The sequence below is a fragment of the Cervus elaphus genome, chromosome X (assembly GCF_910594005.1).
Source record: "Cervus elaphus chromosome X, mCerEla1.1, whole genome shotgun sequence".
NCBI classification, from domain to species: Eukaryota; Metazoa; Chordata; class Mammalia; order Artiodactyla; family Cervidae; genus Cervus; species Cervus elaphus.
The window spans coordinates 157,506,871-157,625,456 of NC_057848.1; the positions used below are offsets into that span (position 1 = coordinate 157,506,871).

The window sequence follows — 118,586 nt, forward strand, 5'->3', positions numbered from 1 at the left end:
GTCTTGCCCGGGCTTGCAGTGTCTCACTGTTGGCCACCAGCTGCTGGAGCTTCCTGCAGAGCCCCCGGCTCCGGCCCCGCACGCGGCAAACGGTCAAAGTGCGCGACTGCGGCAACCGCAGGGCACGCGGACGGAGGGGAGGGGGCGGGGCCGCGGTGGCGGTTGCGGGGCATGCGCGGCTTCGCGCGCGGCTTCTCAAACATGGCGGCGGCGGTGTGAAGATCGATGCTGGCTCGCGGGACCTGTGTGACAGAATTTCGCTCTTTTCGCCGACGAGACTCGAGGTGTGAGGCGACTCCAGGCTCCGTGAAGACCAGAGAGGCGGAGTTTTGGCGTTCCGGGCTCTGGCTGTTTTCCGCAGAAGGTAGGGAGTCTCCGGCGGCGCGTCCCCCGCGAGGAACGCCCCCTCACCGCTCCGCGGGGTCCGGCCCCAGATTGGTCCCGCACTCCGGTCAGCCACTCTCTGCGGCTTCACCCCCGAGGTCCGAGCTCCTCTACCCCTCGGCGGCCTCACCCCCAAGGCCAGGGCTTCCCTGCCCCACGTAGCGCTTTCCGCGACGCCCCTCAATCGCTCTCGCGCCGCCCCTCACACTCAACTTGGGGCCCGGTCGCCCGGCACCGGCCCATCCCGCCCGCGGCGTTCGGAGGCCTCACTCCTCTAATGGTCCCTTGACCCGAAGCGCGGACAGCACCTTCTACAGCATCCTCCGCCCGTGGGTGGAGCCGGGCTGGGGTCCCGGGACAACGCAGGTGGGCGGCGGGGCTGAGGAGCAGGGATGACTTTGGTGGTCTTGGTCTATGCTGAAACTGGTCCCGGAGTTTTCCGGAGACTTGTGAGAGAACTTTTGGAGTTTCTGAAGGAAATGTCAGCTGGGAAGGATGCGCTTGTGGCCGAGCGCGGGCTCGGGCCCCGGTGCCAGGTGTGTACGTTAGACTCGCGGCCCCGGGCTCGGGGCGGATGGGTGGGGGGCAGCGCCGGTGGCTCGCTCTCGGGGGAGATAGGGGGCGGGAGGGCGCGGCAGGCCCTGGCGGTGGGGTGCGGGTGGGAGTGGGGGGCCGGAGAGTGGGTCTGCAGCTTTCAGGAGCGGCGAGGTGGCCGCCGCGGTATCGCGGCAAGACTGGGTCTCAAGACCACTGTTGTTTTTCGATATAGCGTTCTCGCTTTTTCCACCTGGATGGTGGTTGTGCTACATTCTAGTGTGAATCGCCAGGGGGAGAGCGAGTAGAGTTGAATAGATTTTGCGTCTTGAAGTTGTACGTAACTTTGAGGGCTGAGCTGTAAATTCGCGCCGCCTTCCCCTCGTCCCTCACCCCAAATGTTAGGGCAGCACAGGTAGTGACAAGTTTACGTTTAAGACTATTGATTTTTTTTTTAAAGGTTGTAATACATTGGTCATTCATTATAAAGTGTGATTACAATTTGGAACTAGCCTCTACTTGGAAGAATTAGATTAGCATTTACAACTTACCTGTAGGTTGACTTTAGGACAGACGTCTCTAAGAGTGAATGGGGCGGTTAGGAGGGGAAACTGAGGCAGAGAAAGTGAATACTTCCTTATAATCATATGATGTATATAGTCATTGGAGATGGTTTTCTTTCCGAAAACAACTGCAGATGCTGCTGCATTTTTAATACTCCCAGAGATGTTCATATGTCTGTTTTGGGGAAAGAGTATTATAAAATGTGTAACATTTATGGAGTACAGCTTCCTATGACAATCAGTTGTATTTTAACTATAACTCATAGACGCACATTTATTTTTTTTCAATAACACTGCTTGGAAATGTTCAATAAGGACAGTTTTGCCTTTCTTGTCGTTCTTTTTCTTAATTACTCATTAAATGTGTTCCCAAGGATGAATGTTTTCTTTAACTATGTTTGTGGTTTTGTATATTCAATGGCAGGAATGTGAAAATAGCTTTTGGAATTGAGTCCATTTGGGATTTTGAGGATAGAGTTCATCAGTACTTACATGATGCCTTGCATTTGTTTGTGTCTTTATCCATATTCTTCAAACAGTCGGATGGATTTTTTTCAAAAACTTAGCCGAACAGTGCTTTCAGTGGCTCTGTCGTTTTTGAGTAAATTTCATGTATATCACACAACCTTATGATCTTCCAAGGATGTATACCTGTTTTCCCCCAGAGAACCTGATTTGTTTTCAAATTGATACTTTGAAAAAAGATTAATGTTGGCAAACTATATTGTTAATGTGTGAATATGCTTTAAAGTTAATGATGTCATATGTACAAAAAAACTGGAGTCAGTCTTAAAGAGGTGGTTTTTCTCTTGAGGCAGCAGTTGGTCAGTCCTTTTGATTTATGGTTAAATCAACACATCTTTATTAAGTACCTGTGCTGCCTGTAGTATGGCGTTCAGTTCAACCTACTGCTTTGTGTGCTGGTTTCTAGGGTGTTTAAGGCTTCCCATTAGCAGTTTATTACTGAAAATTTCCAGGTTATAGTTAAGAAAATCATTATGAATGTATAACAAGTAGTCTTTTTCTTTCAGTGGCAATTTCAGGGAGTCAGTGTTTTGGTCATAATTCTCTAAACAAAACTTGAGTCTTGAATTATTTCTGACATATGTGATAATAACTTTGTGCCTCTTTTGTTATGATTATACACAGCTATATATATTTTTTAAAATAATTTTATGTATTTATTTTTGACTGTGCTGAGTCTTCACTGCTGCGCTGGCTTTTCTCTACTTGTGGCCAGCAGGGGCTATTCTCTAGTTGCGGTGTATGGGCTTTTCATTGTGGTGGCTTCTCTTGTTGCAGAGCATGGGCTCTAGGCATGCAGGCTTCAGTAGTTGTGGCACATGGGCTCAGTAGTTGTGGCTCCTGGGCTCTAGGGCACAGGTTCAGTACTTATAGCCGTGGGCTTAATTGCTCCACCGCCTGTAGAATCTTCTCGTACCAGGGATTGAACCTCTGTCTCCTGCATTGGCATGCAGATTGTTTACCACTGAGCCACCAAGGAAGCCCAAAGCTATATATTTTTATGAGAGATTATTTTTTGGGTCAAACAGATGTCATACTGGTTAGGCTTGTGGGAGAAAATGAATTACTGGTATAAATTGAAATCAGTGCGTGTTCTAGAGAGTGGGTATTTTTTATTGCTAAGTAACTTCTGTGACTGAGTAGCTTAGGCTGTCACTAGATGTTAAGTGACAATTTAGAGCCCTTTCTTTTTTTCATAACATTTCAGAAGTCTCTCTGAGCTAAAAAATAACAAGGGTTATGATGGTCAGCTCTAAGCCAGATGTGACTCTCATTTTCTTTAGGGTTTGTTCCTTTTTAGCTGCCTGCCTGTTCCTCCCAGATGCTTCCTATCACCCCTCTTCCTGCCCCTGTTCCCTTTGCTGTTGGTGTCTGTTTCCGCATCAGTGAAATGGTCAGGGTAATCTGCACTGCCTCACTGAGAAATAATTGATGATAGTAAAGTGCCTTGTGAAGGCTGAGTAAATGCCAATTTTTTTGAATGAGAATGATGTAGCCCCTCGTTCCATTTAAGGAAGGCCCAAATCCCAATTTTAGCTTGAGCTCTTATAGTGTGGGGAGAGAGGGAGGGAGGAGGAAAATTGCACTTGAAAATTTACCCCCCCACCCCGTTTTGGTTAATAGAAATTACTGTTGGAACTTTAGAAACTGGAACACTGAAGGGTGCAAAGGATCCTTTGCTATTTGAGTCATTAGTCACCTCAGTGTTTTTTTTTTTTTTGCTAGGTTACTTTGTCTGTTCCTTTTATGTTTATGCCAGGTCAGTTCTCATTCCAGTTGTGAATGGAAATCTGAGGTCATGTTCTCTTCTAGCTCATCTCCCTGGGAGTTAAATTTTCTCTTCCTAGTAATATTCCTGGTTTTTAGGATATGTAAGATATGAATTAAGTGAACTCTGCTAGCCATCAGCTAGCAGAGCCATGAGGGTATGGTATGAATATTGGTCTGGCATTACCAGGTTTTTTGTAGTTTGGAGTGAGAAAATCAAATACCCCTAGGAATTTAAGGAACATTATTAGTGTCTGAAAATTACTACATCCATCATATCTTAGAATTTGAAGTGATTGTTGATTTTAGGATGCAAAAGCCTGGATGTTTTGAAAATGGCAAATGTGGGTCAGTTTGAAAGAAAAAGTTTACCCTTCCTTAGCTTGGGCTCTTAATATTTATAATCCTTTTGTCTTGGGGAAATAAATGAGAGAAACCACTGTTGTTTATTTTAGATTAAAATAGCTTGGCATAATTTAGTGGCAAGTACGTTTTCTGGGCTCTAACTAGTTTGGGCTTTGGTTACTCTTAAGAGTATAAATGCCTTTACTGTAGTGGTAACATTTTTTAAGATACCAGAGGTGGTGGTTCTTAAAGCAGGCTAACTTCAGAAAATTAAAAAAAAATTTAAGATTTGAAATATGCATGTGCTGTTTGGTTTTCATGAGGAAGGCATTTTTGCTTATTTTGTCTTTATGTTGTCTAATGTAAGTAATCCTTGGTTACCTTAGAAATAATAATACTAGTTATTTTTATGCTAAGTGACTTCTACTAAACATATATCCCTAAATTTTTCTCTTGCTTTCATTTTTTAGGCATGTGATGGAAAGGTTTTAAAGAAATGAGAATATCTTATTGTGTTAACAGTGAAAGATTTGAGGCTCCTATAAGCAGTTTATATGATTTTAGTTTATGTGATTTTAGTTTAATTTCATATTCATCTGACATAGACTAGTGAATTTCTTATTTAACCAAGGAGTTAAAAAAAGAATACGCTTTGTATGAGTAAAGAGCTGGGAAACATTTGAAGGTAGAGAGCATTTGACCCGTGTTTATGGCTGTGACTCTGCCTCTTCCTAAGTTTATAGGAGCAAATTGTTTTAAGAGCGGAAAGAGAGTGCCCACCTTTTATGGTAACGTGCCATTGTAAACTTCAGAAGGGACAGATACATTGCAATTCTAGGGTATATCTTGAGAACACTTTATTTTCTCAGGGGAAAGTTGATGGAATTTTCTTTTTTCTTTTTCTCTTTGCTTTTTGTGTTTAGAATACTTACTTGATTTTTCTCGACCTCTATTCTTCATAAGGGTTAATTGGTGCTGAACTCCAGACAAACAGCTCCATTTGCTTGGGTACCTTGTAGCCTTGACATAGTCTCTTTTTTTTTTTTTTTTGACATAGTCTTATCAGCAGATGTATTGACAAACTTCTTTTAGTTTTAAATTAAGCAGTGAGTAAATCACATATTTCTTCGGTTCTCTTGCCTCCCTGAATACAGTTGTAAACTTGTGCCCTTTGCTGTGAAACAGCCTTTTTTTTCCCTTTTGAAAGATGTGAAGTATTATTTGAAATATTTTCCAATATACTTTAAAGATATTTGAGGGGTAATGATCATTATTCTTTTTGTTTTTTATTAATTTGGTAGAGTTTCATAAATCTGTTCAAATGAACTACATTGTCTTTGATGATTATTAAAAGAATTAAAATATAGTACTCAGTAATTTAAATACATTTATATATTGCTTGGTTTTAGATTATAGACTCGAGATTTTTTTGTGTTGAGATTTTGAGAGATTGTAGAAATATTTAAATGGGTAGTTTACTGACACCTGCTTCGTGTTTGAAGTATGGTCAGGGATGTTTAGTTTTCTGGTCACTTCCGATTATGGTTTATTGCTTGCTTTTCTGTAATCTGTTGTCTAGCAGGGATTGTTGCTGTCATCATTTCCATTATTTCTTGTAGGGCCAGTGTTAGAAACCATAAATCTAGATGTGATAATAGGAACAGGCTGTAACCTGACCCAATTCTTTTGTCAAAATGTCCGCACTGAGAGCTGCCTGTAGTAAATTGACATGCCCGACTATTAACTTCAGTCATCTGCAAATGTCTGTGGGCAGCAGGTCTTTGGGCAATTAGCCTGTGGCTGTGCTTTAAAACCTTAGGAATTTACGACTATAAACTGGGATTTTGGCAGCCCTTTCATTTATGTTTTCTGACATGACATACTTTTTGACTAAATGCATAGATTTCATATATATATATATGTATAGTTCTAAAATTCTAGGGGATTAATTATTTAACTTGGAGACTTAATTCTGTAAAATTAAAAATAAATAAATTAAAAATTCTTAAAAATAGTTGTTTTCTGCTTGGGTTTGCTTTGACACAGAAAAATAGCTAATTTCTAATTCATTGGGGTCAGACTTTACTAAAACATAATTAAAACTGCTCCTCCAGGAAACTTGTTTTGATACATCTTCACTGCTAAAAACATTCATTCTGATTATTCACAATTCAGAGATGGGATTTTATTTTTAAAGGTAATTGCAGCCTTAGAATTAAGGTTTTTTTCTGATTAATTTGATAAATATATCAGAAAACGGGAAATTTGATTACTGAGTAAATCGAGTAGGTGCTTGTGAAATCTTAAAGTGATGAATCATGTCCAGTTCAACAAGTTATGCTGTGCAATGGATATCCTACAGTTGTCCCTCTTTATCCATGGAGTGTTGGTATCAGGACCCCCTCAGATATCAAAACCTACAGGTGCTCAAGTACCTTATAAAATGGATTAGCACAGTCAGTCCTCTGTATCCATGGAGTCTACATCTGTGGATACCGAGGACCAACTGTATATACTTTTTGAAACTGTATCAAGGTAATCATCTTACCAGGAGCAAATTTTTAGTTAAAAGAGCCAGCTTCTCTTTGTCAATGGAAAATATATAGCTATAATATATTTCGGTTAAGTCAATAAGTGCTTTTGCATTTAGGTGTAAATGTGCAGTACTTCTTGAAATCAAAATAATAAACTTTTCATGTCAAAATGAAAAACTTAAAGGTGTTCTTTTATGCAGTTAATTTAGACTCCCTGTTACCTTGCATATTGACTGAGCAATAAAGAACTTTTGCATTTGTGTTTCAAGTTTGAAAACAGTATTTTTATAACAAGGTAGACTAAAAAGGAAAAAGCGTTCTACCTGTGCTATTTCATTAATAGTCTGTGGTGACTTATGTGTGTATATAACTTTGACCAGCTATTTCAACCTTTTCTTTAAAACCACCAGCAACCATATGTTCAAGGCTTTTAGCCTTGAAACTTCTTATACTTTTGATTATGCTCAAGGGGATATAATGAAATATTTTTGCCACTAAATTATTTTGTGTGTAGGTTCTGTGTCTTTTCTCTCTTTTTTGTGAATATTGGTTTAAAGCACATGTTTTAGTTCAGCTGTTATGTAGTTGAAATTTATAAACTGAATTCTGGTACAGCATAGTACACATAGTTCTTCTCTTTGGAAAAATACTTATAATAACAACATTTGTATTGGGGCCTGTCTTTTTGAGACTTCAAACATTTTAGAAATGAAATTCAGAGTAAAAAAAAATGAAGGTCTATCAGATGTTGGAAAGGAGGAAGTTATGGGAGTCGGGAACTGTCTGAGATCCCACAGAATTTTATCCTTGGCCCATTGATTTAGACTAAGCTTCAGAGTAGACATTGCAGGAGAGAATGGAGAACAATGACAGCCAAAAGAAAATCTCACCAAAAAATTTTTTAAAAACTACAGTATTCTAGGACTATATGGTTTAGATATAAGTATACTGTAGCACAACAGATTTACTAATTTAGCAAACATTTTGGGGGCCCTACTTTGTGATAGACCTGGTGGGTAGATATTCCAGCATACAAAAGTGAACCAGAGTAGGGTTCTAGTAGGGTACCACACATTTAGCAGGAGCTCAGTAAGTGACAGCTCTTAGTATTTATTATTACCACTGCCAGCACCACCATCAGTAGACCCCAGGGACCATAATCTTCATTTTCTTCTGTCTTCAAGGGTCCATTCTGTGCAGGGTGTCTGTCTCCTTACTTCTCCCTTGTAAAGCACGAACAGTGTTTGGAGCTCTGTCTTTTGGTTTGGTGTCTGACACACCTAGATTTGAATCGTTTTTCTTTCACCACTTTATTTCTGAGCTTCAAGAATCAACAGAACTTGGTAACTGATAAGATATTGGACAGAGTAGGGTACTCAAAGATGACTTCTAATTCAGAAAGATTGGTAGTTTGTAATGTCTAGAATAGGCAGCAGAGGGAGAGAAGCTCATTTTGGAGGGCAGAAGAGTTTGGTTTTGTTTGTTTGTTGCTTTTTTTTGGCCATGCCATGCGGCTTGCCAGATATTAGTTGCCCAACCAGGGCTGGAACCTGGGCCCTCTGCAGTGGAAGCTGAGAGTCCTAACCACTGGACCTCCATGTATCCCCTGAATTTGATTTTTAGAAGTATGTCGTATTTGACGTTGTGAGGCATTCAGAGTGATGTTCACTTGGCTAGAGTAGACATTTTGGAGAGAGGTTGGGACCAGAGGTTTTGATATAGGAGTTATCCACATAGAAATTTGCATGAACCATGAAATAGAATGAGATTCTAGATTCTAAAAGTTTCTAGAATGTAGAGAAAGAGACTGAGTGACTAGAGAAGATCAAGAGCTAGGACAGCAGGAGGAAGTAGACACAGTGGGATAATAGATGTAGGACAACCAGGGAATAAATAACACGTGGGACTCAAAGAGGAGAGGTGTCTGGGATGAATGCTTAAATTTGGACGTTGTCTCCTCCTTTGGGGCTTCTGTTTGGCACATATGGCAGCAAACTTTTCTGTTAGTGAGGGAACACATTTATTTTTTTCGGCTTTACATCTGTATTTTGTTTATGTTCTCTCAGGTTGAGATTCTATAATTCCATCCATTTTATAACATCTGACTAATAGCCTAAATTAAAAGGGCCCTGGGAAATTTCCTGCTAGTCAGACTTGTTTAGTTCCTGTCCTCGTCAAAATGTTATCCTTTATTGACTGTTCAGATAGTGGTCTCTCATTAGAGACTCAAGGTGTATTACCTCTTTTTCAAAACAAAACACGAGGGAAAGGTAAAAAGAAAAAAACACCCAAACAAATAATGGAAGAGCCCTGTAATCTTAGAATTATGGACCCCTTAACTTGCTAAATAGTTCTTTAAAATGGTCTTTTTAAAAAAAAATTGTAGAATTTTCTCCAGAATCAGATAAGAGCAGTAGGAGTTTTAGGTTGAATAATTCCACTTTAATCATTGTTTTGCATTGTTTAATCATACTAAGAAAATGATTTAAAACAGTGTAAGACTTTCAAAGCATTTTTGATTTATTATCAGCTCTTAATTCTGCTATAAGATATAATTTGCAAAACAAATGGTTTTGAAAAAGACCCCTGCGCCCCGCCCCGCCCCGCCCCCCCCCCCCCCCATTGTCTATCCTTGTTCAAAGCCTGCTAGACACAACTGCTAGATTTAATGTAATTGTGGTCTTTGGTAAAGGAAATGCCAGTGTCAGATACTATAACCTAGTACTTTTTTTGCCTTATATTTGAATTTTTTTTCAAATGGTGCGACATTGCTCCTTATATGCATTTAGTGAACCAATGTCTCTTAGTTCTGGTAAAGGTAAAACAAAGCTTCTAATTTTTTTCTCACCAAAATTTTCTCTCCCATGTAACATAGAGAACTACTTTGGGGGTCTTATTTGAGTTTTTTTCTTAAAGTGCTGAGGCGGTTCAAAGTATATTGAGAGCAAAGTTAAGCTTTTTTGCAGTTTCTTCTGCAGACTGCCACTGTGGAAATGAGGTATGTCTTTATTTTTGAAAGAAGATCAGGGTCCTAATATTTTCCAGAAAGATAACAGCTGTGCTATATTGCATATCTGGTATGTAAGTCGTATGTTCTAACTCCACAGTATCTTTGAGGTGTTCTGAGGATTCAACTGTGAATTGATGCTATCCAGCGTTTACCAAAAAGAACGTGGTGTAGTCCTCTAACTTCTATAATGTCTGTCCTATTGTACCTGAAAGACATAAGTGAATTACATTATAATGCTGGGGCATTTTAAGAGGGACAATACAACTTCTGTTTTTTCTCAAGTTACTTAGTCAAAGATACTTTCTATTAAATTAACCAATATTCCTTTACATCAAAATCTATACAGATTTCTGCTAATATTCAGTGCTAGGCAAGTGCCTATCTTTCCCATTCAATTTGTGTATATGTTTATCTTGAAGTGAGACTTTTGTAGACCAGAGAGAAATTAATCATTCTGGTTGAATACTAAATTTTTTCCAACTAGTACATTTTATTTGCTCTTTTAAATTAAAAGCCCCACTTGGTTATAAGTGTATTTTTATATTGGAACTGCTAGTTCGTTTAAAAAAGAGAATGGTATATTATATAACAATTATATAGAAAGTGGTGGAAAGTTTTCATGGGATCAAACATTATAAAAAATGTTTGATAAGTATAGTGATAAACTTAAAAATGATTCCCAAATCCTAGTAAATGGATTTTCATCTACCTTGCTGTTAATCACTTTTTATATTGCAGAATAAGTAATAACTTTTGTTCTGCTATGAATGCTACTCTTGAGAATAATGGAGTTTTTCCTTAAGGCATGAACTGTTAAAAGGCATTTATTTTTGTCTATTTTTCATTTTAGCTAAAAATATTGACTTTCTAACATGGGCAGAACTTTATTTGAAGTATATTGATATATGAGATTTGTCAAATGTACATTTAAAGGTGGTTCAAGTGTACATTGGATATGGATTTATATGAGATTTTTGTTTTTTGTTTTTTTTTTTTGAGATTTTTTTAAAATGGAAAGGATATACACCAGATGGTTAACAGCGGATATTGTCTTTTTAAAATCTTATTTATTTTTCTTGAAGTGTGGTTGATTTACAGTGTTGTGAGCAGGTAGTGTTTGATGGTGGGATTATATGTGATTTCCTACCCCCCCTCCCCTTTTTACCTATCTGTGTTCTAATTTTTAAGAGAGTTGATAAATTGTGTGGAAAAAAAGGAAAAAAAAAAAAATCCCCAAACCGTTCTAGTTTCTAGTAGTTCATAAAGGCCATTTTAGTTCACAAAAACCTAAAGCTGTTTTTAGTACTCACCAACCCTAAAGAAAATAAAACATTCATGAATAATTATACCTCCGAGTCATCCAACATGGAGTGACATCAAGATTTTTTGACTCCAAGCTAGAATGTATAGGCTTTCTGATAATGCTAGCTGGGAGATGGTGGCTGCTTTCTTTGGTAATTATATGTCTGGGCATTACATATATGTATATTTATTAGTTTAATTTAAAAGTGTCTTAAACTTAACATTTTAGTTTAAACTTTGAAAGTGAATAAGTAATTTTCACTAATCAAAGTAGGAATATAGGTTCATTTTACAGCATAATTGCTATTGTGTTAAAGCTAAAACTCATTCATTTGGGGGAGTTTTAATTAGGACAGATGGGATGGGATAGAAAACAGTCTGAGTTTCTAGTTTTTCAGGATACTATGCTAGATGCTCTACCTGCACTATCTCATTTAATTTCATGACCACAGTACAAAGTGTAGATGGTAATAGTCTTAATTTACACATGGGAAAGCCAAGACTCAGGGAGATGAAGTAATTTGTAATGGCTTTGAGCACTAGAAATAATATTTCTGTGTAATTAATTGTTATGGCTACCAGTAACCATCACAGTAACCACATAATTTATTAAAACTTGTGTGATAAGCCAGGCATTTAGGGATTATTAAAAAAAAAACAACAACTGTCAGGGTACATTCCCCTGCAAATGAAAATAACTTGCTCTGGTTATTTAATGTATACTATGGTAAAGAATTCAAATCATACGTAAAAATATAAGGAAGAAAATAAAGTTCACCTAAAATCTCACCACCCTGTGAAGCACAAAAGGAGGATCACCAAAATATTTTTGCATTACTTTATGCAAACTTATGCAAAATTTTATACAAATAGAATTATATCACACAAAATAGATTTATAATGCTGCCTTCCACACATCCCATCATCTTATCTTTCCCTTCCCAAGTAAGCCTTAGTTACAGCCTAGTAAATGTCCTGTGTTTCTCTCCGTGCTTCAATAACGTCAGTCTGTTATTCGTGTAATCCTGTAGAGACCTGTGTATACACTTAGAGTGCGATCTTAGTTACTATCAGAACGTTTGAGTACTTCTTTTTAGGTGCAAGTCTTTGTGCTAGTTGTGGGAGAACTACAAGGAAGAGTAAGTGATTCTCAATCACTTTGTAGTGTGTGAGGCGAGGTGAGTAGGTAAACATACAAGACTTGCTTTGATATCTGCTAAACGTTGGTTGGAAACACAGCCTGGGAGCCCTCCAGGGGAGGGCAGAGGCCTTGCCTTGTTGATTCTGATGGGCATAAACCCTTGCTTGACCCATGGGATTATGGGTACCTGTCTGTAAATAAAAGTATGTGTTTAAAACAAAAAAAATTATTCTGTTTACAGGTCTAAATGGATTGGCTTTTGTAGTTTTGAGAGTCCAGTAGAGAAACAATTGGTATATTTGTTTCTTTGCAGTGGAATTATCCATTTTCCAGTCAGAGTTTAATTCTTTTTCTTTTAAAGTTTGGGAATTTTTGTAACAAGGAGGACACTGTAATATTTCGCTGTATAGTTTAGTGTGTATGGTGCAAGGCCCTTTGAAGTTTAAGATAGTTTAAGTAGTTAGTGATACTTTCTAACACAGAAATCCTTATTTGCTCAAGTAAGTTTAAGCATTCACTTTGTACATTTGATGCATAAATTGAATGGGAACTTATACATTTGCATACGCCAAATATTGAACTTGGGGAGAGTAAGAAATAAAATAAGTCCCCAATGAGATGATTGACTTTCAAAATGTTTGAAAAGAAATAATGTTTTATTAAAGGTTGGTGAATATTCACTCAGGTGTTCAGTTTGCCTAGCACTGTTGTTGATGCTATGATATATATAATAAAACAGGGCAGGATCATAGTCTCTTAAGGGGAAAACTATTTCATTTAACATTGAAATGAACATGAAAGCTAAGTGGCTTGAGGGAAAGCAGTAAAGGCTGTTTATAGTGAAGAAGAGTGTTTAGGGCAAATGATTTTGATTTTATTGTGATGATTTTGATTTTATCATGACCCTGAAAGAATCCTTAAATTACTGCGATGGACACAAGCTCACTTTTGATGTCTTCTTAACAAGTCAGTGAACTTTAACACCATAATGACTGAAAAGGAAGGTTTATTGAGTCACTGACTCATTTCCTAAAGAGTTTGGGTTCTTTTTGTATGTTGAAGTCTTTATTTGACATGACTTTGGACTTCACAGGAAGATAGATCTGCTCATTGGTGCTGAATGACTATGATAATTGAAAAGGAAATGTTTCTAAACTCTAATAAAAGGATTGGTTTTATTTAATATGGCTAATCTCAAACTAAAGGGGTCTGGAATTCTTCCTGTTTTTATCTAGGGATAAGTGGAATATTTTATTCTTTGGTGTGTGGCTCTACTTCTAAAGTAAGTGCTTTGGATTCCAAAACATTAAAGTTAAGAATATTTACTTTGTGTTTAGCTCTAAGAAGGTTCTATTTTAATAGAAATACTTGTTTTCTATTACCATCAGCAGTGAATGAGTTTCACTTCTTCATCTTTACCAATATTTGGTAGTGTCAATCTTTTTAATTTTAACCATTTATGTGGTGATATATCATTGTGACTTTAACTTGTGCTCCCCTGAATACTGATGATTTTAAACATTTTTTTCACATGCTAGTTGGCCATTTGTGTATCTTTAGCAAAGTGATTGTCCAAATCTTTTGCCAATTATGCTTTTATTGGGCTCTGTTTGCCTTTTTAAAATTGAGTTGTCAGTTTTTTGTGTATTCTGGATACAGATCTTTTATCAGATCTGTGTTTTGCAAACATTTTTTTCCGTTTTGTAGTTTATCCTTTTGTTTTCTTAATAGTGTCATTTGAAGAGCAGTTGTTAGTTTTGATGAAGTCCAATTTATCAATTATTTGTTTTATACATTGTGCTTTTTTGTGTCACATCTAAGAAGTCATTGTCTAATTCAAAATTACAGTATTTCTGTGTTTTCCTCTAGAAATTCTATAGTTTCAGGCTTTATGTTTAGATTTATGAGCTATCTCAAGGTAATTTTTGTTTATTGTGAGTGAAGTGTTGTTTTCTTTTTTGTTGTTTTTAATTGAAGTATAGTTGATTTACAGTGTTGTGCCAGTCTCGACTGTACAGCAAAGTGACTCACTTATAAATATACAGACATTCTTTTTTGTGTGCTTTTCCATTATGGTTTATCATAGGTTATTGAATATAGTTCCTTGTGCTATATAGTAGGACCTTATTGTTTATCCATCCTATATATAGTAGTTTACATCTGCTAATCCTACTTTTCCAGTTCTTCCTTCTTCTACCCCCCTCTCCCTTGGCAACCACAAGTCTGTTCTCTATGTCTGTGAGTCTGTTTCTGTTTTGTAGATAGATTCATTTGTGCCATGTTTTATCTTAATTATTTATTTTTAATGTTTTTAATTCCTTTTTAAATTTATTTTTTTTGCAATCTTTATGTTTCATTGTAGGATATTTGGTTTACAATATTGTGTTTGTTTCTGCTATATATCAATATGAATCAGCCACAGGTATACATATGTCCCCTTCCTCGAACCCATCTCCCACCCCATCCCACCTCTCTTAGTTGTCACAGAGCACTGAGTTTGAGCTCCCTGTGTCATACAGCAATTTCCCACTGGTTATCTGTTTTACATATGATAATGTACATGTTTCAGTGCTGCTTTCTCCATTTGTCCTACTCTCTTCTTCCCCCACTGTGTCTACAAATCTGTTCTCCATGTCTGCGTATCCATTACTGCCCTGCAGATAAGTTGATCAGTACCATCTTTCTAGATTCCATATATATGCATTAACATATGATATTTGTTTTTCTCTTCCTGACTTACTTCACTCTGCATGATAGACTCTAGGTTCATCTACCTCATTAGAACTGACTCAAATGCATTCCTTTTAATGGCTGAGTAATATTCCATTGTATATATGTACAACTTCTTTATCCATTCATCTATTGATGAACATCTAGGTTGCTTTCATGTTCTAGCTGTTGTAAATAGTATTGCAGTGAGCATTGGGATACATGTGTCTTTTTCACTTATGGTAACTCAAGGAATATGCCCAGTAGTAGAATTATTGGATCATATGGTGGTTTTTTTCCTAGTTTTTTAAGGCATCTCCATACTGTTCTCCATAGGGGCTGTATCAGTTTACATTTCCTCCAACAGTGCAAGAGCATTCCCTTTTCTCCACACCCTCTCCAGAATTTATTGTTTGTAGATTTTTTGATGATGGCCATTCCAACCAGTGTGAGGTGATACCTCATTTAAGTTTTGATTTGCATTTCTCTAATAATGAGCCATGTTGAGCATATTTTCATGTATTTTTTACTCATCTGCATGTCTTCTTTGGAGAAATGTCTGTTTAGGTCTTCTGACCCCTTTTTGATTGGGTTGTTTGTTTTTCTGGTTTTGAGCTGATGATTCTTTTTTTTTAAATTTATTTTTTAATTGGAAGAATTTGTGTTGATTTCGTGTGTATTTATGCCATACAACAGCACAAATAAGCCCTAATTATACACGTATCATTTTCCTCTTGAGCCTCCCTCCCCTTCCCCCTTTGCCATATTTTAAATTCCACATACAAGTGATAACATATGGTATTTGTCCTTCTCTTTCTTACTTCACTTATTATGATCATCTCTACTTGCATCCATGTCACTGCAAATTGGCATTATTTTGTTCTTATAATTTGGTAATTTTATTTTTAGTTATCTGAGAAATCTCCATATTGTTCTCCATAGTGGCTGCACCAACTTAACATTCCCACCAACAGTGTAGGGGAGGATTCCTTTTCTCCATACCCTCTCCAGCATTTGTTATTTGTAGACTTTTTAATGATCATCATTCTGACCAGTGTGGTTTTGATTTGCATTGTACTTTTGATTTGCATTTCTCTGATAATTAATATTGTTGAGCATCTTTTCATGTGCCTACGGGCTATCTGTATGTCTTCTTTGGAGAAATGTCTATTAAGATCTGCCTGTATTTTGATTTTTTTTTCTGTTGTTGTTCAGTTGTATGAGCTGTTCGTGTATCAGTTCAGTTCAGTTGCTCAGTCGTGTCCAACTCTCTGCGACCCCATAGACTGGGACCCTGCAGCATGCCAGGCTTCCCTGTCCATCACCAGCTCCCACAGTTTACTCAAACTCATGTCCATTGAGTCAGTGGTGCCACCCAACCATCTCATCCTCTCTCGTCCCCTTCTCCTGCTGCCTTCAGTCTTTCCCAGCATCAGGGTCTTTTCAAATGAGTCAGTTCTTCGCATCAGGTGGCTGAAGTATTGTAGTTTCAGCTTCAGCATCAGCCCTTCCAATGAATATTCAGGATGATTTCCTTTAGGATGGACTGGTTGGATTTCCTTGCAGTTCAAGGGACTCTCAAGAGTCTTCTCCAACACCACAGTTCAAAAGCATCAATTCTTCCGCGCTCAGCTTTCTTTATAGTCCAACTCTCACATCCATACATGACTACTGGAAAAACCATAGCTTTGACTAGATGGACCTTTGTTGGCAAAGTAATATCTCTGCTTTTTAATATGGTGTCTAGGTTGGTCATAACTTTCCTTCCAAGGAGCAAGCGTCATTTAATTTCATGGCTGTAGTCACCATCTGCAGTGATTTTGGAGCCCAAAAACTAAAGTCTGCCACTCTTTCCCAGTCTATCTGCCATGGAGTGATGGGACTGGATGCCATGTTCTTAGTTTTCTGAATGTTGAGCTTTAAGCCAACTTTTTCACTCTCTTCTTTCACGTTCATCAAGAGGCTCTTTAGTTCTTCTTCACTTTCTGCCATAAGGGTGGTGTCATCTGCATATCTGAGGTTATTGCTAGTTCTCTCGGCAATCTTGATTCCAGCTGGTGCTTTGTCTAGCCCAGCGTGTCTCATGATGTACTCTGCATATAAGTTAACTAAGCAGGGTGACAATATACAGCCTTGACATACTCCTTTTCCTATTTGGAACCAGTCTGTTGTTCCATGTCCAGTTCTTACTGTTGCTTCTTGACCTGCATACAGATTTCTCAAGAGGCAGGTCAGGTGGTCTGGTATTCCCATCTGTTTCAGAATTTTCCACAGTTTATTGTGATCCACACAGTCAAAGGCTTTGGCCTAGTCAATAAAGCAGAAATAGATGTTTTTCTGGAACTCTCTTGCTTTTTTGATGATCCAGCGGTTGTTGGCAGTTTGATCTCTGGTTCCTCTGACATGGTACATGGATTTATTTATATAGGTCTTCAGGAAAAGTATATATAAAAGTGTGTATGTGTGTATCACTGAGTCACTTTGCTGTACTGCAGAAATTAACAAATACTGTAAATCAACTACAATTAAAGGGGGGAAAGAAGATAAAAAATATTTGTTTTTAATTATTTCTAAACATACTTTTACCTTCTAGGATTTACAAAATCACGCAACTAATGGGAACAGTTGATAGCAGTCGGGATTAAGAACTCACTTGTGGAGATTTTCGAGAAGAACATAGGAACCTGGGTTTATCTTCTGTGTGTGATTCATCCCTCAGTTTTTTGAACTGAATCCTTTTTGTAGTAATGGGATTTACTTTAATGTAATTCACAAGGTTTTGCTTTCTGACTAGAGTTGGTTAACTTCCTTTAGTCCCTACCTGGATTGTGGCTCATCTCCCTTTACTTTCTGCTTCTGTTCAGCACACTTTATATTTTTCACTTTTTCTTTTTCGCTGTTAGGCTGTAGTCCTTAATTGACAGTATTCTCCACAGTGGTATCAAATATCCAATCCATTTAATTATTTCAGTCTGACTTTCAGAGGAGCGATCTGGGAGGGAAAGGTAATACTTTGCAAGTTGTCTGTGTATGCTTGGCTCCTGAGAGACTGTAGAGGGAGATGGGAGCCCAGAAGGAACCCGAGCAGCTCCAGCATTTCATAATCAAGTAGACCAGGCAGGATCTTCTTTAGTGTTAACTCATTTTGTGCCCTCAATCTGAAATTCCTCTCTGTCCTCTCTGCTCATTTTAATGTTCACCTTTAAAGAACCAGTTTACACACCACTTCCTCTGAGAAGCCTTCTTTTATTGATATATTCCCAGTTAATAGTACCTCCTGCCTTCCTGAAGAGCCTGTGTATTGTCTTGCTTTTTCCGATAACTGTTTGTTAATATGTCTTTCCTACTAGATTTATAGCTCTTTCATAGTAGATCATGTATCTTCTATCCAAACAGCATCAAGCATATAACAGGAATTCTGTAAATATGGTTATATAAATAACCAGATCACACATGCAAACAGATGGTGTTAATGTAGAAAGGAACAAGAAAGGCTTCAAGAAGGAGCTTGCATTTATGTTGGGCATTAAAGGATGGATAGGATTTCCAGAAGCAGAAGAGGAGGAAAGGGTGTCCCATGTAGATAGAATAACATGATGAGTTTTGGGCTAGGCCACAGGATAGCTATAGGTGGTAGATATCAGGTGGCTTTGAAATTATGAGGGGCTTTAAATATGTCCCAACGAAGATTTGTTCAATTCAATAGTCAATGAGATTACTAAAGTAGGAGGGTAATTTGGGCAGAAAACAGTTCAGACAATGTATGACATTGTGTATTAGGTAGTTTGGGGTGGGGGTAGACCCTTGTGGTAAGACCAGTTAGGGTGCTATGGTATTAGACCAGGCAGGAGCTAATGAGGGTGTAAACCAGTTAATGGCTTCCCTCTTCCCTGGTGGCTCAGCAGTAAAGAATCCACCTGCAATGCAGGAGACTCTGGTTCATCCCCTGGAGAAAGAAATGGCAACCCATTCCAGTATCCTTGCCTGGGAAATCCCATGCCTGGTGGGCTACAGTTCGTGGAGTCACTAAAGAGTCAGACAGGATTTAGTGACTAAATAACAACAAAACTGGTTAATAACAGGGTAAAGGGAAATGAGAGAGCACATATTGGCCACTGATTGAATATGTGAGTGAAATAAGAGAACTTCAGTAGTCATAGCTGGGGTCTTAAGGCCAAGCACCTGGAAAATAGTGGTGCTAGTAAGAGAAACAAAAATGTTAGAAGAAGCAAGTTTTGGGAAGGTGATGCTTGAGTATAAATCTGTTGAGTCAGAGGTGCAGGTGATGTTCTGCGTGGCTTAGAGAACATATTCCCCATAGGCTTCCTTTAAATAACAAATTACCTTCTGTTACTTATATCATCATGTTCTGACTACAGGCACACGGAGTAGTGAGAGGTAGCTATCCCTTTGTCATGTTCAATGTTTCATGTACTTTTTCTTTTATAACACTCAATGTGTTTTGTTCATGTGCTTCTTTTTGACTAGAGTCAAGGACAGTATATTATTTATCTTTTTTTGTAAAGTGCCTGGCATATCAAGGACATGCAGAAAAAGTTTGAATTAATGAAAGATTTAGTGGCTCAAAATACAGAGACGTTTTAACAAGTAATTATCTTGTTAGAAGACTGGCACTTCTTACAGGTTTCATCAACACAGTTAATAATTCTTCCACCTCTTGGTAACATGGGCGTAAGTCAGCTTTTGGGATAGTTGCTAGTTTGAATCTCAACTCTGCTAGCTTACCATCTGCTCTTTTTTTATTCATTTAACCATAAAATTTAACCTTTTAAAGTGTACAATTCAGTGGTTTTTAGTGTATTCATAAGGTTCTACAACCATCACCACTGTATAATTCCATAACATTTTCCTCACCTTAAAAAAGAAACCCCTTACCCATATTTACACCCATACCCATTAACAGTCACTCCTGAGTCCCTCTTCCCCCAGCCCCTGGCAACTACTAATCTACTGAATTTATTTTTATTCAAAGGAAAGAGATTAAAATGATCTAACTCTATAGCTGATTTCTTTTTTTAACCTTTATTTTTTTCTTCCATTTTTACTGATATGATTGGCATGATTTGACTTACATACACCATGAAATGATTATCACAATAAGTTTAGTGAACATCCATCATCTCCTAAAGGTACAAAATTAAAGAAATAGAAAACAAATTTTTCCTTATGATAACTCTTAGGATTTATTCTCTTTCATATGTAATATACAGCAGTGTCAATTATATTTATCACATGGTACATTGCATCCCTAGCATTTATTTATCTTATAACTAGCATTTATTTATCTTATTTGTGCATTTTGACTGCCTTCAGCCAATTTCTCCTTCTCTCCCCCCAGCCCCTCTACTTCTAGTAATGACAAATCTGATTTTTTTTTCTGAGTTTGTTTCTTTGTTTTTAAAGTGTAATTGACCTACAACACTATGTTAGTTTCTGTGACACAGCATAGTGATTCCAGATATCTGTACATTTCAAAATGATCACCAGGATAAGTCTATTTATGATCATGATCTGTTATCATACAAAGATGAAAGTGAAAGTGAAGTCGCTTAGTCATGTCCAACTCTTTGTGACCCCATGGACTGTATAGTCTGCTAGGCTCCTCCATCCATGGGATTCTCCAGGCAAGAATACTGAAGTGGGTTGCCATTTCCTTCTCCAGGTGATCTTCCCAACACAGGGATTGAACCTGGGTCTCCCACACTGCAGGTAGACTCTTTACTGTCTGAGCCACCAGGGGCCTGCTTACTCCATACAAAGATACTGCATAATTATTGACTGTATTCCCCACACTGTACATTTCATATCTGTGACTCATTTATTTTGCAACTGGAAATTTGTCCCTCTTAATTTCCCTCAGCTTTCTTTCTCCCAATCCCTTCCCTTCTGGCAACAACCTGTTTTCTGTATTTATGACTGCTTTGTTACATTTTTTTAGATTCCATATATAAGTGAAATCATACAATATTTGTCTTTCTCTATCCGCCATACTTCATTTAGCATAATACCCTCCCAGTCCATGCATGCTGTTGCAAATGGCAAGATTTTATTCTTTTTTGTGGCTGAGTAATGCTCCACTGTGTATATATACCCCACATTGTCTTTATCCATTTATCTGCTGATGGATGCTTGGGTTGCTTCCATATCTTGGCTATTGTAAATAATGTTACAATGTTTACAATACAAGTGAGCATGGGGCTGCATATATATTTTTGAATTAGTGTTTTTGTTTTCTTTAGAGAAATACCCAGGAGTGCAGTTGCTGGATCTTGTGGTAGTTCTATTTTTAATTTTCTGAGGAATCTCCGTACTGTTTTCCATAGTATCTGTACCAATTTGTATTCCCACCAACAGTGCATAAGGATTCCCTTTTCTCCACATCCTTACCAAGACTTGTTATTTGTTGTCTTTTTGATAATAGCCGTTCTGTGAGATGATATCTCATTAAAGTTTTGATTTGCATTTCCCTGATAACTAGTGATGTTGAACATCTTTTTATGTGCTTATTGGCCATTTGTGTACCTTCTTTGGAAAAATAACCTTTTCAGATCCTCTGCCCATTTTTTAATTGGTTTGTTTTTTGATGTTAAGTTGTATGAGTCCCTTGTATATTTTGGATATCCACCCCTTATTGGGTATATTATTTGCAAATTTTTTTTTTTTTTTACCATTCAGTAGGTCACCTTTTCAGTTTGTTTAGTGTCTTTCACTGTGCAGAAGCTTTTTAATTTGATGTAGTCCCATTATAGCTGATTTCTAATAATACCACCCTGCAGAAATGTATTATGTTAAAAGGAGGCAGTAATTGATTTTTCTCCTTGTAGGAAAGCACACCAGAGAGAGATACCATGGGGCAGACAGTGAAAGAAGGTAAGATATACTTGTCTAAAGATGATACTTTTAGTCAATCATTTGAAATTTTAGTATCTTTTGGTAGACTGAATGTTTAAAAAAAGCTTTTTTGAAAAATGAAATTAAAAAAAGAGAAAAATGAAATTAATGGAAGATGTTAGTTTAGGTGCTAAGAATTGAAGTTTTAGAACTGAATAGCTATTAAAGGTAATCTTGTTTTTCCTTCTTAGTTTTGTAAATAAGAAAGCTGACACTCAGGGAGGTTAAGTGAACAGGTCATATAACAATCTATGACAGCCAAGATCAAAGTCCAGATTTTCTTACTTAAATATGGATGTTAAAAAAATGCTTCATCCTGTCCTGCTCTAGTGAGAAGTCAGCTCACTGTCCCATGAGTGTGTCACAGTCATTTTCACTCTCTGTTTTGAGTTGTACTTTCTTTCCCATAATATATTCTTCATATTTTTGTTGTCCTGAATCCTGTTCCTCCTTCAAGACCCAGTTTAAGTTCTCTTTCTCTCATGACTTTTACTCTGGCTGCATGCTGAATGTTGTGCTCTGCTATTTCTGTTTTTGTCAAGTGTATTAGTTTAGTATAGTCTCTGTACCTAGATTCTTAGCTTTCCTTGAACAGGAACCAGGCCTTTATAATTTCACTTTCTTCTCTGTTAGAAAATACTACTGTAGAATTATTTAGTAAATATAAATGTGTACTTACTTTATATTTAAATAGTCTAGTAGCCCATACATCCCTCTTGAGTGTTCGCATATCTTGAAGAGTCAGTCATAACCAGAAAGTAGATCTGATACCTTTAATGGTACACCTGGCATCCTTCCTATATTCTTCTTTAAGAAGCATGTCACTTGACAGTTCAAGCCTCAGTGAGGGTGAAATAGCACTAGGTGGAAACATACCATGTTATTAAATCCATTGGTTCACAACAATACTAAAAAAACAAAACAATACTTGTTGGTCATCTGTGGAGAATGGTGGGGACACAATTCATTATTTTGAAAACTAGAAAATAAAGGAGAAATAATAAAGCATTGACTGTGACTTCCTTTTGTGGTCTCTACCTCAGAGCAACTGAATGGTTGAAGAGGGGAGTTTTCTATCATAGAAGTTTTCTGGCTAATAAAGACAGGATGATAAAATTAGAATACCTCCATTATGCAACCTGGAGAAGGAAATGGCAACCCACTCCAGTACTCCTGCCTAGAAAATTCCATGTAGCCTGGTGGACTACAGTCCATGGGGTTGCAAAGAGTCGGACACGACTGAGTGACTTCACATTATGCGACCACTGATGAGCTAATGGATCTAGGCAGTAGTCATATGTGGCTGCTCATATCACAAAAGAGAACTAGGTATATTAGGAACCTCCTGTGAGAAGTACACACCACCACCTATGAAGTCATTTTCTCTCTTCCTTGCAAAAAAGCTAAACCTGAATCTGGTTAAGCTCTTCTGGCTTGAAATAGCTGTATCAATTTAGAGAAACTATAAGGACCAGAAGAACCCAGTATCATGAGGAAGTAGCAGACTACAGACTGGAAAAGTCTGAACTGATATCACCAGCAAAATGATTGCTAGAGGAAGGGAAAATAAACAGAGGAGGAGGAGCCTACAGATCAAAAGAAATTTAAGAAATGTACCTACCACTGTCTGTATGGACTTTATTTGGGTCCTGACTGAAACAGATATATTTAAAATATTTAAGACAACAGGGAAGTTAAGAAGAGTGACTGCTTATTTGATAATATTGAAGATTGTGGTTAGTTTTTCAGCATAATTGTCATAATGAGTCATTTAAGAAATACATACTATAATAAATGTGGATGAAATATATCTTAGATTTGGTGAAGTTCCAAGGTCCAGTGCTGTTTGAGCTCCTCAGCCTAGCACAGAGAAAAACTTTTCCTAGTCTGTTGAAGGACAGGGAACCATGGTGTACTGCAGTCCATGGAGTCACAAAGAGTCAGACACAACTACGTGACTGAACAACAACAAAGTCCGTTGAATTACATTGGATTCTAGCTTCTCTGTTGTTTTAAATTCTCAAAAGTATGCACTTTATTGCTGGGACACATTAATCTGAATATTGTAAGGATTAGCTCAGCTCATTTTGGTTTGTTCATTTATTTAACAAATGTTCAAGAATGTTCTGTGTGCCGAGTCCTTTTCTGGGCACTGAGGATAAAAAGTAGTGAATAAGAGACAAAATGAAAAAAATTCTGACCTTTTGGAGCTTACATTTGAGTGAAATGAGACATGCAATAAACAAATAAATTATAAAGTACATTATATATTAGAAAGTGAAGTCCTATGCAGAAAGTGAGGATATAATTATAAAATTGAAACTGGTTCCTATTAGAAAATACAGTTTAGGTTTTTGTAAGTACTCTTTCAAACTGTTGCTCTGTTCTTCTGGTATTGCTCACTATTTTCTTTCTTTTTTTTAAAGAGTCAATGGATGTAAAGAAGGAGAATCAAGAGAAAGCTCCTCAATCAGGCACATCTTCTGTGCAAAATGGTAGGTTTTAAATTAGTTCAGTAGAACATATATTTCTTCTTCGCTCAGTGTTAGTATGAACTCTTTTCTTATTGCTTTTGGTATAATCTATGTATAGTAAGCTCTTGTAAATATAAAATCTAAGCAATAGGAAAGACCAAAAAGATAGTATTTAATTTTGAAAATTTTACTTTGGTTTCACATAGAGAAGGATTAAGTTAAAAGATAACTATGTATTTCAGTGCAGTTTTGCCAAAGTAAAGATATCTAGTTATTAATTACCATGTATTACCAATTTAAAATAATTTTATTTTCAATAAAAACCTTTCTAACACTACAGTCAGTGTGAATGTCTTTTTTGATGGTCAAAAGACAGTCATGTGGATTAAAGCTTAGGCATTTGGGGGATCTGACAGACCTCTTCTAGAATCTTGGCCTCATTTTTTACTAGCCTTGTGACCTTGGGCAAATTACTCAAATGTTCTTAGTCTCTCTTTTTGCCTGTGTAGCACAGGGATAATAACTACTTACTCATGGAACTATTAGAATTAAAGAAAAGGAATGTAAAGCACCTAATATACTGCCTAAGCTTGTAGTAAATGTTCAGTAAATGTTAACTTTATTGTCTGAGTTATTAATTCATGTTTTAAGCTTTTATTGTTAATAGCATGTGTATAGCACTATATCAGAGACTCAGGAGATAGACTCTGACCCATTGCACCTGCTCTTATGGAAAATAAGGAAATAAGTCATACGCAGACAAAAGGCTGAATTAAAAAAAAATACAATAGCAAACTTAGTGTGTTTACCAGCGATTTCCAGGCAAGCCTCTTGCCCCTTGTGTTTCTGTTGTACCTCCCCTGCAGAGCCCCACTCTTGGAGTAAGTAGTTCATCCATGACTTTCTGTTCCTATGAAAAGATTGCCTGTAGCGGTGTCATTCTTTATTACTGTAGCTGGGTCCTCAGTGTTTCCTTACTTCTCTTTTTCATTGGCCTTACTTGTTCCTCAGCTCTTCCTTCCAGTCCCCAAAACTCTCCAAGGAAATGGAGGCTGTTAGGTTAGAGTGCTCTTCCTCATCCTTACAAATTCCTTTCCATTTTTTAATATAATAGTTTTATTGAGATGTAATTCACGTACCATACAATCTCCCCATTTAAAGTATACAATTCAGTGGTTCTCAGTAGTGTATTCCCAGAGTTGTGTAACCATCACCATGATCAGTTTTAGAATATTTTTATCACCCTAAAAAGCAACCCTAGTACCTAGCTAGTAGTCACTTTCCATTTCCTCACAGTGCCTCTCCCTAGGCAACCATTTACCTTCTTTCTATCTCTATAGATTTGCCTATTCTGGAAATTTCATGAAAATCAATTTGAAGACTATATCCTTAAAAGTTGAAACTAGTAACTTTTCAAAATTTTCAAACTTTTCTGTTTGAGAAACTCTGATTAAAAATGAGATTACTTAGTCAAATTGACAGACATTTGCAGAAATTTCTCAGCGTCCTGACCCTAACATCTTATTTTAGAAATCAGTAAGTGACTACTAGAAGGTAAGCTCCAGGAGAGCCAGGGTATTTGTCTGTTTTATTAATTGCTGCATCTGCAGTACCTAGTATAGTGCCTGGCAGATATTGGTGACCTTCTGTGGGAGTCCAGTAATGAATAAGACAAACACAATTCCTACGGTCTTTGAGCTTGTGTGCGTGTGTGTTCAGTTGCTTTGAGCTTTGGTAGACATTAAACAAATGTCCAGTTATAGTTGTGGTAAATACTATAAAGTAGTGGGTGCTGATCATTCAGCTGAGAAGCTTCAAGCTCTAGATACTTTCCTCATTTTCTTTACATAGCCTCTGAACCCAAGCCTAGCACTGGTGGAAGACATTATGATTCTGATTTACTCTGGAGAAGAATAGGGGGCCTCATAGATTATGTTCATTTTGCTAAAAGGGGTTTGGACTAGTGTATGGACTAGAATAGATTACAAGTCAAACAAGAAGGACCACAGACATGTGCAAGCAACAAACAGATCACAACATTATGTACATCTGTCTCAAGAAAAGGCCTATCAGTTCCCAGGGCTCTTTTCTGAAAGAGTAAATCCCCACTCCCCCAGCCCTAGCTGCTCATCTGTCAATGAGGATAAAAATGCAGAGATAGGGACTTCAGGCTTGTCTGCTACTTTCTGAACTATTTTGGTCAGGAATTCTCACTGTGGTATTGTAGATGTATCAAATCTAAATTAGTAAAGCCTTTTGCTATGTGTGTTTCCACTATATTTTTGGTAGACTGTCATCATATGGGCATCCAAGCTGAATAGTGTTGTGGACTAAGAATTTTTGCCTCATGAACAAAGAAAAAAATTAAGGCTCCAAAGGTTACATTAACTAGCAGTGCGATAGAAAGCACTTATATTATATAGCACTGGTATAAAGGATTTGCTAGCTCAAATTATAGCCCATTATTGCCGGGAGAAATATCAATAACCTCAGATATGCAGATGACACCATCCTTATGGCAGAAAGTGAAGAAGAACTAAAGAGCCTCTTGAAAGTGAAAGAGGAAGAGTGAAAATGTTGGCTTGAAGCTCAACATTCAGAAAACTAAGATCATGGCATCCGGTCCCATCACTTCATGGCAAATAGATGAGGAAACAGTGGCTGACTTTATTTTTCCTGGGCTCCAAAATCACTGCAGATGGTGACTGCAGCCTTGAAATTAAAAGACGCTTACTCCTTGGAAGGAAAGTTATGACCAACCTAGACAACATATTAAAAAGCAGAGACATTACTTTGCCAACAAAGGTCCGTCTAGTCAAGGCTATCGTTTTTCCAGTGGTCATGTATGGATGTGAGAGTTGGACTATAAAGAAAGCTGAGTGCCGAAGAATTGATGCTTTTGAACTGTGGTGTTGGAGAAGACTCTTGAGAATCCCTTGAACTGCAAGGAGATCCAACCAGTCCATCCTAAAGGAGATCAGTCCTGGGTGTTCATTGGAAGGATTGATGTTGAAGCTGAAACTCCAATACTTGAGCCACCTGATGCGAAGAGCTGACTCATTGGAAAAGACCCTGATGCTGGGAAAGATTGAGGGCAGGAGGAGAAAGAGACGACAGAGGATGAGATGGTTGGATGGCTTCATTGACTTGGACATGGGTTTGGGTGGACTCCAGGAGTTGGTGATGGACAGGGAGGCCTGGCATGCTGCGGTTCATGGGGTCTCAAAGAGTCGGACACGACTGAGCGACTGAACTGAACTGACTGACTGAAGACACAAATGGTGATAGAATATTTTAAACATTGTCTTAGATTAATTAAGTATTTTCCAGTGTCACTGAAAAATTTTACAAATGTAACTGGTTTGTGGAAAAGTCTTCAGTTCTTTGAGGTCTAATTGTGAAATAGCTTTGATTTCTCAGTTATTATTTCCAATTTATACTCCTTTCACCCTGGTATGGTGGCTCTTTAATTATATCCTAGTCAGATTTTTTTCCTCCCATTCATGTTCTGTTTTCTTCTTCTTTTTTTTAATGCTCTCCAAGATCATATGGTGGTAGAGCTTCAGTTAGAACCTTGGGTCTCTTGATTGTCAGGTTAGTGCTTATGAGGTCACTGAAGTAACCTGGTCAGTTAAATTTTGGAGCCATGGATCTCAATTTTCACTTTTAATATAACTATCCAGTATTCTTAAGTTTAGGCACAACTATGATGTTTCAGTTCAGTTCAGTTTCTCAGTCACGTCTGACTCTTTGTGATGCCATGGATTACAGCACGCCAGGCTTCCCTGTCCATCACCAACTCCTGGAGCTTGCTCAAACTCATGTCCATTGAGTCAGTGATGCCATCCAACCATCTCATCCTCTTTTGTCCCCTTCTCCTCCTGCCTTCAATCTTTCCCAGCATCAGGGTCTTTTCAAATGAGTCAGTTCTTTGCATCAGGTGGCCAAAAAGCTTCAGCTTCAGCGTCAGTCCTTCCAATGAGTATTTAGGACTGATTTCCTCTGGGATGGACTGGTTGGATCTCCTTGCTGTCCAAGGGACACTCAAGAGTCTTCTCCAATACCACAGTTCAAAGGCATCAGTTCTTTGGTGCTCAGCTTTCTTTAAAGTCCAACTTTCACATCCATACATGGCTGCTCAAAAAACGGTAGCTTTGACTAGATGGACCTTTGTTGGCAAAGTAATGTCTCTGCTTTTTAATATGCTGTTTAGATTGGTCATAGCTTTTCTTCCAAGGAGCAAGCGATTTTTAATTTCATGGTTGCAGTCACCATCTGCAATGATTTTGGAGCCCCCCAAAATAAAGTCTGTTACTTTTTCCATTATTTCCTCATCTATTTGCCATGAAGTGATGGGACTGGATGCCATGATCTTAGTTTTTGAATGCTGAGTTTTAAGCCAACTTTTTCACTCTCCTCTTTCACTTTCATCAAGAGGCTCTTTAGTTTTTCGCTTTCTGCCATAAGGGTGGTATTATCTTCGTATCTGAGGTTATTGCTATTTCCCCCGGCAATCTTGATTCCAGCTTGAGCTTCATCCAGCTCGCATTTCACATGATGTACTCTGCATATAAGTTAAGTAAACAGGGTGACAATATACAGCCTTGACATACTCCTTTCCCTATTTGGAACCAGTCTGTTCCATGTCTTGTTCTAACTGTTGCTTCTTGACCTGCATACAGATTTCTCAAGAGGCAGGTAAGTTGGTCACGTGTTCCCATCTCTTGAAGAATTTTCCACAGTTTGTTGTGATCCACACAGTCAAAGGCTTTGGCATAGTCAATAAAGCAGAAGTGGATGTTTTTCTGGAATTCTCTTGCTTTTTCGATGATCCAACGGATGACATTTAGTTTTATGTCATCTTTACTTTATTTCACTAAGTAGTACGTATTTATCAAGTTATTTATATGCATACTTCTTCGGTTAGTTCTCCAAAATACCTTATACCATACGTATTACTTTCCTCATTTTATAGATAAAGGAACTGAAGCCGTGAAAATGAAGGGACTTGCTTAGGGTCACTGGCTAGTAAAAGGCAGAGTTAGACTGAAAAATAGCATTTTCGTGTCAAGAGCCTGTGTTCTTGACATTTTGCTGCATGCTCTTCAGTGCTGTGGTAGTGCTTGCTTTACATGATATGGAAGCAGAATTAAACCCAGTATTTTTTTTAAAGTGGAAAAGTCTCTAAAAGGGTATATACAGTGTTATGAAATGACATGCTTATTACCATATGTACATACACATATTAAATGCATAATTTCATGTAAGTGATATTCTGAATGGTGCTCACATTTCACATCAGCTCACATTTCTTCCTAACTGTGTGGTTGGTAACTTTACCTTGGCATCTTGCAATCAGCCATGGTGGTGGTATTTACAGCACAGAAATCTGCAAACACTACCAGTTCCAGTCAGGCGTTTTGTTTGTATTTTCTGGAAAGCTGGCTGTTAAACATTTATCAGCAGTGTGTGAGAGTGTGTGTGTGTGTGTGTAAGTGGAACTGTTACAGCCTTTGAAGAATGTATAAGGGGCTAGTAACACAGATTCCCCTAGGGAGGGAACTGTGAAACCCTAATATTTTTATAGTAAAGAGATTAAACAGGGAGTATAGAAAAAAAAACCATGTTTGATGAGAATTAAAGTTTGTATGAGTTAATAGTACCTTTAATACTGCTGTCAAGTCTTTCAGGGCATTGTGACTGACACAGTGAATTGAAGTGTCCGGGAAAAGTGTACTGCCTTCTGACCTTTTCTTCTAGCATTATATGTCATCAAGACTGAGAGAAAGAACAGAAAGAGTTTGCAGAAAATATAGATTGTTAAAACAATCTGTGTATAGTCATTGCCCTGATGACTGGTTTCTGCTTTGTTCTGCCACCATATTCTTGACACCCTGGATGGAGATGTAATAATCAATTGAGAAACAACGCTGGTTCTTAGAGTTTTTCTTTCTGTAATTAATGCTTTATTTCTGCTATGCCACACACCTTTAGATCCCTGTGAAAAACAAAGAAACAACTTCAGAGTAATGGGATGAAATGATAGACATATTTTGAGTAAATTTGTATTAGAGACATATGAGTAGAATTTGCTATTACTCTTTAAAAAGTCCTTTAGTTGTTTCTAGAGTTCACGTTTTTAGAATCACTGTGATGCAATCCTTATTACATCAAGAAGATCTGGATTATCATTTATATCAGAACCATTATTATCAGGAAATGATCTTATTTTTTATTTCCATGCTGGTAGTCAAATGAAGAAGTTTGAATCTGTCCTTTAAGAAGTATTTCTTTAAAGAGATATGGAACTAAAATCCATTTTATTTCTGAAAGTTAGTATACATATTATATATGTTTAAAAAAACCCTGAGAATTCTCTGGCAATCCAGTGGTTAAGACTTGATACTTTCACTGACACAGGCCTGGGTTTGCTCTCTGATTGGGGAACTAAGATCCCACAAGCTATGCTGGTAGAGCCCAAAAATAAACCAAAAAACCCACCTATTTTTGTATGTTTTTTTCCAGATGATTTTCAATGGGAAAAATACTTGGAAGAGACTGGATCTTTAAGTGCTCCTTCAGAGTATTTCAGACAGGTATGCCAAAATTCTGTAGATACCATGTTATATTTATTTTTGTAAACCATTAACTTGTTGAAGGGAATCTTATTGTTAGGTTCTATTAGCGTGAAGCAATCGTGGGATTGTGGCAGTGCTGCTTAAGAACCAGATGGTCTCTTTGCATTCATTGATTAAGAATTTACTTCATGTCAGGTATACTAAGCTCTTATGACTGCCCATCTGGAGGGAAAGACAGCCATGTAAATAATTAATGATAAAAAGTGTGATAACTATACTGGAAAGGGCTCACAGAAGAGGTCCTATCTGAGGTAGTTGTAATGAGGGGAAGGATATTACAGGCAGAGAGAACATCCAAAGGAAAGAGACATGGGCGTAAAAGAACCTGAGTATTAAGGGATGGTATGGGTGGCTGGAGCACTAACTAGGTAGAGGTGATAGTATGGGAGTGAGGTTAAAGTGTGGTGGCTTTTAAACTATACTGACTGTTTGGACTTTACATTAGGCAGTGGTGAGGTGCCTTTTGGCTTACTTTAAGAGGAAAGGCCTAATCAAATTCTTATATTAGAAAGGCACTCAGGATGCATTTTAGAGGTTGTATTTGGTTTGCCTGGAAGTGGGCAGGTGAGTGACAAGCAGTGGGCAACCATGTCAGGCTGTGTGTCAAGCCAAGGAGAGAGTTTGGAGATCTTTTTCTTAACCCTTACAACTCTCACTTTGTTCACCAACTGTTGCAACTGTTACTTAAAATGTTCCTCATGTATTCTGGTAACATAATTGACCGTTGATTTTCCTACAGTTAAAGAGTTTTAACAGACTTTTATTTGTATGTGTTTATGTATATAGTCTAAGATTCCGCCAGCTAATGACTTCAAAGTTGGCATGAAGTTGGAAGCCCATGACCCTCGCAATAAGACTTCAGTATGTATTGCTACAGTTGTTGGAGTTACAGGTGCCAGGCTGCGTTTAAGATTGGATGGTAGTGATAACCAAAATGACTTTTGGCGGCTTGTTGATTCTCCAGACATACAGCCTGTTGGGACATGTGAAAAGGAAGGGGACTTACTTCAGCCTCCACTGGGTAAGGATAAACAGTTTTAAAACAACATATTCTTGCTAATGTAATATTCAGTAGAAATAATTTCAACTGACTTTTAAAAAATCTCTTCTCCTGGGCATTCTGGCAAACAGACAGTCAGGTGGTTACTGTGGAGAAGGTTTGAGAAAGTAACTCAGTACCATATGTTATAGAGTTTCATTTAAGTACATATTTGGCATATGTGTGGCTAAAGGTTCCCCACTCCAGAGCAAGACTCCTTCTGCCTTAAAACTTGAAATGTCAAAAGAAGCTCTACTAGATTACACATGCAGATTCAGAAACCCTTCTGGGGGAGAAGTCTGTAGCATTTGATATGAGTCACTTCCTCCCTCAGTATTGTCTAATGAGCCATTCATCCTTTTTGTTGTGGGGATTAGCACGGTAGAAGGAGATGATTTTACACTGGGACTCCAGTGTCAGGCTTGGGAATTTTGTTACACCTGTGTGAGAAGAAATCATAGTGAGAGGGGTAGGAATCAGTATCTTTAGGTCTGTGTAAAGGAAGAGATTGATGGAACTCTTCAGCAAAGGTTTTTAATATAAAACTCTTGATTTTGACCAAGTTTTTAAAAGACAAAGTACATGACCCTAATTTTGCGCAAAATTTTTCTGTTTAATACTTTGGTGTACCATGGTATTCTGTAGAATGTAAGTATTTAGTTTATTACTTACACATTCTGAGTGAATGGTGGGTATTGGTTTTTGTTTCTTTTTTACAATGCTAAAAATGAAAATGCTCTGTTATAATGCACAGTGAGAGAATGAACTTTTTTTTTTGTCTCCAACTAGTGAAAGATGCTGTGAGAATAAAAAATTTAAGACAGTAATAACTATTCTTTTTAGCAACATCGTTTTATATTCTTTGTTCTAATGGTTAATTAATACTAACTTGGTTTAAAATATTTTTAAAAACTAATCAAGTATGTGTTATTCCCTAGAAGATGGTTTAGGATATGTGTGTTTTCTGCTTTTCACCTTTTCTTCATAACATTCACATTTTTTGTTGCTTATTTTTATAATATTTCTTAAATCATACAGACTTCTGTAAAAGATATACATTTGAGGCTTAGTGCTTCCCTGTTTGGGTTTTATTTCTCTGTTGACAGTATGCTAGTATGTGTTTGTATTTTGTTTAAAGGAAACATAGCTGTTGTGATTGTCAGCATTTCAGACACATAACCAAATTTATAATCATTCTTTTTTCAAATTACTTTTAGAGTTTATTAATTAAAAATATGAAATACATAGCAATACATGCTGATTAGTATGTATTTTGACACCACATAATAAAAAAATACAGTTTTTGCCAACTTGCTCATGAGATGCTTTTGAATAGTTTAGTTTCCATTTTAATATAACACAACTTATATAGTTTTACTTTTTAAAAGGCTTATTTATTTAAATGTTAAAGGTTCTTATTTAAAATTATTTTTTAAAGTTTTAACAAACATGGAGAAAAGTGTACAGCTTATAAATGAACACACTTGTATAAAAACCAACACCCAAATAAAGAAAGAGAACATTGTCAGCACCCTAGAAGCCCCATTCCTGCTGATCCCCAGTCATATCCTCCTCCTTTCCAAAGGTAACTACTGTCCAGACTTCCTAATATCATGAATTTAGTTTTAGCTGTGTTTGAATTTTTTACATGCACTTTGATCTGTGCTTGACTTTAGGTGATTCAGAATTAAGGAAAATGCTAATTAAAGAAAAGTCATGGTACCTCATGTAATAGGATAAGATGCAGGTTAAGAGAAAGGCATAAGGACCAGAGAATGATTGTCATGCACTTTTCTAACCATAGTGTGGAGAATCCATGCTCTGGATAACTATTTAATATTAGGTATCACTAGTAATACTGATTTATTTTAAGGGAGTGTGTAACAACCCTTTACAATTCCCCAGCAGCAATTATTTTCCTAGTCAGATTAAGGATGTTTTGATACATGATTATTATAAAATGACTTTCTGTCTGAACTTTCTTGTATATTTTATCTTATTGATGGACCCATTGGCAATGTGATTCATGTGCCTCTCTATCTTAATTCATGTATTCATCAGGGATACATGCCAAGTTCTTACCAACCAATTCTGGCATCAAGGCAGGCAAGTATTGCATGTAACAGATTGCCCCCAGAAAATAGTAAAGCTAGCAGACTCCTGCTCCCTGCTGCACATGCCACATGCTGTGATAGTCACCATTAATTGATGAGATCTCTAGAGAATACACATGTTGAGTCTATTTTGATAGCATTTGATACAAATCCTAATATAAGATCATTTAGTGTGTGTAGGGATTGCTAAAGTGAGAGCTGTCTTTTTTCCCAACTTAATGTATGAAAAATTTCAAACATACAGAAAAGGTGAAAGAATTTTCCGGTGAACACCCACATACCCACTACCTACATTCTACCCATTATCATTTTGCTATACTTGCTTTATTGCATACTTGCTTTTCTGTCAGTTCATCAGTGAATTATATTTTTAAATGCAGTTCAGGATAAGTTATTGACATCAGTACATTTCCCCTAAATACTTTAGCGTGCATATCGTTAACTAGAGTTCATTGTTTATTTACAGTTTGTTTTTCTTTTGAGGTAAAATTTACATACAGTGAAATGTACCATCATAAGTGTACATTTACTGAGTTTGACAGAAAACTGTCTTTCTGAAAGGAAGTAAGGCAGAGGCTCTGAGGAAAAAGAGGGGCTGGTAGTTTTTTACAACCTTTTTACTCTGCATGTGTGGTGGTTGGTGGGGAATGGAAGCTCTCCTGGGTTTTGAATTAGATCTCTCCTAGTATTCTGACCTATTCCCAGTGTATATGTGTATGTTTGTGAACCCTAGCTAGTGGCTTTTTTAAAATGAGAATTTCTACCCCCACTGTAGCATTCTTGTCTAACAGTACAGTGGATACAGTAGCACTGATTGGAGGGTGCACCTGCTCCTGTAGCCCATTTCCTGCGTTCCTCGATAAGAAAGTCATTCTTTGGAGAAGAATGGTAAATGGAACGTTTTTTATGCCAGCTTGCTATAATATCACAGAGAGGCTTTTAAAAAATACCTGCTTTATTTTATAAAATAGGGTACCAGATGAACACATCATCTTGGCCAATGTTCCTCTTGCGAACATTGAATGGATCTGAAATGGCACCTGCAGCATTCTTTAAGAAGGTAAGGAAGATGTTATAAAAAACTTCCATCAACTGGGCTGTGTTTTTTTTTTTTATTGATTTAGTGGGGATTCTTAAATGCTTTGTGTTCTCTAACATATGTATCGAAAATACTTTGCAAACTGCTTGATTGGCAAATGTGTTAGTCTGCTCAGGCTGCTGTAGCAAAGTACTACAGACTCAGTGGCTTAAAACAACTGAAATTTATTTTTTCACATTTCTGGAGGCTAGAAATCCAAGATCAAAGTGTCATCAAGGCTGGTTTCTGGTGAGGTATCTCTTCTCAGCTTATAGTCTAAACTGTGTCCTCACATGGCCTCTGCTCTGTGCATGTGGTAGAAGGAGAGCAATCTCTGGTTTTCCTTTCTTTTCTTGTAAAGAAGTCCTGGGCTTGGAGCCCCACCCTTATATGATCTCACTTAACCTTTATTACCTCCTTAAAGGCCCTGCTTCTAAATACACTCACATTGGGAATTAGGGCTTCAGTTTATGAATTTTGAAAAGATGTAACTCATTTCATAACAGTGGCTTAAACAGAAGTTTATTTTCTCACTTTGACTCACTCATGCTTCTTGGTTTATAGACAGCCATCTTCTCCTCTTTGAGTCTTTACATGAGTTACATATCTGTGTCCTAATTTCCTCCTCTTAGGACACTGGTCATATTAGAACCCACCATAATGACGTTATTTTAACTTAATTATCTCTTTAAAGACCCTATCTCCAAATACAGTCACATTCTGAAGTATTGGATGAGGAATTAAACATATGTATCTTGGTGGGATAGGGGGTGAGACACAGTTCAATCCGTAACAGTGAGTCATAAAAAAGGCTCAGTTTTCATCACTCAGTAGTCAAAGTGAATTAGTACCTCTTTCTTGACCTCAGATACAAATGGGTACTTTACTGGAAGCAGATATTTGTTATTATTTTTTATTTACATTCAGAAGTGAAACTTCTCAGTTTGCAATGTTAGTCATCTCTTTGATATTGGAGAAAATGATGGGACAAGAAAACTTGAAAGTTATTTGGACAGATTTGGTTGCAGAAGTAAAAGAATGTTAAAAACAGTCATCAGAAAGAATTTTTTTATAAGGAAATACTTGTTATATAACAAAGAGGGAAAATTCCAAAAATAGTTTATGCTCTTGAGAAAATGTTGAAAGAGAGTACACTGTGTTAAGAAACAGTGAGTGAAAGCTAAGTTTTAGTTAAATTATGGGTCAAAATATTTCTCACTCTGTCCTCATTGTTTTTTCAGTCACTTAAATTTTATTACAGCCATTTGTATCAGGAATGGTAAACATTGATTATAGTTTTAAAACCTTTTCAAGAAGATTAAATATACAAAGATGTGAAATGTCAATTGATATGATTTCTGCATTGCAGAGAAAAATTCCTTGAGTACAGCTTTGAGCAGCATGAAATGCTATAAGTGGGCTTGCCTTACCAGCAAGGGGCACAAGTGAATGCAGTCCTTTTGGGCACTGTGTAAAGCGTATTTGACGATAGCTAGTAACAAAAGAGATGTTACAAAACAAAGTAGTCTTTATTAAATACTTATTATCTTAGACTGTGGCTTTAGAAAAGCCATTGGATCTATTTTAATTATCGAATTGTTTTATTGGCTAGTCATATGCCACATGTCACATACATTGTGCTTTTCATTTTTAAAATTATAAAAGTAATTTATCTTTGTGTGTGTGGAGGAATCAAGCTATATCCTTAACTAAAGTGAAAAATGAGTGTCCATTTATCCCATTCATTCCTCCATTCTACTCTTCTCTCCAAAAAGTTCTTCATGACCTTTATCTGTGCATTTACAAACATATATGAACTTTTATTTTTTAAATGTAAGTTGGAATATATTCTATGATTTAGTTTTTCCCCTGAAGTGTGTATGCTTTGGAAATTTCCATTTTGTTTCATACATATTTTAGGTTGTATTGCTCTTTTCTGTGGTATGGATTACCATAACTGATTTAACTTCTCCTTAAGGATTAATGTTTAGGTTGTCTCCATATTCTTGTTTAAATCATCTACAGTGGACATTCTTGTATAGAACTTTTTATATAAGTATGAATGGCTACACTTTTATTAATAGAAGTAGAATTCCAATGTCTTTCAAGTGGTGTTGAAATATATTGTTAAATTGCACCTAAAATGGGTGTTCCAAACTATTCTCCAGTGTTAGTGTTTAGATATATTCACATTCCCATACCTTTACTAGCATTGAATATTATCCATCTTTTAAAATTTGGTCAATCTTTTTTGGAGGTGGGAATGGTAATGGTATCCCATTGTAATTTGTATGGGAGTAATTACCAGTGAAATGGAACTTTCAAAATGTGTTTAATGGCCTTTTATTTTTCTGTGAATTGGCTGATTATAGCCTTTGCCTGTTTTTCTATTGAATTTCTTTTCTTACTCTTACTTACTTGTGGGGTGCCCTTTTCAGCCAAGCTTGAAACTTGACCAGGAGCCACGTTAAATCCTTACTCCTTCTTGACCCTGCACTCTGGATAGCCAATTAATTAGGAAGGCCCGTCTACTTAGCTTGCTAATTATTTCTTTGTTGTATCTCTTCCTCCTACTTATTACCACTCCTGCAGGCTTTTCTCTTGTCTGGACTATTCAGCTAGCCTTATAACTGCCTCTAACACTTTTACACACAATGCTAGAAATATCTGATACAAAAGCCATACTGCATTATTCCATGTTTAAAATTCCTTTGAAGTTCCCATTTGCATTTCAGGATGAAATATGTTTGTTAATATGGCCTTTAAGGTACCCTGTGATGTGGTTTACAGTTGCCACTTCTTGCTCTGGATCTTAAGTTCTAAATTGCTTGTAATATCCTGTCCATACCATGTTCCCCTTTTTAAAAGACTGGTTATCTATGGTTTGCTCCTATTTTTCTTGTAACATTTGTCTCAGGCATTAAATCCTCCAAGATACCTTCCCTAATTTCACCTATTCTTATACTTCTGTAGCACTTTGTGCATATGTCAGTCTTTGTAGATATTGGATTATATTATTATTTTCACTCTCTCTTGCTTCCTAGACTATAGTTCCTTTTGAGAAGTTAATATGGCTTTGTATTCTCATTGCCTATCCTAGGTCCTGGTACATACTTATTTGTTCAATGAATGAAGAAAGAATGAGAAGTACAGGGAGGTGAATACTTATGAGAGGGAGAAGATGGATTTAGTTTTTCACTTGTTGAGAAGTGCCTCTGGCAAGTTTGAGGAGGAATCACTACCACCAGACATTGACATAAAGTATTTAGAATTTAGAAATAAGATTTGGCTTGGGTACATGGATTTGGGATTTTTTAGCTTAAATGGTAGTGATAGAAGCCTTGAGTGTGAATGAGCCAGTTCAAAGGCAAAACAGAGAAGGAGAGAAGAGTGTCAAGTTTAGAACCTTGAGAAATACCCACTCACCTTTATAGTATATAAGTACCACTATCAGGAACTTAGTAGAGGTCAGTTAAAAGGAAAGCTGATTCTTGACTATTTTATAGAGGAAGTTCATCAGTTACATTAGCAAGAACTGAAGACCAACTGAAAAGTGTCCTCAGAGTTAAGTTTGTAGTCATGAAGGCAGAATATTGTTAGAGTTCATTCCTAATGGCCTCAGTTTACTCTGAAATGGGAAACCGACAAAGGCTAGAGGGGAGGATTCATACATAGACTGAAAGTCTACTATATTCTACCACCACCAAGGCAGAGAGCTTACTCTGTGGTTGGGGAGAAAGTCAATTAACAAATAAAATAATAAACATTTAATGACGAAACATTGGTCTTAAGGCAAATGATAAAGGTTTGGAATAGCTGCCATATGGGATGGGAGAGGGATTGACCTAGGGACATGTGACAGTATTTTGGAGGGTTCACCTGAGGACGAAGTCTAAACATGTGTAGCACTGCATGTAATACGCATGTGGGAATTTTCTCCAGCAGTGCTCAGCAGCTAAGTTTAAAAAGGTAAAGTGGAGGGTGATACTGAACTAAGGTTTGGAGATAATATAACCAGGACAAGGGGATAAGTTGGTTTGGGGTGCTGAGAAGAAAGTGGTGATGTGATGCTGTGTAACCACCTGACCTGCCTCTTGAGAAACCCGTATGCAGGTCAGGAAGCAACAGTTAGAACTGGACATGGAACAACAGACTGGTTCCAAATAGGAAAAGGAGTACGTCAAGGCTGTATATTGTCACCCTGCTTATTTAACTTATATGCAGAGTACATCATGAGACACGCTGGGCTAGAAGAAGCACAAGCTGGAATCAAGATTGCTGGGAGAAATATCAATAACCTCAGATATGCAGATGACACCACCCTTATGGCAAAAGTGAAGAACTAAAGAGCATCTTGATGAACATGAAAAAGGAGAGTGAAAAAGTTGGCTTAAAGCTCAACATTCAGAAAACTAAGATCATGGCATCTGGTCCCATCACTTCATGGGAAATAGACGGGGAAACAGTGGAAACAGTGGCTGACTTTTATTTTCCTGGGCTCCAAAATCACTGCAGATGGTGATTGCAGCCATGAAATTAAAAGACGCTTACTCCTTGGAAGGAAAGTTATGACCAACCTAGACAGCCTATTAAAAGGCAGAGACATTACTTTGCCAACAAAGGTCCGTCTGGTCAAGGCTATGGTTTTTCCAGTGGTCATGTATGGATGTGAGAGTAGGACTATAAAGAAAGCTGAGCACAGACGAATTGATGCTTTTGAACTGTGGTGTTGAAGAAGACTCTTGAGAGTCCCTTGAACTGCAAGGAGATCCAACCAGTCCATCCTAAAGGAAATCAGTCCTGGGTGTTCATTGGAAGGACTGATGCAGAAGCTGAAACTCCAGTACTTTGGCCCCCTGATGTGAAGAGTTGACTCATTGGAAAAGACCCTGATGCTGGGAAAGATTGAGGGCAGGAGGAGAAAGAGACAACAGAGGATGAGATGGTTGGATGGCATCATCGACTCGATGGACATGGGTTTGGGTGGACTCTAGGAGTTGGTGATGGACAGGGAGGCCTGGTGTACTGTGCTTCATGGGGTCGCAAAGAGTCGGACACAACTGAGCGACTGAACTGAACTGAACTGAACCTGGATGTGAAAGGGTGTGATAGAAGTTGAGTGTTTGGTCCTTTTCTTTATACAGTAGTTCTCAACAGGGGATGTTTTTGGTTATCACAACTGTGTGTGTGGGGGGGTGCTACTTATATCTAGTGATTAGAGACCAGGGATACTACTAAACATCCTACAATGCACAGAACAGCCCCACAACAGAATGTTCTGATCCCAAATGACAATAGTGTTGTGTTTGAGAAACTGATCTTTATTAATTCCTTGGTGATTAATCTAATTCCTGACTTTAAGTATAGTTTATATGCAGATGCCTTTCAGATTTATATTTCTGGTCCAGACCTTTTGCTCCCAACTCAGACTTCTATATCCAGCCCACCTACTCAGTATCCCTCCTTGGGGATGTGTCTAATAGACATCAAACTGCTCAACCTGCAGCCTTTCCCATATCAAGGAATAGCAACTGTCTTTCCATTTGCTTAAGCCAAATCCTTGGTGTTTATTTCTGTCACACACTGCATCCAGTCCATATGGAAACTCCATTTCCTTTATCTTTAAAATATATTTGAAATCCAACTACTTCTTGCCATCTCAGTTGCTGTCAGACTGGTATAAGCTGCCTTTATCTCGCACTTGGATTACTGAGTCACCTCTTTATTGATCTCTTTACAGTCTGTTGTCAACATAGCAACCAGAGTATTCCTTTAAAAACATAAGCGAGATTATATCACTCCTCTCCTCAAAGTCATCCAGGGGCTCCCTGATTCACTCAGGGTAAAAGCCAGAGTTCTTACAGTGGCCTCCACAATTCTACATGATATGACCCCTCATCTCTCTGACCATGTTTCCTACTGTCCTCCTACTTGCATACTACATTTTAGCCACACTCTTCTTGTTCATTGAACATTTCAGACACGTCTTCTGTTTTAGGGCCTTGGTTCCTAGCTGTTTTCTCTGCCTAAAGCACTCTTCCTCTAGATAACTGGCTAATAATCTCCTTTGGGCGTCTGTTCACATGTCACCTTCCAGATGAGGCTTGTCCTGATTCCCCTGTTTATTTATTTTTAAAGAATTTTATTTATTTATTTATGGCTGTGCATGCTGCGTGTTTGCTGCTGCACGGACTTTACTCTAGTTTTGGTGAGCAGGGGCTACTGTCTAGTTGCAGTGTTCAGGCTTCTCATTGTGGTGGTTTCTCTTGTTGCATAGCACAGGCTCTGGGGCACACTGGCTTCTGTAGTTGTGGCACCCGGGCTATAGAGTGCGGGCTCAATAGTTGTGGTGCATGGACTCAGTTGTTCCACAGCATGCGGGATTATCCTGGATCAGGGATCAAACCGGTGTCTCTTGCATTGGCAGGTGGATTCTTTGCCACTGAGCAACCAGGGAAGCCCTGATTGCCCTATTTATAATCTCACAACCCCTCCCCTACATTGCTCTCTGGATCTCCCTTGCTCTGCTCTGCTCTGTCTTTCTGCAAAGCATTTATCATTTATAACATAGAATATATTTTACTTATTATGTTCTTTATCTTTCTCTTTACTAGCATGTGAGCAGTGCACAGGTGGGGTTTTTTGTTTATTTTGCCAGCTAATATTGGGTTGGCCAAAAAGTTCGTTGGTGTGAATGAACTTTTTGGCCAACCCAATATACATCAAGAACCTTCAGTAGTGTCTGGCACTTAGTAGGCACTCAGTAAATATTTGTAAATGAATAAATGAAGGTTAAAGGACTAGAATTCTTGATGAAATCGAAGTAATTGATTAAAAGTAAGGAAGTAGAAATTTAAGGATAGGAGTTTGTGATCAGAGGTAGACTCCAGGAATATAGCTGTAAACGTAGCTATAAAAGACTCCTTCCTTTATGGAGCTTACCTTCTAGCTGAGTAAATTTATAGTAAATCATAATAAATGCATTATATTATGCTTGATAGTTGTATATGCTAAGGACAACAAAGGGGTGATGTTTTAGATATTTTGGCAAGGAAGGTCTTGCTGAGAAGGTGCCATTTGAGTGAAGATGTGAAGAAAGGGAGAGAATGAACCTTGAGACTACAAGGGTAAAAATATTTCAGGCAGAAGGGTAATGTAGATAATGCTAAGACTGGCTTCAATCAGTGGGATATCGGAGAAAATAGCCTGTAAGAAGAACCATATTGTAGGTAGGCAAGAAGGGAGGTTAAAAGGCCATTCTTTGCTAGCCACCTTTTAGAACAGAATCATTTTCTTACAGTAAAAGAAAAGAGAATGATCCCTTTTTATTTAAACTTTTGCTTTCGCAAATTGTATCTTTGTGTTTAGGAAGTCATTCAAGAATGGATAATGACAAACTATATTCTTTTAAAACATATCTTAAAGCAACTTTTGTATCATTACCTTTTGTTGACAGCAGAGGGAACCATTTTGCAAATTATCTAAATCTGGAAGGAGGTTGGTTGTTTTGTGATAAAACCCTTTCATTTACTGTGTTATGAAAAAAGAGTTAATTTGTTATGAAACAAATTAAAATTTGTTTTCTTCTAGAGCTCTATTAATACTTGTGTAAGAAAATTTATAGGGTATTCATGAAATTTAGAAGAAATAGGGGTTTCCCTGGTGGCTCAGATGGTAAAGAATCTGCCTGCAATGCACGAGACCTGGGTTTGATCCTTGGGTCGGGAAGATCCCCTGGAGAAGGGAATGGCTACCCACTCCAGTATTCTTGCCTGGAGAATTCCATGGATGGAAGAGCCTGGTGGGCTATAGTCCATAGGGTTGCAAAGAGTCAGACATGACTGAGGGAACAGAGAAAGCATGGGATGATGAGATGGGTTTAAAGGGGACATTTTAAAAAGGAACCCATATACCAGATAGGTTTTAAAAATTATATCTTGTTGAAAGAGGTAGTTCAGAGCTTGTTTACTGTTCTCCAGGTGATTCTTTGGTTCATTCATTTAAAAAAATGCTTGCCATTGGGTACTGTGCTGGAAATAACATTGTGAAAAAGATCTCAGAGGAGTGAACACATTTTAATAGTTTCACAGTTGAAGGCAAGAGTGCCTCTTTGGTGGGCCTCGGAATAGCAGGCATTGTTCAGGGAAGCTTTAAAGAGACCAGGGGAACTGGGTTTTGAGGTGTGGAAGAGTTGGAATTGGTTTGGCAGATGTTGGGGTGTAGAGTGTTCCAGAAAGTTGGCTAGTTAGACTTAAAATCTAGCTCTGATACTTATGGTGTAGTCAGGCCATTGTACATCAGTTGTATCATCTGTAAGATGGGTATAATAACTGCACTGGCTTCATAGGACTGTTGTGAGAATTAAATGAATATATAGAGAATATTTAAACTGTGCATATACTCAACAATTGAAGGTGGTTGTTTTTGTTCAGTCACTAAGTTGTGTCTGACTCTTTGCGCCCCTACAAACTGTAGCACACCAGGCTTCCCTGTCCTTCACTATCTCCCGGAGTTTGCTCAAACTCATGTCCATTGAGTCGGTGATGCCATCCAACCATCTCATCCTCTGTTGCTCCTGTCTCCTCCTGCCCTCCATCTTTCCCATCATGAGGGTCTTTTCCAGTGAGTTGGCTCTTCGCATCAGGTGGCCAAAGTATTGGAGCTTCAGCATCAGTCCTTCCAGTGAATATTCAGGGTTGATTTCCTTTAGGATTGACTGATTTGATCTTCTTGCTGTCCAAGAGACTCCCAAGAGTCTTCTCCAACACCACAGTTCGAAAGCATCAATTCTTCGGCACTCAGCCTTCTTTATGGTCCAACTTTTACAACTGTACATGACTATTGAAAAAGCTGTAGCTTTGACTATATGGATCTTTGTCAGCAAAGTGATGTCTCTGCTTTGCCATCCCAAAAGAAAAGAAATGCAAGAAGGCAAAGTGGTTGTCTGAGGAGGCCTTACAAATAGCTGAGAAAAAAAGAGAAGGGAAAGGCAAAGGAGAAAGGGGAAGATTCACCCAACTGAATGCAGAGTTCCAGAGAAGAGCAGGGAGAGATAAGAAAGCCTTCTTAAGTGAACAATTCAAAGAAATAGAGGAAATTGAAGGTTAACCTTTTTATAATGTGTTCCCTAATACTATTTATTTTCTGATTTCTGGAAGTCTTAATGAAGAGAAAGTTAACTTTTAATGTTGTTATTCTAGAGATCTAGGGGGTACAGTTGGCAGGTTGTAGTCTCTGAATCCGAGTGTTGGGGGAAAGGATGCGTCTAGGGTAGTAGTTCTCAGCCTTGGATACACAGTAGAATCATCTGGGCAGTTAAAATGTGCCCTAAGCCCTATATCAGACCAGTTTAATCAATATCTCTGGCACTGTGGCCCCAGGAGATTCTAATGTTTAGTCTTGCTGAGAACCACAGGTCTAGGGCCATTTCCAGGTTTCTGACTTGGGTAACTGGATTGCTGATGGTGCCATATACTGGGATAAAAAGCAGAGTGGAAAAAAAGAAGATGTTGCTTTTAATGTAGCCCTTGGTCTAAGAATCCTGTTAGCATTTGTATGCTTTAGCTTTTTGTAGTTAAGGAATGCTTTTAAATATTTGTTTCTGGATTGCATATCATAAATGACCCCAGACTGTGACTTTCATGTTCTTGTATCTACATTTTATATTTTGAGTTTCTTTTTAGATATTATCTGCTGCTGTTCCTTCTCTTTGGACTTATCTTTCAAATTACTCTATAATTTACATATTTTTAGATTTGTTTGACTCCCTCTTTTAAAATTTCTTGTTATTGCTTCCTCCCCTTCATCCTGTCTGGCCTCCCAACCACTGTTACCACCACTATTAGAATGTAATGTCTACAAGAACAGGGATCTTGATATTTTTGTTTGCCTATGAGTGGTAAATTCCTGGTACATAGTATGTAATACATATTTCTTGAATGAATGAATGACCATCAGGCTGGTTTTGTTTTCTTCTAGGTTCTTGACTATGCTCCAGAGTAAGTGAAATATTGTAGAGCAGAGTTTCAAAGGGATCTGTGAGAACTGTCTCTTCCCGTATTTAATTGATAAACATGAAGCTTAATTTTTGGTTGCTGAAGATTGTAAGAATATAGTTGAGCAAATGCTTCTTAATACATCTTAACAATGAAAACTTTTTTTTCTAATATTTTGGTAGGAACCACCAAAGCCACCTCTAAATAATTTTAAAGTGGGAATGAAACTTGAAGCTGTAGACAGAAAGAACCCTTATCTGATCTGCCCTGCAACTATTGGAAATGTTAAAGGAGATGAAGTTTATATCACATTTGATGGCTGGAGCGGAGCTTTCGATTATTGGTGCAAGTATGATTGTCGAGATATTTTCCCAGTTGGGTGGTGTAACCTGACAGGAGATATATTACAACCACTAGGAAGTAATGGTAAGATAATAACTAACTAATACATGTTCTTTTATTTTATTGAAGTTAGATCTAACTGCTGTTGACATTGAGGGTAGAACTTCATACCTAACTGAGGAACAGCAGGCAGAACAGTGAGGGCACTGTTCAGGTTAGAGAACTCAAGGTATAAGGTTATAATTAGAATTCTTGAGGGTCAGCACAACATCATGGTCTGAATTGATAGACCACACTGGCCAATATGGGCAAAGCTGCAGGCCACATTTACACCATTGAAGCTTTGCTGCTGTAAGCATTTTGGGGTGCTTAGCTACATTTATAGTTGCTATCCTATTTAAAATTACACATGGCATCCCATTGTTAATATCTTGAAGATTTTTTTTAAAGGTTGGGCATAGCAATTGTTATACATGTTTTACATGATTTTGGTTGATTTTTCAAGTTAAATTGGTGCTTTGATAGTGTTAAGATTTTACTTTTATAAAGATTTTACTTATGCATGTTAAAACTTTTTGACTATGAAAGCTATCACAAATTAGTATATTATTTACTATGTTATTTCAGTCAAGTGTTTATCAGTTGTAATGCTGTGCTTCCTAAGTTGAATACTGTGTTATCTAGCGTAGATATTTTCTTTCAGAAAAAAGACATCAAAATATTGAAGCTCCTTGGTTGACTCTTCCAAGGACATAGACATACCTAACCTGGTCTTCTGTGATGAAATAACTGCTGAGATTTAACTGGAGTCTAAGCACAGAACCCAGTCATTTGATCCAAGTTAAATGTGAACTTATTAGTGGAATCAAATATAAATCTACTTAAAATTTACTCCACTATGTTAATTTATACCAGAAAGAAAAGAAAGATGAGTGTAGGAAATGAATAGGTAACGTGTGTGGAGGAAGGCAGTACTTAAATATGAGCATATAGCCATAATGTTCTTGTAACTGCTAGTAGAATCTTATGTAATTTGGAACTTTAAGACATCCCATTATTCTGCAGTACTACATACCATGATGTTCTTTTTATTAGGTACCTCTTTTTGCCAGTTCCCTGCTGTCATAATTTTAGGTAACAGATGTTAATGGTTGATTTTTGTAAAATTTAATATGATACAGATTTATGTACATATGATACTAAAATAAGGCATAGTCTCTGCCCTCAAGAAGTTTACCTTCTACTGGGAGAGGGATGAATGGAGGGATAGACTTTTTAAAAAGATACAATACAAAATTAACAGTGTAAAAATAGAGATACATGCTAGAGGTGAAGGTGGCTGAAAGACATCTGGCTTGTTTAGGCTGGCGGTAATGGTGGTTGGGTAAGGGAACGCTTCACAAGAAGATGCATGATGTGAGTATTAAGAGAGGAGAAGGAGTTTGCCAGGCAGAATGGAGATAAAGGTAGGAGATAAAGACATCACAAAGGTGTGAAATTGCAGTGTGTTCTGCAAACTGATGAGTTCAAGTTGGGACATGGTAACTTCGGAAGGTGTAGTCAAGAATGCTATTGTCGTTCAGTATCTGGTCTCCCCCCTTTTTCTCCCCTTAGTAACAGTTTGGCTGACTAACATAAAGACTAGATTTCTAGCCTTTTTAGCAGTTAGTTATGGTCTTGACACTTAAATCCTTATCAATGGGATAAAAGCACAGGTAGTGTGTTACAGAGAGGTAAATGTACCCTTCTCCCTTCTTGCTTCTGTTCCGCTGTTAGAAATGTGGTTGTTTTGGATGGAGCTCTATCTTGAACTATAAAATGGGGACCATATTCTAGGCATTTTGAAGTGGAAAGCAGAAAGGAGCCAGACTCTCTGAGAACTTTGTGGAGCAGAATTTTTATACTAACCTATTCCAGACTATTTGAGAGAAATAAACTTCTGTGTTATGTAAACCACTATTTTACGCTTTTCTGTTACTGTTAGCTGAATTTAATCCTAACTGATTGATTCAGGGTAATTTAGGATATCCTGGTGGACATGTCCATTGGATTGATGCACATGCAGATCTGATGCCTACAAATTAGGTCTTGGTTGACACAGCGGCTTTGAGAATCATCAGGTTCATTCAAATAAATACCCTTTGTGTCAGGTGGGATTTTAGTTATTGGCAGGGGTGGGGGTTGTGGAGGTAAGGCAGCTTACACATCCTGTTGATAACAGTAACTGGTGGGGTTTGATGCATGAGACAAGTGCTCAGGGCTGGTGCACTGGGAAGACCCCGAGGGATGGGATGGGGAGGGAGGTGGGAGGGGGGATCAGGATGGGGAACACATGTAAATCCATGGCTGATTCATGTCAATGTATGGCAAAAACCACTACAATATTGTAAAGTAATTAGCCTCCAACTAATAAAAATAAATGAAAAAAAATTAAAAAAAACAACAAACAATAACTGGTAGAAGTTTTGGGTGTTATTTTTGGTGCATGTGTAACAGAAGGTAGACGAGGACCGACAGAACCTTGTGGGTCAATATTTAAATCAGTAATTCTTACACTTAAATCAACTGGGAGACCTTGTTAAAAGGCTGATACCCTGATACTCATGACTAGGTGTTCTGAATTAGTAGGTCCGGAGTGGGGCACAGGTGTTTCCATTGCACGTGGTTTGAAGCCCAAACTTTTTTTTTTATTGAAGCACAAGAGATGGGTAGATGGTAGAATTCAATTTAGGACACTGAGAAACAATATATATAAATGTAAGAGATTCGTTAGATTGATTCCCCCAACAACAGAAGAGAAAAATATTTTAAGTAAATAAGTATTCAACACTATCAAATGTGGCGTAATTCTCTCTCTTTATAATGTTCAACTTTTATCTGTCCTAAAGAGATGCGTTTCTTACAGATAGTTGATTTTAATTTTTTTTTTTGCCAGTCAGCTAGTCTGTTTTTTTAAACTGGAGCTTTTAATCTATTTATATTTATTGTAATCACAAATATATTGCGTTTTCAATATGCCATCTTATTTTGTGCTTTTTATTTGTCTTGCCTTTTCCATGTTCTAGTTTCTTTTCTTATCCTTGGATTATTTTTTCTTATTCCATTTGTTCCCCTCTTGTTTGGAAGTTATACACTATATTTTCTGTTTTTATAATACTCTAGGAATTTTAACATATTTTCTTAAAGGAAGTCTGAAATTAATATCTTTATTCTGCATTAAGCCAATAAAGGAAACTTAGAATATTCTACCCATTTATGCCCTTCAAATTCATGTTATTACTGTTGTATGTTTTAATTAGGTATTTTTGTAATCCTATAAACTGTGTGTGTGTGTGTGTATCTGTGTGTGTGTGTATATATATATGCTTCCCTGATAGCTCAGTTGGTAATGAATCCACCTGTGATGCAGGAGACCCCGGTTCGATTCCTGGGTTGGGAAGATCTGCTGGAGAAGGGATAGGCTACCCACTCCAGTATTCTTGGGCTTCCCTTGTGGCTCAGCTGGTAAAGAGTCCCCCTGCAGTGCAGGAGACCTGGGTTTGATCCCTGATTGGAAAGATCCCCTAGAGAAGGGAAAGGCTACCCACTCCAGTATTCTGGCCTGGAGAATTTCATGGACTGTATAGTCCATGGGGTCGCAAGGAGTTGGACATAACTGAGCGACTTTTCACTTCATATATATATATACACATACACATACTACATCTTCTTAAACCAGTTGTCTGTTGATGGCCATTTGGATTGTTTCCATGTCTTGGCTATTATAAATAATGCTTCTGTGAACACTGGGTTGCATGTATTTTTTCAAATTAGTGTTTTCATCTTTTCTGGATGTATACCCAAGAGTGAGATTTCTGGATCATATGGTAGCTCTATTTTTAGTTTTTAAAGGAACCTCCTTACTGTTTTCCATGGTGACTGCACCAATCTGCATTCCCACCAATAGTGTAAGAGGATTCCCCTTTCTCCACACCCTCTCCAGCATTTATTATTGTAGATTTTTTTTTTTGTGTGTGTGTTTTCCTGGTAGAATTTTATTTTTTTTTACAGTTTTAAATTTACTTAAAAATTTTTTTTTATTGAAGGATAATTGCTTTACAGAATTTTGTTGTTTTCTGTCAAACCTCAACATGAATCAGCTATAGGTATACATATATCCCCTCCCTTTTAAACCTCCCTCCCATCTCCCTCCCCATCCCACCCCTCTAGGTTGATACAGAGCCCCTGTTTGAGTTTCCTGAGCCATACAGCAAATTCCCTGGTTTTTAAAATAGCTATCTATTTTACATATGGTAATGTAAGTTTCCATGTTACTCTTTCCATACATCTCACCCTCTCCTCCCCTCTCCCCATGTCCATAAGTCTGTTCTCTATGTCTGTTTCTCCATTGCTGCTCTGTAAATAAATTCTTCAGTACCATTTTTCTAGGTTCCATATATATGCATTAGAATACGGTATTTATCTTTCTCTTTCTGACTTACTGCACTCTGTATAATAGGTTCTAGGTTCATCCATTTCATTAGAATGGACTCAAATGCATTCCTTTTTATGACTGAGTAATACTCCATTGTGTATTTGTTCCACAATTTCTTTATCCATTCATCTTGTCAGTTGACATCCAGATTGCTTCCATGTTCTAGCTATTGTAAATAGTGCTGCAGTGAACAATGGGATACACATGTCTTTTTAAATTTTGGTTTCCTCAGGGTATATGCCTAGGAGTGGGATTGCTGGGTCATATGGTAGTTTTATTCCTAGTTTCTTAAGGAATCTCCATACCATCTTCCATAGTGGCTGTATCAATTTACATTCCCAACAACAGTGGAAGAGGGTTCCCTTTTCTCCACACCCTCTCCAGCATTTATTTTTTGTAGACTTTTTGATGATGGCCATTCTGACTGGTGTGAGGTGATATCTCATAGTAGTTTTGATTTGCATTTCTCTAATAATGAGCCATGTTGAGCATCTTTTCATGTGTTTGTTAGCCATCTATATGTCTTCTTTGGAGAAATATGTTTAGGTCTTTTTCCCAGTTTTTGATTGGGCTGTTTGCTTTTCTGGTATTGAGTTGTATGAGTTGCTTGTATATTTTGGAAATGAATCCTTCATCAGTTGTTTCATTTGCTATTATTTTCTCCCATTCTGAGAGTTGTCTTTTCACCTTGCTTATAGTTTCCTTTGCTGTGCAAAAGCTTTTAAGTTTAATCAGGTCCACTTGTTTGCTTTTTTTTTTTATTTCCATTCCTGTAGGAGGTGGGTCATAGAGGATCTTGCTTTGATTTATGTCATCTTGAGTGTTCTGCCTATGTTTTCCTCTAAGAGTTTTATAGTTTCTGGTCTTCCATTTAGATCTTTAATCCATTTTCAGTTTATCTTTGTGTATGGTGTTAGGAAGTGTTCTAATTTCATCCTTTTACATATAGCTGTCCAGTTTTCCCAGCACCATTAATTAAAGAGGCTATGTTTGCCCCATTGTATATTCTTGCCTCCTTTGTCAAAAATAAGGTAGCCATAGGTGCGTGGGTTTATTTCTGGGCTTTCTGTCTTTAGCCATTGGTCTATATTTCTGTTTTTGTGCCAATACCATGCTGTCTTGATGACTGTAGCTTTGTAGTATAATCTGAAGTCAGGAAGGTTAATTCCTCCAGCTCCATTCTTCTTTCTCTAGACTGCTTTGGCTCTTCAGGGTCTTTTGGGTTTCTGTATGAATTGTGAAACTTTTTGTTCTAGTTCTGTGAAAATGCCATTGGTAATTTGATAGGGATCGCATTGAATCTGTAGATTGCATTTGGTAGTATGGTTATTTTCACAATATTGATTCTTCCTACCCAAGAACGTAGAATATCCCTCCTTCTGTTCAGTCATCTTTCTTTCATTAGTGTTTTATAATTTTCAGTGTACAGTTCTTTTGTCTCCTTAGGTAAGTTTATTCCTAGATATTTAATTCTTTCTGTTGCAATGGTGAATGGGATTGATCCCTTAATTTCTCTTTCTGATTTTTCATTGTTACTGTATATAGAAATACAAGTGATTTCTGTGTATTGATTTTGTATCCTGCAGCTTTGCTTAAATTCACTGATTAGCTCTAGCAATTTTCTGATACTATCTTTAGGGTTTTCTATGTACAGTATCATGTCATCTGCAAACAGTGAGAGCTTTACTTCTTCTTTTCTGATCTGGATTCCTTTTATTTCTTTTTCTTCTCAGATTGCTGTGGCTAGGACTTCCAGAACTATGTTGAGTAATAGTGGTGAAAGTGGACATCCTTGTCTTGTTCCTGATCTTAGGGGGAATGCTTTCAGTTTTTCACCATTAAAAATAATGTTTGCTGTAGGCTTATCATATATGGCCTTTACTATGTTGAGGTAGGTTCCTTCTATGCCCATTTTTTGAAGAGTTTTAATTATAAATTGGTACTGAATTTTGTCAAAGGCTTTTCCTGCATCTATTCAGATTATCATGTGATTTTTATATTTGTTAATATGATTATGCCAAAGCCTTTGACTGTGAGGATCACAATAAACTGTGGAAAATTATGAAAGAGATGGGAATACCAGACCACTTGACCTGCCTCTTGAGAAACCTATGTGCAGGTCAGCAAGCAACAGTTAGAACTGGACGTGGAACAACAGACTGGTTTCCAAATAGGAAAAGGAGTACGTCATGGCTGTATATTGTCACCCTGCTTATTTAACTTATATGCAGAGTACATCATGAGACACGCTGGGCTAGAAGAAGCACAAGCTGGAACCAAGATTGCTGGGAGAAACATCAATAACCTCAGATATGCAGATGAGACCACCCTTATGGCAGAAAGTGAAGAGCAACTAAAAAGCCTCTTGATGAAAGTGAAAGAGGAGAGTGAAAAAGTTTGCTTAAAGCTCAACATTCAGAAAACTAAGATCATGGCATCTGGTCCCATCACTTCATAGTGAATAGATGGGGAAACAGTGGCTGACTTTTATTTTTCTGGGCTCCAAAATCACTGCAGATGGTGATTGCAGCCTTGAAATTAAAAGATGCTTACTCCTTAGAAGGAAAGTTATGACCAACCTAGACAGCCTATTAAAAAGCAGAAAGATTACTTTGCCAACAAAGGTCCGTCTAGTCAAGGCTATGGTTTTTCCAGTGGTCAGGTATGGATGTTGGACTGTGAAGAAAGCTGAGCACCAAAGAGTTGATGCTTTTGAACTGTGGAGAAGACTCTTGAGAGTCCCTTGGACTCCAAGGAGATCCAACCAGTCTATTCTAAAGGAGATCAGTCCTGGGTGTTCATTGGAAGGACTGATGTTGAAGCTGAAACTCCAATACTTTGGCCACCTGATGTGAAGAGTTGACTCATTGGAAAAGACCCTGATGCTGGGAGGGATTGGGGGCAGGAGGAGAAGGGGACGACAGAGGATGAGATGGTTAGATGGCATTACTGACTCAATGGACATGAGTTTGAGTAACCTCTGGGAGTTGGTGATGGACAGGGAGGCCTGGCGTGCTGCGATTCATGGGGTCACAAAGAGTTGGACATGACTGAGCGACTGAACTGAACTGAACTGAATATGGCGTATCACACTGATTGATTTGCGTATATTGAAGAATCCTTGCATCCCTGGAATAAACTCAACTTGATCGTGGTGTATGAGCTTTTTGATGCATTGCTGAATTCTGTTAGCTAAAATTGTGTTGAGGTTTTTTTGCATCTTTTCATCAGTGATATTAGCCTGTAGTTTTCTTTTTTTGTGCTGTCTTTGTCTGGTTTTGGTGTCATAGTGATGGTGGCCTTGTAGAATGAGTTTGGATGTGTTCCTTCCTCTGCAATTTTTGAAAGATTGAACTTTTCTAAGAATCTGTCCATTTCTTCCACATTATCCATTTTATTGCCATATAGTTCATAATAGTCTCTTATAATCCTTTGTATTTCTGCATTGTCTGTTGTAACCTCTCCTTTTTCATTTCTAATTTTGTTGATTTGATTCTTCTTTTTTTCTTGATAAGTTTGGCTAGAGGTTTGTCAATTTTGTTTATCTTCTTAAAGAACCAACTTTTAGTTTTATTATCTTTAGTATTGTTTCTTCCATTTCTATTTCATTTATTTCTGCCCCGATCTTTATGATTTCTTTCCTTCTACTAATTTTGGAGTTTTTTTGTTCTCCTTTTTTCAGTTGTTTTAGGTGTAACGTTAGGTTGTCTGTTCAGTGTTTTTCTTGTTTCTTGAGGTAGGATTGTATTGCAAAAACTTCCCTCTTAGAACTGCTTTTCTTGCATCCCACAGGTTTTGAGTTGTCGTGTTTTCATTGTCATTTGTTTCTAGAAATCTTTTGATTTCTTCAGTAATCTGTTGGTTATTTATGAACATATTCAATCTCCATATGTTTGTGTTTCTTACAGTTTTTTTTCTTGTAATTGATACCTAGTCTCATAGCATTGTGGTTGGAGAAGATGCTTGATTATTATTTGTAGACTTTTTGATGATAGCCATTCTGACCAGTGTGAGATGATACCTCATTGTGGCTTTTATTTTCATTTTTCTGATAATTAGTGATTTTCAGTATCTTTTCACGTGCCTGTTGGCCAACTGTGTGTCTTTGGAGAAATGTCTGTATGAGTTTTCTCATGATTGGTTTGTTTGGTGTTTTTGATGTTCAGCTGTATGAATTCTTTGTGTGTTTTGGATCTTAACCCCTTGTTGGTGGCATCATTTGCAAATATTTTCTCTCATTCTATAGGTTTTCTTTTAATTTTGTTGATGGTTACATTTGCTGTGCAGAAGCTTTTAAATTTGATTAGGTCTTATTTGTTTATTTTTTTCTCTTTATTTCTTTTGCTTTGGGAGACTTATCTAAGAAAGTATGGCTGCAATTAATATCAGAGAATGTTTTGCCTATATTCTCTTCTGTGAGTTTTATGGTGTCATGTGTTTTTTAGGTCTTTTAACCATTTTTAGTTCATTTTTGTATATGGTGTGAAGAAGTGTTCTAATTTCATTGGTTTACATGTAAGCTGTCCAGGGTCCCCAACACAACTTGTTGAAAAGACTATCTTTTTCTGCATTGTATGTTCTTACCTTCTTTGTCAGAGATTAATTGACCGTAGGCTCTCTGTTCTGTTTCATTGATCTGTATGTCTGGTTTTGTGCCAATACCATTGCTGTTTTGATTACTGTAGCTTTGTGGTTTCATTTATAACTACTTTTTGAATACAAGTAATCCAACCTGGCTTCTTTGGTGGCTCAGATGGTAAAGAGTCTGCCTGCAATGGGGGAGACCTGAGTTTGATCCCTGGGTTGGGAAGATCCCTTGCAAATTGAAATGGCAACCCACTCCAGTATTCTTGTCTGGAAAATCCCATGAATGGAGTTGCCTGGTGGGCTACAGTCCATGGAGTTACAGAGTCGGACATGACCAGTGACTTTCATACACAGTCCAACCTGTGCCAAAATAGTATTTGGAAGCAGTAGAATAGAAACAAAGATATGCCCCCTGGTGCCACATTCTGATATGTAAAGATTCACAGATGTTCCCACAAGAACTGTAGGATTCTGGGAAGAGTATGGTTAAATGTTGTTAGTTGATGTTCAGAGACATTGCATATATGATTCATTTTATTTTTTTCAAGCATTGCTTATTAATTACAGATAGATTAATAGTGTTAGTACTGTACTTACACAAGCTGAAATACTGTTTTTGAGTAGAGAAAACATTTACTTTAGCCAATATATAATTCACTAAATGACAGCTATAATATAGAAGTATCATTTCTTAGACATAATGTGGTATTCTTTTTATTTATTTATTTTTGGCTGTGCTGGGTCTTTGTTGCTGTGCAGGTTTTCTCTAGTTGCAGTGAGCAGGGCTATTCTCTTGTTGTGGTGTGTGTGCTTCTCACTGTGGTGGCTTTTCTTGTGAAACTTGGGCTCCATGGCATGCAGGCTTCAGTAGTGGTGGCTTGTGGGCTTCAGTAGTTGCAGAGCCTGAGCTCAGTAGCTGCGGCTTGCAGGCTCTAGAGTACAGACTCAGTAGCTGTGGCACATGGGCTTAGTTGCCCCGTGGCCTGTGAAATCTTCCCGGACCAAGGATTGAACTGGTGTCCCCTGCATTGACAGATGGATTCTTAACCATTGGACCATCATGGAAATCCTAATGTGATATATCCTTGAAAGCCAAATGTTTTTAAATTATTTTTTATTATTTTTAATATAATTTTTCTCTAATAGAAAAAGTAATAAATGCTTCAAGCAGAACAATGAGAAAAGCATACTGAGATAACCATGGCGAACAGTTTTATCTGTATTTGGCTTCAAATGCTTTTTAAAAATTTTTGTTTTACACATACAGCTTAAGAATACAGACACAGCAAAGCAGTAGAAAAATGTTGTTATAGCATATTTATTCTTAAAAATCATACAGAAGAATTTAGAAGAATGAGACTGTTCCTGTTTACTAAGAAAGATGTACTAATGTATTAATAAGATGTATTAATTGAAAAGAACAACCTCCCTAGTACATACAATATAATACCATTAAGTTAAAATAAGTATGTATTTCTATATTTAACTATAGATATATATAAATAAATACATAGAACAGATCTGAAAGGCTATACAAATTTGTAATAGTGATTATTTTTGGAAAGAGGTATAGGGTGGTAATGGGGACTTTTATCTGTGGCTTTTTTGTTGTTGTAGTTTAAACCAGAATGTATTGGTATGTTACATTTGTGTCTAAATTAATTCATGGTTTCAGTTTGAAAAATTATACTGCATACTCCACTCTTTTGTCTACTTTTTTCATGATATCTTGTGACTGTATTCCCACGTGAAGTACATTCATCCAGTTTCAATTTTACTTGTTTTGTGCTCCATCATGTGGCTGTACCATAATTTATTTATCGAAACTTCTGTTTTGTTTGAATTTAGGCTTTTTACACATTTATGTTATTAAATTAGATGATACGAAGAATATATCTTTGCACACTTCTCTAATTATCTACATAGTTTGCTGAGTCAGAGGGTATGTTTTTAAGGCTGACAAATTGTCATTCAGATAGGTATACTCACATCCACTCCCCTCAGTGGTGGGTGAAAATGTTTTTTTCCTTCTCTGGTCAACTTTGGGCATTATCTTCTTATTTTTGCTATTTTAAAAAATGTTATTTTTAAATTTTTTATTTCTTAGATTACTAGTGAGGTTGAATCTTTTTGTTTCCATTTATTTTAATTATTAATATTCCTTTATCATTTTCCTGCTAATTACCTTTTCCCACTTTTTTCTTATTGTTCCTTTCCTTGTGGATTTGAGTGATTCATTTGTTGCACATAATCAACCCTTTGTCATAAAAACAAAACCTTTTCCTCAGTCATTTGCTTTTTAATGATATTTATGGTCTTTTAAGAGAATGTACAGAACTGTTAAACTTATTGACTTGAATATTAAATAACTAAGGGGGCTTAGTTAAATCATTTCAAAAAGGACAAATAATATTAAATTAGTAGAATTTCATGAATTTTTAAAAATCTGCATTGTTTTTATTTGTTTTGAATATTTCTCAAACAGTTTGGATTTTTTTTGAACCTTTTTAAATTGCTTTTCCATTTTTTTTAAAGACTATAGCACATAAAACCTTTTCTTTTTTTTTTTTTTTATTAGTTGGAGGCTAATTACTTCACAACATTTCAGTGGGTTCTGTCATACATTGATATGAATCAGCCATAGATTTACACGTATTCCCCATCCTGATCCCCCCTCCCACCTCCCTCTCTACCCGATCCCTCTGGGTCTTCCCAGTGCACCAGGCCCGAGCACTTGTCTCATGCATCCCACCTGGGCTGGTGATCTGTTTCACCATAGATAGTATACATGCTGTTCTTTTGAAATATCCCACCCTCACATTCTCCCACAGAGTTCAAAAGTCTGTTCTGTATTTCTGTGTCTCTTTTTCTGTTTTGCATATAGGGTTATCGTTACCATCTTTCTAAATTCCATATATATGTGTTAGTATGCTGTAATGTTCTTTATCTTTCTGGCTTACTTCACTCTGTATAAGGGGCTCCAGTTTCATCCATCTCATTAGGACTGATTCAAATGAATTCTTTTTAACGGCTGAGTAATATTCCATGGTGTATATGTACCACAGCTTCCTTATCCATTCATCTGCTGATGGGCATCTAGGTTGCTTCCATGTCCTGGCTATTATAAACAGTGCTGCGATGAACATTGGGGTGCACGCGTCTCTTTCAGATCTGGTTTCCTTGGTGTGTATGCCCAGGAGTGGGATTGCTGGGTCATATGGCAGTTCTATTTCCAGTTTTTTAAGAAATCTCCACACTGTTCTCCATAGCGGCTGTACTAGTTTGCATTCCCACCAACAGTGTAAGAGGGTTCCCTTTTCTCCACACCCTCTCCAGCATTTATTGCTTGTAGACTTTTGGATAGCAGCCATCCTGACTGGCGTGTAGTGGTACCTCATTGTGGTTTTGATTTGCATTTCTCTAATAATGAGTGATGTTGAGCATCTTTTCATGTGTTTGTTAGCCATCTGTATGTCTTCTTTGGAGAAATGTCTGTTTAGTTCTTTGGCCCATTTTTTGATTGGGTCATTTATTTTTCTGGAATTGAGCTGCAGGAGTTGCTTGTATATTTTTGAGATTAATCCTTTGTCTGTTTCTTCATTTGCTATTATTTTCTCCCAATCTGAGGGCTGTCTTTTCACCTTGCTTATAGTTTCCTTTGTAGTGCAAAAGCTTTTAAATTTCATTAGGTCCCATTTGTTTAGTTTTGCTTTTATTTCCAATATTCTGGGAGGTGGGTCATAGAGGATCTTGCTGTGATTTATGTCGGAGAGTGTTTTGCCTATGTTCTCCTCTAGGAGTTTTATAGTTTCTGGTCTTACATTTAGATCTTTAATCCATTTTTAGTTTATTTTTGTGTATGGTGTTAGAAAGTGTTCTAGTTTCATTCTTTTACAAGTGGTTGACCAGTTTTCCCAGCACCACTTGTTAAAGAGGTTGTCTTTTTTCCATTGTATATCCTTGCCTCCTTTGTCAAAGATAAGGTGTCCATAGGTTCGTGGATTTATCTCTGGGCTTTCAATTCTGTTCCATTGATCTATATTTCTGTCTTTGTGCCAGTACCATACTGTCTTGATGACTGTGGCTTTGTAGTAGAGTCTGAAGTCAGGCAGGTTGATTCCTCCTGTTCCATTCTTCTTTCTCAAGATTACTTTGGCTATTCGAGGTTTTTTGTATTTCCATACAAATTGTGAAATTCTTTGGTCTAGTTCTGTGAAAAATACTGTTGGTAGCTTGTTAGGGATTGCATTTGAATCTATAGATTGCTTTGGGTAGAATAGCCATTTTGACAATATTGATTCTTCCAATCCATGAACACGGTATGTTTCTCCATCTGTTTGAGGAACATACCTCAACATAATAAAAGCTATATATGACAAACCCACAGCAAGCATCACCCTCAATGGTGAAAAATTGAAAGCATTTCCCCTGAAATCAGGAACAAGAAAAGGGTGCCCACTCTCACCACTACTATTCAACATAGTGTTGGAAGTTTTGGCCACAGCAATCAGAGCAGAAAAAGAAGTAAAAGGAATCCAGATAGGAAAAGAAGAAGTGAAACTCTCACTGTTTGCAGATGACATGATCCTCTACATAGAAAACCCTAAAGACTCTACCAGAAAATTACTAGAGCTAATCAATGAATATAGTAAAGTTGCAGGATATAAAATTAACACACAGAAATCCCTTGCATTCCTATATACTAACAGTGAAAAAACAGAAAGAGAAATTAAGGAAACAACACCATTCACCATTGCAACAAAAAGAATAAAATACTTAGGAGTATATCTACCTAAAGAAACAAAAGACCTATATATAGAAAACTATAAAACACTGATGAAAGAAATCAAAGAGGACACATAAAACCTTTTCAAATAGTTAATGAGTAAAGACAATTCAGGCTTTCCTGGTGGCTTAAATGGTAAAGAATCCGCCTGTGATGGAGGAGCTGCAGGAGCTGCAGGTTCTATCCCTGTGTCAGGAAGATTCCCCTGGAGGAGGAAATGGCAACCCACTCCAGTATTCTTGGCTGGAGAATCCCATGGACAGAAGAGCCTGGCGGGCTCACAAAGAGTTGGATAGGACTGAAGTTACTTAGCATGCATGCAAAGACAATTTAATTGCATAATTTTAAGAATGCATTTAATTTACTTTAAAACTTCTTCTATTTTTTCCCTGGTGTTAACACTTTTATAATCAGAACGAGCTATGTTCTTATCAGGCCTATCATTGCTATAGAAATCCTCTGAGAAACATGCTTTCAATAAAAAATAAAGCAAGCTGAGTGGCTTTTCCCCCTCTTGTTTATTTAAATTTTCCTTTGTTGGCTCTTGTTAACGACCCTCACCCTTTACTTTCAAAGCCCTTTACTTCTGTTTGGTTCTGTCACAGCTCATCAGATTTATTCTAGAGACCTGAACAGGGCATTTGTTGAGAAAGAGGAAAGAAGTGTGTGCTGCTGTATCCTTGGCAACTTAAGGCTGAGTCAAGTAAACTAAAACAAAGTCCAACGTAGATTTTTCCTTGCAAAATTTATTTGATCTTAGTGTTCTCTGTTTCGGTTTTTCCCCTTCCTTTTATATCTTATATCTTAGTTCTCTTCTAAATAAATGATATAAATTTAGGAATGCCCTGTAAACTGTTGGTTAACTATTGGTTTCTTTTCATATTGCCCTCCTTTTGTTTCCAGCATATACACGTACTGGAATTTATAGCCAGTCATTTCATTAAAGTCCAAATGTTTAATACATGAAGAATAAGACTTGGAATCTAGCAACTTAGAATCAGAGCTGGGTCAGTCATTATTTTAAAGGCTATGTATTTTTTTTTTAAAAACTTTTCTTGTCTTTATTTGGAAAATTTTGTAAACAAATATGTTGCTGTTTTATTTTATAAACACAGTAAATGTAGGTTTTTAGTGTTCTGAGAAATTGGGGAAACTCAGAAACAGGATTCTTTTAAAAAATTTGATTCAGTGTTAATTTTTTCTAATATTGTGAGATATTCAAAGTTTTTTTGTTTTATAAATACTTATAAACTATTCTACCTGACTTTAAAAGTACTTAAATACTCTTAAAGTTAACTATATAAATTAAACTTTAACTTTGTATAATTTCCAAAACATTAATGAACTAATTTTATTTAACTTAGCTTCAGATTTATGCCTCATTGATTATAGCTTAATGACCCACACTGGTGTGAAATGTCATCGTGTAGTCTAATTCTTTAAGCATTTGTGGCCATACAGACCAGGAAAGAGGGCAGCAAGCTTCCAGATGCTTAGAGTATAAAGTTTCTGGATCCCAAGGGTATAGAGGAATTCCTGTGGTCTGAAGGGAAATGTGGAGGAGGGGAAAACCTAGAATCAGAAAGGTGTAGCTAAGAATTCCTGTATAATAGCACAGTATGCTGTCAGTGATCATTTTAACTCTTTTTCTTGATCAAATCCTTCAGTTTATTTGGGTCCCTCACCCCCTGCCTCATGGAAACAACTTTAATTTCCAAGTGGAACTCAGTGGTAACATGTCGTTTCAATCACAAGTTTGTAAAACATTTCTGATTATGAATAATTGATAGAACTGGCATATTAGATTTTCTTTGTTGGTAATTCAGACATAAATTGTATGAATAAGAACTTTTCTCTTAAGATTAAAGTGAAAAGTTTTAAATATGATTATCTTGGGCACTATTAGCTGCTTCTTTGAATGATGGTTTATTTTATGTCGTGTGTATGCACATGTTGCAGGAAGGGGGGCCCCTCTAGGGCCCGTAACTGGGCTCCTGTCTAACACTTGGAAATGAATTGTCCAAGGAGACACATGTGCTGACAAAGCAAGTGATTTTATTGGGAAAAGGTGTCCAGGAGGAGAGCAGTATGGTAAGGGAACCCAGGAGAACTGCTCTGCCATGTGGCTCACAGTCTCTGGTTTTATGGTGATGGGATTAGTTTCCGGGTTGTCTTTAGCCAATCATTCTGACTCAGTCCTTCCTGGTGGTGCACACCTTGTTCAGCCAAGATGGATGCCAGTGAGAAGGATTCTGGGAGATGGTCTGACATGTGGTGTCTCCTTTTGACCTTTTCCAAACTCTTCCGGTTGGTGGTGGATTATTAGTTCCGTGTTCTTTACCAGGATTTCCTGTCGTAAAACAACTCATGCAAATGGTTACTATGGTGCCTGGCCAGGGTGGGCAGTTTCAGTCAGTGTGCTTCCCCTAGCACACACACATGTATATGGTTTAGTTTTTTAATTAAAATTTTAAGGGAGTGGATTTTAAAATCTAAACTTTTGATCCTTTAAAATATATAATTAGTCATTTTATATTATAGTCTTATTTTGCCCTTTGTAACATTTTCCTTTGGAACTATTTAAAAGTTAATCTTTTTAAAAAATTTTATTGAAATATAGTTGATTTATAATGTTGTGTTAATTTCTACTGAACAGCCAGGCAACTCAGTTATACACACACACACACATATTTTCTTTTTCAAAGTTAGTTTTTTGAGAAGTATTTCAAAGCTTTTATGTGTGGACAAGAAGTAGCTTTACTCTCCACCCCCATCTCATTCTCATTTTTAAAAAACCAAAACCACAAATTATGGCTGCTTTTACTCTTTGTTCAGGTAACCAGAGGACTATGTGGTTTCTATAACTTGTGCTTCACCTCTCTAAATTTTAAAATTAAGATTTTGTAATTTTTCAGACATCTTTCCCATTTTTCCCTCCTTATATGACTGTGTGTTGAGTAAATACCACATAAAGCAGCACTTTTCATTTCTGTATGTTATGGTGGGTCAAAAATAACAGAGGTGCATAAAATTAAGGCTATAAAATATTCAAGGTGTATCAGTTCTATCAGAAAGCTTCTGAATAAACATTTGAATATTTGTTTAGAGTTTTGACCTTAATGTAGCTTATAATAAAATGATGTGAAGAGCTGACTCATTAGAAAAGACCCTGATGCTGGGAAAGATTGAAGGCAGGAGGAGAAGGGAACGACAGAGGATGACATGGTTGGATGATATCGCCGACTCGATGGACATGAGTTTGAGCAAGCTCCGGGAGTTGGTGATGGGCAGGGAAGTCTGGTGTGCCACAGTCCATAGTGTCCCAAACAGTTGGACAAGACTGAGAAGCTGATGCTTGATTGATGCTTAGTATATTTAGTACTTTTCCTGTTTGGTATAAAATAAATAGTTAGAAATGCTGTCAGCCCAAATTATTCACTTACAAGCCAAGAAATTTTAAACAGCTGATACTTTCTTTTTCATATGAACAGCTTGGAACAAATGTTTTGCTTGTGCAAATGAAATAGCTATTATGATGCAAAGGAGTATCTTGAAGAAAAAAACAAATGTCCTTTCTTTGTTTTAAGTACTTCAGCCAAGTATTGCAGTAATTGCAAGCAGAGCCTGAAGCTTTTTCTTCTGTTTTATGATATATTTTAACAAGTCCTCTTGAGACTATTAAAATGTCTTGGTTTTTAGTAGTCCAGCAGGGATAACTTTGTCTGTGGACACAGTCGGGTTGGCAGTTAGATTTTTGCTTGTCTTCTTATTTGTTTCCAGATTCTCTGACCCAGGGTAACCTTTGGTTCTTCTCCGACGGCAGGAGTGAAGGAAGTTTGAGCAGGTGACTGATGATCACTGTCTATACAGCCCACAGACAATATGTGAATTACTTTAGCAGTCCTCTTAGTCCCCTCCTCCCACTCTCCCCTTCCCCAAACTAGCAGATGCAAATAGCTTCATCCCTATTTGCTAGAAATTCAGGCTGACTCCAGCAACGTGGGCTTTGTTGTTAACTCGCTTTCTCCAGAAAGGCAGTTTTATTCCTGGTAAAGGAGAAAGGCTATCAAGTGGAACCTAAATCACCCTCGTGGTAAATACAGCACCAACTTGTTTCTCTTGAATATTTCTAAAGGTAGGAATTACCACCAGAGTTTCTTACTATTGCAGTTGAAGTGTGGTTAAAGAAATTCATTGTCTGCTTTGTTAGCTTTTGTATACTAAATATCGCAGGCATTTCTGTTAACCAAAAGAAAAAAAAAATCCTCTATTTTGCTCTAAATATTCTGTGCTAAATTGTTGGCACCAATTATTTGGTTAGTCACTTCTAAAAATTGTTTTGTAATACAAGGAAAAGTCAGATTTTGGTTATTTCCATGATAAAAATATTTTAAAATAGAAAAGAACAACCTTATTGTAAATCAAACTTGATCATTTAAATCTCCAATTAGTGATGAAAAGTTGCCAGATACTTTTCTATAGCATTGAGAAATTCAGCATGGTTTTTCACTGGTATTACATGAGACATATAAAAGGATTTTTATGATATAGAAATGTATATAACATATTTTGCTAGTTAAATATTGTATCAATACATTTAATGTGTTTTGTGGAAATTATAGTGGTGACTGCTGTGAATTTTTTTTTTAATTTTTGGAGCATAATGAAAGTCATGCTATAGAAGTCATTCAATAAGAAAAAAGACACTATCGTTTAAAAATGGAGTGACTTTTAAAAGCTGAGTCTTGTTAGATGATACCAATTGACCTGACACAACTGAAGTTGCTTCTTTTTGTGCAAACTTCCCTTTGAAAATTTTCTTTTGTTAGTTTTGTTAACTGTTTTTTTCTTCCGTAATGTCATTTTAACCAAAATCTTGGTTTCTTATGAACTGAGCAGATAGGAATAGTAACTGTGAATTAAAATGATCTTCATGGAAAGCACCACCCTTGAAGCTGAAGGGAGTGGTTTACAAAGCATCTATGATCTGCAAGTCAAAAACAAATATGTTTTTAAAACAATTCTCTTAAAACCCTTCTAAATTCTAATTGTGATTTCTAGCTTGTTCTTGCATTTTTATGATTTTGTTTCTAGACTAAATACATATAAGATATAATTATATAACAGGGTAGGAAAAAGCAATATAAATTCAACTAACAGATTTTCTTATTTTAATTTTGCATGTATGCTAAGGGAAGAAGGCATTGTCACTTAGGCTTGGAGATGAACAAATTTAACTGGACTTCTGCAATTTGTATAAGTTAGAGAGCTATCCTATATCCTTTCAATTTTGTTTGGAAAATTTTTCCCAGAAACATTTTTACATGTTTTAAATCACCTTAAGTTGGAATATTCTATGCAGATTATATTTTATAAGGCAGGTGTTTGAAGAATTTCTTCTCTCTTCTTTAATCTTTTTATATTAGATCTCCAAGCCCTGTTTTGAAATGGGGGGAAGGACTGATTCCAAGCTACAGATCTTTTCAATGTATTTGATTTTGACTTAGTTGTCTGGGTATCCCTGGTGGCTCAGATGGTAAAGAATCTGCCTGCAAGGCAGGAGACTCTGGTTTGATCTCTGGGTCAGGAAGATCCCCTGGAAAAGGGCATGGCAACCCACTCCAGTATTCTTGCCTGGAAAATTCTGTGAACAGAGGAGCCTGGTGGGCTCCTTTGCAATCCATGGGGTTGCAAAGAGTTGGACATGACTACCAGAAAAGACATGGCAGTGCTTCCCAAATGGGAATGCACTCTGAAGACCCCAAAAGCAAGTTCTTTTTTGATTTTGTGTTTAACTTTTTATTGTATTCTGGTATAGCTGATTAACAGTTTTGTGACAGTTGCAGGTGAACAGTGAAGGGGACTCAGCCATACACATGTTATTGTTCAGTCACTAAGTCGTTTCCGACTCTTTATGACTCCATGAACTGTGGCACACCAGGTTTCTCTGTCCTTCACTATCTCCGGGAGTTTGTTCAAGTTCATGTCCATTGAGTCAGTGATGCCATCTAACCATCTCATCCTTTGACATGCATATACATGTATCCATTCTCCTTCAAATCTCCCTCTCATCCATACTGCCCCATAACATTGAACAAAATTCCATGTGCTATACAATAGGTCCTTGTTGGTTATCCATTTTAAGTATAGCAGTGTGTACATGACCATCCCAAACTCCCTCACTATCCCTTACCCTCCCAACCGTAAGTTTGTTTTCTAAGTCTGTGAGTCTTTTTCTGTTTTGTAAGTTCATTTGTGTCACTTAAAAGCAAATTCTTTTAAGTAAGATCTTTATTTTTCTGAGTGAATTTCTTTTTATGTGTGAGTTACCTTTTATATGTTTAAAGTATTTTTAATACTGTAAAACTATGGTTCTTGGTGTTGAGAGAAACCTTACATGGGTCAAGAAGGACAATCAGGAAGGGCAGTGGAGGAGCTAAGGGTTTATTCATTCTAAGGGTTTGCTCACCTACCAACCAAACCATCTCTGCTTGGTCAGTAAGCAAGAAACTGGGCAGTCTTCAGGTTGCAATAGGTAACTGGCTGCAAGGTCCGGCAAAGGTTAAATTTGAAAACACAAGTCCCATCTCTATAGAAACCAGAATGGTTACCACTAAAAATTAGAGATCTTGTTTTCCTTTGTAACTTTTTTTCCTTGTAGTAATTAGTTGTGAAGCAAATCTTTTAAAATGAATGAAGAATGAGGAGTGGAGTGCAGAGGTCAAAAAAACTTTTATGTTTGTTTTGGTCAAGTTCAGTTCAGTTCAGTAACTCAGTCATGTCCGACTCTGCGACCCCATGGACTGCAGCACGCCAGGCCTCCCTGTCCATCACCAACTCCCCGGGTTTACTCAAACTCATGTCCATCCAGTCGGTGATGCCATCCAACCATCTCATCCTCTGTTGTCCCCTTCTCCTCCACCTTCAATCTTTCCCAGCATCAGGGACTTTTCAAATGAGTCAGTTCTTCGCATCAGGGGGCCAAAGTATTGGAGTTTCAGCTTTAGCATCAGTCCTTCCAATGAATATTCAGGACTGATTTCCTTTAGGATGGACTGGTTAGATCTCCTTGCAGTCCAAGGGACTCTCAAGAGTCTTCTCCAACACCATGGTTCAAAAGCATCAGTTCTTCAGTGCTCAGCTTTCTTTCTAGTTGAACTCGCACATCCATACATGACCACTGGAAAAACCATAGCTTTGACTAGACAGACCTTTGTTGGCAAAGTAATGTCTCTGCTTTTTAATATGCTGTCTAGGTTGGTCATAACTTTTCTTCCAAGCAGTAGGCGTCTTTTAATTTCATGGCTGCAGTCACCATCTGCAGTGATTTTGGAGCCCCCCCAAAATAAAGTCAACCACTGTTTCCTCATCTATTTGCCATGAAGTGATGGGACCAGATGCCATGATCTTAGTTTTCTGAATGTTGGGTTTTAAGCCAATTTTTAAAAGTGGTATGGTAGAGAAATCTTTAAGTGATGATAAACGGACGGATAAGCAGAGACCTGGGGGAGGCAGGATTGAAGTGTGGGAGTGTATTTGACCAGGACAGAGAGTGCCCCTGCTACTATGAATGGTAGGCACCCTATGTCTCTGATGGTCAACTGCTTGAGCAGTAGAGATGCTTTCATGATTATGTTCTGCTGAATCAACTTCTCTGAAATATTTCTGCCTTGGTACTAAAGGGATCTGCTCTTCAGTTCTGAAACTGCTGGAGCCTGAGCTGTAGATTCTGAAGGTCACTGTAGGTATACAGTGAGCCTGTGTGAATTTTTCTAATGTTATTTTTAGTGGATTTATGTATGCTAGTCTAAAAGTTGTATGGCTTTTTGTTAAAATAGAATCTTATATTTCTTATGTTGAACGATTGTTTTCTTGAGAGACATCTAAATAGAGTGACTGGTTCTATTCTTATTCAGGAAGTGACTGGGTTTATCTTTGTTGGGGAGTTCATATTTTCAATGACAAAATTGGTGTTTATTGTGGAACATTTAGAAAACAAAGGTAAGTGATGAGTAAAATCTAAAAATTGCTTATATTCCTGCCATCTGGATACAGTCACTGATAATATTTTGGTATATAAGCATTAGGAAGCTTTAATTAAAAAATGAGAAATATTATTGCCAAAAGTCATTCAGATCAGCTGAGGATATCTTTAGAAGCATATGTTGTGTTCTGTTGCATGTACACAAAATTGTCTTAATTTGGTCTCATCTAGTTAGTTGTTATTCTAGTAATTAATAGATACAAAATGTGTTATGATTTATATTTGGCCAAGAGAAGTAAAAAAACTAAAGCACCTAAAACACTGAATTATTAAGGGCATATTGATAATATGTTTTCAGCATTACTTTAAATATTTTTCTTTGCTGTTTACCTGTAAGCTTCCTCAAATTTCAACCTGAAAAAATGTAATTCTGCATCTTGTTCATTAAGTTTATAGAAGAAAATATTTTAATTAAAAGACCACATCTTTTCATTTTTCCCCTCATTAATTAAATATAGTACCCAGTTTAAGCAAAGAGCATTGGCTTTTGGGTGAGACAAACCTGAATTTGAATCCCATTTCTACCACTTCTAGATTGGATGTGTGATACTGGGTTGAATTTTGCTTATTTTCCTGAGCTTCTGTTTCTTTATGTGTAAAATCGAGATATTAGTACTTGTTTTACAAAATTTTCACCACAAATTTTGATAATACATATGTAGTCTCTGGCTCATTTGAAGTATACAAATTTCTCTTCCCTTTTCTCCTCCAGTATTTTTTTTTTTAAATTCATGTAATATAAAACCAGCCATTTAAAAACTTAAAATTTGGGAACACTTAGAGCTTCCCTGGTGGTTCAGTTGCTGAAGAATCTGCCTGCAAAGTGAGAGATCTAGATTTGATACTGGGTTAGGAAGATCTCCTGGAGGAGGGCATGGCAACCCACTCCAGTATTCTTGCCTGGAGAATCCCATGGACAGAGGAGCCTGGCAGGCTACAGTCCATAGGATTGCAAAGAGTCAGACATGACTGAAGCAACTGAGCACGCATGCACACACACTATAAGATCTGTGCCAGTAGAGATAAACACAGTATGTGTGTTGTATGAATATTAAGATTCTATGGTTTGACTTGGAACTTGGTGCTAGAATTTTTCAGAGCCAGTTTTTGATCAGAGTTCCAAGTAATGTAGGTAGTTTAGCTAGTGACAGGAGAGGGAAGACTTCTCTTAGGTCAGCTTCTGCAAAGACAGTGAAGGTCATAATGTTTGGGGCTTTGAAGCAGATGATTATGGCTGACTGAAATGATAGATCAGAAAGAGATGAAGCTGTGAAGATAATGTGGTGGGCCTTGGATACTGACCAAGGAATTCAGATTTTAGCATATGGGTAATGTGACATCACTGATGATCTTAAGTGGAAAAGTTACATACAATTTATATTTTGAAAAAGTCATGCTAATGTACTATAGAGTATGGATTGAAAAAGGCAACCAGGAATGCCAGTTAAAAAGCTAGTATTGTAGTTATATGAGAAGTCATGAGATCTTGGACCAAGTCATTGACAGGCGTAAGGAACACAATTAGGAAATGGAAATAGTCTTGGTTAGACACGTGAAGGGAGGATAAGTACAAAGATGACTTCAAGATTTTTGACTTCTGGTAATTTTGTGAAAAAAGGTAATGTCATTCATCAAGATAGAACATATAGGATAAACACGAAGATTCTGCTTTTGGACCTGTTGAGTTTGAGATGCCTATTTAAATTGTCCAGTTAGCTGTTCAAAACTGCTCTGGAACTTGGGATAGGCTTGTGGGGGCTGTGGTAGGGGGACACGGGCATGTAAATGCTTGAGTGAGCAAGAGAACAATTTGGGAATCATTATTATGTATAGACGGTAGCTGAAATCAAGGATGTGAACTAAAGTGCTCAAAACTGCGATGAGGGTAAGGAGAAGATAGCTTATCCTTGGGAACACCATAGGAAAAGTGAGAGAGGAGGTAGGAGAACAAGGAGTGAATGGCCATGTGAAATCCAAGAAAGAACTTTAAAAAGAAGTGTTTGGTGCTTGCTGGAAGTCAAATAAGAACAGGAAGAAACATGATTGTCAGTGATTGTTAGGAGGTTATGGGTGGTGGTAGCACTCAGAGATTTCCTAAAAAGAGGTGCCTGGGAGTATGCTTGTAGAGGGTGGAAAATTGAGAAAATGAAAATAATAGTGAATGAGAGCTATTCATTCCAGAAGTTTGGTTATAAAAATAAGAAGTGAAGATATTAGCTGTAGATAATGTAAATAAATAGGAGTTCCTTCTTTGGAGGACTTATTTCTTCCATTTGTTAGTCATTGACAGCAAGATTTCCCCAATATCCAATCCACTGATGAAGAGGGCAAGGAGCACCCTCTGGGAAGGAAGAATAGGGTGAGCAAGGATGATGATGGTGGTAATAATAACAGCTAGCATTTATTGAGTGTATACCATGTACCACAATTAGATTTCAAATAATTTGCCCAAGCTATTATTTCTCATAGATACTATGTGGTAAAGCTGGATTTGAACCTAATTAGTCTGGAACCATTATCTCTGCACTAGATAGTAAGGAGCAGGAAGAGGGAATAGGTATAAAGAGTGGCTAGTACCAGAGTTCCATGTCCTTCTTATCTCTACTCTGCTCCTTCTGAGAAAATTCATAGTCCTCTGCTGGCTTCTGCCTTCTAAAATGCCTGCTGTGTTAAGGGTCAGGAACCTGCTTGCTTGTTTTCTTTTCCACTAGTAACTACCCCTTGTGGTTTCCTTCAAGAGTTTTTCTTAGCTTATTTGAGATTTTCTAAATGGATTTTTTTATTGCTAAAAATAAGGAAATAAGTGTATTTAAAAGACTGTCAGTATGCTTATGAAAAGGTAGAGTTACTCTTATGTTACAATAATACTCCTTGTGTATTTAGAAAGCTAGTTTTGAAGCTTGTCAGTTTTGAACGTTTAATTCCTAAAGGAAGGTTTCTGGGATGGGATTGTGGTTTCTTTGGTATAGATTTGGTGAGAAGAGAGAAGAAATGGGGTAGTATCTGAAGATACCAGTCAAGGAAGCCAGTGCTGTGGCATGAGATGGCAGCAGGAATGAATGAAGGAAGGGAGTTCAGAGGGTTTACACTTGACTCTGCCTCGCCTTGGCTCTTACTGCTGCCCATGACCACTCAGTTTGTGGCAACATGGGCTCTATGGAACAGAGAGTAAAGTTCCAAGTAGGGGCATTGGGTACCTTGACTGAGTTTCTGTGAATACCAGGCCTCCAGGTTGGATAGGTTAGGTGTAGCCATCTCTGTTAATAATTTCCATGTTTTTAATAATTGAGATTTGTGTTGTTTCTTTGGTTTTATAGTTACCAGTATGAAAGATCCTTAACAGTAAGGACAGTTTCATTGTACATACATTTTTAAATATAAGGAAGATGACTTGTGAAGAATTTCTAAATCGGAAAAAGTTTCCAAAGTTAAATGTTTACAGTGACAGTTTTTTTATTTTTTACTCAGTCTTGATTTTTCCACACCATATTTTGCTTTTCTGTTTTTGTCTATTCATAATTTGATTTTGTCTATTTCTAGCCTCAAATTCAAGGCATCTGTTTTCATAGTGATTTCTGCCCTTATGGTATGGTTTTATATATATAGCATTCAATCTCTGAGGAGAAAGAAATCATAATCTATATACTTAAGGAGATATGAATTATATATATATATATACACACACACACATACACACATGCATAAATATACATATAATATGTGAACTGTATTACTGGGACCATATTTATTTCTTCTGAATATCCTAAATTGGCTAGATTGGTAAAAAGAACACACTGGGTATTAAGTAAATTACCAGGGAAGCCCATTAAGTAAATGATGGATGGAAAAATATGGAGAACAGTCAGCAGTCATACCTCTATCAAATCTTTTTAGATCAAAAGCAAGATCCATATTAATTTATATCTCTAATCCATGTTAGTTCCTCTCAAGTCAGCCACATGTAAACCAAACCAGCAGTCACTTAAAATAGGGGGTTGCTGTTCATTTCTAACTATAGTTCCTTTTCTGAGGTGCTACTTTCCTTTCATAGTTCAAAGAGTACTAACAGTATCTTTCAATAATAAAGCATCTTCATGTGTCAACAGAAATGTATGTTTAATGAGTACATTAATTTGGCAGTAAATAATTAAATAAGGTTAAATCCCCAATCATGAAGAGTTTTATCAGTATGTTTTTGTCTGTACTTGTTAATGTTTTTTCCTTATAAGTATGCTTCCATATCTTATTTAAAAAAAAACCAAGACTCCCTCTGTCAGAGAGTACCTTGCAACTACTAGTGAAATCTCACATAGGAGTTCACAAGGTTGTCTTTTGGGCCTTCTTTTTTTTTTTTTTTTTTTTTTTTTAAAACACATGCACTTTGACTTAGGAGAGTGAATTTAATAGCCTTTTTTTGTTAGAGGACAGAAAGCAAGGTGGCATATTAGAAAAAGTGCAATTAGAAGTTAGAAGCCTCTTAGCCAAATGGGTGATATTGGCAAAGTTACCTAACATCACAGAACATGAGTTTCCTTGTGTGTAAAGTGGGGAACAATACCTACCTCATAGGACATTTGGGAGGATTACATGTGATAACAGATATTGAAGTGCTTAGCATGTAATGGGTAGCCAATAAATGTTGGTATCTAGCTCCTTTCTTTCTTTGGTTCCCCGTGTTCCAGGCCTCCTCTTGACTTTAATTCCTGCCTTTTGATTTTTTCCCAAATTTGTTCATTTCTTTTGCATTTTCATGATTGAGTAACTTCATTATCTTGCCCAAACATTGTCTCTCTTACCTGAAGAAAAGCTGAGGAACCAGGTAAATTTTGTGTTAGGTATTCACATAAAAATTTTATTGAAGATGATTAGCATATCCTTCTATATATATTTTATATACTGTTTTCAAAGATGTTTTTACTGTTACCACTATGAACACATGGTTGTAGTGCTATATGTATAATTTTAACCTTATCTCTTAAACAAATCTATTTTCCTTTAAAATAGTTTAATACTGAATAGAGTTTTAGCATGGTGTGTATATGTTATATGATTGCTCTTTGGAGGAGAGATGAAAATACATGTATAGTGTATATAGTTTACTTTTGCTGTTCAGTGTACTGAATGATTATTCATTCCTCTTTAGTTAAAGTAGTTTAAAAAGTATTTTGTTCTAGGCGCTGGGAATATGGCAGTGAACTAAACTGAATCTTTGCCTTTGAAAAGCTTGCTTTCTAAAGTGAAAATTTTTTTCATACATAAAATTTTTTATAATGCATTTTCTTTGCTCATACATACGTTTATACCATGCATCAAAAAGTTCTTATTATAAAATAGAATATTATATTTTGGGAGACTGTTTGAAGCTACAGCTCAAATATTTGTGTCCCAAGATTTATTAATATCAAATGTCAACATTTTTATATCAAATATTGCTTTCATTACATTTGCCACATTCCACAAAGTAATGTTTTATTTGTTACTACATAATTCTTTATATAAAATATACTTGTTTTGGAGGTGAAACATTGGCTTGCAAGTTGAAAGTATTTTTCATTTATTTGGTAAATATTTTTTGAGGACCTCCTATACTCCTAGGTTCTGTGTTAAACTAATCTAGTGCAGGAATTTAACCTCAGGTCCAGAGCCCAATAGTATTTCCTTTTCTTCATGCCATATATTAAAAGGTGGGGACCGGAACTGTGGAGATGAAGAGATTCATCAAGAGAATGAGGATTTATTTGGATTTAGTTGCTAAGAAGAGGTCATTACTGACCTTAAAGTGGTTGGAGGAAGAAAAGCTTACTATAGGAGGCTAAGGAAACACAGGGAGAAGGCAATGGCACCCCACTCCAGTACTCTTGCCTGGAGAATCCCATGGATGAAGGAGCCTGGTAGGCTGCAGTCCATGGGGTCGCTAAGAGTCGGACATGACTGAGCGACTTCACTTTCACTTTTCACTTTCATGCACTGGAGAAGGAAATGGCAACCCACTCCAGTGTTCTTGCCTGGAGAATCCCAGAGACAGGGGAGCCCGGTGGGCTGCCGTCTGTGGGGTCACACAGAGTTGGACACAACTGAAGTGACTTAGCAAGGAAACACAGACTAATAAGGAAATTGAAATATCAAGAGTAAGCAATTCTTTTTTGTATTATGGTAGTGAGTAGAAGGAAGATTTATGCATGGGCTAGAAAGTACCAGAAACCAGGGAAGGAAACTTCAAAATAAGGGATATATATATAAGGATTGTAAGAGAGGGCAATAGTTTGGGGATCAAGTGATCAAATACTGTGAAGAGAGAAGATAATTGAAACTTTAAAATGCCAGAGAAACCAAAGAAGATAGTTATGGACTTAAGTGAAAGGGGATTTGGCTTAGAATAGTAAAGAGAAAACTTCATTTGATATAATAGGAAAAGATGAGAATGAATGAAAATAAGAGTATTTTAAGATGGAGAAGGTGAAAGTGGAAGAAAAGCTATGACCAACCTAGACATCACATTAAAAAGCAGAGACATTACTTTGCTGACAAAGGTCCGTCTAGTCAAAGATGTGGTTTTTCCAGTAGTCGCATATGGATGTGAGAGCTGGATCATAAAGAAAGCTGAGCACTGAAGAATTGATGCTTTTGAACTGTGGTGTTGGAGAAGACTCTTGAGAGTCCCTTGGACTGCAAGGAGATCCAACCAGTCCATCCTAAAGGAAATCAATCCTGAATATTCATTGGAAGGACTGATGCTGAAGCTGAAACTCCAATACTTTGGCCACCTGATGGAAAGAACTGACTCATTTGAAAAGTCCCTGATGCTGGGAAAGATTGAAGGTGGGAGGAGAAGGGGATGACAGAGGATGAGATGGTTGGATAGCATCACTAACTCGATGGCCATGAGTTTGAGCAAGCTCTGGGAGTTGGTGATAGACAGGGAAGCCTGGTATGCTGCAGTCCATGGGGTCGCAAAGAGTCAGACATGACTGAGTGACTGAACTGAACTGAAGATGGAGAAATGAGATGGTTATGATCACTCCCACAATCTTCTCTTAAAGTAGAAGGTAGGGTCATTTGCTGAAAGGAATAAGGTGAGAGGGAGAGAGGAACTTAAAAGGGGGAGAATGTTCTGCCATGGAAACATACTTGGAAATCAGTGAGTTCAAGCAGTGACACCTTAGTTGAGATTAGCATAGATGTTACAGTGATCAGCAATATCCTAATGTTCTGTAGCAGGAGTTGGCAGACTATAATCTGAGCGTCACATGTAGCCTGTGAGTTGTGAATACTTTTTATATTCATAAAGGATTAAAAAAAACTGAAGAGACAAAGAAGATTGTGTGACAGAGACCACATGTGACATTTAAAATCTAAAATATTTACTGTCCGGTCCCTTACAGAAAGATTGCTGACCTTTGTTCTATAGCTCATGACCAGAGAAAACAAATGAGAGCATGACTCAGAGGTTGGAGCTGACATGTTGGATATGATCAAAGATCAGGGGGTGATAACATAAGGGATACTAGTTATGGGGATTTGGTGGAGGTGGACAGTTGGGTGCAGGTTAATAGGGAGTAAAGTAAAGCCAGAAGAAAGCTAATAGATAGGATGAAAATGAAGAGGGTTTGTGACTAAGTCTTAGAATGAAAAGCATGATCAGTTGGTCTGAAGCAAAACTGACAGATAAGGAAGCTGGATGTAGACAAGGGGAGCACAGTTGATTATCTTAGAGGTAGAAGAGCTTCACAAGTTGTCTAATGATGAGGTCAGGGTGATGAAACATCAGAAGTATGATCTTCAATTCCTGAAGATGATATCAGGGAGACTGTAAGAAGAACTAATGTGAATTATGTTGCTAGAGTTATTTGAAAAAAGTGGAAGTGAGCATGAAGTATGAATTTGATGATGGTAAAGTGTTAAAAAGAGGCTGGTGTAAGTAGGTGAATTACTATAAATAAGGGGAAGAGAAAAGAGAAGGCGGCAGTTAAGTTGTCCTCCATTTGCCCTGGCAGCTGAGCTGTTCCACCCTCTTGACTTGGTGACTGATAGAGGTAGATAAGAAGGCTGCAGGGAAGATGTGGTATTCTCCATAGAAGGTCAGATTTACACCTACTCTTTGAGGATGGGAGAAGCAAAGTGGTACATTGGTTTCAGGTTGTAAAATGTTGTTGTTGTTTGATTGCTAAGTTGTCTTAGACTCTTTTGTGACCCCATGAACTGTAGCCTGCCAGGCTCCCCTGTCCATGGGATTTCTCAGGCAAAGATACTTGAGTGGGTTGCCATTTCTTCTCTAGGGGATCTTCCTGACCCAGGGATCAAACCCACGTCTCCTGCATTGAAGGTAGATTCTTTACCACTGAGCCACCAGGGAAGCCTTAAGTTGTAAAATGAAGCTCTCAAAATAAAATTGCAGTCCTTGATCACTCAGTCTTGTTTGACTCTTTGCAACCCATGGACTGTAGCTCATCAAGCTCCTCTGTCCATGGAGATTCTCCAGGCAAGAATACTGGAGTGGGTTGCCACGTCCTCCTCCAGGGGATCTTCCCAACCCGGGGATCGACCCGAGGTTTCCCAAATTGCAGACAGATTCTTTACCATCTGAGTCACAAGGGAAGCCCAAGAACACTGGAGTGGGTAGCCTGTCCCTTCTCCAGGGGATCTTCCTGACCCAGGAATCGAACTGGGGTCTCCTGCATTGCAGGCAGATTCTTTACCAGCTAAGCTACCAGGGACCAAATAAAAGTAGTTGAGTTTTTTTTCACAGATGTATACATGGTCAGGGGGCTTCCCTGGTAGCTCAGCTCTTCCTGTAAAGACTTTTTGACATCAGTACTATTTACTATGTAAAATTTGTGTTTTTTTATACTAATGAAGTTAAGGGATTAATATTAAAAATATCTCTTTTTACTTAACTGTGAATATATGTAAGAGTAACCTGGCAAGTAACCTTCATTTGAAATAGTAAAACTGTCTTGATTGGGCTGCAAGTAACAAATTCAAATCATTTGGATATGATGGTCCTTTTGTGACCATGTTAATGTAGAGTCTATATTCTAGCTTATAAAACTTTACTATTAAATATACATACAGGGATATAATGTATTTTAGCCATTAAAAATCAAGTAGGGGAATTCCTTTGACCTTTAGAAGATGAAACAGGAGCCATTGTAGCTGCTTTATGTTTTTCTGTGTTGATGGGCAGAATTATTCCTATATATGACATCATTGGATAGTATTTTCTGAAGGAAAAACTTTTATCTGTCAAGGACTAGAAATATGAGAAACAGAAAAAAGGTAAATTGATAGAGTTTTTCAGTGTGCCAGGTAAGTTTAAGTTACTGGTTCTTATAAGAGCATCTTTATTTCTTCTAGAGAATCAGACTATTTCCTGATAATCTAAAATCTTAAATATCTGTAACTTGATTTTAAATGGTACCTTTATTTCAGGTGGTTTTCAATGAGTAACCTTTGGAATATTTTTAAAGATTGAGTTAAATGTCTTTTGAATCAAGAAGAAAACAATTATGTCATTTACTTTAATCATATTTTTGTGTTGTGTGTTTTTTCCCTCAGTTTTTGTTACAAAGAATACTGCAAAAACACAGCCGCCTCCTTCCAAGGCAGCTCAGCGCTCAATGCAGTCTCCACAGAATAGTGGTATAATATTACCAACACATCAGACTAAGAAATCAGGTCGGCCTAAACCACCTGGATATCCTTCAGTCCCCAAGAAGGGAAGTTCTGTTAAAAATACCACAACAAAGAAAAAAGGCCCACACTCAGGAAGAAAGGTTAGTTGTATCTCCTACTAATTTCTATTATGGATCTCTGTAGTGCCTTATTATTAAACATACAGTTTAGGATTTACTAAGAGTGTTATATGGGCTTCCCAGATGGCTCAGTGGTAAAGAATCCACCTGCCAATAAAGGAGATGTGGGTTTGATCCCTGGGTTGGGAAGATCCCCTTGATAAGGAAATGGCAACCCATTCAAGTATTCTTGCCTGGGAAATCCCATGGTCAGAGGAGCCTGGTGGGCTCAAAAGATTTGGACACAACTTAGCAACTGAACAACAATAAGAGTATTATGACAACCTTGAGGAATGTACCAAGAGTGTATAAGGCAGGGGAAGGGGGAGAGAAAGGGATTGGGATTTTGGGACTAGAAGATATAAACTGTTATATATAGGATCCAAATACAACTTGTCTGTAAGAAATATACTCTTAAGTATAAAGGTATAGAATCTTGGATAAACTTAAAACTGAATAGTGTTTGACCTCTTCAAAGCCACACTGAAAATACAGCATGGGTGTATTTATCTTTGGGGCAGTTTATTTAAAACTCAGTATACTTTAAAAGGGCTTCCCTGGTGGCTCAGCAGTGAAGAATTCACCTGCAGTGCAGGAGATGCAGGTTCGATCCCTCAGTCGAGAAGATCCTTGGAGAAGGAAATGGGAACCCACTCCAGTATTCTTGCCTGGGAATTCCCATAGACAGAGGAACCTGGCAGGCTACAGTCCATGGGGTTGAAAAAGAGTCAGACACGACTTAGTGAATAAACAACAACACTTTAAAAATAACATAATTTACTGCAATACTGTGGACCCAGATAACGGTCATTAATTTAAACAAAGAAAAATCCAACAACACTGAGTGTTCTGCTTTTTCTCCTTTGTCCCTGCCTTTTAAATATCTCTGTTATTACCTTTTCTAGGCCCAAGGTCCTCTTTTCTGATACTGGAGAGTCTTGTTTGAAGTTAGGTCCTAGAAAACGCCAAGAGCTGATATACTATAAACCGCTAGTGATTTTAAACAATACCCAGAAGACATTTGTTCTTACATACAGTGGGCATAATTCTGTATGGACTTTAGCAAGCCACTTTTAATTTTGTCAAAATTATCATGTGTAATATGGAGAAATGCAGGCTAGATACAGTAAAAACCCAGATGAGTGACTGCTTTCTGAAGACAAACTGTCCTCTGCCTCATTGAGGTTCCCTAAGCTCACTTGATGAATTGCTGGATTAGATTTCCAGAGTGTGTAAAACTTACATGCATGCATGCTCAGCTGTGTCTTGACTCTTTGAGACCCTATGAACTGTAGCCTGCCAGGCTCCTCTGTCCATGGCATTCTCCAGGCAAGAATATTGGAGTGGGTTGTCATTTCCTCCTCCAGGGGATCTTCCCGACACAGGAACCCTGCATCTCTTGCATTAGCAGGCAGATTCTTTACCACTGAGCCACCTGGGAAGCTAAAAACAACAATAACAAAAATAAATAAATAAACAAACCACAAGTTTTACGTAGTAATTATTTTGGCTAAGGTATGACTAGGTGGAGCAGGGATAGCTTTGGGAATCCCAGCCCCTTGGTCTCTTCCTCTCCTACTTGACTAGCTTATGGTCCCCTCTTATAACAGTTTGAAAAGTACTACAATTTGTAACAGAGAAATTTCCATCCCAAAGGACTTCTGACCACTGATCATTTGTGGACCAGTGATGCCAATGATTTTCTGACCTCCTTATCTAGGAATTTTATCTTTTTTAACAGGAAAAATGTATTCCTGTCATTTGCTCCACATCTTCAACTTCTCTAAATGCACTGGCCAGAGAACGTGGTAACATTTCATATGATAAGGACGCTATCCCTGGGTCATCTAAAATAGTGATGTCTACAGGTAAATTAGTATTTTTAAGAGTATAAAATTAGTACTTTTGTTGTGTTATATTGAGTGCCTTTGAAGTCCTGAAAATAAGAGGAAGATGATGATAAGCATTTCTTTGAGCATTTTTCATATTAAAATATTTTGAAATTCTAGTTGTTTACTTTGATGTTAAGGAAAAAGTCTGTTTAAATACATGAGTCATTTGAAAATTCAGCGTCCTTAAGATATTTTATCCCTCTTAGTAAAATTTATAACATTTACATTATTGTCAATTCTATTCTTGTTTTCCCATTATCTCATTTCACAATTTGTCTTTTTGTCTTGTATATATTTTTAAAGATACCTCAAACCTTTATTTTTTTTTAATATTGAAGCTTCTTTAATAATAGCAAAAGACATAACATTTCTACAGAAAACTTAACTAGAAATGTAGACAACGTATACAAAGAAAACGGTAAGACTCCCTGATAAAGGCACAATGTAAACTTTTCTAACTGATTTTTTAAAATTTATTTTTTCATTTATTTATATTAGTTGGAGGCTAATTACTTTACAATATTGTAGTGGTATTTGCCGTACATTGATATGAATAAGCCATGGATTTACATGTGTTCCCCATTCTGAACCCCCCTCTCACCTCCCTCCCCATCCCATCTCACTGGGTCATCCTAATGCACCAGCCCTGAGCACTTGTCTCATGCATCAAACCTGGACTGACGATCTGTTTCACAATTGATAATATACATGTTTCGATGCTATTCTCTCAGATCATCCCCCCCTCACCTTCTCCCACAGAGTCCAAAAGTCTCTTCTATACATCTGTGTCTTTTTTTCTGTTTTGCATATAGGGTTATCGTTACCATCTTTCTAAATTCCATATATATGCATTAGTATACTGTATTGGTGTTTTTCTTTCTGGCTTACCTCACTCTGTATAATGGACTCCAGTTTCATCTACCTCATTAGAACTGATTCAAATGAATTCTTTTTAATGGCTGAGTAATATTCCATTGTGTATATGTTCCACAGCTTTCTTATCCATTCATCTGCTGATGGGTATCTAGGTTGCTTCCATGTCCTGGCTATTATAAACAGTGCTGCGATGAACATTGGGGTGCACGCGTCTCTTTCAGATCTGGTTTCCTCAGTGTGTATGCCCAGAAGTGGGATTGCTGGGTCATATGGCAGTTCTATTTCCAGTTTTTTAAGGAATCTCCACACTGTTCTTCATAGTGGCTATACTAGTTTGCATTCCCACCAACAGTGTAAGAGGGTTCCCTTTTCTCCACACCCTCTCCAGCATTTATTGCTTGTAGACTTTTGGATAGCAGCCATCCTGACTGGCGTGTAATGGTACCTCCTTGTGGTTTTGATTTGCATTCTCTGATAATGAGTGCTGTTGAGCATCTTTTCATATGTTTGTTAGCCACCTGTATGTCTTCTGTGGAGAAATGTCTGTTTAGTTCTTTGGCCCATTTTTTGATTGGGTCGTTTATTTTTCTGGAATTGAGCTGCAGGAGTTGCTTGTATGTTTTTGAGATTAATTCTTTGTCCGTTGGTTCATTTGCTATTATTTTCTCCTATTCTGAGGCTGTCTTTTCACCTTGCTCATAGCTTCCTTTGTTGTGCAAAAGATTTTAAGTTTCATTAGGTCCCATTTATTTATTTTTGCTTTTATTTCCAATATTCTGGGATGTGGGTCAGAGAGGATCTTGCTGTGATTTGTCGGAGAGTGTTTTGCCTATGTTCTCCTCTAGGAGTTTTATAGTTTCTGGTCTTATATTTAGATCTTTAATCCATTTTTAGTTTATTTTTGTGTATGGTGTTAGAAAGTGTTCTAGATTCATTCTTTTACAGGTGGTTGACCAGTTTTCCCAGCACCACTTGTTAAAGAGGTTGTCTTTTCTCCATTGTATATCCTTGCCTCCTTTGTCAAAGATAAGGTGTCCATAGGTACATGGATTTATCTCTGGACTTTCTATTTTGTTCCATTGGTCTATATTTCTGTCTTTGTGCCAGTACCATACTGTCTTGATGACTGTGACTTTGTAGTAGAGCCTGAAGTCAGGCAGATTCCTGGAACTTGATTCCTCCAGTTCCATTCTTCTTTCTCAAGATTGCTTTAGCTATTTGAGGTTTTTTGTATTTCCATACAAATTGTGAAATTATTTGTTCTAGTTCTGTGAAAAATACCGTTGGTGGCTTGTTAGGGATTGCATTTGAATCTATAGATTTCTTTGGGTAGTATAGCCATTTTCACAATATTGAGTCTTCCAATCCATGAACACGGTATACTTCTCCATCTATTTGTGTCCTCTTTGATTTCTTTCATCAGTGTTTTATAGTTTTCTATATATAGGTCTTTTGTTTCTTTATATAGATTTATTCCTAAGTATTTTATCCTTTTTGTTGCAATGGTGAATGGTATTGTTTCCTTAATTTCTCTGTTTTCTCATTGTTAGCATATAGGAATGCAAGGGATTTCTGTGTGTTAATTTTATATCCTGCAACTTTACTGTATTCATTGATTAGCTGTAGTAATTTTCTGGTAGAGTCTTTAGGGTTTTCTATGTAGAGGATCATGTCATCTACAAACAGTGAGAGTTTTATTTCTTCTTTTCCTATCTGGATTCCTTTTATTTCTTTTTCTGCTCTGATTGCTGTGGCCAAAACTTCTAAAACTATGTTGAATAGTAGTGGTGAGAGTGGGCACCCTTGCCTTGTTCCTGATTTCAGGGGAAATGCCTTCAATTTTTCACCATTGAGGGTGATGCTTGCTGTGGTTTTGTCATATATAGCTTTTATTATGTTGAGGTATGTTCCTTCTATGCCTGCTTTCTGGAGAGATTTTATCATAAATGGATGCTGAATTTTGTCAAAGGCTTTTTCTGCATCTATTGAGATAATCATATGGTTTTTATCTTTCAATTTGTTACTGTGGTGTATTACATTGATTGATTTGCAGATATTAAAGAATCCTTGCCTTCCTGGGATAAAGCCCACTTAGTCATGATGTATGATTTTTTTAATATGTTGTTGGATTCTGTTTGCTAGAATTTTGTTAAGGATTTTTGCATCTATGTTCATCAGTGATATTGGCCTGTAGTTTTCTTTTTTTGTGGCATCTTTGTCTGGTTTTGGTATTAGGGTGATGGTGGCCTCATAGAATGAGTTTGGAAGTTTACCTTCTTCTGCAATTTTCTGGAAGAGTTTGAGTAAGATAGGTGTTAGCTCATCTCTAAATCTTTGGTAGAATTCAGCTGTGAAGCCATCTGGTCCTGGGCTTTTGTTTGCTGGAAGATTTCTGATTACAGTTTCGATTTCTGTGCTTGTGATGAGTCTGTTAAGATCTTCTATTTCTTCCTGGTTCAGTTTTCAAAAGTTATACTTTTCTAAGAATTTGTCCATTTCTTCCAAGTTGTCCATTTTATTGGCATATAGCTGCTGGTAGTAGTCTCTTTTGATCCTTTGTATTTCTATGTTGTCTGTTGTGATCTCTCCATTTTCATTTCTAATTTTTTTGATTTGATTCTTCTCCCTTTGTTTCTTGATGAGTCTGGCTAATGGTTTGTCAGTTTTATTTACCTTTTCAAAAACCAGCTTTTAGCTTTGTTGATTTTTGCTATGGTCTCTTTTGTTTCTTTTGCATTTATTTCTGCCCTAATTTTTAAGATTTCGTTCCTTCTACTAACCCTGAGGTTCTTCATTTCTTCCTTCTCTAGTTGCTTTAGGTGTAGAGTTAGGTTATTTGACTTTTTTCTTGTTTCTTGTGGTAAGCCTGTATTGCTATGAACCTTCCCCTTAGCACTGCTTTTACAGTGTCCCATAGGTTTTGGGTTGTGTTTTCATTTTCATTCATTTCTATGCATATTTTGATTTCTTCTATGATTTGTTGGTTATTCAGAAGCGTGTTATTTAGCCTCCATATGTTGGAATTTTTAATAGTTTTTTTTCCTGTAATTGAGATCTAATCTTACAGCATTGTGGTCCGAAAAGATGACTGGAATGATTTCAGTTTTTTTGAATTTACAAAGGCTAGATTTATGGCCCAGGCTGTGATCTATTCTGGAGAAGGTTCCGTGTGCACTTGAGGAAAAGGTGAAATTGATTTTTTTGGGGTGAAATGTCCTATAGATATCAATTAGGTCTAGCTGGTCCATTGTGTCATTTAAAGTTTGTGTTTCCTTTTAAATTTTCTGTTTAGTTGATCTATCCATAGGTGTGAGTGGGGTATTAAAGTCTCCCACTATTATTTTTCAAACCTTTTTAAAATTGCCTTTTAAAATTTTCACTGATCCTTGCCTGTCAATGGACATGATGACTTTAAACTGCTGTTTGCTGCATAAAGAGTGTCAAATGACAGGCACCTAAACTAATAACCCTTTGTTTTGTCATCTTCTGCAGATTTCCTCATTCCTGTCCTTTTTTTTTATAGCATGTTTTATTGCTTCCTCTCCTAGATTATTAATTATCTCTCTCTTACATTCTTCTCTTCCCTGGACTTTTTTCCCCTCGATTTTTCTTTTCTTACTAAAAAGAAATTATATTTTAATTTCTTGAAATAGGTATCACTTTAAAAACAATTATTGTTACATTTCCCATTATGTCAATTCATTATTTCTGATTTTTAGTCCATTAGCTGGTGAGACTGACTAAATGAGTATAAATACTGAAATCCTTGTTTAGCTCATTTGTGCTCAGTAGAACTTTGTCCAGGCCATCAGTACTTCAGGTTGTTTTCAGTAGGTGATATTTCTATGACAGGGTTGATCCTTCCTCTGGCTGTTGCCATAAAGTTGAGAATTATCATATATTTCAACATGGTGAAAGTGAGATTAATGGGTTTTTATTGTGCTAAGTACAAACTTTGTATAGATGAAAATTTTGCAATAAAGCAGTGGAGAAAAATAACATGCCTTTTGATTTAGGGGGACAATATGTTTTATTTTTGGTAATAATCATACATTGTATGTTGATTAGATTTTGATTCTCAGTGAAGAAAAATTATGGAAACTTGACTGATTGTGATTATAGGGTATTTACTTCTAGATTCTAAATGCTTTTATTATACTAAGGAAAGCATTTATTCTTAAAATTTTCTTTTGTGAACCTCAGCATGTATAGAGAGAACATTTTTATTTTCTTAAAATTAGTGAAAAATTTTCTCCAGGTCATTAGAACTTACTGTGACACATATCTTAAATTATGTGGTTACTTTAGAAAATACTATGTAATAGATAAATGCAGTATTGTTGATTTAAAATAATTTCAGTCTGAAAGGAATATGGTAACATGACCAGTTTTGAAGGAAAATTCTTGCACTGTGACTTCAGTAAAAAAGTGAAAATATTCTTGTCTTTAAGTCATTTTTATATAATACGGGAATGTGCAAAGTTGTTTTGTGATGCTACTAAAACTTCTATTGTTTCTATAATTAGTTTGGGAAGAAATCTAGAAATTTGAAGAAGCTTTTGGATTATTTCTTTCTAGGTTTAATATATTTACACAATGTAAAACTATGTTTACATATTTTTAGGTAACAGAAATGATCATTGATATTAACTATATTTAGGTTCTCTTTGAGTGAAGTGTGGCTAATGGGATATATAGTGATTATGTAGTGTTTATGTTCCTTCTAACCAATCTCATTGTTTGTTATATCTATATACACATTTTTCATCAAGTCTGTGTGTATATAAACAAACATGGAAACTGTGGCCCTCACCTGGATCAGAAGAAAATCCAGCAGCTGCCAGACCACTTTGGCCCAGGCCCTGTCAATGTGGTGCTCCGGCGGACAGTGCAGGCCTGTGTGGATTGTGCCATTCAAAGTAAGACTGTTTTTGGATTCCTTAAGCCAGATCATCGTGGAGGAGAAGTGATAACTGGTATGCCCATCTAATCCTTTATCAGCTTTTGTTCTCTAATTGGATTTTAGGTTTCAAGAAGGCAAAGATTTTATAAAATACATACATTATTTTCTAAATTTTTATTCTATTAATGATAATATTTGAATATTTATTTTGTTAATATATAGAATATTTATAATAATTATATGCTTATAGACTTTTAACCCTGTTTTGAAAAGTTTAACTTTCAAAATAGACTAATAATGTCAGAGTAATACTGTAAATTGAGGTAAGAGGTACAGATTTTTCCTTTTACCTTCTTTATTAAGCTCACTATAGATAAAGTGAGCTTTATATTAATATATTTTAACTTTTTTAGAAAACAGACTGATCTATAAGAATCTCAAATAAAAATGTGATTAAGAAGTGATTAAGGGATAAGATACATATGGCTTTCATGATTGTGTGATCAAATACTTCATTTGTACCCATGGAATGTTTAGAAGAATAGAAAGTATTGTAGATCAGTGGGTTTGTATTGTTGTTTACTTTATGAATATTTTTAAATGAGAATGCTTTTCTTAGTTCAGACTATTGTGTTTGAATGAGAGGAACTTAATTTATATGATTTAAGATTATTCCTTTATCAATTACAAAAATCACAAATTAGACTTATATTTCCTAAATTGATGGCTTTTGCTTTTGTTGATGTTATGGTTCTCATCTTTCAATGATGTGACTCTGACATCTTTTTTCCCCTTGTAATAGCTGCTTTTGATGGGGAAGTTCATTCTATCCAGCTGCCTCCAGTTAACAGTGCATCATTTGTTCTTCGCTTTCTCGAGAACTTGTGCCACAGCCTGCAGTGTGATAACCTTTTGAGTAGCCAGCCTTTTAGCTCTTATAGAGGTAATACTCATAGTCCTGAAGAAAGTGATCAAAATAAACCAGGTAAGAGAAAATGTAAAATTTTATACTGTGCTTCTTACATTAGATTCTTCACTAACTTGAGAGTCTTGTATAATTCAATTTTTCCTTTTGTCCTCCTTAAGGTAAATCTTTTAGCCACAGTGAACTAACTAGGCATGTATAATATATAGTTTTTTGTTCATTCAAAATGGAAAATTAATTTCTTACTGTATTCATAATGAACTTGAGAATCAAAACCTCAAAGCTATTGGGTTGGCCAGAAACTTTGAGTTTTTCTGTAACATCTTATGGAAAAACTGGAATGAACTTTTTGGCCAGCCCAATATCTTTGTGGTTTGATTTGCATTTCCCTAGTGGCTAGTGTTGAACATCTTTATGCTTATTGGCTATTTGTACATCATCTTTGGAGAAATGTGTATTTAAATCCTTTGCCCATTTAATTGGATTATTTGTCTTTTCATTATACAGACATATTTTTATATTTATTATATATGTATATATTATATATTTGTTATATATAAATATATAAGGACTTCTTTATATTCTGATTAAAAGTTCCATTCAGATATGTGCTTTGCTTATATTTTCTCCCATTCTGTGAGTTGTCTTTTCACTTTCTTAATGGTGTCCTTTTAAGTAAAAAAGTTTTAATTGTGATGAAGTCCAATTTATCTATTTTTTCTTTAGTTTCTTGTACTTCTGTTGTCATATCTAAGAAAACATTGTTTAATACAAGTTCATAAAGGTTTACTCCATGCTTTGCCCTATGTTGTGAGATGTAGGGGCCCAATTTCATTCCTTCACGTGTGAAATCTAGTTGTTCATGCACTGTTTGTAACAAAGACCACTTTTTCCCTCTTGTCTTGACACCCTAGTCAAAAATGAGTTTCCTATAAATAAAGGGTTTATTTCTGGATTTTCTGTTTTATTGATCTCTAGGTCTATCCTCATGGAAGTACTATACTATGTTGATTACTGTAGCTTCTTGTAGTGAGTTTTGAAATTGGGAAGGATGAGTATTCCAACTTTGTTCTCTTTTTTAAAGGTTGTTTTAGCTGTTCTGAGTCCCTTGCATTTCTATATGAATTTTAGAATAAGCTTGACAGTTTCTGCAAAGAAGCTAGCTGGGATTGTAATAGGGACTGTGTTGAATCTATGGTTCAGTTTGGGGATAATTGCCATATTAATATTGAGTCTTCCAGTTCATGAACATAGAATGTCTTTCCATTTATTTAGGTCTTTTTAAATTTACTTCAACAGTCTGATATAGTTTCAGAGAGTACATCTGGCAGTTCTTTTGATAAATTCATCCCTAAGTATTTCATTCTTTTTTATGCTATTGTAAATAGAATCACTTTCTTAACTTACATTTTGGCTTGTTTGTTGCAAGTGTATAGAAATACAATTGATTTTTGTATATTAATCTTATAATCTATAACCTTGAATTTGTTTATTAGTTCTCATTGGGGTTTCTGTATGTGTATGAATTCCTTAGGATTTTCTTAAAGTCTATTTTGTCTGATATTAGTATAGACATTTCAGTACTGTTTTGTGTGGTATATTTTTTTCCATCCTTGTATTTTCAACCTTTTTGTGTATTTGAATTTAAAGTTTGTCTCTTGTAGTAAGTTTGTAACTGGAACTTAAAAAAATCCATTACACCAATCTGATGTCTACTGGAGTGTTTATTTCATGTACATTTAATATACTTACTGATAAAATAGGATTTGCATCTACCTTTTGATATTTGTTTTCTATATGTGTCTTTTTTGAGGGGGGAGTTGTTTTCCTCCATTATTGCCTTCTTTTGTTTTAAAAAGATGTTTTCTTGTGTGCCATTTTAATTTCCTTGTTCTATTTACTATTTTTAATTAATTAATTTATTTTAACTGGAGGCTAATTACCTTACAACACTGCAGTGATTTTTGCCATATGTTGACATGAATCAACCATGGGTGTATATGTGTCCCACATACTGAACACCCCTCCCACCTCCCTCCCTATCCCATCCCTCAGAGTTGTCCCAGTTCATCGGCTTTGAGTGCCCTGTTTCATGCATCAAACCTGGACTGGTGATTTATTTCACATATGGTAATATGCATGTTTCAATGTTATTCTCTCAAATCATCCCACCCTTACCTTCTCCAAAAGTCTGTTCTTTATATCTGTGTCTCTTCTGCTGTTTCAGATACAGAGTCATCATTACCATCTTTCTAAATTCCACATATATGTGTTAATATACTGTATTGCTGTTTGTCTTTCTGACTTACTTCACTCTGTATAATAGGCTTCAGTTTCGCCCACCTCATTAGAACTGATTCAAATGTGTTCTTTTTAATAGCTGAGTAATATTCCATTGTGTATATGTACCACAGTTTTCTTATCCATTTGTCTGCCGATGGACATCTAGGTTGCTTCCATGTCCAGCTATTGTAAACAGTGCTGCGATGAACATTGGGATACAAGTGTCTCTATCAGTTCTGGTTTCTTCGGTGTCTATGGCCAGCAGTGGGATTGCTGGGTCGTATGGCAGTTCTATTTCCAGTTTTTTAAGGAATGTCCACACTGATCTCCATAGTGGCTGTACTAGTTTTCATTCCCACCAACAGTGTAAGAGGATTCCCTTATCTCTGCACCTCCTCCAGCATTTATTGTTTGTAGACTTTTTGGTAGCAGCCATTCTGACTGGTGTGAGATGGTACCTCATTGTGGTTTTGATTTGCATTTCTCTGATAATGAGTGATGTTGAGCATCTTTTCATGTGTTTGTTAGCCATCTGTATGTCTTCTTTGGAGAAATGTCTGTTTAGTTCTTTGGTCCATTTTTTGATTGGGTCATTTATTTTTCTGGAATTGAGCTGCATGAGCTGCTTGTATATTTTTGCGATTAATTCTTTGTCAGTTGCTGCATTTTCTTTTATTTTCTCTCTTTCTGAAGGTTGTCTTTTCACCTTGCTTATTGTTTCCTTCATTGTGCAAAAGCTTTTAAGTTTCATTAGGTCCCATTTGTGTATTTTTGCTTTTATTTCCAATATTCTGGGAGGTGGGTCATAGAGGATCCTGCTGTGATATATCCAGAGTGTTTTGCCTATGTTTTCCTCTAGGTGTTTTATAGTTTCTGGTCTTACATTTAGATCTTTAATCCATTTTGAGTTTATTTTTGTGTATGGTGTTAGAAAGTGTTCTAGTTTCATTCTTTTACAAGTGGTTGACCAGTTTTCCCAGCACCACTTGTTAAAGAGGTTGTCTTTTCTCCATAGTATATTCTTGCCTCCTTTGTCAAAGACAAGGTGTCCATAGTTGCATGGATTTTTCTCTGGGCTTTCTATTTTGTTCCATTGGTCTATATTTTTGTCTTTGTGCCAATATCATACTGTCTTGATGATTGTAGCTTTGTAGAATAATCTGAAGTCAGTCAGGTTGATTCCTCCAGTTCCATTCTTCTTTCTCAAGGTTGCTTTGGCTATTTGAGGTTTTTGTATTTCCATACAAATTGTGAAATTATTTGTTCTAATTCTGCGGAAAATACCATTGGTAGCTTGATAGGGATTGCACTGAATCTGTAGATTGCTTTGTGTCATATACACATTTTCACTATACTGATTCTTCTGAGCCATGAACATGGTATCTCCATCTATTTGTGTCCTCTTTGATTTCTTTCACCAGTGTTTTATAGTTTTCTATATATAGGTCTTTTGTTTCTTTATATAGATTTATTCCTAAGTATTTTATTCTTTTCGTTGCAATGTTGAGTGGAATTGTTTCCTTAATTTCTCTATTTTCTCATTGTAGTGTACAGGAATGCAAGGGATTTCTGTGTGTTAATTTTATATCCTGCAACTTTACTATATTCATTGATTAGCTCTAGTAATTTTCTGGTGGAATCTTTAGGGTTTTCTATGTAGAGGATCATGTCATCTACAAACAGTGAGAGTTTTATTTCTTCTTTTCCTATCTGGATTCCTTTTATTTCTTTTTCTGCTCTGATTGCTATGGCTAAAACTTCCAAAACTGTGTTGAATATAGTGGTGAGAATGGGCATCCTTGTCTTGTTCCTGACTTTAGGGGAAATGCTTTCAATTTTTCACCATTGAGGATAATGTTTGCTGTGGGTTTATCATATATGGCTCTTATTATGTTGAGGTTTGTTCCTTCTGTGCCTGCTTTCTGGGGTGTTTTTATCATAAATGGATGTTGAATTTGTCAAAGGCTTTCTCTGCATCTATTGAGACAAGTATATGGCTTTTATCTTTCAATTTGTTAATGTGGTGTATCACATTGATTGATTTGCAAATATTGAAGAATCCTTGCATCTCTGGGATAAAGCCCACTTGGTCATGATGTATGATCTTTTAAATATGTTGTTGGATTCTGTTTGCTGGAATTTTGTTGAGGATTTTTGCATCTATGTTCATCGGTGATATTGGCCTGAAGTTTTCTTTGTGTGTGTGTGGCATCTCTGTCTGGTTTTGGTATTAGGGTGATGGTGGCCTCATAGAATGAGTTTGAGAGTTTACCTTTCTCTGCAATTTTCTGGAAGAGTTTGAGTAGAATAGCTGTTAGCTCTTCTCTAAATTTTTGGTAGAATTCAGCTGTGAAACCATCTGGTCCTGGGCTTTTGTTTGTTGGAAGATTGTTGATTATAGTTTCGATTTCCTTGCTTGTGATGGGTCTGTTAAGATTTTCTATTTCTTCCTGGTTCAGTCTGGGAAGGTTATGCTTTTTAAGAAATTGTCCATTTCTTCCAAGTTGTCCGTTTTATTGTCATATAGTTGCTGATAGTAGTCTCTTATGATCCTTTGTATTTCTGTGTTGTCTGTTGTGATTTTCCAATTCCATTTCTAATTTTGTTGATTTGATTTTTCTCCCTTTTTTCCTTGATGCGTCTGGCTAAAAGTTTGTCTATTTATCTTCTCAAAGAACTAGCTTTTAGTTTTGTTGAGTTTTGCTAGTCTCCTTTGTTTCTCTTTCATTTATTTCTGCCCTAATTTGTATGATTTTTTTCCTTTTACTAACCCTGAGGTTCTTCATTTCTTCTTTTTCTAGTTGCTTTAGATGTAAAGTTAGGTTATGTATTTGATTTTTCTCTTGTTTCTTGAGGTAAGCATGTATTGCTATGAACCCTAACCTTAGCACTGCTTTTACTGAATCCCATAGGCTTTGGGTTGTCGTGGTTACATTTTCATTTGTTTCTATGCATATTTTGATTTCTTTTTTGATTTCATCTGTGATTTGTTGGTTATTCAAGGCATGTTGTTTAGCCTCCATGTGTTTGTAATTTTATTAGTTTTTCTCCTGTAGTTGACATCTAATCTTACCTCATTGTGATCTGAAAAGATGCTTGAAATGATTTCAATTTTTTTGAATTTATCAAGGCTAGACTTATGGCCCAGGATGTGATCTATCCTGGAGAACGTTCTGTGTGCACTTGAGAAAAAGGTGAAATTCATTGTTTTGGGGTGAAATGTCCTGTAGGTATCAATTAGGTCTAACTGGTCCATTGTATCGTTTAAAGATTGTGTTTCCTTGCTAATTTTCTGTTTGGTTGACCTATTCATAGGTGTGAGTGGGCTATTAAAGTCTCCCAATATAATTGCGTTACTGTTAATTTCCCCTTTCATATGTGTTAGCCTTAGCCTTACATATTGTGGTGCTCCTATGTTGGGTGCATATATGTTTATAATTATTATATCTTCTTGGATTGATTCTTTGATCATTATGTAGTGTCCTTTGTCTCTTTTCACGGCCTTTATTTCAAAGTCTATTTTATCTGATATGAGTATTACTACTCCTGCTTTCTTTTGGTCTCCATTTGCATGAAATATCTTTTTCCAGCCCTTCAGTTTCAGTCTGTGTGTGTCCGTTGTTTTGAGGTGGGTGTCTTGTAGACAGCATATATAGGGGTCTTGTTTTTGTATCCATTCAACCAGTCTTTGTCTTTTGGTTGGGGCATTCAACCCATTGACATTAAAGGTAATTATTGATAAGTATGATCCCATTGCCATTTACTTTGTTGTTTTGAGTTCGAGATTATAAACTTTTTCTGTGTTTCCTGTCTAGAGAAGATCCTTTAGCATTTGTTGAAGAGCTGGTTTGCTGGTGCTGAATTCTCTCAGCTTTTGCTTGTCTGTAAAGCTTTTGATTTCTGCTTCATATGTGAATGAGATCCTTGCTGGGTATAGTAATCTGCATTGTAGGTTTTTCTCTTTCATCACTTTAAGTATGTCCTGCCATTCCCTTCTGACCTGAAGAGTTTCTATTGAAAGATCAGCTGTAATTCTTATGGGAATCCCCTTGTGTGTTATTTGTTGCTTTTCCCTTGCTGCTTTTGATATTTGGTCTTTGTGTTTGATCTTCATTAATTTGATTAATATGTGTCTTGGGGGTGTTTTGCCTTGGGTTTATCCTGTTTGCAACTCTCTGGGTTTCTTGGACTTGGGTGGTTATTTGCTTCCCCATTTTAGGGAAGTTTTCAACTATTACCTCCTCAAATATTTTCTCATGCCCTTTCTTTTTGTCTTCTTCTGGGACTCCTATGATTCAAATATTGGGGCGTTTAAGATTGTCCCAGAGGCCTCTGAGGTTGTCCTCATTTTTTAAAATTCTTTTTTCTTTTTTCCTCTCTGCTTTATTTATTTCCACCATTCTATCTTCCATCTCACTTATCCTATCTTCTGCCTCTGTTATTCTACTGTTGGTTCCCTCCAGAGTGCTTTTGATCTTAGTTATTGCATTATTCATTGTTGATTGACTTTTTTATTTCTTCTAGGTACTTGTTAAACATTTCTTGCATCTTCTCAATCCTTGTCTCCAGGCTATTTATCTGTAACTCCATTTTGTTTTCAAGATGTTGGATCATCTTTACTAACATTATTCTGAATTCTTTTTCTCGTGAACTCCCTATCTCCTTTTCTTTTGCTTGGTTTGGTGGGCATTTATCATGCTTCTTTACCTGCTGAATATTTCTTTGCCTTTTCATTTTGTTTAAATTTCTGTGTTTGGAGTGGCCTTTCTTTAGGCTGGAAGTTTGTGGTTCCTCTTTATTGTGGAGCTTGCTCCCTCTGAGTGGGGCTGGACTAGTGGCTTTTCAAGGTTTCTTGGTCAGGGGAGCTTGCATCTGTATTCTGGTGGATGAAACTGGATCTCTTCTCTCTGCAGTGCAATGCAGTGTCCAGTAGGGAGTTTTGGGGTGTCTATGGGTTTGGCATGGCTTTGGGCAGCCTGTATTTTAATGCTCAGGGCTGTGTTCCTGCATTGTTAGAGAATTAGTGTGGTATGTCTTGCTCTGGAACTTGTTGGCTATTGGGTGGAGCTTGGTTTCAGTGTAAATATGGAGGCTTTTAGATGAGCTCTTGTTTATTAATGTTCCCTGGCATCAGTTTTCTGGTGTTCTCAAGTTTTGAATTTAAGCCTCCTGCCTCTGGCTTTCAGTCTTTTTATTACAGTAGCCTCAGGACTTCTCCATCCATACAGCACAGATGATAAAACATCTCGGTTAATGGTGACAAAATTCTCCACAGTGAGGGACACCCAGAAAGGTTCACAGAGGTACATTGAGAAGAGAAGAGGGAGGAGAAAGACAGAGGTGACCAGGAGAAGAGGGGGAGTCAAAATGGGAGAGAGCTATCTAGGCAGTAATCAATTCCCTATGTGCTCTCCACAGTCTGGAATACCCAGATAGGTTCATGGAGTTACACAGAGAAGAGAAGAGGGAGGAAGGAGATAGAGGTGACCAGGAGGAGAAGAGGGGGAGTCAAAAGGGGAGAGACCAATCTAGCCAGTAGTCAGTTGCCTAGGTGTTTTCCACAGCCTGAAACACCCAGGGAAATTCACAGAATTAAGTAGAGAATAGAAGTGGGAGGGGGGAGGTATAGGTGACCAGGTGGAGAAAAGGGGGAGTCAGAAGTGGAAAGAGCAATGAAGGCAGTAATCACACCCCTATGTGTAAATGGTTATTGCAATTTAGATTCTTAATGGTACAAAATTGATAGCAAAGGTTAAAAACCTAGCATAGAGATTAGACTCTCAAAAATGAAATATTAAAAATACAAAACAAAATCACAAAAATTATAAAAAATATACATATGAAATTTGTGCTAAAAATAGGCTCTTTTTTGCAAGGTAACAGTAGGTTATCAAAATGAAAATTAAAGTAGTAATGAAGCAGTTAGAAATAAAAATGAAAAATGAAAAATGGTAATAGTAAAAATATATTTAGAAATTTCTCTGGAGCTGTTGTGGGCAGTATGTGGTCAGTTTAGTTTCAGATATTTCCTTGTTCCAGCTTATACTTCTTCTCAAGGTCTATAGGCCCCTTCCAGTGCTTAGTCAGTGTTAACTACAGGGTTTTAATCTGTTGCACCTGTCAGTTCCAGAGGTGTTGCCTCTTTTTTGCTTATTTCTTGCTTCCTCTATTTGCAAATCTCTTCAGGGTCTAATTTCCACCCTGAGGCAAGGGGGCAAATGCACCCCACTCCAGTACTCTTGCCTGGAAAATCCCATGGACGAAGGAGCCTGGTAGGCTGCAGTCCATGGGGTTGCTAAGAGTCAGATGCGACTGAGCGACTTCACTTTCACTTTCCATTTTCTTGCATTGGAGAAGGAAATGGCAACCCACTCTAGTGTTCTTGCCTGGAGAATCCCAGGGATGGGAGAGCCTGGTGGGCTGCTGTCTATGGGGTCGCACAAGATTGAAGCAACTTAGCAGTATAGCCTCTGTAGTTTCTGATGAGAAGTCAGTTGTTAGTCTTGTTTAGGATCCTTTGTATGTGATGATCTGCTTTTCTGTTGTTGTTTTTTTTTTTTTTTGCTTTTCTGTTCTTGATTTCAATATCATCTTTCGTCTTTTGCTTTTGATGGTTGACTGTTTTTCTCTAGGTGTGGATATGTTTGAGTTTATCATAATTGGAGATTTTTGTATTTTTTGGATTATGCAGATTAATAGTTTTCATTAAATTTGGGAAGCTTTTAGACATTATTTCTTCAAATAGTCTTTCTGTTCCTTATTCTCTGTCCTCCCCTTCTAGGACTCTCTCATTATATGTATTTTGGTACTGCTTGATCTTTGATATCCCACAAGTCTCTGAGGTCTGTTCATTTTCTCTTCTTTTTTGAAGAAAAATTTTATTTAATTCTTAAATAACAACAGTTACTTAGTAATGGGATTTATGCAGCTATTGTGTACTGCATAGCTCCTCAAATCTTGGAGTCAGATAGATTGGACAAGACCACCCTCATTTCCTGTTTTACATTGATGTTTAAAAAATTTTTTTTTACTGGAGGATAATTGCTTTACAGTGCTGTGATGGTCTTTTCTTTTTCCTGTTCCTCAGACTAATTTCAATTGACCTTTTTCAAAATTTGGTGATTGTTTCTTCTGATAATTGAAATCTGCTGTTGAACCCCCTAGTGTATTATTTTTTATTTCAATTATTACCCTTTTCAAGTCCTGAAGTTCTATTTGGTTCTTTTTTTAATAATTTTTTATCACTTTATCAATAGTGTGAGACATTGTTCTTATACTTTCTTTTAATTCTTTAGACATGATTTTTTAAAAGTTCTTTGTCCATATATAAATAACTGATTTTATATCTTTGCTTAGTAAGTCCAATGTTTGGGCTTGCTTAGAGGCAGGTTCTGTTGACTCTCCCCCGCTTCTACCATATATGGGTCATACTTTTCATTTCTTTGCATGTCTCCTAATTTTTAGTTGAAATTTAAATGTAATATAATGCAGCAACTCTGAAAATCAGGTTCCCTACTCCTTCCTAGGGTCTGTTGTTGCTGGTGATGTTTGTTTTTTTTTAGAGACTTTACTGGACTGATTTAATGACTTTTTTGTGGGCTAATTTTGTTACATGTGGCTACTGACATCTGTTCAGTTAGTTTAGTGGTCAGCTAATGATTGGACAGGGATTTTCCTAAGTGCCCAGAACCAGTATATCTTCCAGACTTTGTCAAGGTTTTTTTTTTTTGTGTGTGTGTTGAAACTTACCTTCAACACTCCTGTGCAGAGCTTCAAAGTTGTCACAAAATAAAAGATTATTGCCTTCAAAAGTCTTCCCTAAGCATTCATAGAGCCATGCACATACATACAGCCTTATAGATTTGCAGGAATATCTCAGTGCTTTTCTAAGTGCCCTAATGGACATCTCATTCTCCAGTTTTTTTGGTCAAGCTTTTTGTCAGCCCCAACTGATAATTCTGCCTCAGGGAGCTTCACTGCTAAACATTTGCCACTGTTGTGGTTTTTTTGGTTTTGATTTGGTTTAATTTTTGACCAGTGCTTTGGAGATAGGACTGTTCACACAGAGTAGCCTCTGATTTAGGTCAAATAAAACAAACCCAGAGATGAGAGGTTTTCAGTGACAGTTCTCTGGGGGTGGAGCTTTTGCAGAATTCCAAATGCACTGTGCCCCTTCCAGTGGGGGGAAGCTAAAATGTCACAGAATTTGTTGTTTTGAGATTCAGCCATTTTTCTTGAATAAACCTTTTTTTGGTTGTTGTATCCCCTGGAGAAGGGATAGGCTACCCATTCCAGTATTCTGGCCTGGAGAATTCCATGGACAGAGGAGCCTGGCAGGCTACAATCCATGGGGTCACAAAAGTCAGACATGACTGAGTGACTTTCACTCACTCAAGCCTTTTGTTAACATCCAGAACTTTGAAGAAGTTGATTTTGCCAGTGCTGTCATTAGTTTTATGAAGAAGTGGAAAGTCCTTAATCAGTCATCTTGGAAGTGCCTCTCTATGATGACTTTTAAAGTACTTTGTAAATTATCTGGCTTTTTCTAGTTACTCTGCAGGAACAGTTTCATGCCTTAGCTCACTACAGTGCCCAGAAACAGAAGTCAAGAATCAATTTTATGTTTGTATCAATCCCAGATAGTAGACCATATACTAGCTTCATAAACTTTTCATAAAGTATTATAATGTTGTAAGTAAAAGGTAAGTAAAGACTTTTTCTGATCTTGCTATAATTCTGAGGTAAATATCTATAGAAAACTGTAGAAACTGTATACTTTAGTGTTCAAATTTTCTGTATCAATAAATTGGTATGAAAAAAGTCAGTTATTTCTTTTCTTAGAATTTAGCAGTCTTAATTGTAGAAATACGTCTTATTCACTGAAATATGGTTTGCCTGTTGATTTTGTAGTTGATGATTAAAAGTAAAATCAAATGTCGAGAGCGCTCTTAGACTCATTCATAATCAGTCAGTAACTGGATGGTTAAAAATTACTAATCAGATGATTTTAAGGCACATGTCTGACCCTTAGCCATTTTTAACTAGATGAAGTTTGACTTTGGTACTTTGTCATTGCAGTCTCTCTCCTTTCTGAAGATCTATTATCCTACTTTATAGATTTTTATTGTACTTTATTTTTCCTCTTAGTTGGAGATTAAATCAAAATATTGATTCATTTCAAGATTATGCCTTAAAGAATGGTCTTTTAAGAAGAAATGCATTTGGTTGAATGTTAAGTAAGCAGTAGAATTGTTGTAAGAGTAGCCCTAGGCCAGAATTGTTACCTATAAAATGGAGTGTTCTTTGTACTCTATCTACTCTAACTTCTCTGAATTCTTAACCTTTGTTGTTCATGGGAGCAGTTTTCTCGGGCCTTTTTAGTTGCCTCACTGCTGCCTGAGAGAGTTAGAAAAATATGACCCTAGAATAAGTGAAGCATAGATATAATGGTTTTAACCCTTGTATATCACTGAACTATTTAATAGGATGAAATGAGCACATCTTGTTCATAAACAAATGATTGATTATTGATGAAGTTATAATAGGCAAATGATATACAAAGAAGTGTTTTATGCTGTTTATATGAAAATGCTTAAGTATATTAATTAGTTACAACAGATCTTTTTTTGAAAACAGTAGAAGAAGATATAACAGAAAAGAAAATCACCAAACGACCTTCTGAGCAACCTCTGCCTTATGTTGCTCCTCTCTCTCCTAAGCAACCCAAAATAATAGTGCCTGCCTCTAAAGGTAAACAGTAGTTACATGTTGCAAGATTGGGAAGAAAAGTCACTCTGCTATCACTTATGTATGCTGTTGAGTGTTGGTGTTGGGAATAGGGGGGTATATTTCCTCAAATCTGTTTGGCAGTTAGCTATTACTTTGGCAGCTTTGTTGAGAACTTCATTCCCTTAAGAAATGCACAGTTGTCATTTCTCCTTAGATTAAAGAAAAACAATTATAGCAGCATTTCCCATTCAGCTTTGTATTGCTAAAAGCTTTATAGAAGAGGAATAGAAAAACCTAAAACATTTCTCCAGTGAAGTTTTTTTTTAAGTGCCCAAGTAGTAAGCAAATATTAGAAACCAATTGTGTATTATAACAAATAGTTGTGAAGAACTGTATTCGTAAAATAAATGTTTTAGTGAAGTGTTCATAGTCTTGCTGGCAAGACTGTCAAGGGTTAGTTATGAGAAAAATAGATGATGTCATTAGAATCAATTTGGATTTCAGGACAGTGTCCATTACTATAAACATCATGAAGGGGATGGCCATGTGCTTTATGTTAGAGGTTTGTAGTTCATTATAGCATGGCTTAAGTGAACTATTGTTGCCAATTTAGGGGATTTTTGACATTTTAGTAGTATTCAAACTGTAAGTCTGTTGAAGATAATTGCCTTTGTCTTTTTTCTTATTGCCTTCGTATTTTTTTTCTTGTAGAAGAAGTATTACCTTCTGAGGAAGATGGCATGGCCAAAGAGGAAAAGCTTTCTGAAGAGTCCAAGAAGTCACCACCTAGTTCAGCAAATTCTTTGAGTCCTGCCAGAAAAAATCCTATAAGCACTCATACTCCAGTCTCCGTGAATGATTCTCAAAGTATGCCATGCACCTCAAGCCCCAAAGTAGTGGAGACCAAATCATCTATCAAGAGTAGTCAGCTTGAAGTTGAATTTGAAATGCAGAGGGAAAGTGAAGGTATTTTCCAAAACAGTGATTCTCATCCGATGGGTTTGTCTTTCCCTTTAAGGTTCCCATGCCCCACATCATCCCCTGAGAGTTTATCACATTGGAGAAATTGTCAAAATTGAGGAGGTAAGAGTCCTCCCCTTCACATCATTGTCAGGGCTAAGCTGCTGCAGATGCTCTAACCCTCATGGCATTACAGAACTGTTTCTGAGAATCTGGATCACCAGTCATGTTTCTGATAGAGAATTCTCATTTTATTGGTTTTCATTCCATTGTAGTTTCTCATTTCCTTGGATACTGTCTGGACTCACAAACCTTGTGTGACTCTGAGGCCTGGAAGGATGCACTTCTTCTTCATTCTGATATACTCCCTTCCTTGTCCCTCTTGAGACCTTTCCTGGCCCCGGCCTGTACGTGGCTCCCAGATCTCGGCTCTGGCATCCTGTTGCTGCAGCCATTTCCCTGTTTTCCACACTCTCAGTTGTTCCCTCACACCCACCAGGAGAGCATGATGTGTATAAACCGTATAGCATTCTACCACTCATTTAGAAAGAGCCAGAACAGCCTTCCATGTGCAAAGATAGCTCTATCCTGTACCCTTTTAAAGATTAAGGATGTTGGGGTGGAGGGAATAAGTGTTTTGTCTTTTTTCACCAGATAGGCATTTAGGCAAGGTTGAGGAATAAAGGAAGTAGGAATCAACTCAATCCCTTGCCTTTTATCATGGATATCATCTGTACACATGCTGTGACACATTTAATATTGTCACTCCCATCTCATATACCCCATATAGATTGTCTCTGGTTTTGGAGTGATTTTTGTAAAGAATCAAAAGATAGGTGTTCATTTTATAAAGGGGTAGTGTATCATAAGTTTTTAGATATTTTCACTATATGAGCTTATGAAGATAGGCCTTCTTAGAAGAAGGCTCTAAAGGTTACTTCTAATGCTGAATCTCATTTCCAAATGTATGTCTAACACTACCATGCCAAAGTAGCCTGTTTTGGGGTTTGAGGATGCTAGCTTCTAGTCTTCCTAGGTGTGGAAAGACTTAATAGTAATAACGTTACTTAATAGTAATAAAATCATCATCATCTTCATCACCATCTGATATTATGTGCCAGCACATAATATTTTACATTGCTTCATGCATTACATCTTTACAGCAGTTTCTTGAGATGTAGGTGCTGGTAAACATTTTCAGATGAGAAATCTGAGAAGTCGCTTAACTAAGGTCTCCCAACTAGAAAGTGGCTTGGCCAGTCCAGGCACTCTGACTCCAGGGCTGTACATCTTCAGAGAATAGGTAAGCATTTCACTTTATTTTCCTTAAGGTGTTGGAACTGTTACTTAAAGCTGAGTCTGCCTTGATTTCTGATGATGCCTCCTGCCTTGCCCCACCCCGATATTTGAATGAAACAAATTGTTGATTTTTGTTACAGGAAAGAAATTCAGTGTCATCTGGGATAAAATCAACTCACTTTCATTTCATTTATACCAGAAATATTTACTGATCTCCTAGTGTATATATGATAGAGCCATTAAGGAGAAGAGTGTGACTGGACTTTAATTATTTTTCATATAACTATGTGAATAATACTACTAATGTAATATTTATAACCTTCTCTGATTGTCTTGAAGATATGGGCCCAATTAAAGTATTTTTCCATGGTAGGTTAGAGATAGGTGGGCTCACAGCTGTTTTATTTTTAATACAAAATTATAATTTTATCCCAGAAATCCTGTTTTTACATATAATTTATTTGTAGTAATCTGTAAAACAAGTTACATGTTATTCAAGACGTAACCATACCAGATTCTGATGACAGAAACCAAAAATCCCACAAAATACGTTAATTTAGAGGTATGAATAGCCTTGCCAGTAATTTTTTAAATATTAAATTGAGTCTCTTGAGTTAAAGGAGAAGACTTTTCTGTCTGAATTGTTAGAATGCCTTAGGCATGACATGGTCTGTATCATCATCACTTTTACTTGAGTTGATGCAACCTAGCAGCATTTCTTGGTAGACCATTTTTATTTCTGACAAGTAGAAAGTAGGATGTGAGTGAAGTGAAGTCACTCAGTCATGTTCGACTCTTTGCGACCCCCATGGGCTGTAGTCTATCTACCAGGCTCCTCTATCCATGGGATTTTCCAGGCAAGGGTACTGGAATGGGTTGCTATTTCCTTCTCAAGGAGAAAGTAGAAAGATTTTAATGAAGAATTTTTATTTCACATCAAAGTTATGATATTTAAAAAGAAAATATATAAAATTCTGAGCTACACCAAAAATTTACCATTGCAAGTTCTTACATCTTCTGTTTTCTTTGCCCTTTCCTTGGATGAATACCCAAAATACCCCTCAAATGACTAGAGCACAGATGACAGGAAAGAAAAGGTTCGCTTTTGGGTAATTCACACATACGAAAAGATCAAATTTGTGTTGATGGTCTTTGTTTAGAGAAACAAATCTTCCTAGCAAAGCACCAAACCCGCTTCTGTTATCATATACTAACTTTAGAGAGTCAGGCACTCTGGTTGAGGAAACGAATACGTGTCTGGACAGAAAGAAATTTTGAGTACAACTTAGTGAATAGCACAACTATAACTTTTTGAGGTATGAGCACTTAAATTATTTCATGTTTTTTTTTAAAAATTATTTCATGTTTTGATTTCTTTTTAAATATATAAACCTTCAACCAAAATATCTATCACTATGTAGTGAAATTTGAAAGAGGTATTCAGTATAATGTTAAAGTTGCTTCTGACCTAGCTGAGTACAAAATAATCTTGTTTTCTTCAAAATTCAAGTAAGCATTTAAGCTTTGAGAGACAGGAGTTTAAAGAATAAATTAATGCTAAAAACAATCCTTATTGAATACATGGGAGAGATTCAGTGAAAGAACTAATTTGATTCTCAAGAGATAATATGGTTTATTGAAAATTTATTGATTAAAGTGAATTAATTTAAACAATTATAAAGCTGTAAATTCTGGAGATTTTCATTGCAATTAGCTAGCAAAAGACTCAAACCTAGTCTTGAGTCTTTTCTCAAGAGGAGGAAGATTGAGAGAAATTCTTCAAAATACTTGAAGAGAGCAATAGGTTAGCTTAGATTAACCTTGATTTAACCTAAGTTACAGGTCTTTTTCTGTATTTGTCTGTGGCCAAAGAGGCCTTGGATTGCTTGGTCTGCATTATGATCTTTGAAACTCTAGGGTACATTCTGAAGTTGCTTTTGTTGTTTGGGGGAGGTCAAGTGGGACATTCTTGGGTAGTTATCCTCAGGTCATCTTTATCTAGGCTTTCACTAAATTTTTACCTTTGGAATCCTGGATCCATGCTGGGGTACTTCACAGAACTTTCCAGGATTGATAAAATTATTCCCTGCTTAACATCTTTTCTTTCAGGATAATGATCAGGTCAAGTATGATTTGTCTTTTTTCCCCCCAATTGAAGCTCCAAGTTATATAGCTGTACCTGACCCCAGTGTCCTGAAGCAAGGCTTCTCTAAGGACCCTGCAACCTGGTCTGTGGATGAAGTGATACAGTTTATGAAACATAAAGATCCTCAGAAATCAGGCCCCCTTGCTGAACTCTTCAGGCAACATGTAATGTATCTTTTGATCCAGTTTTCCTGCTGTAATGACTTTGAATTATCTCTCTGCAGGCCCTTCAGTTGGTTGCTGATTAGTGTGGATGGTGGGGGAACCCTATCAACTGATTTTTCCATATTTAAGAGAGTTCACTTTGCCCAAAGTTAGATCCTTAAAGGGTAGAGGCTGGATCTGTGCTTTAAATGGGTACCCAAGTACCTAACATACTACACGTCTTTGAGTTCTCAAGAGAAGATGATTCAGCATGGCCACTCTCAGGTGTCTTCTCCTTTGTAAGACCAGCTACAAAGATCCTCCTCCCCACCTGCTCCCTGCTTGGCCCTGGGATTGTGAGTAGGAGGGAATGACCACCTTTGTAACGTGGTGTCCTTATTACGATGCCTGATGAATCTGGTAACTGTGCAGCTTTATTTTAAATAGAAACTCAGGAAAATCAAACATACTTCCAAAACATAAATTGTTTTATTAAGCAAATAAATAGTATTAGGAGGATACCTTGTGTCTGTTAAATAATGTTTATAGTCTTTTCTAACAAATCAAATTCATGACCAAGTGTATCCTTTTGTATCCTTTTTCATATTGTAAGAAAATCAGTAATATGTTTTAGCATCTAATTAGCTTCACATAATTAAGTGAATAGCTTTCAACATAAAGACAACACTGTTTAGCACATTTACAGTTTGCATTAATGCTGGCATACATTCCCAGCCTTTCTAAGAAAGTTAATAACCGTCTGAAATTTATTTCTACAATTCATAGTTTTCTGCCTACCCTTTGTCATAGATATGTGGTATTTTATTCAACACATAGTTTTTAAAATCAGATAGTTTGATGCTAAGGCCATTTTTCAAAGATACTGGGTTAAGTTTACTTTTTCTTAAAATTTGAAGTGAATTTAGAAATTTTCAAATGATGTTTCACATATAAGTTATGTTTTTAATAGTTTTCAGGAAATAAATGCATATTCAGAGAATATATATTGAGAATGTACAGCTACTCTCTATTTACATGTTCTTATATGTAAGTAACTTGACAAAATGTGAAATCAGTGTTAATAATTATAATTTATTTCTCTCTATAGGAAATTGATGGGAAGGCTCTGCTACTACTCAAAAGTGATGTGATTATGAAGTATATGGGGCTGAAACTGGGGCCAGCCTTAAAGTTATGTTATTATATTGAAAAACTTAAAGAAGGAAAATATAATTGAAAAAATATATGTTTAGATTAGACATAATTTTCAGTTGTTTTGATAACTTTTAATTTAAAAGTATTTTTATTCTCATAGCAATTTTTGTTTTGTAGACAGTTCCTCTAAAACTACATTATATCCAGAATTGCAGAACTATAAGTCCAGTCTACTTCTTTAAAAGCCATTAACATGTTAGTATTAGCATATTCAAATTGGCAGTTCTTTATCTCTGTTTATTATTTTATTGTAGAGTTTGCAAATACACTTCATGCAGGAAACAAAGAAACACCTTTGATTTTGGTTAATGTTTATATGTAAAACCAAAACAGCTAAATCCCAAAGGGGAAAGTATCAGGGACTGACAGGCTCTCTAATGAAATTCATGCGAATTTTTCCTTAGAAGAGAATTTAAAGATGCAGCTATAGATATCATCTCTTTCTCAAATACTTTATCTGTTACTGCAATGTTCTGTTCGTGTTGTATCAGTTTCCTGAAAGGGAATAGCCATATAAATTATCTTCCTTTCGTTACTATTTCTCTATATGTTGTATTTGTTCATATTTAAAGAAAAAACAAGCTTATAAACTTTCATAAAGTGTTTTTATCAGTTTTTGATGAATTTTGAACAATTATAGAGTGGTTGTTCTATGCAGGAGATATTATAGTACAAGGGTGGTTTTGGAGTCCAATTAAATTTTTTAAATGAAATACTTGTTATTTCAAAACTTTACATGTTTTCTCCAAGCTTAGACATTTAACTTGGAATTCTTTTTCACATCTTTATATGAAGAAGACTATCCCTTTTCCAGCGGATCTTCCCAGCCCAGGAATCAAACCGGGGTCTGCTGCATTGCAGGCGAAGTCTTTACCAACTTAGCTATCAGGGAAGCCCTTACATGAAGACACCTGTGCCCAAATTTTAAAATATATATATTTTATTGTCTATGTTTATTCCTCATATGAATTCAATACTGTATTTATATATTATTCTATACTTGTAGGTATTCAAACAAGTTAACCTGTTCTTTTTGAATTTAATATGGCACTTTGCATTGCCACAGAGGTAATGGTGAACTATTTATATAGTTGGATGTTTTTATTCTGAAAAAATATTTGCATCATTTGCTATCACTAGTACCTCTCAGCTTAGTCTTCAGGGGATAAGAAACAATCCACAGATTGGTTTCCATACAGGGAAGTTCTCTGTCCTATGCAATGTTGTTAGTTAATTTGCTTAGTTCTGAGCCATTTATTCTGCTAAATTTTGGAAGATGCATTAATTCTGACTTATCATTTTGGGTTTTGTTTTTAAAGTTAGAACTTTTGAGGGGAAATGGTGCTATATGTTAATTGTTATTACTTTGTATAACTTTGGTGTAATGTTTATTACTTTGTATAACTTTGGTGTAATGTTTATAAGCTATGAGAATCTGTGCTAAAAGTATTAGCCATTTCTTATAAATGCCAATAAAATGTACACCAGGGGCAAGAATGTACATTTTCTTTTTTAGAAAACCAAATGTACTTTATATGAGAATGCTACTATTTAAAGGGTGGTTTCATCTATGGTATTCACTTTGTGTTTTAAGACAAAATTCTAATTTAAACTATGTCTTCTCTCAAATTGTTTGTGTGAAGATGCTGTGCCCAGTTAAACAGTCCTCAGGTGTTTGTATAAATACTGTTTTACAGTTTTCAGATTTTAAAATATAATAAAGTTAAATAACCTCAGTTAATGTGAAAGCCTCAGATTTTATTTTACTTGCTTTTACCACATTATATTAACATATGAATCAGTTACAATTGAAAACGAAGCACTCTAGGAAGTTTGTGTTTTTATGTGTCCAAATACTTGGTTTTAACACTTGGCCTCATTCTACTGGTAAACAGATTCTTAGGAGCAAAGGGCTTATCTTTTGCAGGGGCCTTAAATGAGACCCCAGGGAGGCAGTAAGAAACTAAATCAATGAGCTTTATCTGTACTCAAAGCTTTTGTTACTTTGGTGATGATGCAAGCATGCTAGAAAATGGCAGTGCCCCCAGATCCCTCATCCCACCAGAGTTTATGACCTGTGCTTTTTTTTATGGCTGTGCTTTTGCTGCTGGAGGCCAGAAGCTATACTGCTACTCAGCCTTCAACTCTCCCAACTTATGTGCTGGAAAAGCCCTGGAGGCTCAGGGTTGTGGTTGAATTGCCTTCAAGATTTGACCCCTCAGCCCACCTGTCCCAGGAGCTGGTGCATTGGAATCCAGAAACTCTTTATCACTGTTCATTGGAGATGACTAGGCCCCAGCTGAGGCTCCAGGGATGATGATCTCAAGTAACTGGAGTGGGGGTGTTGATTTTCACTGTGTGGTTTGTAAATTTTTGTCCACAGACTATCATGCCATGTTAACATGGTTTACCTGTGAACTTAATCTTTGCTCTAGTTTTCCCTCTCAGTCTATCCTTCAACCTCCTGTAGGCAGCAGGACTCTGCACCTTGAACCCCAAAGCCCTCTGGACACATTGAGCATTTGCTTTCTGATTTTTGTCTATGTAACTTCTAATCATTGGAGAGTTATAGTACATGGTCCAGAGTAGAATTTCCCAGACTTCTAAATTAGGACTCCCTCTGTAAGAATGAAAAAACCATCAGTTCAGTTCAGTTCAGTTGCCGAGTCAAGTTTGATTCTTTGTGAACCCATGGGCTGCACCACGCCATGCTTCCCTGTCCATCACCAACTCCCGGAGCTTACTCAAACTCATGTCCATCGAGTCAGTGATGCCATTCAACCATCTCATCCTCTGTTGTCCCCTTCTGCTCCTGCCTTCAATCTTTCCCAGCATCAGGGGCTTTTCAAAAGAGTCAGCTCTTTGCATCAGGTGGCCAAAGTATTGGAGTTTCAGCTTCAGCATCAGTCCTTCCAATGAGTATTCAGGACTAATTTCCTTTAGGATTGACTGATTTGAGCTCCTTGCAGTCCAAGGGGCTCTTAAGAGTCTTCTCCAACACCACAGTTGAAAAGCATCAATTCTTCTGTGCTCAGCTTTCTTTATAGTCCAACTCTCACATCCATAAATGACTGCTGGAAAAACCATAGCTTTGACTAGATGGACCTTTGTCAGCAAAGTAATGTCTCTGCTTTATAATATGCTGTCTAGGTTGGTGATAGCTTTTCTTCCAAGGAGCAAGCATCTTTTAATTTTATTGCTCCAGTCACCATCTGCAGTGATTTTGGAGCCCAAGAAAATAAGTCTGTCACTTTCCATTGTTTCCCCATCTATTGCCATGAAATCATGGGACCAGATGCTATGATCTTAGTTTTCTGAATATTGAGTTTTAGGCCAACTTTTTCATTCTCCTCTTTCACATTCATCAAGAGGCTCTTTCGTACCTCTTCACTCTCTGCCATAAGGGTGGTGTCATCTGCATGTTTGAGGTTATTGATATTTCTCCCGGCAATCTTGATTCCAGTTTGTGCTTTCTCCAGCCCAGCATTTCACATGATGTACTCTGCATATAAGTTAAATAAGCAGGGTGACAATATACAGCCTTGATGCACTCCTTTCCTAATTTGGAACCAGTCTGTTGTTCCATGTCTGGTTCTAACTGTTGCTTCTTGACCTGCATACAGATTTCTCAGGAGGTAGGTCAGGTGGTCTGGTGTTCCCATCTCTTGAAGAATTTTCCATAGTTTGTTGTGATCTACACAGTCAAAGGCTTTGGCGTAGTCAATAAAGCAGAAGTAGATGCTTTTCTGGAATTCTCTTGCTTTTTTGGTGATCCAACGGATGTTGGCAATTTGATCTTTGATTCCTCTGCCTTTTCTGCATGCAGCTTGAACATCTGGAAATTCATGGTTCATGTACTACTGAAGCTTGGCTTGGAGAATTTTAAGCATTACTTTGCTAGCATGTGAGATTAGCGCAATTGTGTGGTAGTTTGAACATTGCTTGGCATTGCCTTTGTGTGGGATTGGATTGAAAACTGACCTTTTCCAGTCCTGTGGCCATTACTGTTTTCCAAATTTGCTGGCATATTGAGTCCAGCACTTTCACAGTATCATCCTTTAGGATTTGAAAGAGTTCAACTGTAATCCAAGTCTATGCCCCAACCAGTTATGCTGAAGAAGCTGAAGTTGAACGGTTCTATGAAGACCTACAAGACCTTCTAGAACTAACACCCAAAAGATATCCTCTTCATTATAGGAGACTGGAATGCAAAAGTAGGAAATCAAGAGATACCCAGAGTAACAGGCAAATTTGGCCTTGGAGCACAAGATGAAGCAGGATAAAGGTTAACAGAGTTTTGCCAAGCATTGATCATAGTAAACACCCTCTTTCAACAAAACAAGAGAAGACTCCACATGGACATCACCAGATGGTCAATACCGAAATCAGATTGCTTATATTCTTTGCAACCAAAGAATATGTGCCTCCTGTACAATGTCATTCCATCACCTCTACTAGCTATGTTTCTAGTGATGCTTCCTAAGGCCTACTTGACTTCACATTCCAGGATGTCTGGCTCTAGGTGAGTGATCACACTATCGTGGTTATCTGGGTCATAAAGATCTTCGTGTAGGTCTTCTGTGTATTCTTGCCACCTCTTCTTAATATCTTTTGCTTCTGTTAGGTCCATACCATTTCTGTCCTTTATTGTGCCTGTCTTTGCATGAAATGTTCCTTTGGTATCTAATTTTCTTGAAGAGATCTCTAGTCTTTCGCATTCTATTCTTTTCCTCTATTTCTTTGCATTGATCACTGAGAAAGGCTTTCTTATCTCTCCTTGCTATTCTTTGGAACTCTGCATTCAAATGGGTACATTTTTCCTTGTCTCCTTTGCCTTTCACTTCTCTTCTTTTCTCAGCTATTTTTAAGGCCTCCTCAGATAACCATTTTGCCTTTTTGCATTTCTTTTTCTTGGGGATGGTCTTGATCACTGCCTCCTGTACAGTGTCATGAACCTCTGTCCATAGTTCTTCAGGGGCTCTGTCTATCAGATCTAACCCCTTGAATCTATTTGTCACTTCCACTTTAGGTCATAACCTGAATGGTCTAGTGGTTTTCCCTCCTTTTTTCAATTTAAGTCTGAATTTGGCAATAAGGAGTTCATGATCTGAGCCACAGTCAGCTCCCGGTCTTTTTTCTGCTGACTGTATAGAGCTTGTCCATCTTTGGCTGCAAAGAATATAAGCAATCTGATTTCGGTATTGACCATCTGGTGATGTCCATGTGGAGTCTTCTCTTGTTTTGTTGAAAGAGAGTATTTACTATGATCAATGCTTGGCAAAACTCTGTTAACCTTTATCCTGCTTCATTTTGTGCTCCAAGGCCAAATTTGCCTGTTACTCTGGGTATCTCTTGATTTCCTACTTTTGCATTCCAGTCTCCTATAATGAAGAGGATATCTTTTGGGTGTTAGTTCTAGAAGGTCTTGTAGGTCTTCATAGAACCGTTCAACTTCAGCTTCTTCAGCATTACTGGTTGGGGCATAGACTTACTGTGATGTTGAATGGTTTGCCTTGGAAAAGAACTGAGATCATTTTGTCATTTTTAAGGTTGCATGCAAGTATTTTGTTGATTTGTCTGTTGTGGGCTCTCCTGTTGATTATGAGGGCTACTCCATTTCTTCTAAGGGATTCTTGCCCACAGTAGTAGATAGAATGGTCATCTGAATTAAATTCACCCATTCCAGTCCATTTTAGTTCACTGATTCCTAAAATGTTGATGTTAACTCTTACTGTCTCCTATTTGACCACTTCTAATTTACCTTGATTTATGGACCTAACATTCCAGATTTGTGTACAATATTGCTCTTTACAGCATCATACTTTACTTCCATCATCAGTCACATCCACAACTGGGCGTTGTTTTTGCGTTGGCTCCGTCTCTTCATTCTTTCTGGAGTTATTTCTCCTCTCTTCTTCAGTATCATGTTGGGCACCTACTGACCTGCGGAGTTCATCTTTCAGTGTCCTATCTTTTTGCCTTTTCATGCTGTTCATGCAGTTTTCAAGGCAAGAATACTGAAGTGGTTTGCCATTCCCTTCTCCAGTGGACCATGTTTTGTCAGAACTCTCCGCCTTGACCTGTCCGTCTTGGGTGGCCCTATACAGCATGGCTCATAGTTTCACTGAGTTAGACAAAGCTGTGATACATGTGATCATTTTGATTAGTTTTCTTAGTGGTTTTCATTCTGTCTGTCCTCTGAAGGATAAGGATAAGAGGCTTACGGAAGCTTATGGAGAGACTGACTGTGGGGGAAACTGGGTCTTGCTCAGTAAATCTTTAATCCAATTTTCTGTTGATGTGCAAAGCTGTGTTCCCTCCCTGTTGTTTGACCTGTGACCAAACTATGGTGGAGGTAATGAAGATAATGGTGACCTCCTTAAAGGTCCCATGCATGCACTGCTGCACTTAGTGCCCCTGACTCTGCAGCAGGCCACCACTGACCCTGGAGGTGTGACACCACTCACACCTTCACTGGAGACTCCTGGACACTCAGAGGCAAGTCTGAGTCAGTCTTTTGTGGTCTCACTGTTCCTTGCTCTTGGGTCCTGATGCACACAAGGTTTTGTTTGTGCCCTCCAAGAGTCTGTTTCCCCAGTCCTGTGTAAGTTCTGTAATCAAATCCCACTGGCCTCCAAAGTCAAATTCTTGGGGTTCTCAGTCCCTTTGCCAGATTCTCAGGTTGGGAAATTTGTGGGTCCTAGAACTTTGGCCCTGTATGAAAACTGAAAAAATCCCTCACCTTTATGAATATACTGCAAAAACTGAAAGATTTGTCATAGATGCAAACAAAGTGTGTGTATTTGTGCATGTTTAACTAGGATTTGAAGACATAACTATGAGCTGTAAACACTTAAAACAACTTTAACAAAGCTGTCCCATGTCCTACTGACAACTTTTATGTCTGCAAACCAGTTACTGGATGGTTCCATTTTTATTGAGCCGGGCTAATATTTTTCTCTTCAGTTGCTGAGTCATGTCCACTATATGTGACCCCATGAACTGCAGCATGCCAGGGTTCCCTGTCCTTCACTATCTCCCAGAGATTGCTCCATGTGAAACCATCAATTCTTTGGCACCAAGCCTCCATTTGGTCCAACTCACATATCTGTACATGACTACTGGAAAAACCATAGCTTTGACTATATGGACCTTTGTCGGCAAAGTGATGTCTCTGCTTTTTAATACACTGTCTAGGTTTGTCATAGCTTTTCTTCCAAGAAGCAAGCGTCTTTTCATTTCCTGCCTGCTGTCACTGTCCACAGTGATTTTGGAGCCCAAGAAAATAAAATCTGTCACAGCTTCCACTTTTTCCCCATCTGTATGCCATGAAGTGATGTGACTAGATGCCATGATCTTAATTTTTTTTTGGAGGTCTTCTCTCTGGATCATGTTTTTTTCCTTAATTAATTTATTTTAATTGAAGGCTAATTATTTTACAATATTTTAGTGGCTTTCACCATCGACACGAATCAGCCACGGGTGTACACGTATCCCCCATCCTAAACTCCCTTCGCACCTCCCTCCCCATCCCATCCCTCAGAGTCATCCCAGTGCACCAGCCCTGAGCACCCTGTCTCATGCATCAAACCTGGACTGGCGATCTATTTCACATATGGTAATATATATGTTTCAATGCTATTCTCTCAGATCATCCCACCCTCGCCTTCTCCCACAGAGTCCAAAGGTCTGTTCTGTCTCTTTTGCTGTTTCACATATAGGGTCATCATTACCATCTTTCTAAACTTCATATATATGCATTAATAAACTGTATTGGTGTTTTTCTTTCTGATTTACTTCACTCTGTATAATAAGGCTCCAATTTCATCCACCTCATTAGAACTGATTCAAATGTGTTCTTTTTTATAACTGAGTAATATTCCATTGTGTATGTAACACAGCTTTCTTACCCATTCATCTGCCACTGGACATCTAGGTTGCTTCCATGTCCTAGCTGTTGTAAACAGTGCTACGATGAACATTGGGGTACATGTGTCTCTATCAATTCTGGTTTCCTAAGTGTGTATGCCCAGCAGTGGGATTGCTGAGTTGTTTGGCAGTTCTATTTCCAATTTTTTAAGGAATCTCCACACTGTTCTCCATAGTGGCTGTACTAGTTTGCATTCCCGCCAACAGTGTAAGAGGGTTCCCTTTTCTCTGCACCCTCTCCAGAATTTATTGTTTGTAGACTTTGTGATGGTGACCATTCTGACCAGCATGAGATGGTACCTCATTGTGGTTTTGATTTGCATTTCTCTGATAATGAGTGTTGTTGAGCATCTTTTCATGTGTTTGTTAGCCATCTGTATGTCTTCTTTGGGGAAATGTCTGTTTAGTTCTTTGGTCCATTTTTTGATTGGGTCGATTATTTTTCTTGTATTGTGCTGCATGAGCTGCTTGTATGTTTTTGAGATTAATTCCTTGTCAGTTGCTGCATTTGCTATTATTTTCTCCCATTCTGAAGGCTGTATTTTCACCTTGCTTATAGTTTCCTTCGTTGTGCAAAAGCTTTTAAGTTTCATTAGGTCCCATTTGTTTATTTTTGCTTTTATTTCCAACATTCTGGGAGGTGGGTCAGAGAGGATCCTGCTGTGATTTATGTCGGAGAGTGTTTTGCCTATGTTCTCCTCTAGGAGTTTTATAGTTTCTGGTCTTACATTTAGATCTTTAATCCATTTTTAGTTTATTTTTGTGTATGGTGTTAGAAGGTGTTCTAGTTTCATTTTTTACAAGTGGTTGACCAGTTTTCCCAGCACCACTTGTTAAAGAGGTTGTCTTTTTTCCATTGTATATCCTTGCCTCCTTTGTCAAAGATAAGGTGTCCATAGGTTTGTGGATTTATCTCTGGGCTTTCAATTCTGTTCCATTGATCTATATTTCTGTCTTTGTGCCAGTACCATACTGTCTTGATGACTGTGGCTTTGTAGTAGAGTCTGAAGTCAGGCAGGTTGATTCCTCCTGTTCCATTCTTCTTTCTCAAGATTGCTTTGGCTATTTGAGATTTTTTTGTATTTCCATACAAATTGTGAAATTATTTGTTCTAGTTCTGTGAAAAATACTGTTGTTAGCTTGATAGGGATTGCATTGAAACTATAGATTGCTTTGGGTAGTATAGCCATTTTCACAATATTGAGTCTTCCAATCCATGAACACAATATATTTCTCCATCTATTTGTGTCCTCTTTGATTTCTTTCATCAGTGTTTTATAGTTTTCTATGTATAGGTCTTTCGTTTCTTTAGGTAGATATACTCCTAAGTATTTTATTCTTTTTTGTTGCAATGGTGAATGGTATTGTTTCCTTAATTTCTCTGTTTTCTCATTGTTAGCATATAGGAATGCAAGGGATTTCTGTGTGTTAATTTTATATCCTGCAACATTACTGTATTCATTGATTAGCTGTAGTAATTTTCTGGTAGAGTCTTTAGGGTTTTCTATGTAGAGGATCATGTCATCTGCAAACAGTGAGAGTTTTACTTCTTCTTTCCTATCTGGATTCATTTTATTTCTTTTTCTGCTCTGATTGCTGTGGCCAAAACTTCCAAAACTATGTTGAATAGTAGTGGTGAGATCAGCTGTAATTCTTATGGGAATCCCCTTGTGTGTTATTTGTTGCTTTTCCCTTGCTGCTTTTGATATTTGGTCTTTGTGTTTGATCTTCATTAATTTGATTAATATGTGTCTTGGGGGTGTTTTGCCTTGGGTTTATCCTGTTTGCAACTCTCTGGGTTTCTTGGACTTGGGTGGTTATTTGCTTCCCCATTTTAGGGAAGTTTTCAACTATTACCTCCTCAAATATTTTCTCATGCCCTTTCTTTTTGTCTTCTTCTGGGACTCCTATGATTCAAATATTGGGGCGTTTAAGATTGTCCCAGAGGCCTCTGAGGTTGTCCTCATTTTTTAAAATTCTTTTTTCTTTTTTCCTCTCTGCTTTATTTATTTCCACCATTCTATCTTCCATCTCACTTATCCTATCTTCTGCCTCTGTTATTCTACTGTTGGTTCCCTCCAGAGTGCTTTTGATCTTAGTTATTGCATTATTCATTGTTGATTGACTTTTTTATTTCTTCTAGGTCCTTGTTAAACATTTCTTGCATCTTCTCAATCCTTGTCTCCAGGCTATTTATCTGTAACTCCATTTTGTTTTCAAGATGTTGGATCATCTTTACTAACATTATTCTGAATTCTTTTTCTCGTGAACTCCCTATCTCCTTTTCTTTTGCTTGGTTTGGTGGGCATTTATCATGCTTCTTTACCTGCTGAATATTTCTTTGCCTTTTCATTTTGTTTAAATTTCTGTGTTTGGAGTGGCCTTTCTTTAGGCTGGAAGTTTGTGGTTCCTCTTTATTGTGGAGCTTGCTCCCTCTGAGTGGGGCTGGACTAGTGGTTTGTCAATGTTTCCTGGTTAGGGTAGCTTGTGTCTGTGTTATGGTGGGTGGAACTGGATCTCTTCTCTCTGCAGTGCCATGCAGTGTCCAGTAGGGAGTTTTGGGGTGTCTGTGGTTTTGGTGTGACTTTGGGTAGACTGCATTTTATTTCTTAGTGCTGTGTTCCTGCATTGCTGGAGAATTAGTGTGGTACCTCTTGCTTTGGAACTTGTTGGCTCTTGGGTGGAGCTTGGTTTCAGTTTAGGTATGGAGGCTTTTGGATGAGCTCTTGTCAATTAATGTTCCCTGGATTCAGGAGTTTCCTGGTGTTCTGAAGTTTTGAATTTAAGCCTTCTCCCTCTGGCTTTCAGTCTTATTATTACAGTAGCCTCAGGACTTCTCCATCCATACAGCACAGATGATAAAACATTTAGGTTAATGGTGAAAATATTCTCCACAGTGAGGGATACCTAGAGAGGTTCACAGAGTTACATGGAGAAGAGATAGAGGGAGGAGAAAGATAGAGGTGACCAGGAGAAGAGGGGGAGTCAAAAGTGAGGATAGTTATCTAGGCAATAATCAATTTTCTATGTGCTCTCCATAGTCTGGAACACCCAGATAGGTTCACAGAGTTACATAGAGAAGAGCAGAGGGAGGAGGGAGACAGAGGTGGAGAAGAGGGGGAGAAGATAGGAGGAGAAGAGGGGGAGTCAAAAGGGGAGAGACAAATCTAGCTAGTAATTAGTTCCCTAAGTGTTCTTCACAACCCAGAACACCCAGAGAGACTCACAGAGTTATGTAGAGAATAGAAGTGGGAGGGAGGAGGTAGAGGTTATCTCGGAGAGGAAAGGGATAGTCAAAAGAGGAGAGAGCAATCAAGCCAGTCATCACACCCCTAAGCAAAAATGGGTACTGAAGTTTAGATTCTTAAAGGTACAAAGTTGATAACAAATACCATAAAGCAAAGATTAAAAATCTAGAGCAGAGGTTAGACTCTAAAATATTAAAAATACAAAACAAAATCACAAAAATTATAAAAAGTATATATATGAAATTTGCTTTAAAATTAGGGTCTTTTTTTCAAGGTAATAGGTTATAACTGAGTAGATTATAAAAATGAAAATTAAAGGAGTAATAAAGACTTGAAAAATAAAAAAAAATGGTAACAGTAAAAATATAACTAGGAATTTCTCTGGAGCTGTTGAGGGCAGTATAGGTCAGTTCAGTTTCAAATAGTTTCTTGTTCCAGGTTATACTTCTTGTCAAGGTCTATAGGCCCCTTCCAATGTTTCATCATTGTTAACTGCAGAGTTTTAATCTGTTGCACCTGTTAGTTCCAGAGCAGTTCCTCCTTCTTTGGCCTCCTCTGTTTGCAAGTCTCTTCAGTGTCTAATTTCTGCCCTGACACAAGGGGGCGAAGGTGATCACTTATCTAGGCTTACTTGTTCAGTTGTGTTCTGGGAAGGGAGGAACCCTGCAAGCAAATATCACGGGCATGTGTGGCAAGTGCTTGCAGTGCATGGACCACACTGGATTTGCCCAGGTCATGGCTGCGTGTGCTCTCCCGGTGTGCTTACACTGCTCAGGCTCCAGGTTGCTCTGCAGGGGTGCTGTCCAAAGTGTGCTCTGCCTTTCGTGCACTTCCCAGGTCTAAGCTGCTCAGGTTCAGGTTCTCGGGTACTCCACAAAGGCACAGACTCGGTTGGGTGTGCGTTTTGTGCCCTTCCCAGGTCCTAGCAGCTCAGGCGACCAGGTACTTGGCGAGCGCACTGTCCCAGTTGGGCCGTGGGTCTTAATCACCTCCCTGGTCCCAGTCGCTTGGTGTACTGGGTGTGCCATCAGAGTGCCATCTCAGGTATGCCATGTGTCTCCTCTGGGGAGCTGATCTCAGGCTGCAACCCTCCTGGCAGATGTCAACCATCCAGGATCCCAGGAAACCTTAATTAGCAACTGGGAGCCTGCTCACAGTTTGGCGGAGGATGCCAGTCTCTGGGGCCGAGATTGCCTCTTGCCTTACCACTCTTGTTATCGCACACCTGCCTCTCTGCCTCTGGTTGGGTGGGAGGGGCCAGTCTGCAGCCAGCTAGCTGTCCCTTGGTGATTGCTCAATCCTCTGGTCTGTGAGCAGGCCAGGCTGTGCCTTAGGTTAGAGGTTTTTGCAACAAAGTTTTCTCCCTCTTTTTTTTTTTCCTTCTCTCTGGTTATCCCACAGTTTGGGTTGCTATCTCACATTAGTTCCCTCAGATTGTCCTCAGGGCATTCAGGCCAGTCCTTAACCTAAGCATGCAACCCATACCTCCCTGTCCAGCCCCTGCTTGCTGGTGGTGGAGGCCAGTGTCTGGGCTACTTCTCCACTGGGTGTTGCAGTTAGGTGCGTAGTCTGTGGGTTTTTGTTTTTTTTTTTCCTCCCGGTTATGTTGCCCTCTGAGATTCCCAAACTCCCCATAGACCCTCTGGTGAGAGAGTTTCCTGCTGTTTGGAAACTTCTCCTCCTTCATGACTCCCTCCCCAGGATGGGTCTCCGTCCCTAACTTTTTTTTTTTCCGTCCCTAACTCTTTTGCCCCTCTTTTTGTCTTTTATATTTTGTTCTACCTCCTTTCAAAGAGAATGGGCTGCCTCCTGGGTGCCTGGTGTCCTCCACCAGCATTCAGAAATTGTTCTGTGAAAGTTGTTCAGCATTCAAATGATCTTTTGATGAATTTGTTGGGGAGAAAGTGGTCTCCCCGTTGTATTCCTCTGCCATCTTAGGAGTGCTTCTGATGTTACTGTTTTGAATGTTGGCCAGCTTTTTCACTCTCCTCTTACACTTTCATCAAGAGGCTCTTTGGTTCCTCTTCACTTTCTGCCATTAGGGTGGTATTATCTGCATATCTCAGGTTGTTGATATTTCTCCCAGCATTCTTGATTCCAGCTTGAGATTCATCCAGCCTGGCATTTCACCTGATGTACTCTGCATCTAAGTTAAGTAAGCAGAGTGGCAATATGCAACCTTTACATACTCCTTTACCAGTTTTGAACCATTCCATTGTTCCATATCCAGTTCTAACTATTGCTTCTTGACCAGCATATAGGTTTCTCAGGAAGCAGGTAAGTTGGTCTGGGTATATCTATTTCCTTAAGAATTTTCCATAGTTTGTTATGATCTACACAGCTTTAGCATAGTCAATGAAGCAGAAATAGATGTTTTCTGGAATTCTCTTGCTTTTTCTATGATCCAATGGATGTTGGCAATTTGGTTCCTCTGCCTTTTCTAAATTCAGCTTGTACATCTGGAAGTTCTCAGTTCACCCTACTGTGAAGCTTAGCTTGAAGAATTTTGAGAATTACCTTGCTAGCATGTGAAATGAGCACAACTGTATGGTAGTTTGAACATTCTTTGGCATTGTCCTTCTTTGGAATTGGAATGAAAACTGACCTTTTCCACTCCTGTGGCCATTGCTGAGTTTTCCAAACTTGTTGATATATTGAATGCAGAACTTTAACAGCATCATCTTTTAGGATTCAGACATGGTGAATAAGAAACTAGTAGTGGAACCCTGCAATCTATATTTTAACAAGCCCTCTAGGTAGTCCTCAGTTCAGTTCAGTCGCTCAGTCATGTCCAACTCTTTGCAACCCCATGAACTGCAGCATTCCAGGCCTCCCTGTCCATCATCAACTCCCAGAGTCCACCCAAACCCATGTCCATTGAGTCGGTGATGCCATCCAACCACCTCATCCTCTGTCATCCCCTTCTCCTCCTGCCCTCAATCTTTCCCAGCATCAGGGTCTTTTCAAATGAGTCAGCTCTTCTCATCAGGTGGCCAAAGTATTGGAGTTTCAGCTTCAACATCAGTCCTTCCAATGAACACCCAGGACTGATCTCCTTTAGGATGGACTGGTTGGATCTCCTTGCAGTCCAACGGACGCTCAAGAGTCTTCTCCAACACCACAGTTCAAAAGCATCCATTCTGAGCTCAGCTTTCTTTATAGTCCAACTCTCACATCCATACATGACCACTGGATAAAAAATAGCCTTGACTAGACAGACCTTTGTTGGCAAAGTAATGTCTCTGCTTTTTAATATGCTGTCTAGGTTGGTCATAACTTTCCTTCCAAGGAGTAAGTGTCTTTTAATTTCATGGCTGCAATCACTATCTGCAGTGGTTTTGGAGCCCAGAAAAATAAAGTCAGCCACTGTTTCCACTGTTTCACCATCTATTTGCCATGAAGTGATGGGACCGGATGCCATGATCTTAGTTTTCTGAATGTTGAGCTTTAAGCCAACTTTTTCACTCTCTTCTTTCACTTTCATCAGGAGTCTTAAGTTTGAGAAGCATTGCTGGGCATTAGAAGACAATTTAAATGCTATCTAGACAGTGTATTTCCAAAAGGAAATCAGCCCTGGGTGTTCATTGGAAGGACTGATGTTGAAGCTGAAACTCCAATACTTTGGCCACCTGATGCGAAGAAGTGACTCATTTGAAAAGACCCTGATGCTGGGAAAGATCGAGGGCAGGAAGAGAAGGGGACGACAGAGAATGAGGTGGTTGGATGGCATCACCGACTCAATGGACATGGGTTTGGGTGGACTCAGGAGTTGGTGATGGACAGGGAGGCCTGGGGTACTACAGTTCATGGGGTCTCAAAGAGTTGGACACGACTGAGTGACTGAACTGAACTGAAGACATTGTATTAAAAAGCAGAGACATCACTTTGCTGACAAATGTCCATAATAGTCAAAGCTGTTGTTTCTCCAGTAGTCATGCAGAGATGTGAGA

At 37.3% G+C, this 118,586-nt stretch overlaps 1 protein-coding gene across 4 annotated transcripts; it reads left to right on the top strand.

Moving 5' to 3' along the window:
• Positions 1-200: 200 nt before the first annotated feature.
• On the top strand, positions 201-105,200 carry SCML2 (Scm polycomb group protein like 2). Of its 4 annotated transcripts, XM_043897059.1 has the most exons (15): positions 232-364; positions 21,660-21,705; positions 24,153-24,221; positions 30,726-30,796; positions 31,625-31,859; positions 34,963-35,051; positions 45,247-45,490; positions 76,853-77,070; positions 78,830-78,956; positions 84,629-84,832; positions 85,562-85,744; positions 97,604-97,717; positions 98,408-98,662; positions 102,114-102,265; positions 103,353-105,200. In XM_043897059.1, the coding sequence occupies exons 2-15, from the start codon at positions 21,684-21,686 to the stop codon at positions 103,479-103,481; spliced, it is 2,112 nt and encodes a 703-aa protein (XP_043752994.1). In that variant the 5' UTR covers positions 232-364; positions 21,660-21,683; the 3' UTR covers positions 103,482-105,200. The 4 variants fall into 4 exon arrangements, with proteins under 4 accessions (XP_043752992.1, XP_043752990.1, XP_043752994.1 ...); XM_043897058.1 differs by having other exon boundaries at positions 102,114-103,495; XM_043897057.1 differs by lacking the exons at positions 21,660-21,705; positions 24,153-24,221 and having other exon boundaries at positions 201-364.
• The last annotated feature ends 13,386 nt before the right edge of the window (positions 105,201-118,586 follow it).

Coding starts and splice junctions, on each gene's coding strand:
- SCML2 (XM_043897055.1), top strand. CDS start 226: ATGCTGGCTCGCGGGACCTGTGTGACAGAATTTCGCTCTTTTCGCCGA. Junction 77,071..78,829: donor GCCCACACTCAGGAAGAAAG/GTTAGTTGTATC, acceptor CTTTTTTAACAG/GAAAAATGTATTCCTGTCAT. Junction 84,833..85,561: donor TGGAGGAGAAGTGATAACTG/GTATGCCCATCT, acceptor CCCTTGTAATAG/CTGCTTTTGATGGGGAAGTT.